The sequence below is a fragment of the Diceros bicornis genome (assembly GCF_020826845.1).
Source record: "Diceros bicornis minor isolate mBicDic1 chromosome 39 unlocalized genomic scaffold, mDicBic1.mat.cur SUPER_39_unloc_1, whole genome shotgun sequence".
Lineage (NCBI taxonomy): Eukaryota > Metazoa > Chordata > Mammalia > Perissodactyla > Rhinocerotidae > Diceros > Diceros bicornis.
This window is the reverse complement of record NW_026690915.1, coordinates 1,172,293-1,316,471: the sequence shown is the minus strand read 5'-3', so window position 1 is coordinate 1,316,471 and position 144,179 is coordinate 1,172,293. Positions and strand designations below refer to the sequence as shown.

Here is a 144,179-nt window from a genome sequence, read left to right as displayed (position 1 = left end):
TCCCACCAGGTCCTGGACCAGCTGTTTACTAGGTGAGTGGCCACTCCCTCCTCAGCACAGTGGTGACTCTGCCCCCTGCCAGCTGTGTGTCCTGGGAGTGTCACCAAATCTCTCTGAGCCTCAGTTTGCTCCTCTGAAAAGTAGGGTGGGAGAGGATAAATTTCATGGGGATCTTGTAGGAACTAATGGGATCAGCCATGGCGGGTGCTTACCTGGTGCCTGGCTCTGCAGAGAGGGCTGTGGACGTGCTGTGGTTGTTCATGGTGTTTATTTCTCTCTTCCCCGTGAAAAGTAGTCTGCCTCACCCATCTCTGAGATGCGGCCTTTCTGAATTTGGAAAAGCACATGGAAACCACCCTGTCAAGGAGTTGGAGAGTCCATCCAGCTGGTCCTGGTCCTTTTCCTTGGGGTAGCCAGTCAAGGATCTCTGGGGCAGCAGAGAGGCCCTAGGCCCACTCAGGTGTCTGGGATGGTTCTGGGTGGACTACATTCATTGAACCATGTAGATTAAGCACCTACTGCATGTAGGACATTTGGAGACAGTAAACTCAGTGAATGAAGGAGACACAATGCGTGGCCTCAATTTACGTCTGAGAGTCAGACATTGACATTCGACATCATTCGCAGGTCTTGTCATCCACCGTCCATCCCAAGGGATGCCCTCATAGCCTCCTTTACATCTGGAGGCATCTCCCCTTATTCCAGCCAGGAGGGCAGAGCGCAGGACCACCTAAAAAAGTGAGTGGTCTTTGGGTCCAGAAGGATGGCCTCCTGTCTCTAAAGAACAAGCTGTGGGGGGAGAGATGGAGGCTGTGGCTCAGGGGAGCCTGTCAGAAGCCGCATCTCACGCATCTTTTGATTCCCATGGGAAGGCAGAGGCCCGGTGGCTTCCACTCCAGGAGGACAGGAGTCAAAGAGCTATGGATGGGTGCCAGGACCCCTGGGAACCAGAGGGGTGGCTGGGCTGAGTTCTCCCCTAGAAACCCATTCCCACCACAGACCCATTTGAATCTGCCTCCCCTTCTCCACATCTACCTCTTCTCACCACCGCCTCCAGGCCCAGAACAGGAGGTGTGTGAGCAACCTGGTCACAAATCTGTCTCAGTGCTCAGTCCAGTTGCACAAGTGCATGGAGGGCTGGGGTGGGCTGTGTCCCAGACCTTCAGGAGAAGAGTGTCAGTGGGAAGAGAGTCACAAGAGACTCTGTGTCAACCTGCTGGATAAGCAGGCCTGCCACTGCCAGGACAGCCTCACAGGGGTCAGGGCTGCCATGTGGCTCTCACCTGGATGGAGAGGGACAGGCATAGGGTTCAGTCCCAAGCCAGGGTGTCTTGGGTGAGAAGCGTGGAGGGAAAGGCCAGGCCTCTGACTCTGTTGCCCAATTGCCTCCCCCAGTGCCATCTCTTCTGTGGTGGGAACCTGCCTGGACCCAGGGCAGGATTTCTGGGAGCTCCTGCACCATCCCTGCTTCAGCATGAAGCTGGCCTCTCTGCATCTCAGCTTGCCTGGCTCGGGGCTGCAGGGCCACGCCTACCTTCTCCAGGTCCAGCTGGAGCATCCACGGCCCATTGAGGCAGAGCTGGAAGGTGAGGCAACTGCAGTCTGGGATGACAATTTGCAGAGTGTTCGGAGGCTTGGTTCACTTCAAGGCAGTGGGGTCTTTCCTGGCTTTGACAGGCACAGGGGAAGTCAGCTACTTGAGTGACACTGTTTCTTTCTCCTGCTGCAGTACCATCTCCAGAGGTCCCTCCAGCTCCAGCACCAGAGCAAGGGCCAGCTCCCTGGCTAGATCCAGCTCCAGCTCTAGTTCCACCACTTGTGCTAAAGCTGGAGCCAGTGTCACCTCCATCAGTCCCTCCAGGGCCAGAGCCACCACCACCATCAGCTCCAGCCCCAGTGCCAGCTCCTGAGCTGGAGCCAGCTGGACCATTGGCTCCAGGGAGAATCCTCCCTCCACCTGGAGAGATAACAGCAGAGCCAGATCCAGTCCCAGAGCCCACCTGCCCCTGGGATGTGACCACCAAGAACCTGCTGAGGGAGGAGAAGCCTGACTTCTTGGAGTTCCCTCCCCGGCTGGTGGCAGAGCAGTTGACACTGATGGATGTGGTGAGCAGCGGGGCTCTCAGGACAGTTGGGGCCGGCCTTCCCTGTGCCGTGAGCTGCCCCAGACCTGCCATTTCCTGATCCAGAATCCCATGATCTCGGTCCAACCTCTTGCTTCCCCACTTACCCTCATGTGACCTGAGCAGCCTTCTTAACTCCCAAGCCTTTGCTGTCCTCATGTGGACAGTAGGGATGGACTTTGAGAGCAGCTGCCATGCAGAGTGGCTGTGCAGATGGATGAGGTGGAGCAGAGAGGAAGTTGGGCAGAGTCTGCGCTTTGGTGGGGGAGGGGAGCACACTGAAGTGCTGTCTCGTCCTTGGGTAGTTCACTCATTTGCCCAGGAGGCCTCAACAGCCTCAACACTAATTAGGCACTTAATGTGTACATGACTACAAGGCAGACAAACAAAGCCCGTGGTTGTTGCTGCCTTGGGGGAATGTGCATCTGAAAGAGGAGTCAGACCCCAGGATGGTCAGAATGGGTGGAAGATGCCCCTAGAGATGGTCATGCAGGAGCTGAGTTCTGGTGCTTGGAGGAAGTGAGACTGGGCGACGAGCAAATGCCACTTCCCTGCGCCACAGTATGCGTTCCTGGGTCATCCTGTGCTGGGTGCCCTCAGGGGACAGAGGCAACACCCAGGGACTCCCACAAGCCTCAGGTCGCATTCTCCGATTCCTGAGCTCCAGCTCTCACCACTGACCTGGCCTGGGACTGGGGGCTGCGGATGCTGAGCTGGGCTGTGGCAGGGCTGGGTGACAATCCCTGTCCTCCCCAGGAGCTCTTCAAGACAGTGAGGCCCCACGAATTCCTGGACTCCATCTGGTCCCAGTGTGACAACTGGGGCAATGAGCACCTGGCACCGACCATCCATGCCACCATGACCCACTTTAACAGAGTGGTCGAATGTATCGTCACCACCTGCATTGGGGACCCGAGCATGACGGCCCAGGTCAGGGCCAGGGTGGTGGAGCTCTGGATCCAGGTGGCCAAGGTAAGATGTGGGAGGCCCTGGGAGCCCCTCTCTGGAGTCGGGGGAACTGCCCCTTCTCCTTTCTCAGCTCTCATGTTTGAAGTCCGTGGTCTGAGCCTTTGCACAATCCTTAGGCCCCTCCTGCCAGGCCTCGATGACCTGACTCCTGGTCCCAGTGGTGGGAAGCTCACCCCTTCCTGGGCTCCTTTCTTGGCTTGAGCTGAAATCCTCCTACCTGGAAGTATTCCTCATCAGGTTCCAGCTGTGCCTTTCCCGGGTTCCCTGAGCTGCTGTCTCATCCAGGACAGGAGACGTCAATGAGGCGACAGAAGCCGGAGGAAGCAGGGCACCAGCTCCCCCTCACAGCTCATTCTCTTCCCTTCCCCAGGAAAGCCACGGCCTGAGGAACCTTTCCTCTCTCCATGCGATCCTCTGGGCTCTGGAGGGCCCCTCCATTCAACGTTTAAAAGAGACGTGGAGACAGGTGTCCAGGTGGGTAGGCCTCTCTCCATGCGAGCACCACCTGGGTGGACCAGACACCCCCCACAGGGCTGGCATTGCCCTTCAGTCAGTTGGGACCTCCTGGGAGACAGCAAAGCCTGGGGTTAGGGTCTGACCTGGTTGGCAGGCTTGAAGTCTTTCTGACAACTTAGGCCAGTGGTTCTGCTTCAGGGATCAGTTTCCCTAAGTGACAGATCATGGCTTGAACCAAATTGAAGATTTTCAAGTGTTTTCAGCAACAGAACTCTCTGTCCACGTGAAATTAAGACTGTTTAAAACACATCTGCTGAGAAAATAAGAGAATGGAGGCCCCAGGTGACAATAGGAGAGCCCCCTCCCCAGTCCCAGACACCTCAGGGCTCAGAGGACACAGTGAAAATTCTCATCCAGGCTGTCTGGATCTTCTGGGTTTTCAAACAAAAGGGATTTACCCTCAAACCACTCCACAGTGTTTCTTTCCTTTTTTCCCTCCTCAGGAAGAACTGGCAAATACTGAAAAACATCATCGAAACATGCCACCAGAAGAGCAGGAAGCTTCTCAAGGAGGTGAGTGGAGGCTGGAGAACTGGAAGGACGGGAGGTGAGGTGAGGAGGGACCAGGCAGGATGTGCTTTGGTAAGTTTTTCACTTAAGGTTCCCCGAGAAATAACGGTCTGTCTTGTCCAGCTGGACAGGAAGCGGGGGGTGTGAGCTGCAGGGGCAGGTGGGGACTGTTTGGGGCAGGAGGCCTTGGTCACTGGATACAGTGGTGTCGCCTGGACTGTTCCAAGAGGTGAGGAGCTGGCAGAATGAGCAGGTTTCTGGCTTCCATGTGGACCCATCAGCTGGCCCTCATCATCCTCCAGGCTGGCGGGTGGATGGAGTGGGTGGGGGTTCCTTTCTTCATAAAGCAGCCCAGTCTGTCCTCAGGAAGCCAGGCCTCTGCTGCTCCTTCTGTCTTCACCGCACCTCACAGGGGAGGACATTCTGCCTGTCCCAGGGATGGGCACTGTGAGGTCACACAGAGCTTGTGGACACAGGGGCTGCACAGCCTTGGGCCAAATGGTGGATCTGGGACAGAACTGTGTGCTCTCTGGGACTGTGCACTCTAGCCCGATAGTGGTCACTGCTGACAAACCAGTGAGTCTCCCCCGGTGCCTTGTCGACAAGGATACGCCCCAGATGGCAATGAGAATTATCGAGGAACCTACAGATTCTTAATGGACCTTCCTGACAGATACTTAATGGCCTCCATCGAGGCCCTGGCAGGAGGGGCCTAAGGATTGTGCAAAGGCTCAGACCACAGACTTCAAACATGAGACCTGAGAAAAGAGAAGGGACATTAGAAGTTTCCAAGTGAAAAAGGATGCAAATGTCACCATTACACAGTGCCGTGGTCAACTCCTACACTGTCACTCAGATGTGGCACACGGGGGTTCCCTTCCTGAGTGAGTGAAGGAGGAGTTCTGTACAGGGACAATCCTGAGGGGATCCTAGGGAGCTGAGGACTTTGGCATGGCCTCAGGTCCAGCCTGGTATCAGAGAATCCCAGGGGGCTAGAAAACACAGCAGCCACTTGCCTGGGACCCCAAGACACCTTGTGCGTCTCCATCCACGGCTCAGGTTGACCGAGGGCCTCAACACACCCCGAGAGTCCAGAGGACAGGACATTGGTCCGAGGTGTGTCTGGAGGAGGAGTGAAGGCCGGGGGCCAGGGCCTCTGGCTGGGAGGGGGAGCGGTCTCCTCTGTGGGCTCCTGAGCAAGTCACTGCCCCTCTGTGGGCCTCGGTCTCCTCATCTGGGAAATGGAGGGAGATGATCTCTGGTGCAGGCCTCACAGGGGTGATGAGGTACAAGGGGGAGAGGAATGTGCAGGAGCTTTGTGCTCCTCCTCCTTGAGGGGGGAGGGGACAGCACTGGTGACAGTCAGATGATACTGAGTCCTCAGGGGACCCTGGGATGCATGGGGAGTCCTCCTCACACTTTCCTGATGAGGAGAGAGGCTTAGGGGCCTGGGCAGGCCTGAGGGCACGGAGAAGGGAGTGTTGGAGCTGGGAGCGATCTAGAATCAGGGCACCCTGGAATGGGAGCAGCCATAGACACCAGATGTCCAGGGTCCAAGATCAGGGGCCTGGGAGACATGGGGAAGGGAACATGGCCTCCCTGAGCCTGTCCTTGACCCTGCAGGAGGTGTCATCTGTGAGGGCCACCCCGCAGATGGACCCCCAGGGAGCCCAGGAGAGACAGCAGCAGGTGAGGTGGCCTGAGGGGGAGGGTCTAGGTGTCAGAGGAGGGGTCACTCACCTCACGGCTGGAGGCCTCCCTAAGAGAGGGGTCCCTCCTCCTCCAGCCCAGCTCCAGGAGCCCAAGAGCCTGAAAGGCCTGCCCTGGAAGTGACCAGGAGGAGGCCTGGAAGGGCTGGGCCCAGGATGGGTTAGGGAGGGGAGGGGCAGGGACCACATACCCTGGGATTTGCCAAAAGCCACCCCTGGGAGGTGACTGGGGAAGTTGGGTGGTCCTGGAGGGGGCAACTGGGGGGAGGCCGCTGAGGGTCCTAGGCTGTTCTCTGTGGGAGTCTGTGGTGGGCAGGAGGCTGGGGTGAAGGGATTTGGGGGAGGGTCCATGGGGGCACCTGAGAGGTGGGACTCATCTCACCACTCCCACCCTGAGTTCACAGGGTGTTGTCCCCTTCCTGGGCATGTTCCTCTATCACCTGAAGCTGCTGGACATTGGGATGGAGGATGATCTGGAAGTGAGTGAGCCCGGACGTGGGGCCAGAGAGCAGGATCCTGAGGTTTGGGAGGCGAGAGCCCTGCCCTGGGACCTGAGCTCTCAGTACCTGGCAAACCTCCTCTCATGAGAGCCCCATGGCCACCCCTGGGAGTTGGGGAGTCAGGCCCATCTTAGCAATGCGTGAATAGATGCTCCTCATAAGCCCCCCACCAGTCTACCTGGGCTGGTGAAGCTCATAGCTGCCTGCCTGCAGAGCTGCAGGAGGCTGTGTCTGAGATGGATTCAGCCTCCCCCTCGGGCCCTGCCCCTGGGGGAGTGCCATCAGCCCCTGCAAGTGAGGAAGCACTTCTGTGTTCCAGCTGTCCCTTCCTCCCTGAGGCCTCAGTCTCCCCGTCTGTCATCAGAGAGGGTGTGCTACATAAGGTCTCTGGCCTCAGCTCCCCTGTCCCTCCAGCCCTGGAGCCCAGAGCCTGGCCCAGTGTCAAGTTCTCTTTGTGGAAGGTCTGCCCTCTGCTGGGCCCTGACATTCCTGCAGCCTGAGAAGGGGTGGGATGGGGCTTGGTTATGGGCTTAGGGGGCTGTTTCTGATGGACATTGGCTGTCTCCCTTCCAGGGAAATCGGGTCAACTTTCAGAAATGGTGTGACGTGAGCAGCTATGGGGAGGGTGGGCATGTGGAAATCAGAGACCTCACCTGGCAAGACTTTCTCTGTCCTCATCCCTTGGGTCTTACATTTATTGGGAGAGTCAGATCCACAAAGCTGGGCATCCCATCACGTTGGCGGGTACGGGAGGGGCTGGCATCAAGGACACCTTCCTGGATGAGGAACTAATTCAAGCCAACTGTGAGGACAGGCAAGTCCTGAATGGAGAGGGAAGGAAGGAGGGGTCCCGAGTGAGCACAGACCCCAGACCAGATCCTCACTCCGCACAAGTCCCTGACAGCGTTCCCCACCCAAGCCCTGTCTGCATCCTGTCCTTCCTCCCAGAAATTCAAACTCATCAGGAGGATCCAGCTGCTCCAGCAGGCTGCAAATGCCTATGACCTGGAGCCTGATGAGCGATTTGGGGCCTGGTTCCAGGCCATGGAGCCCATCAGTATCCATGAGAGGTGAGGGGGACAGGAGTTGGGTGAGGGCAGGCCAGACTCTCTCTGATGGCCAGCTCCAGAGCCTGTGGCCTGGCTCCCTGATCAGCCACAGAACTCGTAGCGTGGTGACCCATGGGGCACCAGGACTCAGCTGCTGGCAGGCTCTGGGAGGGGCACCTGAGGTGTGGCTCCTGGTAGCTCACAGGCCACTCTGTCCTGTAGCTACTGGGTCTCCTGCCGGCTGGAGCCCGCACACCAGAAGGCAAGCAAAATGCGGCTCTTCAGGAGAAAGAGGAACCAGACATTCTCCAGTTCAGGGCCGAGTGAGTGTTGGGACCAGGAGTGACTGAATCCAGGGGCTCAGTACAGCTTCGGGCTAAGCATGGGACTGGATCACAGCTCCAATGCTAAGCAGGCCTGGGACAGGCCGCTCCCCTCTCCTCTCTGGGATTCAGTTGCATCCTCTGAAGTGGGTGATGCTAAATGATGCCTCCTGCATCAGGGACAAACGGGGTGTTGTTGATGGACTGAGCACTCAGTACAGGGTTTGGATCAGAGTGCAGGGGAGCAGGGAGGTGTGCCATGAATCTCAGGGAGGTTCCCCAAAATAGTCTGTTTCTTCTCTTCAGCCGCCATGCCCTTGGCGATGAGCCGTCACACTCTGGAGACCACAAGTGCAGCTCCTCCTGACCAGCAGGGACACTGGCGCCCTCGGGGTGCACTGGGCCAGGTCTTCCCACCCTGAGTGAACGAGGACATCCTAAGACTTTCCCTGGTGTCCCCTAAAGCCCCATAGGGAGGGCACCACCCCCTCCAACTCCCTGACATCTCCACGCCAGCCACTGTTAACCCACTGGGGAGGAGTGATATTATTTCTTTAATAGTAAATGGTAGATTTGACTCTTACGTTATATCCTGTTTCTGTCACAGCCTGGGTGTTGTGGTGTGGTTCTTTCACTTCTTATGCTCATGTAAACGAGACACAGAATCTCACGTTCCTCCTAAATTAAGAACTTGTGTATGGTCACAGCTTATTGTATGTGGGAGAAGGGAGGAGGGCCAGCCTCCTCCCTGGCTACTGAATGAAACCCTCAAGTCCCTGTTCCTCAGAGGACGGGTGGATTTCAGTGTGGTTCACCTGGGCCAGGAGCAGAGACAGCCCCTCAGATCTCCCTGGATGTAGAGGTTGGAGGGACTTTCCCAGGCAGAGCAATAACCACTGAAATGTGGGTGTCTTTCAAATAGCACTTACCAGGACCATGTCCTTCCCCAGGACGGTGCTGTCTTTCTAGAGCTTTCCAGGAAGAAGGAATGTTTTTTGCTTCTCTTGTTGAGGTTTCTTTGATCAGACATTGGAACTTGCCGTTTTCTAATCAGTGTCTGGATTTGCATCAACACTAAATGAGGAAAAAATGTAAAAAGATAAAAGTTTGCATGTGGAACGGACAAGGACAGAGGAAGACCATGTGCAGATGGACTAAGGGCCGACAGGACATCCCCATCAGGCCGCCTCTAGGGCTCCCTGTTCACCCTTCGCCTAGACTGGAATCCTCCTGGGATCCTGGCCCATGCCCGTGGAAGTCCTTTTCCCGCTTGGTTCATGTCTAGAGGGAAAGATTCATGATGCAGCTTTTAAACCTACAACAGGACTTTGTTCTATGAACCTCACTGCTCCCTGTGAACTAGGATTTCCAGCATCCCTGCACTTCACTGTAGGATTCTTTTAGGGTAAAAATTCCCTAGAAGGCCCCCAGCCTCTCTGTCAGGCACATCTTGGCCATTCCTCCCCGGCTGGGCCTGAGGGATCAGGGGTAAGCTCTGGTTTGCCAGGACAATAGACCTTAATCCTGTCCACGGAATGACCCACACCAGCCCTTGCTGCCCTGGGTGACATCTGGGCCCATCAGGTTCTCAGGTCCATGGTCTCAGACAATCACTAGTTTACACACTCAGTCGTGTTGTTACTGACTTGTCCCAAAGGGGCAGCTTGGCCTGAGGGCATAGAGCACGTAGCCCCTGGGACTGCTGTGTTCTTTTCCCCAGTCTGTGCTGTGGTTATATGGATTTGTGTTACAGGGATGTGAAACTTTCCTGTTGGGAGTTTTGAAAGATGAGGCAGGAGAGGGGCAGGTATAGAAGTGGGTCCAGCAGGGGAATTCCACCAATCTTAGACACCACAGACACCACAGACATAACCTTACCAATTAAAATACTGAAATGCTCCCCACGTGGGTGGTGAACAGACACTGCTCAGAGCTCATGCCGAGAACCCACCCGACGACCTGCACCTAAAGGGTTAGCACCCGGCATTTTGAACATCATGCCCTGGAAACACCCTGTAAGACAAGGGCCATTGTCTTGAACTCCTTGGTACTTCTTCCCCCTCCTTTCTGAAGCCTGCAAGTGTCACCCAGGGAGGCCTTTTCAGTTCAGCCAGAAGCAGAGTAGAAATCCTTGTTCCCACAGCCCAGGTCCTTCCTTTCAGGGCACTCCCATCCAGGAAAGAAAGAATTCACACATCGGTGTAGACACACAAACACACACACTCATATTCCACCCAAATCCCAAGATGCATGAACCAACAAGAGATTAAAAGTGACTTCAGAAACAGATCAACCAATTGCAAAAGAAGGGTTTCATTAAGATCCTGACTCAAAGAAAATGTAAAACCAGGAAATAACCTTGACAAAACTGGGAGACTTTGGATACTGACTAGATAGTTGATTATCCGAATGACATTTTTATTTTTGTGTGTGATCATGTTATTTTGTTTGTGTTCCAAAATTCCCTCATCTGTACCAGAAACGGAAATATTTACAGCTGAAATGATGCGCTCTCAGCCATCTCAGCTGGTTAATTCTTGGGGTCTTGGTGTGAGGATAAACAAAGCCAGATGGTATACGAGTTGACAATCTTTGAAGCAAGTAACAGAGTCACAGAGATTGATTTTTCTCTACTCTGAGATTTAGAGATTTTTGAAAACCTTCAGAACACAATTTTGATAAAAATAGTATACTTGCTGTTCACATTACAATGTTACAAATTAAAACCTCACAAATATAAAGGAATGCTTCTCCTTCCTGACCTGAGGAAGCTCTCTCTCAGTCTGGCTTCTGTGAATGACCTGATGATGCCACCAATTATTCACTTATCACATGTTTGTGGAGTAATTCCTATGTGCTCTGTGTTGTGTGCAAGGCGAACCCATTTCCACGACTCTGGATCTCGTGTGGGAAGGAAGGCAATGAGTCTGCTGCCAAGGTTCTCTACGGGGAAAATAATGCCCCCAGGGGGTATGCTCATTCTGGAGATTCCAAAATCAAAGCTACACAAGTTTGCCAGGTAACAGATAAGAGATACTTAATTCATGATATAGAAATCACCTATGTCTGAATTACCATGTGACAGTGAAGAGAAAGATTGATGGATTTTATGTTATAATTAGATGCAAATTCATAGTGCTGGCCCCTGGCCGAGTGGTTAGTTTTGGCATGTTCTGCTTTGGTGGCCCAGGTTCAGTTACCAGGCACGGACCTACAGTACTCATTAGCAGCCATGCCGTGACGGTGACCCACACACAAAGTAGAGGAAGATTGGCAACAAATGTTAGCTCACGGTGAATCTTTCTCAGCAAAAAAAAAAAAAAACAAAACAAAAAAAGACTAATTAGATGCAAAATCATAATAAACATTTATGGCGTCGGGTTTAGTATACATTAAAAGACAAATCTCATTCAAGTAGGTATCATCTCTTCATTGAGTGTCGGTTCTAGAAAAAACAAATCTAAGTTCAAAACACTAATTCCTCAGCTACAATTATCCTATCAATTTTAATATAAAAAGGAGAAAACTCATGGTAAATAAAAATTGAGGTTTAACATGAAACGTCAAGTTCACGATGGATGTTACAAAGAGATGCTGTGAGAGTCAAGCCTGTCTCATGGGGAATTTCTCAACGCCACCACTCTCCTTTTCTTCAGCACCGATGTTGCCTTCCTCACTGTGTTTGCAGGATGCCTTTCTTGGCTCCTTGCTCTCTCTGGCTCCCCGGCAATCTCTTCTGTCCTCGAGGCCACAGTCAGTCTCTCCCATGCTTTTCTTCACTTTCTGTGTCTGTCTCCTGATATCTCTAGAAGATGCCCATTGCCTGCAGAGGGGCTGTGAGTGGCCCAGACCCATTCCTGGACTCATCTCTGCCCGATATGGACAGTGGCCCGGGTGGGCTCAGGGCTGGTGTGCAGATCCCTCGGCCCCAGCATGGTCCAGAGATTCACATGGACCAGCCTGTGCCACTGTTTCAAAGGTATTTGCGACTCCAAAGAACTTAAGAGTTCTCCTTCACTGCTGCAGGCCTGGAGTCCCTGCAGTCGACTGTATCCACAGACTTGCTGGGGCTTCTCCAAGGTCTCCTCCCACTGACTGCATCTGACCTCACTGCCAGGATGGGAAGTTAGTCCAGTAACTGGCCTCTGGAATATGCAGCTACTTAGGATTCAGGGTGCGTAGAACTTTAGTTTTCTGATTGGGTTTATTTTCTTGGTCTTACTGTTTCCACTATGAAGTCTGGGCATATTTTTTGAGCTTTCTCTTTCAGAACAAAATAAAATGTGAAATTTGAACAAAATGGAGGATGAAGACTACCATCCACGGAGAACGTTCTCAGCTCACGTGGATATTCCACCCTCCTTCTCTCCCTGGACACATGTGTCTCAAATCGCACTGTGCATCACAATCATTGGGGGGTTTTTAAAACTCAGAGTGCTGGACTTCAACCCAAGTAGGACTGGGGAAGAAACGGAGAATTGTCATTTCTAAGAGGTGATGTTGATGCTGCTGGTACAGGGACCACACGTGGAGAACAGGCTTCAGTGACACCATCAAGCTGATGTGAGACAAGGACAGAAAGCTCAAGGTCACTACCCAGTGTCAAATCCAGACCAACTTCCCTCCGCCATCTTGCTTCAGCACGTTCCTCTCCTCCTCTCTCTGTCATGGTCAAATACACACATGCCGGTGCCCCACAGCCCACTGTTATTGGGACACAGAGTTCCAAGGACTCCACAGCTCCTTTACGGCCTCATCTCTAATGAAATTATTCACTATTCCATCCTTAGTCATTCACTTCCACACCCTGATCCTATCTTCACCCAAAATTCTCCTGCTCCCAAATCAGTAACTCAGAAACACCATATTCCCACCACAAATTTCCACATTTCCACTTTTGACACAAAGAACTCCCCTCTAAGTAACCATTCTTCGAGAAAGTATATTACTCCAGTAAGCATATCTTCACAACCCTCTTGCTTCTCTTCTCCTACTCCTCTCTATTAATCCTGCATTCCACAGTCCATCATTTCAATCATCCACTGACCATACTCGCAGATTCCTTATTGCCATTATATCTGCATTGCAAGCCGCCCACTTCAGATGATTCCAAATACCTGCCATGCCATGTTGACACTTGCACTGAAGAGAGAATGCACCAGGAGCCTGTGGATCCCAACAGAGAATCACAGCCACCAATGGACCTATATGCATTTCTCTAATGCTTCCTGAATGCTCTGTCAATTTCTTTCCATTTCTCAAGTTCCATAAATCTCTATTTTCTCCTGACCTACTCTATATTTCACACATAACTTGTTAACCATCAAACAAGAACTATTTCACTCTCTAGTCATCAGATCTACAAATATTCCTCATAAGGAATTGATTTATCACACGTTTTCTGTTGCTATATCCAAAGAAATTTCTTTCTTGCGGAAACCACTCTGATTTTTATCTCATTCTTCAATTTCAGTGACATTATGCCCTCCACATTTGTTGCACTTTCCATCACTTCCCTACTGCAATCATCCCTCAGGTTTCAAATATGCACAAATCTCTACCATCTACAAACCAATCCCTCATCCAGCATTCCTAACAGTCCTCACCCCCCATGCCCCTCCTCTTGTCCTCCTGCCAGGGATCCGCTGTGAAAAGTTCACATATATCCAAATGCCTCTGTTTGCACAGTGCACACTCAAGCCCATCCTCATTCTGTGGATTTTTCTCTTGCTAACCTCACAAGCCATGTCTCTTACCAATCCACTGGGGACTTTTCATGATTTGTCTGACATGCTCTGCAGTAGCATGTGACCTTGTGGACTTCAATGTCATTTTAAAAGCCTATTTGTCCTTGGGATCCACCACCCTACAGTGTCCTGCTCTTGCCTGTCTGAACTTCCTGAGGCACTTTTTGGCTTCTCTTTATGACCACCCCACAATGACTGATCCTTCCCGGAAGTCAGCCCTGCTCAGACACCTGTTGCCCATCTGCACCCTCCTGGGGCAACACCATACATTTCCCTTGCTTCAAATACCACTAATGAGCCAAATATGTCCAAAGAATCAGCAGAGACCTAACTCTGACCCCCAGACCCATTTATCTACCTGCACACTCACGGCATCAGTGATGACTCAACTCACAATGACCAGGTCCCAAGTTGAGCAAACCACTTCCCCAAAATAATTTGCTTCTCTCTCAGTGTTCCCAAACTCACTTGTTTGTGCTAATAATGCGTCTAGCCCTGGGTGTCACTCTGGACACCCTGGTACCCCACACTCAGATATCAATAAACCACCCATCCACCCTCCTGAATCTACCTACAGGTTTTCCACTTTTGAATTATTTCTAATCATCTTTCAGATCTCATACAAAATATCATTTCCACACAGTGAACTCTCCTACTCTAGTAAGCCAATTTATAAAACTCCATTTTCCCTCTTTGTTGATTTTTTTTTCTATTTTAGTTATATGTGCATTATTATCTATTTCTTTCAAGATTTAGTTCTTTCTCACTAAACTGGATACTCCATGAAGACAAGACCAATATGGATTTTCCAAATTTTCCCACAATAGTGTTCACATATGGCTTTGCACACATAAAGGGCTCACATATATTATGTGTACAATATATATTTTATATTTATATACATATAAAATTGAAACATTAAAAATTCACTTCCTGAAATATTTTAAATCCATCCACTTAACTACTCTTATGCAAAGACACCACCTTTAGAGTGGTACACTGCAGTAAATTAGCAAGAATAGTTTAAGATTCCAAATCCTTTCTCCTCGTAATAAAATCATGAGATTCTAGTCACAGTGATCTGTTTAAAATGCAAAAGTGATCAGTTCATCTTAACTTTTTTTTTTTTTTTTTTTTTTTTTTTTTTTTTGTGAGGAGATCAGCCCTGAGCTAACATCCGCCAATCCTCCTCCTTTTTTGCTGAGGAAGACGGCCCTGGGCTAACATCGGTGCCCATCTTCCTCCACTTCATATGGGACGCCGCCACAGCACGGCTTACCAAGCAGTGCGTCGGTGCGCGCCCGGGATCCGAACCAGCGAACCCCGGGCCGCCGCAGCGGAGCGCGCGCACTTAACCGCTTGCGCCACCGGGCCGGCCCCCATCTTAACTTTTAAATCCCCCGTTTCTGTCTTCAGCACATATTTCTCCTGTTGTCTTATCATAATTATTAATACTACCCTTTTCATTCCCTGATATGTTTCAGTTTGGAGGGAAAACTATTTGGTCATTCTATTTTTAGAGCACTTACTACATGCAAAGCTCTGGTATGAAACCTGTGATCTACAAAATAACTAAACAGACAGACTGCCCCTGTTTGATTTAGTCTTAGTGGGAGGAAAGAGATAATAAATGGCAAAGGATGTATAGCATGCCATGTAGAAATCACTGCTGTGATGAACAATAAGGCAGAGAGTGAAAGTTTGAGCTTGAGCACATTTTCAAATTACTTGTGTTTGTGTGTGTGTGTGTGTGAGCGCTCATGTGTGTTGCCTGGATGGGAAGAGTTGCTTCCTCCCGCGGGGTTGGAGGAGCCTCCTATGCCTTGGGAAATGTCCTCCATGTACACTTAATATGCTCTTTGTTATCCATGTGTATTAGTCAGGATTCTCTAGAGAAATAGAACCATAGAATATATATAAACATATAGAAGTGGAGATTTATTGTAGGAATTGGCTCACAAGGTTATGGAGTTGAGAAGTCCCACAATCTGCCATCTGCAAGCTGGAGAACAAGAAAAACCAGTGATATAATTCAGTCAAAGTCTGAAGGCCTGACAACCAGGACCTCTGATGTCCAAGTGCAGGAAAAGATGGATATCCCAGGTCAGGAAGAGACAGTGGACTCAGCCTTTCTTTGCTTTTTGTTCTCTTGAGCCCTCAACAGATTAGATGATGCCCACCCACACTAGTGAGGGTGGGTTTGTTTATGTAGACCATGGAATCAAATGCTAATCTCTTCCAGAAACCTCCTCACAGACACACCCAGAAATAACGCTTCACAGTCCAGCTGGGCACCCCTGCAGCCAGTCAAGCTGACACCTAAAATTAACCATCACATCATGGCTTTATCCAACCAAGACCAACAGAGATATCACAATGTGACCTATGTCATTTCAATTTTCCAGAACACATGTTAAAGAAAGTAAATACAAACAGATGAAACTGGATTTTATAACATTTTTATTTAACGCAAGAAATCTAAATATTATCATTTCAAAAGCTAGTCCACATCAGTACAAAGAACAAGATACTCAGGTTTTATGCTCCCTCTGTCTTACTGTTGAATTTCAATGAATACTGGCTCCTCATATAACTTAATATGATCCAATTTATAATTTTCTCCTACCTATATTAGCTTTATTGTATCAAAAGGAAATCATTTTCTCCTTATTGTCAAACTGCTCTGCTATCTCTTTTTTAAAAAATTAAAGCTGTATATTGTGTTTATGTTAGAAATGAAATTAAAAAATTAAGTAATTAAGAAGAATTTGATTCCAGCAAAAGACTGGTTTACTAAAACGGAAGACTGTTTAAGAGCAAATCTTCCAAGAAAACCACAGGGTCAATGACATTGGAAAATTCAGGGTAGAATTAGAGTACACAAGGGATGTGATTAAAAGGGGAGTAGTGAGAATGTGGAGAGGAATTGATATCAGAAGTGAAAATACACAAGCATGTTCCAAGTTGATGAAAGACATCAATCTACAGATTCAATTAATTCAACATTCCCTAAGCAGAGTGACTACACAGGAAATATTAATGAACTGAACTATGGTCTAAAAACCAAAGTTAACGTAAAGGATTTTAGGGACTATAGATGCCAAATAAGCAAGAAAAAGGCCAACTGGTGATTTCTAACCATAAATAAAATAAGATAGACATCAACAGAGCAGTATTTTTTAAATGCTAAAAGAAATCTCATGTCAAACCAGAATTCTACACCCAGCAGCAACAGTGCCCCAAATAAAGATGTCCTAGAAAAACTTAAAGTGAAACTTTTGATTGTCAGCAGCCTTGAATTAGACAAAATACTGGAGTGAGTTATCACACCCAAAGGAACATAATCTCAGGTAGAAAACCAGGAACGGAGGAAGGACTGAAGAGGAAAGGAAAGGATAATTTATAGATAAATATAAATGAATTTTATTTTATGAAGTAATTCTAGAAATCTCTCATGGAGATTAAAATATATGTAGAATAAAATGCATGAAAACAGTAATACAAATGTCAGGAAGGTTAAAAATAGAATTGAAAGTGTTTAAGTTATTAGCATTTGGGGGAGGGGGTAAAAGTAATTATTCATATTAGACTGTATTAAGGATTCAGGATTTAGCCATTAGTGCAATTAAACAAAGATTTCTATATGATTTCAACTAATAAGTTTATAGACAAAATAACAGAATAATAAAAGAGTTAAGTCAACATCAGTGAAGTAAAGAGAGTAAAGGAACGTTAATTATTCAGGTCAAAGGGAAGGGAAAGAGTAAGACGGTTGAAATAATTACAAGTTTACTGGTAATTACCTGAGGTGTAAATGCACAAAGTACTAATTTATTTTTAATGGCTGTGTGATCTATTCCAGAGACTTATTAATAAATATTTTGGACATTATTTTATTGATAAATGTTTACACATTCTCTATTTTTCCCTATTAAAACATATGTTGTATGGACATTTTTGTACATATAAACTTCCATTCCTATTTTTACAGAAAATATCAATAGTGGAAGACAAAGGAAATATTAAAATGTTGATAGAAACTGCAAATACCACCTCCCCACACAACTGTATTAAATTTTTTCATCTACCAACAGTATCTGACAGTGTCAATAACCCCACATTTCTCTGTTTATGTATAAAGCTTTAGGAATCGCTCAAATCCCATTGATAAGAGACAGGAAGTCTCCTCTGGATTATCCACTGATTGGATTATCCATTCCCTACATAAAAGGGGAATCAGAGGCAGAACTCACTGCATTTTCCAGCAATCCACAGGCTGTCTGCACATCAGGAGTGGGGTCAGCAGGACAACTCTGCAGCCATGGAGGAACCTGCATCAGCCTATTTTACAAGCCAGCCTATTCTGGTGAGTGTGGAATCCATACGGACAGCAAGAGTGTCCATTTGTACACTTGGTCCTTCTGTGAAACCTCTTTAAGTGAGCAGGCAGTAGCTGCTACTACAAGAAGATACCTTATTGAAAGTTGTTTCCCAGGTGTCAATGTTTGTTAAGTAATGTTCAAGGTATTGTACTTATTTGTATAGAGAGCTTTCTTGGGATAATAGGCCAGACCTTTGTTTTGTTTTGTTTTTACCCAACAACATCACTGGGAAGTGGAAGTAGTATTCGGCTCTGCACTGTTTACATTGTTCCCTTCTCTGGAAAAATTTTTACCCACAATGTGATTGGTCTTTTTTAAAAAATATTCAGTTCTGTGCTCAAATATCACCTCATCAGTTAGTCCTTCCCTAACCTCTTCATCATCAATAATTGTAGGTGGGCCGGGCCCGCGGTGTAGGGGTTAAGTTCGCGCACTCTGCTGCTGGTGGCATGGGTTTGGATCCCGGGCGCGCACCAAGGCCCCACTTGCCAGGCCATGCTGTGGCGGCGTCCCATATAAAGTTGAGGAAGATGGGCACAGATGACGGCACAGGGCTAGTCTTCCTCAGCAAAAAAAAAAAAAAAAGAGAGAGAGAGAGAAGGATTGGCATGGATGTTAGCCCAGGGCTGATCTTCCTCACAAAAAAATAAATTAATAAAATAATTGTAGATAATTTCCTTCCCCTTTATCCCTCCTTACCGTTCTTCCTCCATCTCTCCCTCTGTCTCTCTATCTCTGCGTAGCCCTTACTGTTTATCACAGGATCTAATTATACCTAACACTCTATTAGACATTCATTAGTCTCTTTATTAACTCATTCCTCTCACCAAGATTAAAATAAACAGAGGCAGTCATGTTTTTAAGTTAAATTCTGGATCATGGGTTTTAGTACATAACTTGGCTTATAATAGGTGCTCTATAAATGGGAGGATCAAATAATTTTCCCTCCAAACTGGGACATGTTGGAGAATGAAAGGGATCGTATTAATAATTATGGCAGGACAATAGGAATGAAGTGAGATTTATGACTTCACTTTTAAAAAGGATCTGAAGACAGAAATGAGTGATTGTAAAGGAAAGGTGCACTGATTAGGTTTACATTTCAAATAGATTATTGTGACTAGAGTTTTATAATGGATTACAGAGAGAAAGGATTTGCAATCGTAGTGATAATTTATTGCAGTATATCACAAAAGAGATTATATGCTTGTATAATTGTAGTTGAGGGAATTTGTTTGAAAACTTTAGAAAGTATCTTTTGGAGTTTGAATAATTTCTTTCGATAAATATATTGAGCGTCTTCTAAGGGCAAAGCAATGAGTGAATACGGCAGTGTAACACATTACAGTCCACATTAGTCTTCAGTTCATGGAGTATCCAATTTAGTGAGAAAAACACTATGAGAGAAATAGATGATAATACACATACAATTAAAAAATTTAAAAATTAACACAGAGAAAATGTGACATTAATTTTGATGGCTGGATCAGGAAAGGTCACTCTGTGAAAATGTATTTTGTAGGAATCTGAAAGGTGCTCAGGAATTATTCAAAAGCGGAGAATATTTACCTGGATTTAGGAGGGTGGATGGATGGTTCATTGATGTACGAGTGTTGGGTGGCAGGGTGTCCAGAATGACGCTCAGGTGTAGACAGGATATTAGCACCAACAAGTGAGATTAGGGGACCCTGAGATATGGGTGATTATTTGGAGTACTGGTTGGATCAACTTGGTACCTGCTCATTGCAAGCTGGTCATCGAGTTATCACTGATGTGGTGAGTGGGCAGATGGGTATTTGGGTCTCAGGGTTCAAGCCAGATCTGTCTGATTCTATGGGCATTTCGAGTTCATTAATGGTATGTGAAGCCAGGGAAATTGATGGGCTGGCCTAGAAGAGGGTGTGGATGTGTAACAAATGTGAGAGCAGGATTGACTTCTAAGAAGCATCAATTGTGTTAAGTCAGATGGTGGAGCCCAGATTAACAGGGAGGAGTAGGAGGAGAGAGGAAGAGTCAGGGGAGGAAAAATGGTTACTTACAGTGGATAGAACTATGTGATGGGAATATGGCGTGTGTGAGCTATTTACGTATGTACAGGAGAATATTTGAGTGAAGATGGGACATGGGTGTGCAAGTGAAGTGAGCATCAAATTGTTGAGAGGAACGTGATTTCATTAGAGATGAGGCACTAAATTACTATGCTCTGGGCACACAAGCATCTAAAAATAGTCCTTTCTGTCCGTGACTCATATCAGTTTGCCGTCCCAGAATCTAGTTCTCAGTGTGTGGTGCCTGTGCCAGCAGCATCAGCATCATGCGGGAACACTTAGAAGTGCAAATTCTTGGCCATCCGCAGGCCTACTTGGGTTGAGGTCCAGCAATCTGTGTTTTAACAATCCTCCAGATGATTGTGATGCACAGGGCAGTTTGAGAGATATTTCTCCAGGATACAGGAGGGTGGAAGATCCAAATGAGGTGAGAAAATTCTCCATGACTGGCAGTCTGCATCCCACATTTTATTCAAATTTCACATTTCATTTTGTTTTCAAAGGGAAAGCACAAAAGAAATATGATTCCCCAGACTGCAGAGAAGAAAAGACAGGTCCATTTAGCCAAGACCAAGTGGAGACATCGGGAAAGGTCTACACTTCCTATAAGACTCACCAGCTGCATTTTCAAGAGGCCAGTTACAAGGATAACTTCCCACCCTGGCAATGAGGTCAGGTACAGTCAACGGGAGCAGACCTTGCAGAAGCCCCAGCAAGTCTGGGCATACAGGAGACTGCAGGGACTCCAGGCCTGCAGCAGTGAAGGAAAACTTTTAAGTACTTTTGATATCACAAATACCTTAAATATAATTGCACCAGGTGGTCCAGGTGAATCCCTGGGCTGTGCTGGTGCTGGGTCTCTAAACCCCAGCCTCAAGCCAACGTCCACACAGTCTTCAGACTGGGCAGAGGCGATCCCAGGAGTGGGTCTCGGTCTCCCCCACCCACTCTACAGACAGCCCGTAACTTATGGAGACATCCGCAGACAGAGTCAGAAAGTGAAAAAAGCAAGGGAGAGACTGGCTGAGGCCCTGAGGGCAGACAGTTTTGCCAGGGAGGTAGAGAGAGCAAGGAGCCAAGAATGATGTTCTGAGACCTGATGGAAAATAGGAGAAGGTCATGCTGAAGAAGCCAAGAAGTGTGGCCCTGGGGAAGTGGTTCCCCATGAACAGCCCCCAGTTTCACTCACCTCGTTTAATGTCACTCTCTCTTCTTGCTCTGGACTGTGATGCTTTGTCATTTTATAATTGTACTTTATTAAACTCTTTTGAGAGACATAAATGTGAAGAGTAGACTGTTGTGTGGGTGAGAGATCGTGTTTCATGTGACAGGAAAGAAGATCTTTACTTGTCCTGGTTTACTGCAATTTCTGCTTACCATGATTTTTATTCACTTCTATATTAAAGGTAATTTGGCCTAAGGGATCATTTAGTGTTTTTAGTTATATTTGTTTAGAATACTTGTACTCAGGAAAAGATGATACCTATTGTAAAGAGCTTATTTTTTAACGTTAAATTAATTTGATTCCATAAAAGTCTTACTTTACTAAGCTTGATTTTATATCTCATTCTAACATAAGTTCTATCCTTTTTTTTCCCAAATGCTAACCCAAATATAAGACATTTTTATATAATTTAAGTAGTCCTTAGACTACCTGTTACAGCCTTATCTGTTACCTAAAATTACCTCGGTGATTTTTTAAAATAGAGTTCACCTTAGATTCCTAACAAGGACAATGCTGTCTGGGAGCATTTAGCGCTGAGAGATTCTTGGCAGCAGGCTTGCTGCCTTCGCCTTGACACTAGGTCCTGAGTCAACGAAGCTTGTCCACCTGCCCACAGAGTCGGGCACATCGTAATTATTCAACAAATATGTGATGAACAATATTTGGTGGAAAAAAGGGTCAAGTTACAGAAGTGAGATGGTAGGACTCTTACTGGGTCAGGAGGGAAAAGGACTGATGTGGTTTTGGAAGGATCTGGGATTTTCTGGACTTTCTTGAAGAACTTTGATAGAGCAGTCTTAGCAGTCATGGGCAAGGAAGCCTATTTCAGAGGGTCAAAGAGTGACTGAGAAACAGAAGGGCAGAGAGGGAGTGGAGGTGCACAGCTGTGCCTTGTGCCTCCTGACAATGGCCTCTGGATTTAGCACAGTGATGGCTCCCTCCCAGAGCCCACAGCTTGGTGTGGGGCTGACTCCTCACTAGGACTAGGGTGTTCTAATTCCTCAGTGTGAGCTACTCTGCATATTCCAAACCCCCCGATGTCCTGGGACAGGGGGTGTCAAATGGCCCTCTCTGACCCTACAGGATCCAGGCACAGGACCCTTTATGGGACAGGAAGAGGATCCGGGTATACACGGGGTTCTTACCTGCCAGACCTGGAGTTATGGGGAGTGGAGCTGAGTGAGGTCACAGCGTAGGACCCGCTGACAGGGTCTGAGTCCACCTGGGAGGAGAACAGAGTAAGAGTGGCTGAGGGGGATGGTCAGGACAAGATGTGCCCCCTCATTTGTATGCTGCATCTCTGTGCTTGGTCACAATCTACTACTCCTCAAGTCTCATTAACATGAGCTGATCTCTTCCCTCATTGCATCTTTTCTTCCCTCGCACATTCTGTTAAATTGCTTTAGGTTAACATCAGTTGGGTTTTTGCTCCCATACCTTTAAATTGTTCCTGACGATTTCATAGATGTAGACCATGATTTCAGTGAGTTACATTGAAAAATGAAGGTGTTCACATGTGATAATTGCAGACCTGAGAAATTTAAATGATGGCATCGGGCGTGGTCCATGATCTTCAGGACATCCATATAAGCCACGTGATAATCAGAATTTTTAAGACAAGGTACTATTAGGTTTTGATGGTTTGAATGAGAACAAAGGGGAGCCCTACAATTGCTTCAGAGTTTATCAACAGCAGAGAATCCTCCCTCACCTCTTCCAGCTCCTGGTGGTTCCTGCTTCCCTGTCTTGTGGCAGCAGATCTCCAATCTCTGCCTACGTCTTTCACGTGATCTTCTTCCCTCCACGTCTCTGGGTCCTCTCCTCTTCTTATAAAGACACCAGTCATTGAATTGAGGGCCCACCCTAAATCCAGGATGAGTTCATCTGCGGATCTTTAATCACATCTGCAAAGACCCTGTTTCCAAATAAGGTCACATTCTAAGGTTCCAGGTGAACTTGAATCTTTGGGAGACGTTATTCAACCGACTACATCACCTACCCTCAAGTTGAGGTTGGGAGCTGGCTCAGGCAGATCTGAATATTAACAGTATTAGAGGAGTTGTTTTCACCAACAATATTGGAGTTGTTTTCCTCAAAAGTACTTGATTCAATGTAATAAACTTAAAAATCATAATTATTTGAAATCGTGATGGTGATTCTTAAATCATATGGAAGAGAAGGTTTACAAAATGAAAGAAGAATTTTTGAGAACCAACCACCAAACAAAATAAACAAGATTGAGAAAAAGGACAAAGTGACATATCAAAACATTTCCCTAGTTCCCTTAAGAAAATCGGCAAATTAACGTACTCACAGAACCAGTCTCTCCACTGAAGCAACCATTCAGTTGAACAAAACTTGACAGAATCAAGTGTTTCAGAAATAGGAAATATAATAAAAAACTTACAGCATCCAGAGGAGTGATTAATGAAGGAAAATGGGGCTGAATTTGGGTAAGAAAGCACTGTGGTGTTTTTGGTTAATGCCTACCCGCTGACATTCTCTGGTACAGCAGAGGTCGTGAGGATGGGAGCCAGAATCCTTGCACGGCTCCCTCATGCCAGGAGACAAATACTAACCTGCTTCTTCAAATAGGGTGATTCTGTGACTGGGTGGTAGTGATCTGTCTTTTGGGTCCCTGAGGGACCAGCACAGACGTTGACAGGTATTTCTCCCTCTCAGGGTGGAGGGACTTTCCAAGTGGTGTCATTGTCTGATGAAAGACTTAAAGATCTATGCTACTGGTAGATGCCTGGGCCAATGGCTGGGGGAGGAGACAGACATAAAAATCTGGAAAGGAGGCATCTGAGGAGGAAGTTTTTTGGGGAATGAAAGGTTAGAAGGGCCACCGCATCTACCAGGGGAGCTGGAGTGCAATGTGCATGCCCAGGATTGGACGTGTGCTCAGACAAGACCTGAGAAGACCTGGGCTTGCATCTCTGGCAGATTTGTGGGCTCCATGCAGGTAGGGGGTGAAGTCTAAGGTAGAGCTACAGGGGACCAGCTGCAAACACTGGAGAAATTTTAATTTTTTCTTTTTTTAAAATGTGTTCTTTTGGATACTTGCATTTAAAGACATCTCTGTCAGTTCACTTGCTGATTGTTAAGATAACTGAAAAGAGATTTCAGTGACCACACACATCAAAAAACATAGTCTTTGTAAAAATAGTTTGAAGAGTCACTAAACAAAAGGATGATTGCAGCTCATAAAAAGCCACAACAGCAAAACCTGGAGAGCGAGGAGAATCTGATTCTCACAACAACAACATTGTAATACGGAAAATGTCCAGTTACCACTACAAAATTACAAATTATATGAAGCTACAGGAAAGTATAGCTGGTTCATATGGAATAGAAGGAAATTGACAGAAGTTTTTCCTGAGGAAGCCCAGGCATCAGACTCATGAGACAAGGACTTTAAAACAACTCTCTTATATATGCTCAAAGGGCTAATGGAAAGTAGGGATAAAGGACCAAGGAAAATAAAGAGAATGATGTCTCAATTCAGAGAGAATATCAGTAAAGAGATAGAAATAGTAAAAAGAACCAAATAGAAATAATTGAGTATTACCCCTGCACTTCTCCCACCTCCAACCTTAAACAACCACGAATTTACTTGCCTGTATTTGACATTCCATGTAAATCGAATCATATAATAAGTGGTCTTCTTTGACTAGATGCTTTCACTTCGCAGGTCTTCAAGGTGCATCCATGGTCTAGCACGTGTCCTTCATATCTTTATGGCTGAAGAACATATAATGTACAGAAACACGGATCACATTGTGTTTATACATTCATCAGATGATGGATATTTGGGTTGCTCTGGTCCAGCTTTTGCTGGTCCCACTCTCACCTTCAGTGGCCCAACATCAATGTCTCCCATCACCCTTCGTATTCACTGCCATCCAGTCAGCTCAGCTCTGCTTAGGCACCAGGTCTTGTCAATGTAAACACTAGTGGAGCCCATAACAAGGGCCCTAAAAGGCAGAGGTTGGGACAGGTAGTGGCCACCTCGCTGAAGACTGCCAAGTCCAACACATGCTTTTTGGCTGCTGCAACTTTAACATAAATAATTAGAGTGGAAATTCCCAAGGTTGCTGACATAAGTGGTCTCCAGGGGTTCCTCTTAAAAAACTTAAAGTAGGGCCTCCTAGTAGAATTTGTCATCCTTCTTGGTTTCTCAGCCACTGAACCCCTATCCTATGTTTGAGGGCTTCCCTCACTTTATGATCCTGGGGGAAGATAACACCAGCTTCCAGATTTAACAGCAGAAAGTGCCAGACACGTCCAATTGTAGCCTCCCCACTGTAGCCAGGGCACAGTTCTGTGGATCAGACGCACCCACGCAGACTCTGACCCAGGAGAGGGACCTACGCTCTGATGACGATGGATTTGGACAGCAGCTAATAGAAGCGGCCTCAGCCAGGCTCCAGCCCATTCCTGTCCTCCCAGAGGCTCCCTGAGCGATCACTCTAACAATCGTGTTGCACACAATCAAGAGCCCTGAATGAGAGCTTGGCATTTGTGTTGGAAGTGGGGAGACGGTCAGGAGGGGCCCACAGTTCGCATTCCAGCCTCCGTCTAGGATGCGGGCCTCTTCCCAGACCCCTGGTCATCCCGCGTGGTCACTGCCCCCCAGCGGCTTCCCCACGGGCTGGGTCCGCGGGCTCAGCGCGGGTCAGAGGCTGCACCCCCGGGGTCAGTCCCCGCGCGGACACCGGCGCCAGACTCCACGCGGCCATCACGTCCGGAGGATGCAGCCGCGGGGACACGCGCGTCCTCGTCGTGGGCGGAGGACACGCCGCTGTCCGGCCAGAGCGCCCCGCGCCGTGGGCAGCGGCGGGGCCGGAGGAGCGGGGAGGAGGGCAGCGGGGACCGGGTCCACGACCCTCCGGGGGGGGGCGCTCGGGGCGGCTCGGGCGCATGAAAGGCTCCGGACTTTACATCCAGGGCCCCATGCAGCGCGGTCCCCTTCATCGTCGCCGGCCTCGCCTCCGCTTCCTTCTGAGGCGCCAACCGCCTGTTCTCGCTTCACCGCCCACGACCTGTCAGCCCTTCCCCGCGGCCCCGGGGCTCGGCTGTCTCCGCCGCCTCTCGCCGCTTTTCAGCTGGGCTCGGCTCCTCTAACCAGGCGTCGGGCCCTTCCGCCTGGTCTCCGCTGTGTCTTCACATCTTCGGCTCTTTCCGTTTATCTTCGTCTCTCTCCGCCTGGTTTCGGCTCCCTCCGCCTGTCCCCGCCGCTCCTCGGCTCAGTGGTTCGGGTTCGTCTCTCTCCGGCTGGTTTCGGCTTTCTCCGATTTCACTGCCACAGTTCGGCTCTTTCCGTCTCTCCCCGCCAAGTCCCGGGCTTCGCTGGTTGTTCAAGTTCACCCCCTCTTCACTGTGCTGTCGGAGTGTCACTTTCTCTACATCCTAATAGATCAACATATTAAACAAACAGTAAGTGTTCCTAATCTGATAAATAAAAACAAGAATCTTGGTGTTTTACTTATTTTTCCTTTGGTGGGCGAAGTTGAGAATCATCTCTTATACTGAGAGCATTCTCTATTTTCTGTGAACTGTTCTTCGCCATTTGTCCATTTCTCCAACGGATTCTTGGTCTTTTTTGGTTGGTAGGAGTTCCTTAATATTAAAAAACTAGCTTTTTGTGATGAGTTGCCAACATCCTCCTCTTTTCCTTTTTTTGTCTTTGCCTCTAGTTGTTGCTGCCATGCAGATTTTTTGAAAGGAAATCAAAGTGTTAATTTCGGTTCTTGTTTTGTTATAGTTTTAAAAGACCATCTCTTCTCTGAGATTATATATAAAATATTTATCCTTTGGTTTTTTATAGGACTTTCACAGCTTTAATCTGTACCTTTAAATCTATGATAATCCCTATTCCACAGAACAACTGGGGGTTCCAACATGATTTTTTTGTTAACAATTCGTTTTTTCTTTCCTGCCTTAGCACACCACCTGCACCCACTTTATTAGGAAAAATGTTCAGGCAGGGAGATAATTTGAAAGAGTTTTGCAGTGAACAGTCACGTTATGGACAGAATTCTGTCCCCTCAACAGTCATGTGTTGAAGCCCAAATCCCTAGTACCTCTTATTGTAACTTTATTTGGAGTTTGTGACTTAAAAGAAAGTAACTGAGATAAAATAGGGCCATTAGGGTGGACCCTAATCCAATTTGATCAGTGTCCTTATAAGATGAGATTAGGACACACAGACCAAGAGACGCCAGGGGCACGCATGCACAGAGGGATGACAACGTGAAGAGGCAGCTAGACGATGGTAATCTGGAAGCCAGGGAGAGAGGACTCAGGGGAAACCAATCCTGCAGGCGCCTTGATCTTGGACTTCCAGCCTCCAGAATTATGAGAAAGTAAATTTCTGCTGTTTAAGCCACCCTGTCTGTGGTACTTTACTACGGCAGCCCTAATGAAGACAGTCCACCACCTAGATTCCATCAGTTACAATTTACTATGTTTACTTTGCCACCTCCATCCATTTATCACCCAAGAATCCATCTCGGTTTAATGCATTTTGAAGTACGTTGCAAACAACAGTAGACTTCACTCCTAAACATGTTAGCATACATAGTCATTAAAGTTCAAAATTTGGCTGAGGCTGGAAGATCTTCCCAGGTGGCTCACTGAATGGTGAGCACTTGGTGCTGGCAAGTTGGTTCCTCTCCGCGTGGACCTCTCCACAGGGCTACTGGAGCATCCTCATGGCATGGTGGATGGCTTCCCCTAGAGAGGGAGCAATCTAAGAGACCAAGGAGGCAGCTTCAGTGTGGTTTATGATGTAGCCTCAGATGTCAGACACTGTCATTTCTGCAGCGCTGTATTGACCACTTGGGTTCATGACAATTCACGGCTAATCGAATGTAGGAGGGGGTTGCACAGGGCATAAACACAGGTGGAAGATACCATTGGTGGCTATCTTGGCTGCTAGCCTACACACCCCCCTTTCCTCCAGGCCGCCTCTCCTCATAAGCCCAGAATTCCTTTTCTTCTGCTCCTGCTCACCCCTGAGAACCTGGTTTGATTGGAGCTGTTTGGGGCCTCTGGAATTCATGGCTGTGTTTGGGACAACATGGAAGGTCTCATCTTTCCCTTTACTCTTACTCCTCTCCCCTCTCTATCCTTCTCAGCCTCTCCCCCAGCTCCAGCCTTTCTTGGCTCCTAGTGACTCTTTTAGCAGTAGAGGTCATTCTGAAGGTCAGCAGGATGTGCAACAGATAAGAGGGGTTTGGTGAAGCAGGAAATGTTGGGGGAAAGTTTGCGTCCTGGGCTCCTGTCACCTTCTGTAGAAGGGGAGCTTGGGGGTTGTTGGTGGCTTGTCAGGACAACTGCTGTGTTCCTTATTCTGAGACTGGGTCCTCAACATTCCCCAGGGCAGGGGATTTTAGGTTGAACGGGGCTCTATCTATCCACTACAGTTGGGGACAGAGACATCTACACAGCAAGAGGAAGCTGACGAGTTGCCAGCTGGGGCTCAGAATGTTCCTTGTGTTTGGGATTAGGGAGGATTCCCCACAGGGGCAGTCGTCTCCTGTTGGGAGGGACTTGAGGGACTTGCGTTGTGGTCTCCTCTCATTTGTGTTGAGTACTGCTTGCTGATGCTTCTATAGACTCTTATCTTTTGATAATGGGAAGAGAGGGAGTTTTCTGAGGATCTGTTTGACACTTACGCTGGAGAACCTGGCGTGTTGCCTAGTGAAACCCTGGTCATTGCTTTTCTGGGGGGAGACTGGGTTACTCATTGCTGGGGATACTCATATCTAGTCTTAGTAGTCAGGAGGCGAGCTGGGCTTTGTGTTGGGTGAAAATGGTGTGGTATTGGTTGGGGCTCCTTTCTTCTTGGTGTATAGGGGGTTGTAAGTTGGTTTTTGGGGTTTCCAACATCTCTAATCTTGCAGGAATATGGGGGAGCACTTCCTGAAGCTTCCATGATTTGATGGAGCCCTCATTATTTTGGGGATAACTGGGAGGCATGAGACTGAGGTTCCTGTTGTATCTGGTGCTTGGAGACTGGAGGACCACTGCTTGTACGGGGATCCCACCTTTCAAGTGTTGGGGTGACAGGGAGGGGTCACTTCATGGAGGGCCATTGTCTCTAATTCAGGGAGAGGATTGGGTTAATTGCATGAGATTCCATGTATCTTTAGTCAGGGGGCTCTGGAGGGGTCTTTATAGAGCTCCTTTTTTCTAGTGTTGGGGGAGATCGGAAGTCTCACTTTCTGGGTCTGCCCTTGTCTGTATTGTTGGCATAGACTGGGTGGGTCACTGGGCTGGGGCTTCCCATTGTCTAGTGTTGAGGAGCAGCTAAGGGTGTTACTCATGGGACTGCTGTCATTTCTAGAATTAGAAGTGACTAGGGGGTGCTTGCTGGAGTCCCATAATTTCTAGTTTTGGGGGAATGGAGGTCTTGATGCTCAGACCCCAGCATTTGTGTTTGTGGATGACAGTTGTGATCTGAGGTCTGGTTGCCTCTAGTTTTGGAAGGAACTGGTGATGTCTCTCTAGGGCTTCTGTCACATCTGCTGTTGGATGCAGATTGTGAGCACCATTTGCTGGGGCTCCATAATCTCTAGTCTTGCGGGGTGGAGTGAAGATTTCCTTGGAGTTGCTTCCATCATCGCTATTTTTCGGGTATCAGTTCAACATGTTTTTAAAAGCATTATATTTTGAAAATGTTTAAACTTACATAAAAGATGTAAAAGTATACAGGGTTGTTTTATTCAGTCAATATTCATTATATTTACGTACATTTTCTTTCCTGCTGATGATCATTCCTAACAGTATGTGTCTTTGTGTGGAATTCTTTTCCTTCAGCCTGAAAATTCTCTTTAGAGTTTCTTGAATTTCAGTTCTGCTGCTGTTTAATTGTTCTAGCTTGTTTTTTTTAAACCCCATTTGAAAAATATCTTTAATTTGTCTGCATTTTTGAAGAATATTTTTCTTAAGTCAGAGAATTTTAAATTGGCAGCTTTTTCTCCCCTCCCATTCAACCCTTATCTGTCAGATGTCATTCATGTCTTCTGCTTCCAAAGTTTCTTTTGAAAAGTTTCCAGACTTACTATTGCTCTTTTGAAAGAAACATGTCCTTTTTCTTTGGTTGCTGTAAAGATTTCTAGTTTGTCTTTCATTTTCTACAATTGTCCATGTTTCTTTCCTTTTATTCATAGTTGTTTTGAAGTCCTTGTCTGCTAACTCCAGTATCTGGATTGTCTCTGGGTCTGCTTCTACTGATTTATATATACATAATTGAGAGCATTTTCCTGCTGCTCTGCATGTCTATTAAGCTTTTATTGTGTGCTGGATCTTGTGAACAATACCTCGTAGAAGGTCTTAATCATGTTGCCTTCCTCTAAAGATTAGGTTTGTAGTACGAATGGATCACCCTGAGCCTCTGAAGGCTAGGTTTTAGACCCTAAAAGGACATATATATTTCAGTTTTGCACTGACTCCCAAGATGTAGTCCTTACTCTTAGTGTGTGGCACTGACTCTCAGGCTGTGACATTTCTAGGGTCATAATTGAAAGCTAGGACTTGTTTTTCTTTTATCAAGGTCGTTCCACTCCAGATGAATCCAAAAGCCAACCTCCAACTCCTGGCATGTGTGATCTCCGAAATTTCTGCACAATATTCCGTTTTCAGTGGCTTTTCTCTTCTAAGTCTCCTAGATTCATTCCCTGCACGTGCACAAGTTAGGTGTTATTCAAGGACCTGAAGGGGGATTTTTAGTCAGATTTTGGGGGTTTCCTTTTGTGAATCTTTATTTTACACTAGAATATCCTTCAGAGATATTTCATGGTCAGGTTGTATTTCCTCTACCGTAGCCCTGGAATCCAGTAGTCCTCAAGAGAGCCCTGGTTCCTTCCTTTTTCTTTAGAATAGTATCTTAGTAACCAATTTCTGGGTGGTTGATAGGTATTCTCATTATTACTGGTGTGTCGTTCTTCTAGGCCTTCTGAGCTGTCAGGCCTTGGAAAGATATGAATCTATACTGTCCTCTACATACACACATTAACTATCTGTGTCTCTATCTATCTATCTATGTATCTATCTATCTATCCATCCATCCGTGAAAAGCATGAATTGATAATGGTAGCTCTTATTCCAATCCAATGCCTCAGTTGGATTGGAATAAGAGCCAGCCTTCTCTCTTTTCTTGTTTATAACATCTTTCTTTGACTGTGATACACTGGCTCTCATCATCTACAATATGTTTACTTAGTTGTTCATGTCTAGTGTATGCATAAATTAGTTTCAGAATTGCTAACCAATACCCTTCTGAGAAACATTTTTTATGAACTAGGATTTCTGATCAGTTCTTTTGATCCAGGCTTACAGGATCTGGTAAAACATAAGTTTCCAAAGTAATTTTGGTTTCCTTTTCATAACCTTCATTGTGGCTATGTTATTCATTTGCAATACATTTAGATTCATTTGTTATAGCTTGTTTTCCATTTTATGTTCCCTTCACTACCTGGTGGATTGATTTTTTTAACCTACAGTAATATCCACTCTGGGATGTACTGTTCTATGGGTCTTGGCAAATGCATAGAGTTGTGTATCCATCAACACAGTCATGATCTAACATGATACACACATGAACAGTCTTGATAGGACAATTCCATCACTCCCAAATTCCTTTGTGCTGTCCCTTTGTAGTCATCCCCCTCTCTTACTCTTTGCCCCGGAAACCATTGATTTCTTGTCCTTCCCTACAGTTTTGCCTTTCCCCAAATGGCATACAATGGAATCTACAATAAATGGCTTTTCATCTCTGGCTTCTTTCACTTAGGAAAATGAATCTGATTTTAGTGGAGGCATATGTTACACATAGCACAATGCATAGATCTTAGGTGTAGAACTGAATGCATTTTGACAAATGCATACACCTATGTAACCTATACTCCTGTCAAGATATAGAACATTCTCCTCACCCCATAAAGTTCCTCCATGTCCCTTCTCAGTCAATCCTTGCTCCTGCTTCACAATCTGAGGTTAGATGCAACCACTGTTCTGATTACTTTTCCTACCACAGATTATTTTTTGACTGTTCTTGGAATTCATACAAATAGAATCATACAATATTTACTCTTTTTTGTGTGTGGCTCATTTTGCTCAGTATAATCCTGCCATGGATTTTAATTAATTCACAATAAAAGATGAAATATATAATGTTTCCTATATACTGGGTGTCTCATAAATGTTTTACATATATTAGCTGATTGAATCCTTCATACAAGTCTGTGAAGTAGTCAATCTCATTGTTCTCATTATACAGATGAAGAAACTTTGGCATAAAAAGTTTGTTACTTGCTTGAGGTAACCATCTCTAAAGAAGAGAACTGAGATTAGGCAGAAGACATTGAACTGTGATAAGTTAAAAACGGAGACCACAGTTGATCCCAATGGGAGCACTGGAGCTGAGGTGGCCCTTCTGGGGTCTCTCAAATTGAGGCAAAGGAATTGGGCCTTTGTATCCGCCCCCCTCTCCCCATGAACCGGTGATTGGAAGTGGGCTGCTATTGGGAGTGATCACAATCTTAGGTGTGGCACTTTCCTTTGGCCCAAGGAAATCCCCAGAGAGGTTGGCAGTATGAGCCCTTAGAAGAATTTCTGCAGCTACAAGAGCGAGTGACTTAGTCCTGAAATAAGAATCTAGAAAATATACCACTGCCTCCATTATGGTCCACCACTTATGCCACTCAGATGCACTTGCTTCTTACAGTCAGTGCACTAGGATTCTGGTTGGTCTTCTTGACCGGGGAAACTTAGAACAGGAAGATCAGTGGGACAAATTACAGACAGCTCTTGACTGCACCTTTTATTCATGCTACAATTGATACTTACAATCCCACTTCTCCTACTGTCCCATTTAGATTCCCCTCACCCTTGACAAGCACTTCTGGTGGTCTGGGTGGCTTACCTGGAGAGAGGATCCAGTTCCTCATCCCTGAGTCATCTGAACACCTGATCACCACACCCTTCACAGGATACAGCTGCTACACTTAATTGTTGGGGAAAGAATATCAAAAGACAGCCCAATGGATTACTTGAAGGCCAAATGTCTTCTTTGCCCTCACTGTATAACAGAAGCCCCTTGTCCTCTGGATGAGTTACTTGTGCCAGAGGCCATAGTGACTTCTTTCATTCTGTTTGCCTCATAAGCAGTAGTAAAGTTCAATGGGACTCTGACTTGGTCTCCTGGTAGAAGTGTCCACCTCTGGGAACCAGGACCTGTTGGTTAATTATTGTTTGCAATTCTTCCCAAGAACCCCATAACCCATCTTACATGAAGAACACCTGCAATGGCAACTATTTTAGACTACACATGGGAGTATCAATGCTTGGATTGCACCTAAGACAGGACAGTAGCTGATGGGATTCCTGGGCAGGGATATGAACTTTCCACCCAGGTGATTGACAAGAGTACATTCTCAGGCAAAAAAGGGCTGCACAGTTCAGAATATCTTCCATTTGCCCCAGTAGATCCACCTTCTCTATCTTGCTGTACCCAGGAAGGTTAGTGAAGATGAACTACGTCAGCGGGCTTTCTTGCCTTATGGCTTTTGGCTGGGTTTGGTCAATGGGGAGCCTAGACATGAAATCAGAAGGATGAAAGAGAGTGACATCTAGTCCTGGCAATTTCTTGCAGGAGAACCTGGGGCTGGATTCTACCCCTGACCTCCTTTCAGCTCCTGGAATGCATTTCCCTCATCTCTTGTTTCTAGAATTCGATAATTTTTCACTATCCTTACCCCTTCAGGCTTAGGGGTTTTGGTAGAGCCCTGCACTTACCATCTCACTGGGTACCAACCACCTTTTGTGGTGTTCTTACATCCTGTCTGCAACTCCGAGAAGCCCCTTTATGAAAACTCTACTTGAATCATCCTAGTCTCAGTGTGTCCTCTGTTTCCTGCTGAGACTCCAACTGATATGCCAACTCATTGATAGCATAAGGAAAAGACCTAATAGTGAACCATAAAACCCAACAACATCAGGACCGACCAAGTCTCTGACCACATCACCTTCTACCCCTCCCTCACTGTCTCCAACTTGATCTACTCCAGTCACACTAGCCTCTGTCTTCCAGACCTTTGCATGAATATATTGCTTTAGTCACACAAATTCGTATGACTCACTATCCCAACTTGTTATGCTATCTGTTCAAGTGCTCCTTAACTAAGAGTTTATCTCTTCCTATTCTATGTAAATTAGCAAGATCTCAATCCCTCTTAACTATCTTAAAATGCTTTCTACATTTTCTATATGACACTTATAATAACATGTTTTCTTGATTTTTCTATAGTCTGTCCTTCCCCTATTAGAACCTAAGTGCTCCAATGGCAAAAGTGGAGTTTCATTCATTGCTACAGACACCAGTGTCTCCAAAAGTGCTTGGCATATAGAATGTACTCAAGGAATATGCTGGTGGTTAAGAGTGTCTACTGTCTGGGCTCAAATTCAGGCTCTACCATTTTCTAGCCAAAGAGCTCAGGCAAGTAACATGCCAGTTTTCTCACATCTGAAGTCGGAATCATACTACTGCACACTTCTTAAGTTTATATTTAATACTCTGTAAGTTAATATTCATAAAGTGTTTAGAAGCGTGCCTGGTCTATCAGAAGAAATGTTTGATCATTTATTAATGTAGTGAAATACTTCGCTATGAAAAAATAAGACCCCTTCATGAAAAGGAACAATTCACAAGAAAAGACCTAATCCTGTATATACTTATTTACATTACACCCAAATATATAACGAAAAAATGACAGAATAACAAATAAGAATCTGTTTCTCTATAACCGTAGTAGAAGACTTCAGTACACCTCTATCACTAGATAAGTTTGAGAAAATAATCTGAATGTAATACTATATTCAAAAACAAAATTAGCTTGAGTTCATGAGAAAGTAGTGTCCTAAGGATAGAGCAGTCAGCCGGGTCAAATGATGCTGCGTGGTGAAGTAAAAAAAAAGTAAAAAATGACCACTGGATTGGGCCTCGTAGAAGCTGCTGATGTTCTTGACGAGAACAGATTGAGTGACATACGTGGACAGACCTGATTGAAGTGGGTTGAAAAGAATGGGAATTGAGGAAGAGGAATATTTGAATACTAACAACCCTTGCAAATGTTTGCCTTGAAGATTAGCAGAGAAATGGCAAAAGAGTTGTTGAGAGAGACTTTGGGTTTAGGAGAGACAGACTTTAAATGGAATGTACTGGAACATGTAGTAACTAAGTGCTGGAGTCCTAGCACAGCACATAGGTCTAAGGAAGAGGTTAGGTGTAAATATATGTGAATTTAGACTTCATTTCGTGGGAAACTGATATGAACTGGATAATGGATATCCATTTCCTGAACTGTGTATGAGACCAGTTCTTCAGACATTGGTCAAATAGACCTAAGGGTGAGGTTGGCGATATAGACTGTAAGTACCATTGAGGCTTACCCAAGGCATGGTCAATGACCTCATCCTTGGGTATCACAGGAATCATGCTGGGCTGGTTTTGCCGATTGCAATACCAGCCCTTTCTGATGTTGTGTTTTGATGGATGCAACACCACTCAGTCAATTGCAAGAAACAGAATGTTTGCCTGGGAAAGAAAAAATCCTATCTCGGGATGGGGTAGTTCCCAGAGCCTTGCTGACCCCCATCCCTGATGACATCTCTGCCACCTTCAGTGGAAGATGTTGCCCAAACGTATTTTTCACCTTTGTATTTACCAGGGCACAGCGTGCCAGGTGCAGAGCCCCAGGGCAGGGAGGACCCCAGAGCTCCTTACTGAGAGCAGTGAGCAGTTAGGCCTGGACTGGGGGAGTGACAGGAAGAGGACACCGGAAGCAACTCTGACCCACAGTGACATTGAGGGAAGATCTGAGCCAGTATATATTGCTCTTGGAAATGCCCTAGTTCTGATTAACAACAAATTTTCTTTCCATGGTCTTGAATGGCAGAGCACTTTTAGACACGTGTACCATGCACAGGAGTAAAATTTCCCTGCAGAAGGCTGCACTGCAGGTCTCTTTCCATCTCTGCTCCCTCAGTCACCACTGACTAGAGGCCTTGCCTCAAACTGTTGAGTCAGCTGAGATGTTCTTTCTGCTTCTTCTGCCTCTCCTTGGGAAATGTCCACATTCCATGTGCCTGATGAGTTATTCGAGCGGCTTTGATTACATAAGGCCCAGTGTCTACAAGGAAGGTGACTTGGTGGTCAGTGGGATTTCCCCCTTCTATACATTGACCCAGGATTCAGAAATGCAATGGAAATTTCTTTGTGACTCGTCCAAGCAAAGATGTCACATTTTACGTGTAAGTTCCTGTGTGTGTGTGTGAATCCCTCTGACAGTTATGAAAGTTGAATATAAAAGCTGTGTTGAGATTCTCCCGTAAACTATGAATCATCAGCTCCTTTCTTTTCCTTCAATAATTATTTGTGGCTTCCTTTCTTTTTCCCTTCTGGAATATTTTCCTTCCAAACAGAAGACAGAAATAAGCATCTTTTATTTTCCCCTGCCTTGGAATAATCTCCATTAGTGATTATTTTCTGAAAGCCTAAAGGATGCAAATTGTAGGGAAAAAAACACCAAGATCCTACTGCAGTGATCCACAAGCCATCCTGCTCCTGACCCATATTGTGGGAGGGGAGGGAATCTTTGGGCAAACCATACCTTGGCTAGAAGTTAGTACTAAGAGAAAGTCTCATCATAATGTATAGATTATTCAAAAATGAACTATTTATTGAGATGATATTTATTTTTCTTCAAAATGCATTTACTCAGTATCCTTTATGGTCTAAAATAATTTGGTGTATTCTCTGAAAAAGATGTGTTTTTTTCCAGTTTTATTGAGATATTATTGACGTTCACCACTGTATAAATTTAAGGTGTACTGCATAATGGTTTGACTTATATATTTGGTAAAATGATTACCACAATAAATTTAGTTAGCATCTATCATCTCATATAAATATAATAAAACAGAAAAAGCGAAAAAAGAAAAGAATATTTTTTTCCTCTTGATGAGAACTCAGGATTTAGTATCTTAACATTCATATGTATCATACAGCGGTGTTAACTATAGTCGTGTTGTACATTTGATCCCTAGTACTGGATCAAAGATCAAGTGTTTAACATATATATACATATATATATAAAATGGAATTTTCTAGATCTTTTTATTAATTGCTAGCCTAATGATACTGTGGTCAGAGAATGCATTGTGTATAATTTCAATGTTCAAAGGCTTACTTGATGGCCCAGTGTCTGGTCAAATGTATGTATATTCTTTGGGGTTCATAATATACCAGCCTTATTTACATTTATATGTAAATATCTGTTAAGCTTAAGTCTTCCATAACTTTGCATATTTTTTTTGTCTTTAATTTGACCATTTCTAAGAGGATATGTTAAATCTCCAAATCTGGTTGTTCATATATGTACTTATGCACATGGGTCTATAAATAATAGCTTTTTTTCACTTTGGGGTGATATATATAATGACTGTTAGTACTCGATCTTCTCTTCCTTTCACCACATATGGTCACCACATATGTCACATATGACATATGGTCACCACCTTTGATATTTCACATGCTTTTTGCTTTCAACTTGGATTGTATCAGATATTAACAAGGATACCCATGCTTTCTTTTGGTTCATATTTAAATGGAATATCATTTCTACCTATTTTAACCTCTTCTGTGTTTTGCTTCAAGTATTGGAAAGCATGTAGTTGGGTCCTGTGGTAGGTGAAATGTGCCCCCAAAGGTGACCAATTCCTAATCCTTCGAATCTGTGAATATGTTACCTCACATAGAAAGGAGACTTTGCAAGTGTGAAGAAGTCAAGGATCTTGAGATGAGGAGATAATCCTGAATTATCTGGATGGGTCCAATATAATCACAAAGGTCCTTACAAGTGAAAGAATAAGTCAAGAAAGTCAGAGTCAGAGAAGGAGTTATGACAATGGAAACAGAGATTGAAGTGATATGAGGCTGTTACCTAGGAATGTGAGCAGCCTCTAGAAGCTAGAAAATGCAAGGAAATGGACTCTTCTCTAGAGCCTCCAGAAGGAATGCATTCCTGCTGACACCTGTATTTTAGCCAGTGAGACTCATTTTAGATTTCTCTCCTCCCAAAGTATAAGATAATAAATTTTGTGTTATTTTAGGCCTCTAAATCTGTGGTAATTTCTCAGAGTAGCAATAGGAAATGAATACAAGTCTTATTTGTAATCCAATCTGAGTGTTTCTGTGTGACTCAGAATTACAGCATCCCAACATTTTGGTTTTTAAAGCTGTATTCACCAATGAAAATAATATTTTAATGTTAGAGCACCAAAAGCCTATGTTCTGCTGTGCAATCTTCTGGAATTGCATGTTGTACCTCGTCAATTAAATTGTTTGAAAATTAACGTTGGACTGAACTTAGATGTGTAAGAGAGGAATCAACCCAAAGATAAGCTGTAAAGCTCACTGCTTATGATGGTTTTCTAATCTGTAAAGAAATAGATGAAAAGCTGCAAGTTTACACTGCTCCTCGGACTCTGAATTGTTTTTACTCTTTTAGAAAAACATAGAGTCATAAATTGCTTCTTCCTCTTTATTTTCTCCCTAAGACTATCTCCTTATTTATTATGGTGCAATTTCCCTGCTTCTGGTAGTATGTGTTTCCTAAGTCTGTGAGGCAGGCAGTTTTAGAAAGGTATATTGCAAAAGTTTTGATGATACCATTCTATATTCGACTTGCCCTTCCTTCAAGTTTTTCTTATGCACTTCCCTGTCCTACCTAGTTTCTTTAATGGATTATAAACTTTTGCTTCATCTCACTATACCTGCACATGCCCATGACCAACCTCATGTTGGTGCCACTGTGTGAAATAGTGTTTGACTTGTAAACAAATATGCAAATGGATTCTTTCCCCTTAAGCATCCTTTGTGCCTCTTCTTTCCACTAATTCATTTTAGGATATTGATCTATCTCTTTTGAGTCCAGAGTTGTAGGGCTTGATCTTCCAAGGCTTTGGGAACATCTTGTGCGTGTGCTCCAGGTTCCAAAGTCATGAAGAGACAGCCATTGCTCTGGAATGAACAATTTGCTTAAGTCAAAATGCCACCCTTTACTCTTTTTTTTCCCCACTTGAGTTATGCCTGAAGTGCATGACTTGATCTTTATTTTTAATACTATGGCCTTGGTACAGGTTGAACTTCAAAAACTGTCGTTATGTCCTGGTCTTTGTTTTTGCCATCGAGGAGATCAACAGGAGCCCCCAGCGGCTGCCCAACCTGTCTCTGGGTTTCCATGTCTACAATTCCTTCCACAGTGATGTCAGCACCTTGGTGAGCACCCTGAGGTGGTTATCGGGATGGGGTCAGATGATCCCTAATTACACCTGCCAGGCACAGAACAAGAATGTGGCTGTCACTGCAGGAACCACACCAGCATTCTCTGCCCACATTGGGACACTGTTGGAGCTCTACAAAATACCACAGGTATGAGCATGGTGGAGGGATGGATCTGGAGGGACTGACGTTTTCCTCCTTGGTGATATTCTGTGGCCACTCATGTGGAAAAGAAGAAAGTGGTTTTGCATGTCTCCCTAATAGGAAAAAACCTACCACAGATAGTTCTTGAAATGGTGGATTCATTATTTTGGTGTGTGAATCTGAGAGAGGGATGAAGTAGCCAGAGGCTAGCATCACTGTCTAAAGCAGACCACAGGAGCTTCTGGAAGTGTGGTTGCCCAAATTCTCTCAAAGGAGTGGAAGCTAGATATTCTGAAATAATCATACCCTAGTTATTTATCGAATAGTTAATAAAATTTTATATGTAAACATGTACTTAAAACCACTTTACACTCTTCAAATGCTTTACAAATAGTCACAAATTTAATCCTAATATAAGACAATGAATAGGTAACGTTATTATGGGAATTTTTAGAGATATAGAAACTAAGATGGATAGAGGTTATTTAACCTTCTCAAGTGCGTTAAGCTAGTCACATTAGAGTCAGGATTTGAACCCAGGCAGTCTGGCTTCAAAGCCAAGCTTCCCCTCAATCACTTCTACCATCAGATAATATTGCTTCATACTCACAGTGTTAGCACCAAGAATGTAAGTTTAGCTAACTGATCATATGAATTTTGTTGAAATTCTGTTGATTTTTCTTCCAGAGAACTCAATATGGAACACTTTTTCTCTTTTGATTCAGACAACCTATGGAGATTTTGATCCTGTACTGAAAGGTAAGGACTAGTTTTCCTCTCTCTATCAGATAGCTCACAAGGACACATCTCTAGTCTTCAGAATGGTCTCATTGTTGACACATTTTGGCTGGACCTGGGTAGGAATCTTAGTATCAGTTGATAAAAAAGGTGAGCAGTTCCTCTGGGAACTTAGAAGAGAGATGACTATGAACGGTGCCTGCCTGTGACTAAGATACCTGTGAGCAAGAGGACGTACACTTCAAAAGATTGGACATGCATAGCCAGAAGCACAGACTCATCAGCCAATGTGTTTATCATTTATGGTGACACAAGTAGATTAATAAATGTGAGCATTGCAGGAAACCATTATTTAACCACTCAGAAGGTGTGGATCACTACACCACAGTGGGATGCTTCTTTTATTCCACGTCACCACTTTTTCGATACCTACCATGGGAGTCTTTCCTTTGCACACCAGAACTTTGAGATATCTGGATTTAAACACTCTCTATGGACAGTTAGCCCCTCTAAATACCAAGAAGACTTTTTCTTTACCAAATGATGCCTTAAACATTTCAACTGCTCATTTGCAGGAACTGAATGTGGAAATTTTTGGAGTGTCCATTCAATGCCTCCCTGGAGTCTCTGCCAAAGGAAACATTAGACACGACTCTGTCTGGATCCAGCTACTACATCTATGATGCTGTGGATGTGGTGGCCTGAGCCCTCCATGAAATACTTTTTATAAAAGCAGAACAGGGGTCCATAATGGATGCCGGCCAGCTCATGTTTTTCCCTTAGCAGGTAAAATTCTCCCTTAAATAGGATTCTCATTATTGTTCTTTTAGGATCCGAGAGTTATTTTATTTGGATATCGAATTGTGATTGTCACATTGTCACAGATCAGCAGTGACTTGTGCATAATGAATTACTGTTCTTTCTTACAGGTTGCAAGTAAACCTCTAATGATTGTAGGGTCTAATTAGCAACAGTGTCAACTCTTTTAACTAGAAATAATTGATTAAAAACTTTCACTGTGAGAGGTAAGTGTTCAAGAGAAAACAATGACAATTCATCCCAGGGAATTAAAAAATTCAGGGATTTCCAAAATCTAGTTCTGGCCCTATCCCTTGATATCTTAAATGCTTCGGGGGAAAGGACAATTTATTTGAACTTCCTGCATTTTTCTAGAAAGGCTACTGATAGCTAAATAAATATTTCCCCATTGAAATTTAAAATGACTTTTGGAAGCAAGGAGTTTGATCCCCTTTTTACAGATCAGAACCCCAATACTATGAAATATATTTTAATTCCCCAAGTCCTTATCAATTCTATTTAGATGAATTTGTACATGAACCTAGACTTTTATAAATCCAAAACCTATGAATAATGTGTCATGAAACTCTTGCTTTCAGGTATGAGGAAGTGAATGTCATGTCAGATCTAAATACACACATTTGTTGTGAATATATATTTGTTCATGTATATATACAACCATATATATAGTTATGTATTATACAAATATCAGTTGTACATTTATATAGAAATTATATCAATTAATGCGTGAAGATTCTGTACTAGGAGCTTTCATCTCTTCTCTCTCATTTAATAAAATATTTTGTTCAAAGGTAGGAAGAAGCAGGCTGTCTTTCTTTGTCTCTTCTTGAGCTCGAGGAAACTCCCTAGCACCCCTAAAGCAAACCTCATTGCTCAAGGTGCAGCTCAGGTTTAGCCCCACAGCACTCCCTGGACGTGGAATCTTCAGGAATGGTTTAAACCTCACCATGTGCTCTCTGAGGGCAGACAAGAATGCCTGCTTCCTTAAGCGTGCAGAATAGTAAACACTCCCCAAATTGAACTTATTCAGAGGATGACTAATATAGAGGGGAAAAAATCTAATTGCTGGGCAACTCAGTATCCCCACCAGTTCGAATCTGGGTTTTCTGCCTTCAATTTCCATGCTCATTTCATTTCCCAATTATGTCTCCCTTTTAGCTCCACCCATTCCTAAGAAACACCCAATTTAAAAAAAGCACTGGAGCTCACGTGTCACTGGATGAGAAAAGAAACTCTGTGTCACAGCATGTAATTCTGAACTATATGATTTTCCTAAAGGTCTTGGACTTCAGGTGAAAGTAAGGGAGTTTGTTCCCCAGGAACCACGTGGTCAAGGTTTCATCATACATGAGGAGCTGATAGACTGGGCCATGGGATTCAAAAAGGTTGCAGACAAGTCAATCTTGGATTAATCATCTACATCACAAGATAGAGAGCATATATGAAAATAATGGTGAAATCATTTAACTCATAACAAAATTCTCATTTGTTGATATAATTTTTCTTACTGTCCAAGAGATATTGAAAGGACACTTGTAATTAAAGAGATATTCCGGAATTTTGAAATGCTTTATACATTACAGCAGGACAGAGAGGCTACCAATTTAATAGGATGAGCTGATAAAAAATTGATTGAATTCCCATTTAAGCTGAAAAAGTGTCAATCTCACGTGCTTGCAAATTTATTGCTCTGCATGCATTGTGCCCTGAAGATATAACAGATGCTGATGACCTAGACTTTTGATGATTTAAAGATAAAATTCAAATTGTCTTTTGCCATACGCTTTTCTTCCAGAAAACAAATTTTATTCTCTTTAACGAAAATCAAAAGAATTGACATTGAGGGGTTTTTTTAATATTTCAATATTTTATTAATTTTCCTTATATTTCCATCTCTTCATCCCAACTTTATACATTCTTGTAGAAAAATTCACCATCAGAAAAAAAGATTCTTTTGGCTCCCAAGGAACTGCATTCTTCCTCTTCTTCAGATTTCCCTTTAGAACTCAGTCTTGTAAGCCATCCCTCAAGATGCTATATTATATCATTCAAGCCTGTCCCTGTGTCTTTGGTGTATAATCTACCTGACATTAAATACATTACTAAATAAATTCAATAATTACAATTTGTACTAATCAAACAATTCTCATATAAATGCATTGTATGAATTAAAATATTATTTTTTATTAAGGTAAAATCTGCTTATAGTTCAAAAAAGTAATCCTGGAATACCATATTCAGAATCACATTTGTTATTGCCAGATGCCCCATTCCATAAAACAAACAAGTGTCCTAGTCATTGAGATGGAAAATTTTTTAAATCAGTACGTATTTTCGTGTTGGGAACTCTTTTCTGCAGATTGACCTTGATTTTATTTTGCTTTCTCTGGGTGCATCAATCATGTCAAATCTTATAGGTGATCTCTAAGATAAGTTTTGAGGTAATTTAAACAATATTATCAATTATTCAATATTATTAAATAAAAAAATATTATCCAATTATATAGTATTGTTCAGTATCATCAATAATTCTCTTCTTTCAAACTCCCCACTCTGGGTGTAGGACGTTCTGTCAGCCAGGATTCAGGAACATCCCTCAGGAAGAGAGAGCTACCTGCTGCTTTGTCTGTGTATTGTGCCCAGAGAGAGAAATATGTAATCAGACAGGTATGAACTGGCAAAATTACACAATCACTTTCTCTCACCTCTTCTTTGTCTCCAAATAAAATGTAAAGGATCTGAGAGTAACCAATAGCATCACATTTCTTCATTATTTTCTATTATTTCATTCACTCATTCAATACATTCATTTAGGAAATCAATACATCGTTTCCATGTTGGGAGTTACCTTGATCTGGCTTCCTTATACTCACATTGTTAGGTTCTGCTGAAGCAGCTCTTCTCAAGGGAATACAACCCTTAAACCACATGATGTGTTAGGCAAACACTTAGAGATTCCGTAGCACCGTATACTCATCTTGATCACAGAATAACACACATGGAATTACGATGGAAGTAAGCGTGGGTGTCTTTAGCACATGCCTCCTATTCATATCTTTACACCCAAGGTGGCGAGCACTATGCCTTACACATAGTAGGTGTGCAAAAACCAGAACTAAAGATTCAATAAATGAATGGACATATTATATTATTATTACTCTAGTAGAAGACATAAACAATGAACTGAGCATGCAAACTTGATAAGATAAAGGCTCTGCTTTCCAAGAAATCATAGTGAGGTACATGTGAAAAAGAATAGCAGGGCAATTTGAAAAGTGCCAAAATAAAGGTAGTTAGAGGTTAGCAGAGTCAACAAGAGTAGATAGTGTTACTTGGATAAATCAGATAATTCTTCATGGAAAGCTTATGTTTGAGTTGAGCTTTTAAAAATATGGGGGGATTTTTCAGTTAAAGATGAAGAGGGCCTCTTGGCAATAGATGTTTGAGCAACAAAAGTTATGCAAGATTAATAAGTTCTGGAGACCTACCATCCAACATGGGCCGATAGTTCACAATACTGTACTGTAGACTTAAAAATTTACTAGGAGGGTAGATTTATGTTAAGTATTCCTACCTCAAAAGAAAAAAAGTATTTTAAAAAAGGAAGTTAAATAAAAAAATTAAAGAGGACAGGAGGAAACATTTGGGGGTGATGAATAGGTTAGGGACTTGAGTAGTGATGGTTTCACGGGTGTATATTATCTCCGAACACATTAAGTTGTATACATTAAATATGTACAGCTTTTTGTATGTCAGTCATACCTCAATAAAGTTTTTTAAAAATGTTTTCATGTGGCATATTCAGACATTCAGAATATGACTAATATGACTGGAATGAGATGATAAAAGACTGATCATGGATGATGATGGAATAGGTAAATAATGAAAAAAAATCCCATCATATTTAAAGTACAATATTCCAGTCTTACCAAACAAAACAGCAAACAATTCATATATACTTATTACCAAAGTTGTCTCTACATTGCTAAATGTTCTGTCCAGTAAGATAATTCATGAAATAACATATTACAGAAATAATAATGGGCTGGAGGAGAGAGCATGTTTACAAATTATGTTTGTTGTTAGAATGCATCTGGCCATAAATTAAAAAGAAAAAAATCTAAAAGTGTCTTTTAAAAAATATTTATTATATTCCATAAAAAAGACCAGAGTAATTTACTACGATGATTCTTTGTGCCAGAAAAAATAAAAGCACAATTGTTGCATTATAAAGATGGAGAAGGAAATAGGTTTCATTCCATTTGTTATTTACTTGATGAATGATGTCATAGATATCACTTTTTACAAAAAAATAGTGAAAGAATTAAAAAAAAGGCCATGATAGAATGACTCCAGGTTTAGGGAAAGGAATGAAGAAAAGCTATTCAACATCCAGCTACCTGTACAGTCTAGGGGTGCACGGAAAGCATCGCCTCCAGCCCCGCCCCTGGAGCTGATTTCCTCCCACTGTGAAGTCGGCCAGACTTATTCCAGCCCCACCCCCGCCTCTTCCCGCCCCTGGAACTGGTCTCCGCGGACAACCTCCTGGCCTGGTTCCGCCCGCAGCCTGGTCCCGGCTCATTGCCCCGCCCGCACCCTTGTCCCCGCCCATCCCCGGGCCTGGTGTCACTCACACCCTTGTCCCCGCCCACAGCCCGCCCCTAGAACTGGTTCCCGCCCCTAGATTCCGTCCCTGTCCCTGGTGCTGACCCAGCCCGCGTCCCAGCTTCGCACTCACTCTAGACACGGGAGACCTCCCCCGAGGCTGGGGTGCGCGGCCCCGCCCCACCCGCCGCCTCAACCCGGAGCCCCCAAACGTCCGTCCTCCCCGAACGCCCGCCCGAGACCGGAAGCGGAAGCGCGGGCGGCGCCGTGGATGGAGCGGGAGGTCTGCGCGGTGTGTCCAGTCTTCTCGGCGCGGACGGGATTCCCGTGGACCTTCGGCCGAAGGGGCGACGCGCGGTGAGTGGCGGGCGGTCCCGTCTCCGGTCGCGGTCCAGGGAGGGGCCTGGGCCGCGGGCAGCCCCGTCACGGCCCGGCGTCTCCCCGTCCCCCCGGAGCCCCGTGTACCCCGGGCTGTTCATCAGGGCGCCCGAGGCTGCTGTTCCTCCCGGCTCCGGGCGCCGCCGGCCCCTCCTCAGAGTCCCCGTCACCGTCCTCCGTGTGATTTTGTCCCCAGGGGGCTTATCCGCGTCTGGAGGCGGTGTTTGGATTGTTACTAATGGGGGCGCTCCTGGCATCTAGAGGGGGAGGCAGGGATGCTGCTCAGCATCCTCCAGGGCCCAGGACGGCCCGACAGAGAATCATCCGGCCCCAGATGTCAATGGTGCGGAGGTTGGGAGACCTGCTCCAGGGCCTGAAAATCTCCTGAGCCCTGAATGAAGTGTGGGAATTGTTTCCCAGTCAGCGAGCCACTTACAGGGGCCATAAATGACAAGCTTGTTTAAAGGGTCCGGAGTCACCAAAGTGAGTTGAGCGAGTCAAGTGCACACAGCATGGAGCTGCTTCTCCCATCTTGGGGAGCAGGTGGCTGGACAGGAATCGGGAAAATCCAGTCTCAGCCAATAGTTACAGTTAAATCAGTAAATACGAAAAAGAAAAGTAAGTGGGGTGGGCTTTCCTTCCATCACCTGTATTACTCCCTGTAAAAGGCCTCAAAAGCAGTCTTTGCTTTTTTTTTCCGTTAGAAAAGAAAAGTGTCTGTGGGGCTCAAGTTTGAGTTGAAACCAGGCTCAGGGTCCACCTGTCCTCGCTGATCCGTGGATTTCTGTGTGACCAGGTGAGTACCCTGTGGACCTGGTACCAACAGGTTCCAGCAGCCTCCGCTGTGCAGAAGACCTGCCAGTGGGCTTTCCTGGGCTCAGGTTGTCAGCACAAGGACTCACTGAGAGTGAGGGTATCATGAGAAAAATTATTTATGTTTGATGGATTATATTCAAGGGAAAGATGGTAAGGTGTGTGAGGCTCTGTGTGTGTAAATAATTCAGAAAATACACTTATTTGCAAAGAAGAACACATTAAACAAATATATGTAAATAAGTGTAAATATGTGTAACAGTAAAGAAATATAGACTTACCTGCATTCCGAATTCTCAAAAGTCAGGATTTCATCTATAAATATAAATATATAAATGTTTTACGTGTATATGTAGTATTACAAGACATCTCATTAAATATTAGCAGGGATGCTCAGCAGCATTCCTCAGGCCTATTCAATTTGACTTCTAAAGACCTATAAATGCTCCACAAAGATTCAAAATCTTACAGACACCTGGAGAAAAATATGATTTGAACTTCTTTATGTTAGTAACAGAAATGTAAAGTTAAATTGACCAGCAGCCGGATTTATTTTCAGCATATTGTTGTTTATGAGATTTCAAATCATTTGGAGGAATATTAAGCAACACCTTTTAGATAGAAGGGTAGGGCACTAGTCTCCAAGAAGATTGTCCTCTCCACCTCACATTCTAAAGGGAATTAACTTTGCTTCTTGAATCCTTTCTGAAATAACAGTCTGGTGATTCACGTTGAAGACAATCTTGTTAAGTAATTTTATATATAATTGTTGGCCTCTCCTAATTGTGTGTGTATGTCTGTGTGCCTTTTTCATTCTAGCATTCCTGGGACGTTCTTGAGGGAATGTGTGCTTGTCATGCAGTAGATATTCTTTGAGTGCACAATTTATGGTGACCCACCATCCTCATTTATTCAGAACAGAGGGGTTTTCCAGGACACAGAACATTTAGCGTTCAAACCAGGATGGTTCCTCATCTGATGAGCCAGGCTCTGGGCCAGATGCGTGGGGACCTGGAGAACCAAACAGACCTTGTCCCACCTCCATGGGATTTATATTCTGTTAGGGAATTTGGATTTTAGACAGTTAATGATGAGAGTGATGTGGGAGTTTGGCACAAGGGGACTAAACCGGAGGGGGCAGGGAAGCCCTCTTGAGAAGGACTGATATTTAGCTTGAGAGCTGGAGTTGGGACTGGATTTAGGTGGTTGGAGGGTTAGACTGGAGTGAGGGTGTGGGAGTGTGTTCAAGAGAGCGTTTCAGGCAGAGGGACCCGCATGAGGACACCCCTGAAGCAGAGAGCCTGGTGTGTCCATGACCTGAAAGAGGGATGGCTGAGCCGAGTCAACACAGGGGGAGGGGTGTGAGCCAGACCAGCGAGGGGAACAGGCTGGACCAGGTCAGGCGTGACTTTGGACTCTGTTCTAAGACCAGTGGGAAGACACTGGAGAGGTGCGAGCAGATGGGTGATGTGATTGGCGTTTGGTCTAAGCATGTGGGTTAAAATGGACTTCATGGTTAAGAATGTAGACTTAAGAGGCAGATAGGAGGTGTTGGGAAGAAGGTTACGAATAAGGTGATTGTTCCCTAGGCCTGGATGATGGCTGTGGAGTAGGAAAGAAGTAGAAAGAAAAGACCTTGGAGTGCAGAACCGCGAGAACGTAACGGTACTTTCTTGCCTGGATGTGTCAGATGGCACAGGGTAGTGACTGTGCTCCTCGCTGCTGTCCGTGCAGACCTGCAGGCGCCCCCTCACCCAGGTCTGTGTGTTCACCCCACTTAGCCACTCACAGGCCTCCCTCCACATCTTAAAGGAAGTCAGGCCTTACTTGTGAGGGGGTTGTCTCAGACGGGAGACACCGAGGAGAGCCCCTCCAGGCATCAGAGCAGCCCCTTCAGCCTCTCCCTCAGGCTCCTCCCCCTCCACTCTCTCGCTTTCCACCCTCAGAAGGACCCCTGCTCAATATTCCACGTCCCCATGTTCTACCTCCCCCAGGCTTGAGAAGGGTGGGCAGCCAGTGGGGTGGACATTGTCTGTACCTTCCACTCTGACCCCCGCAGGTCCTGGGCTGGACAGAGAGCAACTCTACTGGGAGCTGAGCCATGAGAGCCAGGGCGTCCCCCACCTGGGCTCCTTCATCCTGGATGGGGACAGCCTCTATGTCAGTGTTGAGGGGCTGGGCTACAGCCGTGCTCTCTGTCCCTATCATAGTTCTGTGTTGCCTCCATTGCTCTAAAGTGAGCTGTGATCCATCTCTGTCTCCTTCTGGTCGGGGTGCAGTCTTCTGGGGTGATGACTGGGGCCAGCCACCTTCCATCTCATTTCCTCCCCCCTGAACACCCCTCCACTCTTCCCCTCTGCTTTTCCCTAAGCTTTCCCACAAAGGTCCCTACATCCTCCCTCTCCCTTAATCCTTTATGTTCACCCCAACTCTTGCTCAGCTCCTCTCACCTTCTCTCCACAGCTGACACCTATGGACCTGTGGCCCTGACTACTACCAGTCAGTATTCCTGGCCCTCATCTCCTGGATTCCATCCCCATTTGGGGTTGGGGAGCAGTGGTTCTCCTGCACCCACTGTCCTTGGTGAGAGAAGGACCTGGAAGGGCCCTAACTCATCCCTTCTCTCTCTCCCATGTTCTGGTGGAGAGTTCCAGCCCAGGGTGAGAAAGCCTTAGTGACAGACGTGTTCTCCACCACATTCTGACCCCACGTGGTTTTCACTTTAATTCTCCTAAAGCCCCGCCCTTGGTCCTCCTTTTCCAGGTATCCCGTATGTCTGTCCAGTGTTCTGCCCGTCCATCTGTCTCTCCTCTGTGTTCAGTCTCTCTTGTTCACCTATCTCACTCTCTTGGGCTCCTCTCATCCACAGGCTTGCTCATGCCTCTACTCACACAGTCACCCCTCCCCTCACTCTCATTTATGCTTCACCTGTGAATGGTGGTCCTGAGACAGCCAGTGCTGGAGCCCGGGTGAGCCTGGGGGCTCCTCCCACTCTGTCCCTCCCTGCTGACAGCCCTCGCCACAGCTCCTGAGCCGGCCACCACGTCCCTGCATACTTGATCATCACCTGTGCCACCAGAAGCCACCACAGGTGTCTGGGGGCCCCTTTTCCTTCCCAAGAGAAGCTCTCCAGCCCCACACCTCCACCAGCCAGTTGTGATCCAGGAGCTGGGCAGCCACAGTGTGAGATTCTGGTTTTGAGGAAATGGTGCTGATCACAAAGATTATACCAATGATTCAGTCTGAGGCCAGCCCTCAGAGAGCCCCTAGCCTCGTGAAATTAACACACCAATATAACACTGTGTGGGAGGTTTCGGGAAGAGGCACTGGCATAGTTTGCAGAGGAAGAGCTTGCTAGAGAAAGTTGCACCTGAATAGAGTCTTTAAGAATGAGCAGGAGAGACCGAGGCAGGTAGAGGATGAAGAGTTTTCCTGGCAGAGAGGATTCCATGAGCAAAGGCTTGCGCCAGAAACAACATGCCGTATGGGGAGAATTGAAACGAATTTGGGTTGCGTGAAGCATGAAGTTTAACCCGCGGTACATGGATAAAATGAGACTGAAAGGTCAGCAGGAGCCAGATTGAGTAGAGCCTTGAGTGCCAGGTCAAGAAGGTTGAACTAGACACTGAAGGCCATAGGGAGCCATGGGTGGTACTAGAGCAGTGGTGGCCCTAGTGAGGTATTCATTTCAGAAAGATCCTTCTAGTAGTCCATGTAGAACATCCTTTAGACAGAGCATCCAGTGAGCCTGCTGGGGTGTTGGTCCGGGTGAAGGAAGTTAAGTCCCCTGAGCTGGGACAGGGATGGAGAGGGAGTGTGTGTGAGGACCAGTGTTCAAGGTGAATGGGTGTTACTGGGAGGGAGGAGGAGCTGAGCAGATATGCTGGTTCTGACTTGGGTGACCACACGGGTGGGTGGTGGTGCCCCTGAGAGAGAAGACGACAGATGATAATGAGTGCAGGACTCTGGTCTGGTCTCAGGCCAGCTCTCAGTGATGGCCATCGCTCTCCCTCTCGTCTTGCAGCTTTGGGACACAACCTGAAGACCCTCACAGTCACCTTCCCCATCTCCACCCTCCAGTATTCATCAGACAGGAGCAATGGCTCAGCCACGTTCCACTCCACTGAGAGGGTCCTGCAGAGCCTGGTGAGACCCTGGTCCCAGCAGCTCCTGGTGGGTTAAATCCCACCCAGCCCCTCCCCCAACCCCTGTCCCTCCTGCTCCTCCTCCTCCTCCTTCCTCCCCAGCTGGATCCTTGTTCAAGAAGAGCAGCCTGGGCCTCTTCTCCTTGAGTTGCAGACTGGTCTCCCTCAGGTGAGACCCTCCCCTCAGTATTTGCCCCTAATGACTACTTTTGTTACCACCCCTCTCTCAGTCTCCCCTCTGACCTCCCATTTCCTCCTTCCTGTTCTGGCCCCCACCCCAGAGGTTTCAGGACCTCTCTCTAGATTCCCCATGTACCTCTCTCCCCAGGCCTGTGAAGGATGGGGGAGCCACCTGAGTGGACGCTGTCTGCACCCACCACCGTGACCTCGTGGGCCACCATGCCTCTGTGCTGGGAGCTGAGAGTCTCCACGTGTCTGCTCTTCCTCTCGGTGGCTCCAGGCTCTGCACCCTGGAGTTTATGCATGCAGAGAGAATACCAGCTGCATTACCGCAGCATCAGCTGGAACCACAGCAACCCGAAGCCCACATCCTCGGAGTACACCGCCCTGCTGAGGGTCACCCAGGACCAGGTGGGGTCTCCCCTGTCCCGTCTCTCCTTGCCCTGAAGGCACCCTCATTCCTCTGCCTGACTTACATCTGTTACATGGTTGTTTCAATCCTTCACATTCCCTGCGTGTCTGGGTTCTCTCAGTTTCCAGAGGTGATGTCCTAGCTGCCTTCCCCATTTCTCACGTGGGTAAACTGAAGCTCAGAAAGGGGAGTATTGTGTCTAAGGTCACACAATGAGTTAGGGGCAGAGCCAGGATTTGAAGTCAGGTCTCCCTTGCCCCAAAGTCTGTGATCTTTCACTGGCTCCAGTGGGGCCCCGCATCCCCAGGAGACCTCCATCTCTCCCACTCTCCCTCGCGTTTGTTCTAGGTCACCAAGCTCTACAGAGGCAGCCAGCTGTGAGACATATTCCACTCCTGCCTGGTCACCGACTTGATGTAGGTTGAGGAGATTGGAAGCATTGGCTGAGCTGGTGACTGATGGCTCTGAGCTCCCGTGACACATCCTTGATCTGGAAGTCACTGACATGGTGCCCATTCTCCCCCACATCCCTATCAGCTAATCTTACCATCTCCTTCCATAGGTTTTTCGGGAGTTGAGAAAAGCATTAACATTTGGGGCCACCAACCTCCAGCATCATCCTCCTCCTCCACTTCTGGAGACTTTCAACAAATATCAGCAGTCTAACTGTACTCTCCACTAGTGGAGCCGCTAACCACATGGGGCAATTTAAATTTTTTATACACCTGGTGGGATACGATTCACATATTGTGTGTGTGTGGGGGCTGTATTTTTTAGGTTTTTCTATATACAATATCTTCTCCTCTGCAAAACAAATAGTTTTACCTCTTCTGTTCCAATCTGGGTTTCTTTTATTCCTTTTTCTTGCCTAATTGCCCTCATTAGAAACTCTAGTACCTGTGATTAACATATCAGATGAGGGAAGACATCATGGCCTTGTCCCTGGTCTTAGGGGGAAATTTTCAGTCTTTCAGCATTGAATATGGTGTTAGCTGTGGGTTTTTCATTGAAGCTATTTATAGGTTGGGAAAGTTTTTTCTATTCCTAATTTGTTGAGTATTTTCTTTTTTAGACATGAAGGGCGTTGTATTTTGTGAAATTCTTTTCTATGTATATGGTCGAGATTATGTGGTATTGGCCGTTATTCTATTAATATGGTGTATTACATAATCAGTTTTCAGATATTTCAGATATCTCACTAGAGGTGAGAGATTCAGACGTTCTCAAGTCTTTCCTGGGCGTGCCACACGCCTGAGCCCTTGTGGCCTTCCAGGTGCCCACAAATACACTGGAGCTTTTCAAAGCCCCCTGTGGACATCTCATTCCCCCAATTTTTCTTCTAAGTTGTTGGCTCACCTCTTGCCTGCCTCTCCTGGTGTCACTCCCTCAGGCAACTACAATAGAAAACAATTAGCGCTGATTGTTTTTAGCAAGTGCCTTGGGGACAGACTTTCCATCCTGGGCAAGCTCTGACTCAAGTAACGACAAGCCCTGAACATGGGGCGTTTTCGGGGAGCTGCCAGGCAGGTCAGCTAGTTGCAGTTGGGTGGGGATGGGTCTTTTCAGAGCTCCACACCCATTATGGCTGCTGTGCTGCTGGTTGTCTCAGCCACCATGGTGCTGAGACTGACGGTTTTCAAAGTTATGGAGGATGTTGTGAGAGCAGGATGGGAATAGTGCAAGTTATAATGCCACGAAGTTTGCTGCCTGTATCAAGATTCCACCGTGTGTCTTCACTAAACCCTCCTCAGATTCTTACAAGCCTTTGATTAATTTCTAGACTTCTGAAAAGTTGATTTCGACCATTTTTACCAGTGTTCTCATTGTTTGTATGCATTTGCAGAAGTCCTTACTCCAAAGTTTCAAAAATGTTCTCCCTATGGTTATTTATTTATAAATTAATTACTTGAAATGAAATTACATGAAAAATTCGGTTCCTCACTCACATGCACTAGCCACATTTTAAGTGCTCAATAACAACATGGGGCTAATAATGAGTGTATTTGGTAGTGCAGACAAATGTTTACATTATTGCAGAAAGTTCTCTTGAACAGGACCCAGAAGCAGGGAATCTAGAATCAGGGTAGAATTCTAGACACCCTTGTTCATATTTGTGCCCTTCCAGGTCTGTCCCCCACAGTAACCACACTGGAGTGGACTCCCTGTGTACCTTGCCGCTTTGGCACAGAGACTGGACAGAGTTGCCATCTATGAGGAATTCCTGCGGCTGAGCCAGAATGGTACCCAGCTGCAGAACTTGACCCTGGACAGGAAGAGTGTCCTTGGGGATGGTAAGGCTCCATGGTCATTGGGAAAGGAAGTGAGGCCTTTCTGGGGACTCTGGATGCCTGGAGCTGAGAGAGCATTGAACTTTCTCAGGCTGGCAGGAGGTGGCATAGTCCCCCAGTCTTTACCCACCCTTGAGAGAGAGAAAAGGACACCAGTGTAATGTAGGAGGCCCTCACCTTCTCCTAGACAGTCTGTGACCTCATACTAGTCACCTCCCCTCTCTGGACTTTTGTTTCCTTATCTCTGCACTGAGAGCCACTGGCCGGATGGTCAGTGAGGGCCTCCAGCTGTGTGTGAAGCAGACTTACATGTTTGGGCGTCATGTGGTTTCTGATCCACAGGCTATAGTTTGCCAAGTCCCGCTCTAGATGAGCACCAATGCACTAGAACTTTCTGCAGTGGTGGAATGTTCTATATCTGTGCTGAACAGTGCATAGCCGCATGTGGCTGTTGAGTGCTCGAAGGATGGTATTGGGACTGGTCTTTATTGTTACTGAGTTTTAATGTTACTGAGGTACCAGAATTTTTATTTGATTTAACTAAAATTAATTTTAATTCAAAAAGAGACTTGTTGCTGCTCCATATCAGACAGCACACCTGTAAGAGGTTGTCTGGATAGAGGTACAAGAAGGGGGACATGCACCCTCCCACCAAGCCCACTGGGTGCTGTGTGTCCTACCCTCCTGGAGTTTATGTTGTAGCTGGCAATAACAAGAATAGAGAATTGAAACTTATCAATTAACTGATGTGAACAAACTCATACTTGCAGGCGGAAATCAGAGAAGACTTCCTGCAGGATATTACATTGTAGGTTAATCCTAGAAAATGAATATTAAGCAAATAGATAAAGGAGAAGGGGATGAATGTGTTTCTAGACAGGGAAGAACACTTTTGAGTGGGAATTTACAAATTTAGAGAGATCCCATAGGCTTGCCAACTGTGATGACCCATTCTCCCCCTAGCTATCATAAGAAAGTCCAGCTCAAATTCAGTCCTCTGTGCCCAGAGGTATGAATTTGATTTAATTTATTAAACTTTTGTTCTGTGATAATGGCCTTGGATTTTGTAGGAATGTGTGCTCACGTTTTAGAGATGGAAACTAAAATGGGGTGAAACATGATGATGTCTACTTGACTTTAATATTTCATTGAAAACATGGGATGAATCAAGGTTGGCAAGTGTTAATAATTTATACATTGATAAAATGTTGTTTTAATTGGATGGAATATACATGGTTAAATTAGATGATGGATGTTTATGAGACTGTTCCCTTTATTTTTCTGGGTCTAAAAGTTCTATTAAAAAGAGTGAACCACACTCACATGCACTCTCCATTTGATTCACTTCCAGAATATTCTCCCAACAGAGAGGACACCTTGACTGAGAAGCCTGGTAAACCTGCAGGAAACCCCAGCCCATGGTAGGGGGTGAGTATCTTGATGCTGTGCCTCATCGAAGAGAACCATGCACACAGGGTCTTGGATTATGAGGAAAGTTGGCCAAGCCTTGTCAAGGACGGTTGAGGCACAGTGGGGTCAGCAGGAGCCCTGGGGCAATGACAGGAGGTGGCTCACCCCACCACTTGTCTCCCCAGACCACCCCTTCTGGGCCCTCATCCTCATCTGCTTGGCGGGCCTCCTGGTGCTCATCACAGGCCTGATCTGCTGTCTCCTGGTAAGCCATGACGTGTTGCTTGTCTTCTTACTATTGGGTTGTAAGAGCTCTTTATATATTATAAATACACGTCCTTTTCTAGGGATATGTTTTGCAGATGTTTTCTCCCAGTCTGTGTGTGGCTCGCCTTCTCCTTCACAACATGAGTCATTGGGTAAATGAAAGTGACAGTCATCATGAGATTCCACCACACTTGAGAATGGCTAAAATTAAAAAGACTGATTATAGCAAGTGTTGTTGAAGATGTCAAGTCACTGAAACTCTCATCGAGTGCTGGTGAAAAATAGCTTGAATGCGTATTTAATAATTACATACGTCTACACAGCAATTCCTCCCCTAGGAATCCATCCAAGGGAAATAAACCCGTATGTCTATACACAGATTTGTACACACATGTTGATAACAACCTATTTATAGTATACAAAAATGGAAAACAACCCAAATATCCATCTACTGGTGAACGGATACACAAAGTGTGGTATTTCCCCACAGTGGAATACTATATAACCATAAAAAAGAATGAATTATTTTTTTCTTTTTTAATTATTTTATTGAAATTATAAAGGGTTTTAACATTGTGTAATTTTGGGTGTTCATTATTATTTGTGAATTTCTGTATAGACTGCATGGTGCTCACCAACAGTAGTCTAACTTTCATCCATCACCATGCATATGTGCCCCTTTAACTCTTTCACTCAACCCCCAACCCCCATCCCCTCTGGTAACCACTAATCTGTTCTCTTTATCCCTGTGTATGTTTATCTTCTACATATGAGTGAAATAATGCATATTTGTCTTTGTCTGGCTTATTTCGTTTAACATCTTACCCTCCAGGTCCATCCAGGTTGTTGCAAACAGGACGATCTTGTCTTTTGTTTCTGGCTGAGTAGTATTCCATTGTATATAACACATACCACATCTTCTTTATCCATTCATCTGTAGCAGGGCACTTGGGTTGCTTCCATGTCTTGGCTATTGTGAATAATGCCTCAGTGAACACAGGGCTGCATAAATCTCTTTGAATTGTTGATTTCAATTTCTTTCGATAAATACCCAGTAGTGGGATAGCTGAAAAGTATGGTATTTCTATTTTTAATTTTTTGAGAAATCTCCAAACTGTTTTCCCTGGTGGCTGCACCAGTTTGCATTCCCACCAGCAGTGTGTGAGGGTGCCCTTTTCTCCTTATCCTCTCCAACATTTGTTATTTTTTGTCTTGGGAATTATAGCCATTCTGACAGGTGTAAAGTGATCTCTCATTGTAGTTTTGATTTGAATATCCCTAATAATTAGTGATGTTATACATCTTTTCATGTGTCTGTTGGCCTTCTGTATATCTTCTTTGGAAAAATGTCTGTTCATATCCTCTGCCCATTTTTAGATTGGATTGTCTGTTTGTTTGTTGTTGGGTTGTATGAGTTGTTTATATATTTTGGAGATTAATCTCTTGTCAGATATGTGATTTGCAAATATTTTCTCCCAGTTGGTGGGTTTTCTTTTCCTTTTTTTTTTTTTTTTGTGAGGAAGATCAGCCCTGAGCTAACATCCGTCCTAATCCTCCTCTTTTTTTCTGATGAATACCGGCTCTGAGCTAACATCTATTGCCAATCCCCCTCCTTTTTTTCCCCCAAAGTCCTAGTTGATGGGTGTATGTCGTAATTGCAGATCCTTCTAGTTGCTGTATGTGGGACGCAGCCTCAGCATGGCCGGACAAGCAGTGCATCTATGCGCGTCCAGGATCCGAACCTGGGCCGCCAATAGCGGAGCGCGCACACTTAACCACTAAGCCATGGGGCCGGTCCTGTCTTTTCGTTTTGTCATCGTTTCCTTTGCCTTGCAGAAGCCTTTTAGTCTCATGTAGTCCCATTTGTATATTTTTTCTTTTCTTTCCCTGGCCTGAGTAGACATGGTATTGGGAAGGGTGCTGCTAAGACCGATGTCAAAGACTGTACTGCGTATATTTTCTTCTAGGAGTTTTATGGTTTCAAGTGTTAGATTCAAGTCTTTTATCCATTTCGAGTTAATTTTTGTGTATGGTGGAAGATAACGATCTACTTTCATTCTTTTGCATGTGGCTGTCCAGTTTTCCCAACAGCATTTATTGAAGAGACTTTCCTTTCTTCATTGTATGATCTTGGCTCCTTCGTCAGAGATTAACTGACCACAGATGTGTGGGTTTCTTTCTGGGCTTTCAGTTCTGTTCCATTGATCTATGAGTCTGCTTGTGTGCCAGTACCATGCCATTTTGATTACTATAGCTATGTAATATATTTTCAAGTTAGGATTGTGATGCCTCCAGCTTTGTTCTTTCTTCTCAGGATTGCTTTGGCTGTTCGAGGTCTTTTGTTATTCCATATATATTTTAGGATTCTGTGTTCTATTTCTATGAAGAAGGTCCTTGGGATTCTGATTGGGATTGCATTGAATCTGTAGATTACTTTAGGTAATATGGACATTTTAACTGTGTTTATTCTTCCAATCCATGTGCATGGAATATCTTCCCATTACTTCAGGTCATCATTGATTTCTTTCAATAATGTCTTCTAGTTTTCATTGTATAGGTCTTTAACCTCTTTGGTTAAATTTATCCCTAGACACTTTTTTCTTTTTGTTGCAATTGTAAATGGGATTGTATTCTTGAGTTCTCTTTCTGTTAGTTCATTATTAGAGTATAGAATTGCAACTGATTTGGTAAGTTGATTTTGTACGCTGCAACTTTGCTGTAGTTGTTGATTATTTCTAATAGTTTTCTGATGGATTCTTTAGGGTTTTCTATATTTACAATCATGTCATCTGCAAACAGCAAGAGTTTCATTTCTTCCTTTCCAATTTGGATTCCTTTTCTTTCTTTTTCCGGCCTAATTGCTCTGGCCAAAACATCCAGTACTATGTTGAATGGGAGTGGCGATAATGGGCACATTTGTCTTCTTCCTGTTCTCAGAGGAGTGGCTTTAAGTTTTTCACCATTAAGTATGATGTTGGCTGTGGGTTTGTGATATATGGCCTTTATTGTGTTGAGGTACTTTCCTTCTATACCCATTTTATTGAGAGTTATTATCATAAATGGATGTTGGATCTTGTCAAATCCTTTCTCTGCATCTGTGGAGAGGATCATGTGACTTTTATTCCTCATTTTGTAAATGTGGTGCGTCACATTGATTGATTTGCGGATGTTTAACCATCCCGGCATCCCTGGTATAAATTCCACTTGATCATGGTATATGATCCTTTTAATATATTGCTGTGTTCGATTTGCTGATATTTAGTTGAGAATTTGTGCATCTGTGTTCATCAGTGATATTGGCCTGTAATATTCCTTCTTTGTGCTATCCTTATCTGCTTTTGCTGTCAGGGTGATGTTAGCCTCATAGAATGAATTAGGAAGTGTTCCATCTTCTTCAACTGTTTAGAATAGTTTGAGAAGCATGGGTATTAAATCTTGTTTGAATATTTGGTAGAATTCTCCAGAGAAGCCATCTGGTCCTGGACTTTTGTTTTTTGGGAGGTTTTTGATGAGCATTTTGATCTCTTTACTTGTGATTGGTCTGTTCATTTACTCTATTTCTTCTTGATTCAGCTTTGGGAGGTTGTAGGAATCTAAGAATTTATCTATTTCTTTTAGGTTATCCTATTTGGTGGCATGTAAGTTGTTCAGTGTATTCTCTGATTGTCCTTTTGATTTCTGTGATATCTGTTGTAATTTCTCCTCTTTCATTTCTAATTTTTTGTCTTTTAGCCTTCTCTCTTTTTTTCTTAGTGAGTCTGGCTAAGGGTCTGTCAATTTTGTTTCAGTCTTCTCAAAGAACCAGCTCTTTGTTTCATTGATCCTTTCTACTGTTTTTTTAGTCTCTATTTCATTTATTTCTGCTCTAATTTTTATTATTTCCCTCATTCTGCTGACTTTGGGCTTCATTTGTTCTTCATTTTCTGGTTCTATTAGGTGTAGTTTAAGGTTACTTATTTGGCATTTTTCTTGTTTGTTGAGTTGCGTTTGTATTGCTATGAATTTCCTTCTTAGAACTGCATCCCATAAGAGTTGTTTTGTTGTCGTTTCATTGTCATTTGTCTTCAGGTATTTTTTGATTTCTCCTTTGATTTGTTCATTGATCCAATGGTTCTTCAGTCGTGTGTTCTTTAGTCTCCACATATTTGTGACTACCCCATCCCTTTTCTTGTAGTTGATTTCTAGTGTCATAGCATTCTGGTCAGAAAAGAAGCATGATATGATTTCCATCTTAAATTTATTCAGGCTTACCTTGTTTCACAACATATGGTCTATCTTTGAGAATGTTCCATGTGCACTTAAGAAGAATGTGTATTCTGCTGTTTTGGGAGGGTATGCTCTACATATATCGATTAAGTTCATCTGATCATATGTTTCATTTAATTCCACTATTTACTTGTTGCCTTTCTCTGCATGATCTATCCATGGATGTAAGTGGGGTGGTCAGGTCCCCTGCTATTATTGTGTTGCTGTTAATTTTTCCCTTTAGGTCTATTAATAGTTGCTTTATATTCCTTTGTGCTACTGTGTTAGGTGCATATATCTTTATAAGTATTATGTCCTCTTGGTGGAAAGTCCCCTTTATCATTATATACTGCCACTCTTTGTCTCTCATAGTCTTTTTTATCTTGAAGTCTGCTTTGTCTGATATAAGTATGGCAACACCTACTTTCTTTTATTTGCCATTTGCTTGGAGTATTGTCTCTCATCCCTTCATTCTGAGCCTGTTTGTTTTTAGAGCTGAGATGTGTTTCCTGGAGGCAGCATATTGTTGGGTCTTGTTTTCTAATCCACCCCACCACTCTTTGTCTGTTCCTTGGAGAATTCAATCGATTTACATTTAGAGTGATTATTGATACATGAGTGCTTAATCCCACCTAATCTATATTTCCATTATTCCTCTTCCTTTGTGTTTCTGACTACCATTTCATTTTGGGGTTTTTCTGTGGATGTTTCTCTTTTTTTATGATATATGGCTCTGCTCTGATTTTTTGTTTGCTGGTTACTGTGAGGTTTGTATGAAGATTTCATAGATGAGATAGTCCATCTTCTGATAGCCTCTTATCTCCATTAATCTAAGCAGGTTCCATCCCTTTCCTCTTCTCCTTCTGAGTTATTGTTGTCACAAGTTATTCATTTTTGTGTTGTGCGTTTGTGACTAACTTGAAGTGTTTATAGTTACTTTTTTTTTTTTTTTTTTGTGAGGAGATCAGCCCTGAGCTAACATCCGCCAATCCTCCTCTTTTTTTTGCTGAGGAAGACGGCCCTGGGCTAACATCGGTGCCCATCTTCCTCCACTTTATATGGGACGCCGCCACAGCATGGCTTACCAAGCAGTGCGTCGGTGCGCGCCCGGGATCCGAACCAGCGAACCCCGGGCCGCCGCAGCGGAGCGCGCGCACTTAACCGCTTGCGCCACCGGGCCGGCCCCTATAGTTACTTTTGATGCTTTCCTTCCCTTCTTCTTTTAAGTTATAATTAAGTATTTTCTACCCTGTTGTGAAACAGAGCTGTAGCTTTTTGATTTTGTCTGTCTATTTATCTCTTTGCTCGAAGATTTGTAGACATTTGCCTTCTTTTTGTTTCAGGTATGAGGGCGTTCTTGATCATTGCTTGTATGGGAGATCTAGTGGTGATGAACTCCCTCAGCCTTTGTTTATCTGGGAAAACTTTTATTTCTCCATTGTATCATAAGGATCGTTTCACTGGATAGAGTATTCTTGGCTGAAAGTTTTTGTCTTTCAGTATTTTTAATATATCATTCCATTCTTTCCTTGCCTGTAAAGTTTCTGCCAAGAAATATGCTGAAAGCCTGATAGGGGTTCCTTTCTAGGTTATTTTCTTCTGTCTTACTGCCCTTAATAGTTTTTCTTTGTCATTGGCTTTTGCCATTTTTACTATTATATGCCTTGGAGAAGGTCTTTTAGCATTGATGTAATTAGGCGTTCTGTTGGCTTCATGTATTTATAACTCCGGTTCTTGCCCAGGTTTGGGAAGTTCTCAGATCTTATTTCTTTGAACAAGCTCTCTGCTCCTTTCTCCCTCTTTTCTCCCTCTGGAACACCTATAATTCTTAGGTTGCTTTTATAATTGAGTCATATATTTCTCCAAGAATTCCTTCATTTTTTAAAAATCTGAGTTCTTTCTCCTCGGCCACTGGAAGCATTTCTATATTTCTATCCTCTAAATCACTAATTCTTTCATCCATAATATCAGCTCTATTTTTTAAAGATTCTAGATTCTTTTTTATCTCATTAATTATGTTCTTCATATCCAGAATTTCTGCTTGTTTTTTTTTTAATAGTTTCAGTCTCTTTGATGAAGTATTCCTTTTCCTCATTAATTTTATTCCTGAGTTCATTGAACTGTCTGAACATTCTTGTAACTTGGTGAGTTTCTTCATGACAGTTATTTTGAATTCTCTGTCATTTAGATTGTAAATTTCTGTGACTTCAAGGTTGGTTTCTGGAGATTTGTCATTTCCTTCTGCTCTGAATTGTTACTGTAGTTTCTTATGGTGTTTGATGAACTAATCTTTTGCCTGAGTATTTGTGGTAGTATCAGGTCGCAGATTCCACCTGCTACTGCTGTGGGGGAAGCATGAGCTGTGTTTCTGATCCCACCCCATATGCTGGACGTTGTGTGGGTACAGTGGGTGTTCCAACCCTGTGGAAAAGCATTCACACTGGGCTCAGAGCTCCCGCCACATGGAGGCAAGTACCCAGTTGTGAGAGCGCAGCACTACTATGGGTGTTTGTGCATCTGGGAAAGCATCTGCATGTGCACGTATATCTGCTGCTGCCTTTTCTCATGCTCATGGCAGCCTCTGTGCTTGGTGGGTGGGGCTTCTTCACGGGTCTGAGCATTGGCCGATCATTGGGACTCCAGTGGCACGGTGGGCTCTCCAGCCATCCAGGAAAGCATTCATGTGCGGGTCCAGGGCTGCCGCCAACCCCTCCCAGTGTTGCACCAAGGCACATTCCTACTTTTGGGGATGCAGCAGTACTATTGGCTCTCACGCCAACCTGGGAAGCGCTCGGGCGTGTGCACAGTGCTGCCAGGGAAGGGTTGGGGATAGGAATGACTTCATAGTACGTGCAATGACAAGCATGAATCTCAAAATAATAATGCTGAGTGAAAGAAGACAGTAAAAAATGAGTAGTATATGATCCCATTTATAAAAATTCTTGGAAAATACAGGAAAATCTATAGGGACATACACCGGAACACTGGTTGCCTGGGAATGAGAATGTGTTTGCAAACGGCAGGGAAGGAGGAATTAAAATGAGCATGAGGAAATTTGGGGAGGATGGGCATTTCTTTTCTTGATTGTGGTGATGGTTCAATAAGTTATAATCAAAATATATCAAATTGTTCACTTTAAATGTATGCAGTTTACTGTATGTTGTTAATACCTCAATTAAGCTAGAACATGCAGGGGAAAGAGAGGGAGAAAGACCCAAAAGAGGGAAAATGGAAGGAAAAGAAGGACTCAGGGTGAAAATTAAGTGGACAAAAGGAAGAGGGAGACACAGGAGGCATCGGGTCTCTGTGGCTTTGGCATCTCCTTCCCCTGGAGTCTCCCATACTGGACAGCTGACTGGACCATTCTGATGCGCTCTCCTCACCTCACAAGTCACTTGTCTGCCGGCGGAAGAAGGAGGGCAACTATGAGGTCCAGTGTCAATGCCTGGGCTATTACCTGCCTCCTGGCGACCTACGGAAGCTGCGATGACTAGATCTGACTAGATCTGAGGTCCCTTTTTCATAGCTGGGGTCCAGAGAAGCTTGGCTGGAACAGAACGAAACCACATTGGACAGACACAGGCTCCAAGCCTTTCTAGACTTGGGCCCTGAATGGCTCACAGGGGACTAAGCTGAAAGGTTTCAACTTCCTTAAGTCCTGAAAGTGACTGTAACTTCTGTCCTGTGGTGTCACACCAGTTCATCCCTCAGGGACACCAGAATTGGTGAAACCAGCACAGACATTGCCATCATGTAAAATCGAATCCCCACTTCATTGCAAGGTTTCCCTTCTTAGGAAACTTTGCAACATCCCTCCCCTTGACTCTGTGCAGCCATCACACCCCTCTCGGTTCCTCCATATTCCTCCCCCACTGAAGCACTGGCAGTCTCACGTTCCCCTTTTCTGCTTCATTCTCTGAAGCTCAGATTCACCAGGACTTCCAGATCAATCTCCCTCGATGTCTCCTCTCCCCATTCATGGGTCCTCCATGACGGGAAACAGGCCAAAATGAGAGGAGTGGGTGAGACATGACTCTGCAGTCACCTTGGGCCTTGGGAGTTGAAATGACTAGGTGTCTGGAGACCCTGAATCCCAGAGTAACACCAAGGCTCTGGGAATAGAGTATCTGCTCTGGATGTAAAAGTGAATAAAACTCGGGGCGGGGGGAATCTGAGGGAAAAGAAAGAGTCTTTTTTCATCTTTCTCTGTACAGAGTCCAACTAGCCTCACAGCAGAGGCTCCCCAACAAGCAGCCCAGAGCATCCCAGGCATGAGGCAGGCTGTGCTGTTCTGCAGTGGGTCTGTGGGAACAGATTACATTATCTGTACACACTGTGCAGACGACCACAGCTGAAGACACCCAAGGGCTGAGAATTAAAGTCACAGTCATGACACTCTCTCAGACTTCTTGTGTGTGAGCTTCACATTCTCAATCTTAAGCTGTGATTCTCTGAGAATGCACACTCTGAAGATTCTAATGATTAATAATATTAATATATTATTATTATACATTGCATACATCATACATTATACACTGCACATTATAATTATAAATTAATGTATAATTATTATTATACATTAATATATTATGATATATTACATTATTATAATAATATGATAATGATTAATAATAGTTATCATTATTGACTTTAATTTCTGCTAAGCAACATGACTGGCAAGCTCTGCGTGTATTATCTCAGTTACAGTCACCATTTTTAGGGTTTTATTCCCATTTTAAGCTAAAGATATGGAGGCTCAGAAATATTAAGTAACTTGACAAAGAAGGAAAAAAATTACACCAAAGCTAAATTAAACACCTATTCAAACTATGTGTCAAAGAAAGAAAGACGTTATCGGACCTACAAACAGACTCAAAGTTGACCTCCCACAGGCCTGCAGTGAAAGAACCAGTAACGAATGTGCATCAGGAAGAAGAAATGTGAACCCAGGAAAACAAAACAGGAGTCATGAGGAAAGGAAAAAACAGTCTGTCTAATTTAGTATTAGTTTTAAAACAAGACATTAAAAACACATTCGAACCAAAATTCCAGATGATTACCACATGGAAGAATAGAGGAGAGAAGATTTAGCTAAAAAATAACTTATTTTTTAAGGAAGATATAAATACTAAGATACTCTATTATTGTTTAACACATTGCTCTCAGAAACTGATAAATCTGTGGGACAAAAGTAAGTAATGATAAAGAGGATTTGAAGAGTGCAACATACTCAACCAGGCAAATAGACAAATCCCAACACACTGGCTGATTTTGAGACTTGTGATGCTGAAAACGGTCATTCTCCTGACAGCATGATACGGCAATGGGACATCAATTTTCATGAATCAAATTTCCAACGCATACAAATCTAAAAGAAGGGAAAATCCAGTATTTCATTATATGCAACTGTGATTCAACATGCAACAAATACCAGAAAAATAGAGACCCAGAAGTAGGTGTCTTTTTTGAGAAGACAGATATAACAGCTCTTTAGTGAAATATTATGTTGGAATCTATTGGAATATTACACAAAAAGGACAATCCATTTGGACTAGGTAGGTTTTCTCTGTGACTGTGAGGGCAGACCTCTAAAGAATTCCCTGACTGTGATACCGCTCTGTTGATCTTAAAATACAAATGCATAACACTCAGGAAAGGAAAATGAGAGAACAAAATGAGAAGGAAAGATCTCCTTTCTCTCCTCACCTGAAACCCAATCTCTCACCTCAGAAAGATCACTGTCTGTATCTTCTCTGTCATGCAAAGAAATCAAAGAAAAGAAAACTATTGGTATATATTAAAGTTTCAAGAGCTCAAAGGAAGAAGACATCAGGACCCCTGCAGAGGCATTAATGTAGTGTGAGCTCCATGTCATCTGCCCCGTCTTGTCTTTTCTTCATCGTGTTTGTCGGGACGTCCTTCTTGGCCCCTCACTCTCCCTGCCTCGCTAGCGAGTCTGTCTGCATCAATGCTACGACCAGTCTCTCTCTTGCCATCTTCACTTTCCCTTCCTGTTTCCTGATATCCTCCTCAGTCACCAGAAGTTGTTTGCAAAGGAGCTGTAGGATGTACAGACCAGCTCCTGGGATCGTCTCTGCTGAATCTGAAGACCAGGCAGGGATGGGCATGGGACTGGAGTTCAGACCACCTGTGAGCACACCTGGCAGGGATGCACCTGTGCAACTAGGTGCAAGATTCAGCAGGGCTTTGGCAAGGTCCAAAGGGCTTAACAGGTTTCCTTTACTCTGCTGGCCTGGAGACCTTGCAGTCTCTTCTGCCAGCAGAGTTGTTGGGGCTGCTCCAAGGTTTCCTCCCATTGATGGCATCTGATGTCATTGCCAGGATAGGATGTGATTCTAGTAACTGGCCTCTTGAATATGTAACTGGACATCCTCAAAGGGATGGAGATGCTCAAACCAGGCTTTGGTTTGTATTGGTTTCCACAGTCATGTCGCTTCCTCTGTGATGATTTGACCATCATACTTCTTTTCCTCTTACCCTATAAAAATAAATTGTGAATGTGAATCAGAGTGATAAAATGAAGCCTGCCTTCCCAGGACAATTATGTCAGATGCCTTGTGCTTCTACCCTCCCACCCTCCCTGTGGGGATTAATCTGACCTGTGTCCTGTGACATCATCAAAGAGATTTGGGTCAAGAACAGAGAGCTCAAGGTCAAAACTCAGGACTACGGCAGGTCATTTCTTCTCCCCCATGTTGTTAGACACTTATGAGTATGACTTTATTCTCTTTTTGTCCTTGTCACTCTCAACAACAAAATCCCTGGTGCTCCCTGTCAGGACACACGGTCCCCAGTCTTTTTCTAAATCCCAAATCGTACCATTCTTCTGTACTATATGATTATTCATTTGATTAACCCATTGACCAGTTGGTGTTCATAGCTCCATTAGAGCTTAAATCAGTAGTGAAATTATCATCCACCCCACTCCTAGTGACTCTTATTTCACAACTGTGAACATTAAATCTCAGTACAGAGAAGGTAGGTCTAAAAAAACTCAACTTATAAATGGAGATTGTACTGTAAGTGGGAAATACACACTGGATTTATGAAACACAGGAAAAAAATGTAAACTCTCTCATTATTAAGTTTTGTATAGACTGCACCCACATTGATGATCTCTTGGTTATAGTGGGTTAAATATACTATTAAAATTAGTTTCACCTGTTTGCTTTCATTTTTTTAAAATGTGGCTACTAGAAAAAAATTAAATTCTATAATATAGAATGCTTAATGTTACTATTGGACAGTGCTGAGGAAGCCATCAGTGAAAATAAAGTCCAGAGAAAGTGGTTAGGGAAATTTTTTCCCTAGAAAAGGAGTCTACACTGGCCCACACTGCAAGATGCAATAAAAACTGTCATACACACACACACACACACACACACACACTGACAGAATGAAACAAACCTCTTCCTAGCGTCCCACCACTTCTCACATGGCATGAGGTTGCACTCCTACTGAGTCCTAAGTGGACTAATCTCAAGAAAGAAGGCAAAAGTCAAGGTAATTTACCAGTTAGGGAGATCTAAAACCAGAGATTAAAGCTCAAGATATGTGGTGAATTTCCTGTCGTGGCTTCTGTTATTAATCCAATACGTTAGGGAGACTTTTCCAAGGAGGGTTGTTTTAAAACTCACTTTTTCTTTACTATGTAAAAATAGACAGGCTATGTAAAGAATAATTACTCTAGCCAATCAATGAAAAGGAGATGATAGAACACGAATACCCTTATTATAAGTCACTACTGGATTAGAGAGACAGGGAACAGCTGACATTGGGTTAATTTGGCCTAAATTAGGCTGATTCTGATTTCATGACTGTCATATTGATTGTATTATGCTAGAACCTATGAAACTTCCCAGCCCCCCTACTATTTAACCACCAAGGCCCACCACCCTGACCAGTCCTTGCTGACACATCCCCTGCCTCCATCCCTTCTGACAACACCTGGAGGTTTTTCCCCGAATCCCACTATGTCCTTGTGCTCTTCTACCTGCCTCAGGGCCAGGGAATCATTTTCTCCAAGCCTCAGGCTCTGCGTGTGCCCAGCTCTGGGGATGTCACTTCTCCCTCGAGTGAAGACAAGGATCAGAGCGCAGACCCTGTGAGCTGAAGCACTTCGACAAAGACTGGGGTTGCTGACGGAAAAGAACCTTTAGTGGGCATGGTTACCAGGGTCCAAGAAGCCCCAGTGATTCCTCCAGGGAATATGATGCAGGACAGAGCAGGAATGTCTGCGGGTGGTTCGGCTGGGGAATACCTGTAGGGTGACATAGGTGACATTGGTAATGCATTTGCCAATGTTGTTCACTCATTTATTCATCGTATGTCATGGAGTGCTTTCTACATACATCCAGGCAACAGTCTCACCCTCTGGGGCTCACAGGCAGTGTCAGAAGAATTTCTAAATTTTATTTCTAATATATAGGTACAGCACTGGCAATACACTAGGTGTTCCAAGCATTTTTCAAACATGAACTCCTTTAATACTCTCCATAAACCTACAAAGTAGGTATGCTGATCATTATTGCCAACTGAGTGATGAAGAAACTGAGGGACCAATCAGGTAAATAACTCGGTCAATACAAATATCTAGGAAGGGATTGAGCTGGAATTTGGACGTGAGGAGTTAGCTCCATAGTCTGTGCTCTTAACCATGACATTTACTCTCTAAAGACTTCACATCATGAAAAAATTTGATCAGTTATCCATTTTCTTGGTGCATTGAGAAGCCACACTATTTTATCTGTGTCTAAAAAATAGAATACCTGCGTAGAAACTACTGCACATACACACTCAAATTACATCTACCAATGTCCCCAGTCCCTGAAAATTAATACAGAGAGCATTTCAGAATGTTTCTTGCCCAAGTTGGGAGGATTCTGAGGAAATCTTAGTGTTACTATAAGAAGCTGAGGACAGGCTGGGAGTGGGTCTCAGTGGAAAGGTGTCCTCAGGAATCACCATTGAATGACAACATTGATGGGAGAGTCTCAGCAGTGACTGAATTCAGGATCTGGTGGTATTTTAACCTGGTACTTATGTTCTGGCTGTGGGTTTATGGTGATGCAGCACAGGGAGAGGGGATGGTTCACTGTGTTCTTGGGGAAACCAGACCCATGAAAGAGAGGGAATGTTGGTTTCCTTAAACAATGGACTCGTGGTGGGAAAAATTCGGCCTGGAACAGACAGTCGTGTTCCTGGTATAAACAGAAGGAGTTGCCTCTGCTTCAGCCAAAGCAGACAGCCCTTCCTCATGCACTCATTTTATCTCAATGGGAGGAAGGAGGAGGAAAAAAATTCAATGGGGTGTGGCTGCCTCTCAAATTTTAACAAGTTTATAACAATTCACTTTGGGCAACTGGGAAAGAATCTGCTCTCCATCCCTCTCTACCCTGCTCTGTGCACTCTTAGGTTGTCCTGTATGGATTGTATTATCAGTCCACTCTTGTGCTCTTTCTTCCAAATGAGTTTGAATATGGTAGCTGTGGAAGGAGAGAAGAGGGCTAGAGAAGAGAGAGATGAAGAAACTCCCCCTTCCCTGCAGAGACTGCACATTTGGGCAGTGGTTCAATTCTTCTGTCACAGGCTAAGCCCCTTTCCAGGTTCCTGTAACTGCTCCATCCCCTTGGATCAAAGGGTATCTCCTTTAATCCAAGGAATGATAAGCGATCCCTCATATTGCTACTCCCAGGGTGTCCCACCATCCTCTGTTGGTTTCTCTTAGCCCTGCTGTGATGTTGTGATTTATAATAAAAAATATATATTTGGTCTTCATCCTGTTTCTGGCACAAAGATCCTAAGACCCTTGGAATTTCCTGAGCAATAGGAGCCATGGGAGCATCTTTTGTTGTATTTGGTCTCTCCTCCTCAGTTCCTGAGCCATAAAGGTGAAATGGGTGACCTGTTATTCATAACAAGCCCCATTCCAGCATAAGTGGGTTTATGCTAATGAGGTGACTTTTGGAGAGCACCTAAGGGGGGCTGGTTGCCAGTGGAGCCAGCCAAGAGATTAGAGATTTGGAATTTTCAGTCCCACCCCCTGATATCCAGGGAGGGGAGAGGGGATGGAGATTGAGTTCAATCACCAATGGCAAATAATTTAATCAATCCAATCAATCAATGCTTATGCAAGGAAGCCTCTAGAAAAATACAAAAAGGTGGGTTCGGAGAGCTTCCAGGTTGGTGAAGACCTGGAAATTTGGGAAGAGTGGCACACCTGGAGAGGGCATGGAAGCTCCAAGCCCCGTCTCCGTACCTTGCCCTATGCATCTCTTCCATCTGGCTGTTCCTGAGTTACATCCTTTCATAACAAACCAGTAATCTAGTAAGTAAAATGTTTCTCTGAGTTCCATGAGCCACCCTAGCAAATTAATGGGACTTGAGGAGGGGGTCATGGGAACCTCCAATCTATAGCCGGTCAGTCAGAAGCACAAGTGACAATCTAGGCTTTCGACTGGCTTCTGAAGTAGGAGGGGAGGCAGTCTTGTGGGACTGAGCCATTAACCTATGGGATCTGATGCTATCTCTGGGTAGATAGTGTCACAATTGAGATGCATTGTAGAACACACAGATGGTGTCAGAGAATTGCTTGAATGTGTGGGGAAACCCCCCCACCTCATGCTGTGGCATTGGATTCAGAACCTGTTCTACCTGCTCACACTTATATAAATAGTATCTTCATTAAACCCTCTTCATTTAATCCGTTTGACTGGGCAGCCGCTTCTCGACAAGTTGCCAACTAACATACACCCTGGCACTATACGGGCTCTACTCATTCTAACCAGAAGCCAAATCTTTCTTATTCACTGTCACAGAAGAGGAAGCCACATTTCAAGAAAAGAAGGAAACGTCACCCTTTGCCAATATATGAGCTTGAAGCACAAAACACAAAAGCCACTTCCTCCTTTGCCTATCGTTTGAACACAATTATTTCTCAGCAAACTTCCCACGCCTTGAAGCAGTGATATTTGGTTAGGAGGATTGCTGGAAATAAGATGAAGGTGTTCTGCCCTGCAAAGAACAGGACACAAGTATCAAGTAGAGCCCAGTATTTCTGCCCCATCAGAACGGCAGCCTAGACTTGATGCCAAAGTGGTCCTGGTTAGTGGCTCATACAAACGTTCTTTCTCACCCGGCTCACTGGAAATCAACTGAATCTTGCCCTTAGAATATACTGTCACTTTTGTTTCAAACAAACCTCTCATGCCAAGTGTGCTTGGTACCTGAGATGCTTTAAAACATGGCCCCACAGGGTGATGGTTGCACAACATTTTGTGTGTTCTAAAAGCCACTGGATATTAATTTAAAATGGCTAAAATGGTGAATTTTATGTTATGTGACTTTTATTAAAAAATAAATAAATTACTGGTCCCATACAGGTTTAAACAGGGAACCTAGTTAATCAGTTTGGGTTTTGGCAAAATCATATTCGTTACCCAGGGATTTTGATGAACATTACTTTTCATAAAATCCAGACAACATTGGCTTTTTTTTTTTTTTTATTTCTGTGGTGATCATGCAAAATGCTGGTGGGGAGAGCACGACATGATGTAATTCATACAAAAAGTATGGATGTTAATTGTGCAAATGTCCTAACTGAAGCTTTCTAAATTTTCTTTTTATTCTATGTGGAAATAAAAATCACAGGATAGGCTGAAGATGTTTAGGAACTGCATGTAATGCTATTGAGAAAATATCAGAATGGACAAGGATAAGAAATTGTAATTGATAAGATTTGGTGAACCACATCTTGGAGCTGTGGTCTTCATTCAAGGGACAGACAGCTCATGGTGACTCACAGGGAAGGAGCTAAGAGAATAAATACTCTGACCTCTCTCTCCTCCATTTTTCTGATATCCTGTTGGTGTTTCCCACTGGCCAAAACCAACTGAAAGGCAGAGGTCAAGAAAGTCCATTGTCATACTCCAAAGGTGTCAGCATTCCAGCATCCAACTGGATGGATTTGGAGGGGTCAGTGGAAGATATCCAGCTCACTTTAATATCTATTTACTTGTTTATTGGGTCTCCCCCCACCATTAGAATGTAAGTTCCATGAAAGGAAAGACGATGTATGTCTTGTTTAGTATCACAGCCCCAGTTTCTAGACAATAGATACTTCACAAATATTCACAGGATGAATAAATGACATCGGGACGATTCCTTAACATCTCGAAGCCTCCTGGGTTTCTCCTCTGTTTGTCACAGGGTGTTTGGGCTGGACAAGAGGTAGAATTTAGATGCTTCTGGCAAACGATTGAGATACACCCTTATAACGCCTCCAAAACACCTACCTGCATGAGTCGATATGCATGGAGGTTTTGAGAAGATTCCACTGGAAGGAAAAGAGAGAGAAGACAGAAGGGTGGAGAATGTCCATGTGTCCAGCAGACCTAAGTGGCTATTTGGTGGCCCCTTAAGTGAAAGGATAGAATGAGAGATGGTGCCATGGTGTTTATGAGTCAGAAGTGATTCCATGCCCAAGGGCAGCTGCTTTCAAGCTCGGGAGACAATGGCAGCCCCAAGCTGGGGAGAGAACCTGCTTCTTCCGGCACAGGTCAGGATGACTCTCGGCACTCTGTGGGCTTGACCTGGCCACAAGCAAATATCGCTGTGCTGAGCTGGGCAGAAACTTGGGGAAGGCATATGAGGGACTTTGACAAGGATGTCAGAGAAGAGGAAGATGGGGAGCAGAGACCAGATGCTACTTCAGCAAAACCCACAAACTCCCAAAGAGGGATTTTTATGAGAAATAGGGAAGAGGAAGGAAGACAGTCTGAGATCCCATGGTCAAAAGCTAGCCAGGCAAATTGAGCCAGCCCATATCTGTAGCACTGGCAGACGCAGCTTGAGAGTTTCAAAATGCACATAAAGTGGATACTTTTATTAAAGCTGGGAATTACCCATGAAGTAGGGTCACAGAAGTGGGACGTAACAAAGATTAAATATCGATAATAAAGCGATGTAATGTTCAGGGAGTAATGGCAAGTACTATTGGGTGTTGTACATTATAGGATTTCAAGTAGAAGGTATGCCCCCTCCCAAGATAAGAATTAGGAATGTCACTTTCTGACACTTTTCATATTTTTTAAAGATGGAAGTACTTTATTAGAGGTATATTTGGAAATATAAAAACCATTGCATTCTAGACTCAATAAAGCCAAATGGTAACAGTAAATAATCTTTAAGATCTTTAGTAAGAGGAAGGTTTTACTGGAAGGCCTAAGATGTTTGCAGCATCACTTGAAACAAGTTGTTTTAATGCAGTTCGAAATCTCATTCCAATGAGCTTCAAGCAAGTATCTGAATTATTGATACAACTGACTTTTTCATATTTGGTGGTCACAAGGATGGGGCGAAATAGTCAATATTGTTGGTGGCTCTCCCTAGTCCCCTTTTTGGGCCAGCTGTCCCCTTCTCCAGAAAATTGGCCTCAGCCAAAGGGGAGTTGTTATACATCTTCCCACCACCATGGGGGCAGCACGCAGCCAATAATTAACTGACACAGGGACAAAACAGGCTGCTCCCTGTGCCTCAAAATGGGACCAACGCTGAGGTACAATTCATGCTCCAGAGCTCACAGTGAGGTCAGGCTGCAAGTAGCTTCCAGCTGAGACCACAGCCTTGCTCCACTCCTTCTTCTTCCCGTACTTTCTCTCTTCTCAGAGCACTCCCTCAATAAATCATGGGCACCAAAATCCCTGTCGCAGGCTCTGCTTTTAGGGAAGCTGACCTAAGTTGGTTATTGTCGTTTTAGAAATAGCAGTGTTCGTAATGGAATTAGCACAGACTTATTGTTATTGGAAACTTAAACAAAAGGGTCTTGGGCCGGCCCTGTGGCTTAGTGGTTAAGTGCTCGTGCTCTGCTGCTGGCGGCCAGGGTTCGGATCCCAGGCGCGCACCACTTTCTCCAGCCATACTGAGGCCACGCCCCACATACAGCAACTAGAAGGATGTGCAGCTATGACATACAACTATCCATTGGTGCTGTGGGGGAAAAATAAATAAATAGATAAAATTAAGGTATATTAAGAAAAAAGGGTCTTTGGGTGACTCTGCAAGAGCATGACATTATCTGTAAAATCAAGGGGTGTCCTTCAGGGGGCAGAATAGAGAACAGTGTCCTGTTGCTGTGTGGTAGATTGACACACTCTTTCCTTGATGCATTCATTAAATAAACATTATTGATCCAATCCGTGAACCTAATCTTCTGTTGGGTCATAAGCGTGCAGAGATAAATGACAAGGAACTCATAGGATAGCGGGGCACAAAAACACATGAGCATCTGATTATAATCCAGCATGCTGAGTATCACAAATAAAAGATTGATAACTTTAGGCACAACAGAACAGAAATGTTAAGGCAGGGAGGCAACCAGATGACTTAGAACTGAGGATGGAAAGATTTTATATGAGTAGAGCTTAAGTAAACTTCAAATTACTATATTTCTAATGATTTACTTTTGGACAGTTTGTGAAAGTTTGATAGATTTGTGCAGTTACTAATGTTTTTCTTCAACCAGACATTAAGGAAGACATATAAGCTTCCTCTCATTGATAACCTACCACTAATTTTAAAAGCATTTAACTAGAAGAGTGCTTAAAATTTAGCTCAAAGATGTTCATTACGGTATAGTTTATAGTACTAAAAAGTTGGAAATGATGCAAAAACAGGCTAAATACATTAGGACACATGTATACCGTGCAGCTCTCGAGAAAAAACTGAAGTTCTAAGAGGTTCGATGAGTTGAAAAGATGTTCACAATATGACAAGTGGGAAAAATAAAGGTTTTAAAATAACATGGGCATACTTGTTCTGTGTCACCCTGAGGATAACTTTCTGTGTAGCCATGAGATATCTGGCACTATGTTATGGTTTTCTCTTTCCATGTAGGTGGGTGTGACTAATACAGCATTATTAATACTCAAGTGTTTTTAAGCAAGGGGTGCCAAGGATGTTGTCCCACTTCCTGAAAAACCAGTATGAATCTGCCCCCCAAAAATCATGACCAGGGCCCGCCCCAGTGGCCTAGTGGTTAAGTTTGGCGTGCTCTGTTTCGGTGGCCTTGGTTTGGTTCCCAGGTGCAGACCTACACCACTCGTCTGTCAGTGGTCATGCTGTGGTGGCAGCTCACATACAAAACAAGGAAGATTGGCAGCAGTTGCTAGCTCAGGGAGAATCTTCCTCAGTAAATCAAAAGATCACGATCAGGGCCAGCACTGGGGGGAGGGGAGGGAAGCACTCGTCTCAGGCACGAAATTTAAGTGTGCATCAAAAAAAATCAAGATAAATACCATGTAAATGCAATTTTTAAAAATATCAAAATCAATGCAAGAAAAATCCATGATAAGCAAAATATCCAAATCCAAGATCTGACAGTGCTATGCTGGGCTCATAATGGAACCTGATACAAAAGGAAAAATGTGAGCCCCTACATATACTTTTTCAATGTACTTTTAATGGTTAATTTTTTTCTAGAAATTGATTTTGAAAAATTATTGATGAGTTTTCTTCCATTAAAATCAAGAAAGTCAAATTTTAATAAATTCTGGTTTGGGGAAAAATAAAATATTTAAATTTAAAATAATATTTTATGTTCTAATATCCTTGCTTTTCAATTTTTTAATTTTTTTTCAATGATGTTTAATGGTTTAGGAGGGAAAAGTACATTTTAGGTGGTCAATAAATATTTCTTGAATGAATGGATCTGTCTTTTTTTGGACACCATAAATTATTTGGATTATAAGAGGATGGAGTTATTTCACTTTATATTTATGGGATTTGAGAACCATTCAGTTTTTATTCTAAGTGTCTTTTCTGTCTCTAGTGGAGGCATATGAGGCCATGGGGGTAAAGGAACGTACCAAGCATAGCTTGATGTTTATATTAAGAAAGATCCTTATTTTGGAGGTTACAGCTTTCACTTACCTTAGAAACATAGACTTCCTTAACACGATTGTATTTTAAACCAACATGTAACACTGTAATAGAGATAGACAATGCCTTGTGCAAGTCTTCTGTCAGAAAGAACTTTATTCAAGCATTATAGATTTATAGATCTTGATAGCTAAGAGGAAATATAGATGCAAATCCTCCTCTTTGTATATTCCAAAGTGTTGCAATCAAATGCAAAATGTTGACAATCCATTGGCTGCTGTATCAGTTAGCAATTGCCACAAATAACACTTCATAACAAACCACTCCTGAAACTCAGTGCCCTAAAATAATGATACCTGATTGTTGCTCCTGAGTTGATGGGTTGGGTGGGCAGGTCTGCTGATCTTGACTTGGCTCACTGATGTGACTGCAGTCAGCTACAAGTTGGTTAGGTGGCTGATTAAGGACAGCCTCAGCTGGTGTAAAGGGATGACTTAACTCTCCTCCATATGTTTCTCACATCCCTCCAGCGGGTTAGACTGGGCACGTTCTTATGGCGGAGGCAGGGGTGCAAGAGCGAGCAAGACAAATCATGCAAAGGGCAAGAAGGGATGCACACCCAATTTTGAAACCTCTGAGTCATGCTTGCTAACATTCCGTTGGCCAAATAAACTCTCAAGACCAAGCCAGAGTCAGAGAAGGAAGGGTTACAAAGTTACAGGGAAGGGATGTGGAGGCATGGAAACCATTCTTGAAGGCATTGATGCAATTAACCTACCACAATTGGCAATGGGTAAAAATCATGCCTTCAATATCCCTTAGAATTGTCACCTCTATATTGAACCCTCTGGACAAGCCAAACATCGAAGACCAACCTATCATAAATGAACTCTTGTTTGTAAACAGATGTCAGCCCCTCTCCCAAATTGTGGCTGCCACAAATAACAAAGACTGAGCCTCCATCAATCAAGTTTAATGTTGTGATCAAATTGTTCAACACAGGATCATTACCGAGCGAACTGAATCCTAAATGATAAGTTGACTCAAAGTAAATAGCCTTTTCTCTGTATCCCCAAACTAAGAATTCCTAGGGTCAAAGAAAGAGAAGGAGAAGGACTAGTGGCCTGGAAGAGGAGCTCTCTGGTCAAGAGTTCAAAGCCCAGCTCAGCCCGCTACAGCTGTGTAATGATGGGAAAGTTACTTAACCTCTCTGAGCCTCAGTTTGCTCATCTTCAAAATGGAGAGTAACCATTCATTCACGCTTTCATTCAAAATATTTATGAAAAATCCACTGACTATACTTCCCTGCACTTATGGAGCTCAGAATCTAATTGGAGACACTCAGGAAGAAAAGAAATTATAATACAGAGCTAGAAAGCATGAAGCCTCAGAGGACATGCAGAGGTGACATCCAATCCCACTTGAAGAGATCTAAAGAGTGCTTCCTGGTGGAAGTGATGACTAAGCTGAGACTCAAAGAGAGGGCAAAAATTAGCCCAATTTTGAGGAAAGGTGTCCTAGGAAGAGAGAATGGCAGATGCAAAGTCCTAAAGCCAAGAATATGTTTTCCTTTCTAGTTTTAAAAACAAGCTCTGCTATAAGCATGGAAAACAGAAGAATATTCTAAAGCATTCACTCACGCACAACACAAATCCCCCGGGGATCTCATTAAACCACAGGTTCTGGTTCAGCAGAACTGGAGTGGGGCCTGAGATCCTGTTTATCCAACAAAGGGATGCTGATGCTTCTGGTCCACGGACCACACTTTGAGGAGGCAGGCTGGAGAGTGGCCATGGAAGGGAGGACATGTACATTTTAAATTTTCCTTCTTTTCTCCTTGCCACTCAACACTTTATGGGAGACGAAGAGCAAGGCAGGGTGATGATAACTTTGTGAGCAGTGCGAATCCTAGCCAAGTCACAAAACAGTTCCTGGAAGGAAGGGAGATGTTGGTTCCCTGAAAGGTTCCAGGAAACCAAAATATTTCCCAAGGCTTTGTCATCAAGTCCTTCAACTCTCTGTGAAACGCTGGAATTCTGCTCCATTGACACTCCTGCTTACCAAAATAACTCTTTTAAGTGTTTGTGCCAAAGTAGCCTATACGTCAGTGAGCTTTGTTTATCCCCTGGGGCTCTCGTTACAGTTTTACTGGCCATTTCTTTAAAGCCAGGAGGAGTCTTTGTTAAAGGGTAAGCCAGTCGGTCAGAAGACAAGCCATTTCCTGAAGCCGTTTCCATACTCTGTGACAGGTGCTGGAGAGGCAGGCTTGCAGCCACACGCCAAAGAACTTAGGAGAAAACAAAACGGTAGCCAGATGTTCTTGGTCATGCCATTGCACTAGGATCTGTTATTTCCTCAAAACTCTGGAAATTCAAAGGGTTGCAGAACATAGAAGATAAAATGGTAATCTGGAACAGAAAGTCTTGTTTCTCACCAGCGCATGGAACGTGGGAAGAGCGCCCCACCCATCAGTGCTCTGAATCACCCAGAGAGTCCTGGGGCTGGTGAGATCTGCAATTCCACATTAAGCCATGAAGAGAAGATTTCAGCGTCAGCTCCTGCCGGCACCTGCTGTCCTCAAATGTTGCTTCATAGCGTATTTGAAAGCAAGAAAGAGCTTTAACCCTGTGAGAGAGAAATCAGAACTGGAATCAGTACCAAGATTAGTACAAACATGATCCCAGGGGTCATATCTATAGGGGCATGGGTCTTATAAATACAGAGAGAGAGAAATATAGCAACACAGACTAGAAGGATAAACCTTAAAATGTTAACAGTGATTATCTCTAGCATGGCAGGCACTGCAGGCAAACTCAAAAGCCATTCTTAACCTCTTCACCACTGATAGCTCTCGTTCTAGAAGCTAGAAAGCCAAATACTTGTTTTGTCAAATTCTTTTGTAACTAGGAGTGGTCATGTGATGCAGTTCTGACCAATTAGATGAAAGGGAAATCTGCTGAGGGGTTTCTGGGAAAAGCTTCTGTTTCCTGTTAAAGGGAGAGGCATGAAAGGAGAGGCTGCTGCTTCTGCCGCATCCCTCTTCTTTCTGCCTTGAACATGGTCGTGATGTCTGGAGCTATGGCACCCACCTTGCAACCATAAAAAACATTTTGAAGAAAAGCCAACATGCTGCTAGTGGATTGGAAAACCGGGAAGATCCTAAATCCTTTATAATACCACTGAGCAATAGAACCAATACCAGCAACACCTAACTCTGGGCTTCTATTCTTGCAAAAAAAATAATTCGCTATTTAATTAAGCCACTGGATCTTAGTTACTTGAGCTTGGAATATGTCAGTGAAAAAATAAGACATTCTAGTGTGAGATGGAAGACCATAAATAAATAAGGAAGTTATAGCATGTTAGGAAGTGGCAAGCGCTATGAAAAGAAAATCAGGATTAGGGGCAGGAGAAGCATGAATGTCAGGGTAGGAGAAAAGGAGGCAGTACGAAATAGAGTTGCCAGAGGAAATACTATTGATAACAAATGATTGGAACAAAGATTTGAAGGAGGTGAGGGAGTTGGCCATGTGGGTATCAGGACAAGAACATTCAAGGCAGAGTGAGCATCCAGGTCAAGATTCCTAAAGAGCAAGTGAGCTTGGCGTGTCTGAAGAATCCTGAGCAGGCCAGCATGGGTGGAGCAGAGGGAAGTGAGATTAACAGAAGATGAGGTCAAGGAGGAAAAGAGGGTCTGATCGTACAGGGCCTTGTGGGCCATCAGGAGGACTTTGGCTTTTACTGAGTAAGGTGGGAGCCATAGAGGGTTGTAGGCAGAGAAGGGATGTGACCTGACTCAGGAGTTCACAGGCGCCCTCTGGCTGCTGCAAGGAGAACAGACCAAAGGTGGGGCAGGGAAAAGGCAAGAGGGGAAGCAGAAAGACCCTTTATGAGGCTATTTCCATAATCCTGGCTACAGACAATAGGACTTGGAACAGAATAGAAGCAACAAAGGAACAGACAGGCGATCAGATTCTGGATACATTCTGAGGAATGGTCAACAGGATTTGCTGATGGATCAGAGATGGAGGGTAAGAAGAAAGGCAGAGTCAAGGATAACTCCATGGCCTTGTGCTGAGCAACAGAAGGATAGGGAACCCTCCATGGATATGAGAGGTGGGGGATCAGAAGCTCAGATTGGAACATGTTACATTTGTGACATCTGTTAGACATCTCAGTGGGGGCACTTGGTAGGTGGTTGGTTATATGAGTGTAGAATTCAGGAGAAGGAGCTGGACTGCACATTGTTTAATATTTTGGGGTCATTGCTAATAAATGGTGTTTATGGCTGTGAGACTGGATGAGATCTATGGTGTAGAGAAAAATGAGTACTTCCATGGAAAATGATGTATTGTCAGAGCACACATCTCCAGGTTGTCCAATTCTGATCTATGTGGGAGATATTTTACAATTCTGTAAATTTTAAATAACTGACAGAGATGCAAAATAATTCCATGGAAAAAACAGTTTTGCGTCCATTTGCACATTCATTTCAATATTCCTGAAATTATATATATGTATTATAATTCATAGGTATTATGCATATATACATATATAACATATAGGTATATGAAATTTTATATGTACTTTATAATATTAATAATTATACGTATAATTATATATTATATAATTAAACATTATATTATATATATTATGTATATATAATTATCAATGAGGGAGCCAGGCAGATGTTATAACTGGGTCAAAAGAGAACAGCAAAGAACAGACATATACGTGTATTATGTGATATATATTATGTATTATGTATACATTGTATATATTATATGTGTATTATGTATTATGTATACATGATATACATTGGATAAATTGCATATATATTATGCAATATATAATATATATCATGTATACACTGTATGCATATTATATGTATATTATGTATTATGTATACGTTCTATACATTATATGTGTTTTATGTATTATGTATACGTTGTATACATTATGTGTATGATGTATTATGTATACATTATATACACTGTATATATTATATATTATATACATATATGTCTGTTCTTTGTGTTCTCTTTTGAGCCAGTTATAACATCTGCCTGGTTCTTTCACTGATTGATGAGTGGAATAAAATCCTTAATGTATGCTCATTTTATATCTGTATGAGTCACGATTTTATCTTTTTTTCTTGCTTGAGGAAAATTCACCCTGAGCTAACATCTGTTGCCAGTCTTCCTCTATTTTGTATGTGGGGCACTGCAGCAGCATGGTCACTGACGAGTGGTGTGGGTCTGCACCTGGGAGCCGAACCTGGGCCACCAAAGCGGAGCACACCAAACTTAACCACTAGGCAATGGGGCCAGCCCCCATGAGTTTATCTTTTTTAGATCACACAGCTCCTAAGAGGCAGAGCTGGGATTTAAACCTAGGCAGCCTGGCTCCTGAACCTCCACTCTTAAACCCTACCCTCCATCAAATGAACTAATGTACATGGACACACTTAACTCACAGTAGACGCTCAACATATGGTGGTGTTGGGATTGCTAAGAAGCAAGCATTCTGTTTGACCAGAACCTTCATAAAACACACAGTCTCTCACCGTTTTGGAAGTGAAGGCAAAGGATGTCAGTATGACCCCTGATGTCTGGGACTGGGATCCGGGTGTGGTCTTCCTGGTAATCCATCTTCTGTAATCTTCCCGTACCTGGAGATGGAGACACATCAGGGGGAGATGAATCACTCCCAGATGCAGGGAAGTATGCTGGCACAGGCATGTCCCCTGGAAGGAGGGGCATCAGGGACAGCGAGGGCAGCAGCTACATACCTGGCGATTGAGCAGACAGTGAATGAGGAAGATGAAGGCCCCCTGCAGGCTGTTGATGATGGTGAACAGGTAGGCCATGATACCAGCCAAGGGTCCAATCCGGAAAATGCCCGACACCCGGGAGCTCCCCAAGATGAAGAACTGGGCAAATGCCTTGAAGTCAATAACCTGGAGGAGAAGATTTGCAGAGGATAAGGTTCTGGGAGGTGGCTGTTGTCCTCATGGGACACACTCCCAGGAATGGTCTGAGGCTGCCACCATGTGACCCACCACCTAGATGGAAATAAACGTGGGGTGGAGCCTCCAAGCCTAGGTGTAGGGAAATCGAATCCTATAGGCATTTAAAAGGCTATTGGCCTACAGATACACATCGGCACAAAGATGTGTGGACACATGTATTTAATGCAATATTTTCATTAGTAATGAAAGGCTAGAAGTACCCATGTGTCCAAGAATTTAGAACACGTTAAATGAACAATGAAGCCATACAATGAAATACCATGAAGTCTTCTTTTTTTTACTGAGGTAAAACTCACATAACATAAAGTTCACCATTTTAACCATTTAAAGTACGATTCGGTGGTATTTAGCACATTCACAGTGTTGTACAAACATCACCACTATCCAGTTCCCAGACACATTTATCACCCCAAAAAGAAACCCCATACCTATTAAGCAATCATCCCCCATTTCCTTCTCCCCCAATTAGAAACAACTCAAATGTCCATCAACAGATGACTGGATAAACAAAACGTGGTCCATCCATATAGCAGAATATTACTCAACCATGAAAAGGAGTGAAGCACTGACACACGCTACAACATGGATGAACCTTGAAAACATGATGCTCAGTGAGAGAAGCCAGTCACAAAAGTCCACATAGCATATGATTCCATTTATATGAAATGTCCAGAATGGGCAAATCCATAGAGACAGAAATCAGATTATACAACTGTTTTTTAAAATGAGATGAGAGTGACAATATACTATAGTGGGTAAGGCTCTGGGTCAGACTGCCTGTGTTTAAATTCTGATCCATTCACTAACTTTGCGGCCTTTGTAGGTTACTTAACATCACTGTGCCTCAGTTTCCTCACTTTGAGATAAGGATGACAACACAATGCCTACCCTACAAGCTTGTTCTACCAATTAATGAGATAGCATTAGACCTAAAGGTGCTTAGAACAATGTCTGGCACAAAATAAACATTTTTGTTAGTTGTTTTTAACCTTAAGTACTGATATGAAATAAGCTACCTATTATGTGGAAAAAACCAAGCGCAGAATGATATGTACAGTATCCTGTCATTTATATAATAGAAGATGGATGTGTAAGTATAGAATATTCTGGAAGGAAGCTCAATTCAGGTGATAATGGTTGCTTGAGGTGGGAGAGATCTGGGGACCTGAGGAGTCAGGGAAGAGAGAAGGAATTAGTTTTCAGGTGTTTCCTTTTTTAATGCTTAATTATTCTTGCCATGGCATACATTAACTTTATTCTAACTTTTTGCACTAATTTTTAAAAAGTAATTTTTAGAAAAAAATATTTAAGATGGATGAAGGATTGGACTCTGACGGGAAAACAAACAAGGGACCATCATTAGGTTACCGACAATAAAACCTAGACAATGTCTGGTTTGGGTGGGTTCTTAAAATGAACATTAGTTGAATGGTGAAATTAAGAAACACAGATGCTCTATAAGAATACGAAAAAGTCCCACCTCTGTATGATAGAATAATATATATGAAGGTAAAATAACGAGATAGTGTATTTCATCTATTAAATCAGCAAAACAACAAAAATGATAAACCCTAATGCTGGCAAGGCTGGAGGTAAACAAGCACTCTTGTGAATGGAAATAACTTTTCTGGAAAACGATTTGCAATATACACTAAAAGTGTTACAATCCAACCTACCCTTTGAGTCAGGCAATTTCATGCCTAGTGTTATGATTAAATAACCACAGATGTGGAAGAAAATTTACCTACAAGGATGTTCAAGACAATACTGTTTATAATAGCAAAAAAAAAAGTCAGAAATAACTTAAATGTCCATAAATGAGGGATGATTTAAGTAAACTGTGCTGGCTCCTTACGCTGAACAGTTATAGAAAAAAAGGATAGTTGACAAATTTCTAACCAAACAAGAAAAATTTTATGACGTGTTATTAGAAGAGTATTATTTAATTTTCAAATATTTGGGGGATTTTCCAGACTTTTTTTCTGTTATTGATTTCTAATTTAGTTCCCCTGTCAGAGAACATGCTTTGCATAATTTGAATCTTTTAAAAGCTTATCTGATTTGTTGTATGTCCCAGGATATGGTCTTGGTAAATGTTTCATTTTGACTTTAAAAAGATATATGTGCTGCTGTTATTGGGTGGAGTGTTCTATAAATGTTATCACGTTTGTTGATAGGATATGAAAGACTTGAACAACATTTACTGATTTTCTGTCTCCTTGTTCTGTCAATTATTGGTAGGGGTGTGGAAGTCTCCTATTATAATTTTTTGGATTTGTCTGTTTCTTCTTTTAGTTCCATTGTTTTTTGCTCCTTGCATTTTGAAGCTCTTTTATTAGGTACATAAATGCTTAGGATTGTTATGTCTTCTTGATGAATGGACTCCTTTATCATTATAAAGTGGTCCTCTTTATCCCTGGTAATATTCTTTGCTCTGAAGTCTACTTTGTCCCATATTAATGTAGCCAGATCTTTTGACTAGTGCTAGCATGCTCTATTTCCATCCTTTTACTTTTAGCCTGTTTGTGTCTTTACATTTAAAGTGTTTGTTTTTGTAGGCAACATACACTTGGGTCTTGCTTTTTTATAGTTTGATGATCTCTGCCCTTTTTTTTTATTGTGGCAAAATATATGCAACATAAAAATTGCCATTTTAACCATTATAAGGTTTAGAATTCAGTGACATTAAGTACATTTACAATATTGTGAAACCATTGTGACTCATTTCTGTAACTTTTTCATCATCCTAAACAGAAACTCTATACCCATTACACAATAATTCCCCCTTCTGCCTTCTCCCCTACCTTCTGTCTTATGAATTTGCCTATTCTAGGTACCTAAGATGAGTGGAATCATATAGTATTTGGCATTTTGTGTCTGGCTTATTTCACTTAGCATGTTTTCTAGTTTCATCCATGTTTAGCATATATCAGAGTTTCATTCATCTTTAAGGTTGACTAATATCCCATTGTATGTGTTTATCACATTTTGTTTGGACACTTGGGTTATTTTTACCTTTTGACTATTGTGAATAATGCTGCTGTGATCATTGGTGGACCAGTATCTGTATGCCACATCAATGGTTTGGGTGTATACCTGTGAGTGATTCCTGCTTTCATTTCTTTGGGTATATACCTATGAGTGGAATTGCTACATCATATGGTAATTCCATGTTTACCTTTTTGAGGAACTGCCACACTGTTTTCACAATCTCTGCCTTGTAATTGGGGCATTTAGAACATTTACGTTGAATGTGATTATTGATATGGTTAGATTTAAATCTGTCATCTTACTGTTTGTTTTCTGTCTCATCTGTTTTTTGTTTCCGTTCTCCATTTCTTCTTCTTTTGGTTTAAGTATTTTTTATGATCTCGTTTTATCTCTTTTTTTAGCCTTTTAACTATTAATTCATTCAACCATCAATTTCTTCACTTTGTGTCCTTGGCTCATGCAGTCCTCCATTCGTTAGCTTTCTGATCTTGGGAAAATGACTTAAACTCTCCTAAACTCGAAAGAACTGGAGCTTCTTGCATTACACCACACTGCTCCCTACCATCTCTATCCTCTGGTCATTTCTGTATGAGAGCTGAAATAAGGCAGAGTGTCACCTTGTTTGACCTCAACTGGAACGTGTGTGTTGATAGACTGAAATTTTTCACTGCTCTGCTCATGTTTGCGAATGACCATGAGAATGCTGCAAATACTGATTTGGGATTCCAAAAAACTTTTAGTGAGTAGGTGAATTCACAAATATGGAACTTGTAAATAATGAAGATCAGCTATATATGTACCACATAGGGTGGTTGTGTGGGTTAAATCAATTAATACAAGTTAAGTTCTTCAAACAGTGCCTTAACACAGACTCATTTGATGTTTCAGAAATTTATTTGGTAAGTTTGTTTTTAGTAGTTTGTATGTCCAGGTATAAGTGAGGATATTTTTATGTCTAATTTTTGGTGACATTGCATAGTGTAGAATTGTGCTCTTTTCATGTGGTGAAATCCAGGTTTCCTACCCTGCTTTTTTCCTGTCACTCGTCTACTTCATTTAGTCCTTTTTTTTTTGCAAACATGCAGGCATGGCTTTAAGGGCAGGAAGGATTAATGATGAACAAAAGCGATGTTGCTCCCTGACCCTACATTCTGCTTTCTTCACTATGATGGTTTTTTTTTGGAGCTGGCTGCTACATTTTTTAGGCAGCTTTATTGAGATATGATTCACATACCATACAATTCACCCATTTAAAGTTTATAATTCAGTGGGTTTTTTTAATATATTCACAGATGTGTGTAACCATCACCACAGTAAATTTTAGAATATTTTCATCACCTCAAATAGAAGCCTGAACCCTTCAGCTACCATCCCTTTATCCCCTGACCCTGTTTACCCCATCCCTAAGCAACCACTAAGCTACTTTTTTGTCTCTATAGATTTCCCTATTCTGACTTTCCTATGAATAGAATCATATAGTATATGGTTTTTTTTTTTTTGGCTGGCTTCTTTCACTTAGCATTATATTTTCAAGGTACATTTATGTTGTAGCATATGTCAGTATCTCATTCTTCTTTATGACCAAATAATGTTTCATTGTGTGGATATACCACTTTTGTTTATCTGTTTGTGTGTCAGTGGACATTTGGGTTGTTTCCACCTTTTGACTATTATGAGTGATGCTGTTACATTCATGTACAAGTTTCTGTGTGGACATGTTTCCATTTGTTGGATATATACCTAGGAGTAGAATTGCTGGGTTACATGGTAGCTCTATGTTTAATTATTTGAGAAACTGCCAGACTATTTTCCAAAGTGGCTGCAACATTTTACATTCCTGTAGCAGTGTTTGAGGGTTCCAGTTTCTCCACATTCTCACTAACACTTGTTATCTAACTTGTTAATTTTAGCCATTGTAGTGGGTATGAAGTGGTATCTTATTGTGGTTTTGATTTGCGTTTCCCTTATGACTAATGATACTGAGCATCTTTTCATGTGCTTATTGGCCATTTGTATATCTTCTTTGGAGAAATATCTGTTCAGATTCTTTGCCTATTTTTAAATTGGGTTGTCTTTTTATTACTGAATTGTAAGAAGTTTTTTTGGGGGGAGGAGGTGGGGAAGATCAGCCCTGAGCTAACTTCTGTTGCCAATCCTTCTCTTCTTGCTGAGGAAGATTGGCCCTGGGCTAACATCCGTGCCCGTCTTCCTCTACTTTATATGGACGCAGCCACAGCATGACTTGAGACGCGGTACTTTGGTCTGTGCCTGGGATCAGAACCCATGAACCCTGGGCCGCCAAAGTGGAGCGCGCGAACTTAGCCACTACACCACTGGGCTGGCCCCAAGAGCTTTTTAATATATGTTCCGAATACAAGGTCCTTATTAGATATATGATTTCCAGATATTATTTCCCATTCTAGATTGTCTTTCCACTTTCTTGATAGTGTCTTTTGAAGCATAAAAGTTCTTAATTGTGATGATGAAGTTTAACTTATTTATTCATTTATTTAGTTGCTTCTGCTTTTGGTGTCAGATCTAAGAGTCCATTGCCAAATACAAGGTCATGAAGATTTATGCCTGTGTGTTCTTCTAAGTGTTTTATAGTTTTAGCTCTTCAATTGAAGTGTATGATCCATTTTGAGTAAACTTTTGCTTATGGGATAAGGTTAGGGTCTAACTTCATTCTTTTGCATATAGCTATTCAATTGTCACAGCACCATTGGCACCCTTGTGAAAAATCAGTTGACCATAGGTGTATAGGTTTATTTCTGGTCTTTCAGTTCTGTTCCATTGATCTGTATGTTTGTCCTTGTACCAGTACCACACTGTCTTGACAACTGTTGCTTTGTAGTAACTTTTGCAGTTGGGAAGTATGAGTCTTACACTATTTATTCTTCTTTTTCAGAATTGTTTTGTTAGTTGTAGCTTGTTGCCTTAGAATTCCGTATGAATTTAGAATCAACTTCAGAGTATAAGTTTTGCATTTATTTGGTTAATTTATTCCTGGTTTTGGATACTATTGTGAATGGAATTGTTTTCTTAATTTTACTTTTGGGTTTTTCAATGCAAATGTATAGAAATTCAATTGGGTTTTGTATATTGATCTTGTATCCTGCAACCTTGCTGAACTCATTTATTACTTCTAATAGTTTTTTGGTAGACTCCTTAGGATTTTCTATATACAGGATCACTTTATGCAAATAGAGATAGTTTTACCTCCTCCTTTCCGATATAGATGCCTTTTATTTCTTTTTCTTGCCTAATTGCCCTGGTTAGAACCTCCGCTACAATTTAGAATAGAAATGGCAAGAGTGGAAATCTTTGTCTTGTTCCTAATCTTAAAGGGAAACCATCCAGTATGTCACCATTAAGTATGATGTTAACTGGAGATTTTTTGTAGATGCCCTTTATATTGAGGAACTTCCCTTCTGTTCCTAGATTATTGAGTTTTTTTTTAAATCATGAAAGCATGTTGGATTTTGTCAAATGCTTTTTCCTACATCTGCTGAGATGGTCTTATGATTTTTTGTTTTTCATTCTATTTGTCTGATGTATTACATTAATTATTTTTGGATGTTAAACCAACTTTGCATCCCTAGGATAAATCCCACTTGGTCATGGTGTATAATTCTTTTTATATATTGCTAGATTCAGTTTGCTAGTATTTTGTTGAGGACTTTTACATCCATGTTCGTAAGAGATATTAGTCTGTAGTTTTGGTTTCTTTCTTCTTTTTTTTTTTTGGTGAGGAAGATTAGCCCTGAGCTAACATCCGTTGCCAATCTTCCTCTCCTTGCCGAGGAAGATTGGCCCTGGGGTAACATCCGTGCCCATCTTCCTCTATTTATTTTTTTTCATATGGGACACCGCCATAGCATGGCTTGACAAGCGGTACATCAGTCCATACCCGGGATCCAAACGTGTGAACCCTGGGCCGCCACAGTGGAGCGTGCAAACTTAATCTCTACGCCACCAGGCTGGCCCCTGTAGTTTTGCTTTCTTGTGACATCTTTGTCTGATTTTGGTATCGGGGTAATATTAGTCCCATAAAATGTGTTGGAAAGTGTTTCTTCCTCTTTTTTTTTTTTTTTTTTTGGAAGAATTGGTGTTAATTCTTCCTTGAGTGTTTGGTAGATTTCAGCGGTGAAACCATTTAGGCCTGGGCTTTTCTTTGTGCATAGTTTGTGGATTACTAATTCAATCTCTTCACTTATTATAGGTTTATTCAGATTATCTTGAGTCATTTTTGTAGTTTGTGTTTTTCTAGTAATTTGTGTATTTCATCTAAGTTATCTAATTTGTGTACTATTATTCATAGTATTTGTTTATAATCCTTTTTGTTTCTGTAAGGTTGGTAATCTTGTCCTCTCTTTTTTTTTTTCTTCCAGTTTTGTCTTTTTTTTTATTGATGTTTTAATAGTTTTTAACATTGTGAAATTTTGGGTTGTACGTTTTTGTTTGTCCATCACCATATATATGTCTCCCTTCACCCCTTGTGCCCACCCCCCACCCCCATTGCCCCTGGTAACCACAATACAGTTTTCTCTGTCCATGTGTTGGTTTATATTCCACATATGAGTGAGATCATACAGTGTTTGTCTTTCTCTTTCTGGCTTACTTCATTTAACATAATACCCTCCAGGCCCATCCATGTTGTTGCAAATGGGACGATTTTGTCTTTTTTATGGCTGAGTAGTATTCCATTGTATATATATACCACATTTTCTTGATCCAGTCATCAGTCGAGGGACACTTAGGTTGCTTCCACTTTTTGGCTATGGTGAATAATGCTGCAATGAACATAGGGGTGCATAAGGCCCTTTGGATTGTTGATTTCAGGTTCGTTGGATAGATTCCCAGTAGTGGGATAGCTGGATCATAGGGCATCTCTATTTTTAATTCTTTGAGGAATCTCCATACCGTTTTCCATAGAGGCTGCACCAGTTGGCATTCCCACCAGCTGTGTATGAGGGTTCCTGTTTCTCCACATCCTCTCCAGTGTTTGTTGTTTTTTGGCTTGGTGATTATAGCCATCCTAACGGGCGTGAGGTGATATCTTAGTGTTGTTTTCTCTCTTTTGTTTTTGATTCAAGTAATTTGAATCTTCTCTCTTTTTCTTGGTCAGACTGGACAGAGGTTTGTCAATTGTGTTGATCTCTTCAAAGAACCAGCGTTTTCTGATTTCCCTTTAGATTTCTTCTTTGACTCATTGGTTATTCATGAATGTGTTGTTTAATTCCCACATATTTATGAATTTGCCAAATTTATTCCTACTATTGATTTCTAATTTTATTTTATTATGGTTGGAGAACATACTTTGTATTATTTTTATGCTTTTAAATTTATTGGGGTTTGTTCTATAGCCCAACATTTGATCTGTTCTGGAGTATGTTCCCTATGTACTTGAGAATGTATCTTCTGTTGTTGGATGGAGTGCTCTGTAGAAGTCTGTTAGATCTGGTTGGTTTGTAGTGTTGTTCAAGTCGTCTATTTCCGTGTTGATCTTCTGTCTAATTGTTCTATACATTATTGAAAGTGGGGTATTGAAGTCTCCAACTATTGTTGAATTGTCTGTTTTCATTTCTATTAAAAGGTTCATGTATTTCAATGCTCCATTAATAGATGCATATATGTTTTTAATTGTTATGTCTTGAACTATTGACCATTTCATCATTATAAAATGTCACTCTCTCTAGTATTCTTGTTTTAAAGTCTATTTTGTCTGATGTTAGTGCAGCCACTCCAGCTTTCTTGTGGTTGCTGTTTGCATGATATTCTTCCCCATCCATTTACTTTCAGTGTTTTTGTCTCTGTGACTCTCGTGTGTCTCCTGTAGACAACATATAGTTGGATCGTGTTTTTTTTAAATCCCATCTAACAATCTTTCCCTTTTGATTGTTCAATCTATTCACATTTAATGTTACTGATATAGTTGGATTTACATCTGCCATTTTAGTTTTTGTTTTCTATATGTATTTTCTAATGTAGCATTTTAATTTCATTAGTGATCTGTTTTTTAGTTTTTTTTTTTTTTTGGAATTTTTTTAAGTCATTGCTCTGGGGTTTACTATACACGTCTCATCAGCTTTAGATCTGTACTAGCTGAGTTTGGGTAATATGCAGAACCTGTACTGCTATGCAGCTTGATTCCCATTTTCCCTTTTTTTTGGTATTGTTGTTATATGTATTATATCTGTTAATGTTACAAACTCAACATTGCATTGTTATAATTATCATTTTACCATCTGCAGTCATTTCCTTAGCTCATTGCAACTTTGCTTCCATCCACCTCCTTTTGGGCTGTTATAGGACATATATTACACTTATATTAAATTGTGCATTTGAAGCCATGATACGTTGTGTGATATTATTTTATACAATTGGTTTTTAAATCAGTTAAGAATAGAAAGGATAAAAAATATGTATAATTACCTTTACTGGGGTCACTTGTTTTCAGCCTGAAGAACTTTCTTTAGTATTTCTTGTAAATCAGGTCTACTAACAATGAATTCTCTCTCAATTTTTGTTTATCTGGCAAAGTCTTTATTTTTTCTTCATTTTTGAACAGTACCTTTCCTGAATATAGAATTCTTAGTTAACAGTTTTTTCCTTCAGCACTTTCTATGTGCTATCCCACTGCCTTCTGGCCTCCTTTGTTTCTCCTGGAAGCCAGCTGTCAGTCTTATTGGGTTTCCTTGTAAGTGACTCATCATTTTTCCTCTTGATTCTTTTAAACATTTTTCTCCTTGTCTTTTACCTCCAGCATTTTTTACTCTGATGTGTCTGTTTGTGGGTCTCTTTGTGTTTATCTTACTTGGAGTTCTTAGAGCTTCCTGCATGTGTAAGTTATTGTTTTTTAATAAATTTGGTAAGTGTGGGGTTATTATTTCCTTGAATATTTTTTCTGCTCCTTTCTCTCCTCTCTTTTCAGTACTCCAGTTCTGTGTATGTTCGTGCATTTAATTGGTCCCGTATTTCTATCAGGCTCTGTTTATTTTTCTTCATTCTTATTTCTCTCTGCTCTTCACCTTGCATAAATTCTATTAATGTATCTAAGTTTGCTAATTCTTTCGCCAATTCAAATGTACTTTCAAGCCCCTCTAGTTGAATTTTTGATTTCAGTTATTGTAGTTTTCAACTCCAGAATTTCCACTTGTTTCTTTTTTGTAATTTTTATCTTTGTTGATATTCTCTATTTGATATAAATTGTCATCATAACTTCTTTTACTTCTTTAACGTACATCTCTTTAGTTCTATGAACATACTTATAATAGCTGCTTTAAACTCTGTTCTGTTAAATCTAACATCTGGATGCTCTCACAGGCAGTTTCTGTTGCCTGCCTTTTACCCAGTGTGTGGGTCATACTTTTCTGTTTTTCTACATGCCTGGTAGTTTTTTGCTGTAAATAAGACATTTTAGATAACATATTGTAGCAACTCTGGGTATTGGCCCCCCACCCCCAGACTCTTTCAGGGCTTGTTACTGTTATTTGTTTATATACCAGCTGGATTATTTTAGTGAGATGTATTTCTTCCTCACTGTGTTAGATCTCTGATATTGCTTCTCTGGGTGGTGCAGTTTGGGGCATGCCCAGAGCCACCCTAGGATGACAGGTACAGGTAGGACTTTCTCCCACTCTTGCCCTCATTACACCCAGCAGTTAACCTCCACTAATTGTGGCCCATTGCTGTGTTGTTCTCAGCAGTGCCCTGGGGCATGAATTCCTCTACAGACTAATCCAGTCAAATAGTGGCTCCTGCCGGGGATTAGTTTCTGAGGTTAATGTTTGGTACTTGTCCGAACCCCAAGAGGGCTCTTCCCAGCTGTCTCATTCCCTGGTTCTCTCCTACAAACTAGCTGGCCTATAGTCTGGGCTGTATCTTCATTAGATCCAGGATTCTCTTCCCACTTGCTTTTCACCACAACTTGCACTGTTCTTGGGAGTGTCTTTAGGTTGAAACTTTTCCATGCTCTGTTGTATTGTCAATGCTGAATTTTCTTAGGTTTTTGTGACTAGATTGCTGTCTTCCTCTAGGACTGTTTCCAAGGGCTTTAAATGGTGTTATTTTTAAAAAAATTCACTAGTTTCCCCGAGAAGCAGGTGAGCAGAGCTACTCACACTGTCATGCTGGAAGTCGATCTCTCCAGTGTTATCTTGTGTCTTAGAGAGCGAGGATCAATTTCACATGTTTTACATGTTTTGTGTCCTCTGTAGCACTGGCTGTAGTCCTTGATGCACGTTATAAATGTTCAATAAATTCATGTTGAATCTAGTGAAATTATAATCAGTCAGTCTAACATACTGGTTAAGATCCCAGCTCTGATTCATACTGCTGGGTCCCTTGGCAGTAGTGTGACTTTGGAGAAGCCACTTAACCCCTCTCGGCATTTGTGTTCTCATTTATAAGTGGGCTACTCTGTACCTCACAGGGTTCTTGTGAGGAGAGAGGGGAATAATCCATGAGTAGAATCCCTTAGAACAGTGCCTATCACATTTTTAGTGCTTTGTAAATGTTAGTGATAATTAATAGTCCTTGTTGACTAACACGGTATAAAAATGAGGACCTAAGATACATACTACTTGAAAAAATACTAATCACTAAAGATGTTAAAATTTTCTATTTGGCAACTGTATCGGAATTTATGGCCTGAATTTTTAACCAAAATACTGCAATTTGAAATTTTCCTTAGCCTTTTGACCATTTCTCCCCAAAATATCACCCATGTTCTGCAGTTCTTGAGTTCCAAGCTGCTTTAAGGGAAATCTAAAACCAAATGCTGTAGTTTGGCATCTGACTTCCAGTAGTGAGAACTCATGTTACAGTGGAACCTCAGGCGTGATTCAGGATTTTCTAATGCTGCTGTTAAATACTGTGCAGGCTCACACAAAAATGCGTACGCTTAGCTGTCACTGACAGGAGTGGCGTCAGCTTTACGTTTGAGGAGCCGGAAGCCTTATTATAAGATTGGAAGAGTAAGGTGGTGGGAAACTCATTTTGGGGGTTTATTTCAAAACCTGTGGAGTGTATTTTTATACAGACTCACTATTTGCATGTTTGTACCATCTTTAATTCTTTAAATATCTTCTTTTTTTTTTTAAACAGTTTTATTTATTTATTTTTTTGTGAGGGAGATCAGCCCTGAGCTAACATCCGTGCTAATCCTCCTGTTTTTGCTGAGGAAGACTGGCTCTGAGCTAACATCTATTGCCAACTCTCCTCCTTTTTTTCCCCCCAAAGCCCCAGTAGATAGTTGTGTGTCATAGTTGTACATCCTTCTAGTTGCTGTATGTGGGACGTGGCCTCAGCATGGCCGGAGAAGCGGTGCGTCGGTGCTCGCCCGGGATCCGAACCCGGGCCGCCGGTAGTGGAGCGCGCGCACTTAACCGCTGAGCCATGGGGCCGGCCCTTAAATATCTTCTTTATCTTGATTCCTTGGCATCTTTGTGTACAAATAGGATAATTTCCCAACTGCCTATTAGGGATAAATAGATCCCTCCCTTTTTCCGTGAAGTGGAGGAGAAGTGGGATTGCTGCTTGGCGGAACTGCTGGACGGCCAGCCCTCTGGGCAGATGTGCGCCCTGTTGCTCTGGGGAACTGCTAGAGAGCCAGCGTACTGCGCTGCTTTTCCTACTCAAGCGCCCGGGTTTTCTGGGAATCCTGTCTCCAGTTGCCTGCTGCACGTGGGGCCTGAGGGGGTGAGAGGAGAGTGCAGGGGTTGACCCACCTGGCTCTTCCTGCTGCTGGTGGTGATGGATCATCCAGAGACTATCCCTTGAGCCCCCTGTCTGGGCCTGGAGCCTTCTTGTGTTCTCCCACTGCTCGGCTGCCGAACTCCTCTCTGCCTGTTTTAGGCTGTGTGCTCCATCTTGTCAGATCTAGTTTTCCACATTTCAGGCATCCCTCATGGTTTCTCAGCCGCAGAGGGTTCTTCTGGTATTCCAGTACAGTTATGCAGTTGTGATTATTTGTTTGTTTTTAGTCTTTCATGTGGTCTTGGAGTAAAAAGGGAAGGCTGCAGTGTGTGCTCAGTTTATCATCTGGTAAATCCAAGAGATAGTGAAAAGTTCTTTGAAATGAATTGTTTTTAGGGTTCAGAGTGGCTCTCCTTTTAGCTGCCCTTTGATTGAGGATCTCTTTAATGCAGCAGGAGACACGTTGGCTTGTGTTTGGCAAGGCTCTTGAGGAGTGAGTTCCTTTGGTGAGCATCAAAATCTTCTCTTGAAGAAAGAAACTCTAAGTTTACGTAATTAATGTGTTGACTATATCTACAGTAACTCCTGAGAGGAAAGTATGTTCAGTTTTCTTATTGGGAATGCCTGGAGCTCTTTTCTCAAAGTTAGGACCTCCCCATGCACCCTTCCCCGTGCTATACTTTCTAGGGAGTGGAAGTAGAAATTCTCATGTAGCTATATGCAACATCCGTTGAAGAGCTACAGTATGCCTAGTGGTGTGCTAGGCGCTAGGGCCGAGGTTAGCAAGCCAGTGTACAGTTTTTGTAAATAAAGTTTTACTGAAACACAGCCATACCCATTCATGTCTGTATTCTTTATGGTTGCTTTCACTCTACAAAGGCAGATATGAGTTGTTGCAACTAAGGTCATATGGCCAACAAGTCTAAAATACTAACTATGTGGCTTCCTGGGGAGCATAAATAAAGTGGGTGTGGATTCTCCTGAGTCTGGTGTCTATTTGGTGCAGGAGAGAGGAAAATGTGGACTTTGGAGTGTAGAGGTTAGTTGGATAGGCAGAGAGCCTCCTGCCTTCATAGAATTTGTTTTGTTATGTTTGGGGGTCATCAGGTTATCTTTTTCAATAGACCCCCCAAAAATTGACCTCCTGTTTTCCTTACCAGTTATCCCATTCACTGCTTCTGATTGAACCCCTCTTTCCTGATTCATAGCACGGAGTATGGAACACTGTCTGATAGCTTCTTCCCTATTCTGCCCTTAAATCTCTTTTGATATCCTTTTTTCCCAATTGTAAATCCAAACTGAAGCTCAATCTCATTCCTTTCCCTCTCTCTCAAAGATAACCACTGTCCTGAAATTGGTGTTTATCATTCCTTTGCTTTTCTAATTTTGCTTTCATTGCATATGTATTCATCCCTGAACAATACCTAATATTGTTTTATCTGTTTGATAACTTTGAATAAGTGGTATACTGTATGTATTCTTCTGCAGCTTGCTTTTTTGTCTTAGCAATATATTTGTGACCATCCAGCTCTATTTCTTTGAATCTCACTTCTATTTGATATTCTACTATATGGACATATCACAGTTTATTAATGCATTCTTTGGGCTCTTTTTTTTCCTAATTAAGTTGACCGTTTATTTATCTATTTTTAATAGCTTTATTGAGATATAATTTATATACCATAAAGTTCACCCATTTAAAGCGTACAATTCAGTGGTTTTTAGTATATATACAGAGTTGTACAACAATCACTATTATCTAATTTTAGGACATTTACATCACTCCCAAAAGAAATGTTGTACCCACTTGTGGTTACTTCCTATCTCCCTTCCACTTCCTCTACCCTCAGATTAAAGCTAATCTATTTCTGTCTCTATTGGTTTGTTTATTCTGGATCATATAAATGGAATCTTTTGTGGTCTTTCATGACTGGCTTTCACTTAGAATGTTTTTGAGGTTCATCCATGTTATAGCATGTACATAGTGGGCTTTTAAATTGTTCACAGTTTTTTGCTGTTACAAATGATGCTTTGCATGTGTTGGGGAACTATTATTTTTTAAGTGACTTTTACTATTAGTAACAGTAAAAACCTATCTCATATTCTTATCATCTGCTGAAGCTCTGGGAGAAAAAGACAAAGGTAATGTTTATCACAGAAGTATAATTGAGTGCCTCCAGGAGTGAGTAAGGCACAGTCCTTACCTTTTGAAGAGTGCACAGTGTAGCTGGGTTAGAATGACAAATTAATTATAAAACCATGGAAGTGCTACAAGTGAATAAGCAAAATTGTGTGGAAATGCAGAAGGAAGAGCAATTAATTTCTTAGGAGATGAGTACAAAGCGTTATAAAATGAACGACATTTGATCTGAGTCTGACCCTGGAAAATTACTAAGATTTCAGGAAGTGGGTGTTGATAGAGAGGAAGCAGTGTGCAAAGACATTGAGAGATGAGAGCGTTTTCCAGGAACTTAGACGAGATGGGGTGGACCTGAACAATATCGTGGTGGGACAGGAGACTAGGATGGGTCCAGGCTCATTGGTTTACACCCGCTATGGGAATCACTGGGAGAATCAGGCAAGATTAAGATGCAGCCACATTTGTATTTTAGGAAAAAAAACTCTGGCAGCATAGAGGGTAGGCTGGAGACAGGAGAGTCTAGAGGTGGGCAGTCCATACGAAGACTGTTCCAGTCTTGTAGGTGAGAGCTGATGCCCTGATGTGGTTAGTGTTTTTCATGTTAAATTGACAGGACTTATTGGAATGGGTGGTAAGGGAAAAGAATTCTAAGATGACTCCCCTGGTCTCTCGCTTGGACAACTGAATGATTTGGAAATTTGATAACTATCCCCCACATAGAGAAGATTAACTTGTGTTGGAAACTGTCTACTTTCTACAAATGAAATATCTACTTCAGTTTGCTTTAAGGAATAAGATAACTTATAATTTAAAGATTGCTTAAAGTGTTTTATTTCCAATTCAGAAATGAAACACAGGTACTTACTGAGCCTAGGTTATATCAGTTTCAGACTTGAACAATCAAACTACTATTAATTCTCATTTCCTCATAGCCAAAAGAATGCAATGGTGTCAAGATTCCTGTTGATGCCAGTAAACCTAATCCAAATGACGTGGAGTTTGGTAATCTGTATTTGGATATGAATGGAATCATCCATCCCTGTACTCATCCTGAAGACAAGTATGTAACCTGTTTTTGTCACTGACATCACCAGTTACAGAGGAGTACTATATTATATTACATAGTGTGCTTATCATTATAGACCAGCACCAAAAAACGAAGATAAAATGATGGTTGCAATTTTTGAATACATTGACAGACTTCAATATAGTAAGACCAAGACGACTTCTCTACATGGCAATAGATGGAGTGGTAAGTGCTAAAATAATTAACTTAGAGTCCTCCGTTTTTGTTTTTGCTGTGTTCCCAGTGTCTAGAATGAAAGTCAGCTAAATAAAGAAAAATGTTGAGTGTGGTAAATTTGAGAAAGCAAGCCTCATCCTTCAGTCATGCATTCAAACACTTTTTATGCCTGTTTTGTACCAAGTACTGTGAAATGCTGGGGATGTTGGTGACTGCCCTTGCTTTTGAAGGGCTTACCAGTAAAGGGACAGAGACTTAGATAAATGAGTGAGGTTAGTTATTTATGGACTTTATAGGCACTAGATAACACATGCAGCATGTTGAGGGAAGAAGGTGTCAGTGCTACTAAGAGAGTTGGAAGATAGAGAGGAGGTGACTTTTGTCCCATTTCTTGAAGGATAAAGAATAATTGGAGATTGGTGGGCAGTAGAAGGGGATGGGTGGGACAGATATGGGGAGGGAGGACCTTATGGGCTTCTCAAATGTGGCAGGTAAACACACTCTCCATGCCTATGATCACACTGACATATTTCGGCAACTGTAGGAGTTTTAGATTGGAAAGGGAAGTAGAGTGATGACTTGAAGAAGGCCTCACCTGCCACACTCAGGAGTTTGGATTTTATCCTATAGGCAGTGATTAGTCATCACAGGACCTTCAGAGGGGAATAACTTACTGACCTATGGTAATAATATCAAGTAGCTTAGGTTATAATTGATTAGCAAACTATATACCAGGGTTCAAGGAAAATTAAGGTAAATCATAAGCCTAAATTTATTTAGCCATATGCAAATAGATTCTCTTTTTCTTTTAGATTTTGCAATTGTAGTAGCTAATGGAATGATTTTGAAAATCCAGAAAACTTTGGGTCCAAGAAGATTAACTTTTCTGTGAGGTTCTCTTTACTCAAAGAAAAATCTTAGCTACCTGATAACTTGTTAAGTTGTAGTTAAAGTGGAGTAAAGAATAAAGGGAACAGGAATATGTCTTATTTGGAGCATATTCCAATTCACATTAGCTAAGTTTCTTGAAGAAAATTTTTAACTTTACTGCAGTATGCCCTTACTGCTAGATCAAGTATAAAATATGTACATATTTGTGTGCATTGTGTACGTGCTCATGTCTGTAACATTTTTTTTGTTACAATATAAATGTAGATCATAGAACTTGATGCTTGAAAGAATTAGATTAGGTGGTCTCATTTTACAGAAAAGGGAACTGTTTAAAAGAGAATATAAAAGAACTTATTTTTTGTAGACAGGATACTTCAGAGTCCCTTCCAACCCCAAAACTCAGTTCAGTAACTTCAGAACCTTACAGTCCAGTTCACTTCATTCAGGTTTATCCAGTGATTTAAATTTCACTTGGTTAGAGTGATTTAAAAGTACTTTTGGTAAAAACCTTGTTCCCTGTCTCCTGCTGTGCTTGTAGAGACAGAGTGGTGATTATGAAGCTTATTGTGGGAAGTACAAAATGGAAGTGCCTTGGGGTCCTACAGATCAAGTAGTTTTCTTTTGCTTTTATAGGGCATTGTGCATCTCATTTGGAGACCGTCCTTCCTCTTAGGCAAGGACAGAAGGAAGCTCTTCCTGATCCTGGTTCTGTAGTCATTGTCTGCTGGCTGAGTCTTTGAGTCAAGTGAGCTTTCTTCTTGGGTGCTTTGAAGCACCATAACCCAGTGGAATTGGCATTAGGTCGTGGGGCCTGCATTGTTAAGTGCTGTGGCTTCATAGGATGTTTGTCCATTTGATATGTCACTCACTGAGCTCAGCTTTTAGGTTCTTGGTCCAAATTTAAGTCCTCAGGATCTCCTGTCTGTCGTGAAAGGATTATTAGACATATTACTTACCTTTTCCAGTTTAGTGTACTAGTTTTATAAAAACAACTGATTCAAAATAATGTGCAGATTTAGTTGCAAATATTCTGAATAATATTATGTGAATATGAAATACATGTTTTTCAGGCACCACGTGCTAAAATGAACCAGCAGCGTTCGAGGAGGTTCAGAGCATCAAAGGAAGGAATGGAAGCAGCAGTAGAGAAGCAGCGAGTCAGGGAAGAAATACTGGCAAAAGGTAAAGAAAATGAATCTTGAAGGTGGACTTTTTATAAGATGTATGCAGAAGGGGGAGGGGCGGCAACTTTTTCTTACAAATAGATAAGGTTTTAATTTACTTAGGATCCCAGAATATGCAAGGAAAATTTATGTTCACTGTTGAGGAAAAGTTGTTAATGGAATTCTTCACTATTTGTTTCCAAATTCTGTAGTAAAAGAGAAACTTGGGAATACAAGGAGGCAGTTCTGGTAGGGAGAGCAGATTGTCAGTCCCTCTCAGGACAAGTGCAGCTCTTCTGCTAACTTTTATGTATCTGTAAAATAGAAATATTTTAAGTGCTTCTTACTTCTTTTTTTCTAATGGGGGCTATTAGAAAGCTACCATTCTGTAAACATTTTCCTCAAATCAGTCTTGGTAGCTTGCCTATTGCTTCCTCTTAGAACTCAGAGGTCTACATGAGGAGGCCTGGGATGATGTGACCCATATTCCAGGCTTTCACCAAGTCACACACATTGTCAGTCTAGATTGATGTAGCAGGAACCGAGGCAGTGAGGTACCCAGGGTTCTCTCAGTTTTGAGGAGGGGAGGGGTGGGATGTGGCCATTTTTGCAATTCTTCAAAGCCTTGAAATTCCTGATGGGCACATAGGTAGGAGTTGGCTAAAGCTCAGAGAGGAGAAAGGTCAAGAGGTCTTCATGCCCACTCTGACTGGTTCTTTCCCAGGACACCTGTGTGTGAGGTGGGGTGTGGTTGTAGCAGAGTGATTTGTTTGGTGTTTTGTTACATAGGGCAATATGACAGACCAGGAAAGCCACAATTTATTGGCTCAGGATATTACACTGGGAAGTTGAAAAAAGATACCATAGTGTAGTCAGGTCAAACCTGCAATTATGATACATTCTATGTTATTTTAATTTGCTAGAAGTATGCGAGTATATAGTTACTTTTAGCTGTAGGTTATACTAATACTCTAAAACCTGTTTGTATCTATAACAGATTGTCTTTGATTTTAAAGATGTCTTCTTTCTTGAACATGTTATGAAATATGTTTGTGTCTTGAGAAAAAGCTAATCAGTGATACAGAGGGAAAAATAGGATTTTTGTATCCCTCTAGCTGATATTTTTATTTCTTATCATTTATTTCTTATCATAAGCTGTGATAAATTCAGCATTTTAATTTGTTTTTCTTGTTTTTTTATAATTTTTATTTATTTATTTTTTCCCCCCAAAGCCCCAGTAGATAGTTGTATGTCATAGATGCACATCCTTCTGGTTGCTGTACGTGGGACGCAGCCTCAGCATGGCCGGAGAAGCGGTGCCTCGGTGCGCGCCCGGGATCCGAACCCGGGCCGCCAGTAGCGGAGCGCGCGCACTTAACCGCTAAGCCACGAGGCTGGCCCTAATTTTGTTTTTCTAAGGCACCTTTATTTTAAGAACTGGTATCAAATTAGAATCCCTAACCCGTGTGTGTATTCTGCTGCAGAGGGCCTTAGGAAGAACATCATAATTTTTATATTTTTATATAACAGTATAGTATCTTTTGTGTACTATATATTGTTTGACACTTATGTTAAAGCTTTATTTAAATTTGAGGAGAGGAATCTTATTTTCTTCCCAGAAAGGGGAACATTGTTCCTCAAGTGACAATACTTCTCATTTTTTTGTATTTGAACTTACTGTGTTTGTTGTTTGGGCTTAATATTGAGTAGTTTACCTCACTTTTTATGGGGATAACAAAACATTGCCTCTTTTTCTCTAGGTGGCTTTCTTCCTCCAGAAGAAATAAAAGAAAGATTTGACAGCAACTGTATTACACCAGTAAGTAGTCTCAGACTTTGCTGGCTATTGCTAACTCTTAAATGATAGCTTAATTTATTTCCTTCTATCAACTTAGGGAACCAGGTTCATGGACAATCTTGCTGAATGCCTTCGCTATTACATAGCTGATCGTTTAAATAATGATCCTGGGTGGAAAAATTTGACAGTAAGTTTCACATTTTGGTACTTCAAAAAGATGAAGGTGATATTTGAGTCTATACTTTGATATGACTGATGCTATTTTTTTCTTTTTTCCCCCCTGTGAAATCCTAGTTGACTGTCAGAGGAAAGGAGAAGCTGCCAGGGTTATTAGAAATGGGGTGTCTTGCATGATCCAGTTTTAGACAGTCGAATTTTCTCTCCATGCCAATTTTTTGTCCTCTTACCGTCACTATGAAGCCATAAAACGGTACTCATGATTTTAAAAATATCTATTTATGTATGAAAGTAATTTTTAAATGAACATTTCTATTTGAAATCAAAATATAGCAAAGTTAAAGTCGTGGGTCTGCCTTTAAAGAATCACGGTGTTCTCCTAAGTATTTAAGTAAAATTTAAACAAACTCTTGTGTGATTTTAGGGTCATAAGCTTATTTCCCTGTTATTAGGTATGGGAAATTGTGTTTACTGCGTGTCTTTTATTGATTGCTCCCAGGGTTTGTGTGCTTCAGTGCTGTGTCCTTAGGTAGCAGTGAGAATGGTAGGGACTTGTGACTGGTCGGTTTTGCTAATGGCTAAGTTTAACCCAGACATTTGATTTTCTATTCCATGCAGTAAGTAAATAGTTTTGGTGTTTAATACACACACACCTTATTAAGAAAAATTTCCAATTAATAACATCTTAATAGAATTATCCCAGTTTATTTTAAGATACTCAGTTCTGTTGATTTTTGTCCTAGAAAATTGGAGAGGAGCTGAAAGTGTTAAAAACTTTTATAGGTTATTTTATCTGATGCTAGTGCTCCTGGTGAAGGAGAACATAAAATTATGGATTACATTAGAAGACAAAGAGGTAAAAATCACTTATGAATATCTGATTGACAAGCCATTATATAGAAAATGGTAAAATGTGATATTCCTCTGGTATAAATATAATAAATATATGTTTCCTCCTCCTTTAGCTCAGCCTAACCATGACCCAAACACTCATCATTGCTTATGTGGAGCAGATGGTAAGTTTCTTCTTTGGAATTTGAGTCTCTTGGATTAAACCATAGCAAGTTGATGAGTTGGTGTATAGTAATGAATTATTCATGATTGCCTGGAAATTCTAAAGTGCCTTGCTGATTTTATGTTTGAGAGGAAATTAGTACTGAGTTATTTAATCTGTGATTAATGTTTACCTATCTTTAATTTTTTTTTTTACATTTTTCTACCTTTTAATATGGCTGCACATACCTTTAAAATGGACGAGTGTTGACTCCTGAGTGGTAGTCTACACTCTAGGCCCATGTATCTGGGGTACATCTTGTTGACTGAGAACTACTAGGAAGTTTTAGGCATTTTGGCTTTGCTGCCTCTGTTTGTGTGCTCCTTTGGGCTTTTCTTTGTGTTGGTGTCTTGTGTTATGGTAATGTCTTATGTCTTTGGTTATGGTAAGGATCTTCTGAAAGTGCTCACGGTTCAGTGTTTTGTCATTGTTGATTGATAGGTGATCTCATTATGCTCGGCCTTGCTGCACATGAACCCAACTTGACCATTATTAGAGAAGAATTCAAACCAAACAAACCCAAGCCATGTGCTCTTTGTAATCAGTTTGAACATGAAGTTAAGGACTGTGAAGGTTTGCCAAGAGAAAAGAAGGGAAAGGTAAGAAATTTGAGATGGTAGTTGCCTCATTTTTTTAAAAATTTTATTTTATTTTTTTTGTGATAAAATATATATAATACAAAATATACCATTTTAACTATTTTTAAGTGTATAATTGAACAGCATTAAATATATTCAGGTTGCTTCATTTTTAAAATAAAGAGAAGACTATTTTTGATTAGATCTTTTACCTACTTTCTCTGTTCCCTCTCATAGAAATGTGTCTTTGAAAACTCTTTAAAGACACATTCCAAAGCATGCGTGTGCTCATTCTTTCTACTCTCCACTTTTTCTAACATAGCTTGTAAGTATACGAGGCTTAAGTCTCATAGGTAATAATGTCCATGGCACATGATTTGTTTGTACAAGTAATGTTTCAAATGGTTATTCTTAAAAGGAACTACAAATCAAATATATTAAACTTGTTGATACTTTAAACTTCTTGATACTTTTAAGTTGCTTCTAGTTTCTGCATATTTTGGGTTCACTTGATTATATCCAGTCTCTAAAGAGGTTTCTATCTGTTTTAAGAATATGGTACCTCTTTAAAAGACATAGTGAGTGAAAAGAGCAGGTAAGAAGTATACTGTATGCTCACAGAGAAGGGTCTAGAGGCATACACATCAAAATACTGGTTGGCTATCCGTCAGAGATTGGCAAACTCCAGCCCTCTAGATTTGGCCTATGAGCTAAGAATGGTTTTTACTTTTTTTTTTATTTTTTATTTTTAAAGGAAGATTAGCCGTGAGCTAACATCTGTGCCAGTCTTCCTCTATGTTGTATGTGGGTTGCCGCCACAGCACGGCTGACTAGTGGTGTAGGTCTACGCCTAGGATCCGAACCTGCGAACCCTGGCCGCTAAAGCGGAGCATGCCAAACTTAAGCACTATGCAGGGGGCCGGCCCTGGTTTTTATATTTTTAAAAGGTTGTAAAATGAAATAAAACATGAAAGAATATGCAACTGAGACACTGTGTGTCCCGCACAGGCTAAAATATATATATTTACTATCTGGCCCTTTGCAAAAAACATTTGCTGATCCCTGGTCTAGGTATGATTGGGATTATGGGTAATTTTTATTTTTAAAATGGTTTGGTGAGTTCTTTTTTTATTTAGTACTTGTAATATTAAAATGGATCTTGCTTTAAAAAAAGCTATAATGTTCGTTGGGCTGGAAAAAAATTACAGGGTTTAGAGTAGACTTGTTTAATCTTTACTCCTTTTGTTGCAGCACGATGAACTTGCAGATAGTCTTCCTTGTGCAGAAGGGGAGTTTATCTTCCTTCGTCTTGATGTTCTTCCTGAGGTATGTAGCAATAATCACTGAAATCAGCCCTCTAAAGTAGAGTGCCGTTTCATAGCTTTAATGGCAGCATTCCTTTTTGGTTGTAGTATTTGGAAAGAGAGCTCACCATGGCCAGCCTACCGTTCACATTTGATGTCGAGAGGAGCATTGATGACTGGGTCTTCATGTGCTTCTTTGTGGGAAATGACTTCCTTCCTCACCTGCTGTCGTTAGAGATTCGGTATGTGTTTTTGTGTGGGTTTTTAAACTACTGTTGTAGCCTTCTTGCTTACAGTGCGTACTGGTCCTAATACATAATGTTTGTTTCCTGGTGGCAGGGAAGGTGCAATTGACCGTTTGGTTAACATATACAAAAATGTGGTTCACAAAACTGGGGTGAGTTCATTCTTGAATAATTTCAAAACAGAAGTATTTGCTTTTATAAGAAGATTATTTTACATGTATTTTATCACTTACAGGGATACCTTACTGAAAGTGGTTATGTCAATCTGCAAAGAGTACAGATGATCATGTTAGCAGTTGGTGAAGTTGAGGATAGCATTTTTAAAAAGAGAAAGGATGATGAGGTAAAGTGTTTCTATTGCAGTAGCTAAATTGCTCCTGTCTCTAATAGGCTATGATGATCCTGTGATTGTACTTTTAACCTCTTTGAGTGCGTTGTTATATTATTATAGTGTGTCAAATGCCAATGTAATCATGAGTGGCCAGTGCTTTGATTATTTTATAAAGGCTGTGATGCTTGCTGTGTGGAACTGTGTATTGCACACTGTGTGAATTGCACTGTAATTTTTTTCTCTCTTCATAATCCTGATTAAGATAAAAATCCACACACGTGTCTGATCAACGGGATGTGAAATGAGGGTTCCAAGACTGGAAGAATGCTGGGAATGAACTAGTGGATGCCATGTTTTATAGGAAATGTTTATGCTGTGGAAGTCAGGTGAAGACCTAGGCACTCTGTACTCTGGTAGTGGAGTGTAGGGGCCTCTGGGTTAGATAGCATCAGTCTGGGCAGAGGGTTGCAGCTCTGAGTAAGCAATTAAACATAAAAGAAAGAAATAAAATAATAAAGCACTTGGAAATTGATGATATATGCTAGAGTGAGTGCTTAGGTGAGAAGTCCAGTCTGGCTTGGGCAGTTGGGAGTGTGGTTGGGCCGTTCATGAGACAGCAAGCAGTAGGGGTAGAGCAGGTTGGGGTGAGGACAAGGTAGAAATTGAGTTTCATTTTGGAGATACTGAGTTTGAGGGGTCACAGGACACCTGAGAGGAGAAAAGTCCGTGAAGCAGTTAGATGGATGTGTGTAAAGCTCAGGGCAGAAGTCTTTTGGAAGGAGATTTGAGAACATTAGCAGAATACTTCACGTCATGAGTGTGAAGTTGAAATCCCTAGAGCATTGTATGGAGTTCAAGTGCCTCCAACAGAAACCTTAAGAAGCATGGATGTTAAGGAGAAAGGGGAGTCAGTTCTAGAGAGGTGGGAGGAAATCCCTGAAGAGATGAGAAGCCACTGGTGCTGCCGAGGGGTCAGAGTGAGATAGGCCCCTAGTCCATGGCCAGGGGCTCAGAGGTCCTGAAGAGTTAGTGGGGTGGAGGGGCAGTAGCCTGGAGGCAGAGTAGGTTGCAGGGTGGTTGTGAAAGAGTGGCAAGGGAGGCAAGCAGTGGGTAAAATGAGCAGATAGTAGCTTTTTAGAAAGAGAGTGAAGGAAATCCTTTTAGAAACTGATTTTATAAAAAGTCATATGGCTATTTTGAGCAAATAGCAACATAATAATATTGCTACATTGCTTCATTATCTCCTAACAGATTAAAACATGTCATTGCATCTGACAAGATTTTATATTTTCTTCAGCTTTGTATGCTATAGCTAGTGATCTCTTTTTTAGAACCTTGGGTACCATTTTATATACCAGTGTGAGTAGACTGTAAGTGTTCTTTTTAAAGCCTTTGGTACTTGGCAATCTTCTGTGACGGCAAGAATTTTTCACATGTAAAATTTAAATAGCATAACTGACTTTGTCTAGGATATCAAATGTCTATCAGGACAGCCATTTTTAACTAAGCCTTCAACAATTATGGTGGCTCCACCTGACCTGCTGCCATTTATGCTTCAGAAAAAACTACACATACGGTGTAGTACTTGGTGTAAAAGCCTCACGTTAGAACAGTCCTTTTATGTGGTTTTAGGTTACTCTGTACTATTAAGTATTGGTGATATTTGCCATTAGAGTGGGATGTATGGGATTTGATAGATACCAGAGTGCTTCAGATTTGAGTAATAAAGTTTCCAGCTGGCCTGGCAGAGAGGGCATTTTAAAGCTTTGGATCATTTTTGGTATCCCTGACATGATATGATGTTTGTCAGCATGGTTGGACATCGGGGAAATTTATGAACCCTCAGAAATTCAATATAATAGTATCTAGGTGTGTGTATTTTCCCAAGAAGTGTGTCTCCAGCTTTTGACAGACTTCCAAAGGAGTTCATAGCACACAAAAATTAAAGATCAGTAAAGTCCAACCAGGTGTACCTATTTTGCTTATGTGTAACTACCACCCTTAGAAATAGGTATTTAACTGACCAGCAGAATACATGGTAAAAGAGGAATATATCAATATTTATTATTAAAATTGAGCAGTTAGGTCAGAAATATGATGCTTTTTATTTTATGAGCTTTGATGTTTGCCTTTTGTCTTGCAAATCTTCTTCATTTATTCAGCATATATTTATTAAGTGTTTACCGTGTGCCAAATAGTATTCTGTGTTACTGATAGAACAAAAAACAAAAGAAAAAAGCAGACAAAAATTCCTGACCTCATGGAGCTGATATTCTTCCGCGGGAGATGGACACTAAACACAAAAGCTAAGTAAAGTGTGTAATGTGTTAGAGAGTGATAAGTGCTGTGAAGAAAAAAGCAGATGAGGAAATATCTGGGAAGGTGGACGTGAGGACATTGCAGTTCTAGAAAAGATGACTAGAGAAGGCCTCACTGACAGATGACTTTGAAGGATATGAGGGAGTAATCATGCAGGTGTTTGCCGGAAGAGCATTTCAGACAGAAGGAATAGCCAGTGCAAAGGCTCTAGGGCAGGAGCTTACCCAGGATGTTCAGGGAACAGCAAGGAGCCAGTGTGGCAGGCACAGAGGAAGCAAAGGGAAAGTAGTAGGGGTAGGAGAGGAGGTCAGAAAGATGGTGGAGGGCCAGATCTGGTAGGACCCTATAGGTCATTATAAGAACTTGAGCTTTCACTGTGCATCAGTGGAGGGTTTTGAGTATAAAAGTGACAAGATCTGACACATATTATAAAAGGATCACTCTAGCTGCCCTGTTGAGACTAACTGTATGGAGGCAAAGATAGAAACAGTGAGCCCAATTAGACTCTTTTGCGATAATCCAAGGGAGCCAACATGGTGGCAGTGGAGATTGATAAGAGGTAATTGGATTCTGAACATGTTTTGAAGGTAAAACTAGTGGATTTGGCTGGTGAATTAAATGCTAGGGGTGAGAGAAGGAAAGCTATTAAGAATGACTCCAAAGCATTTTGTCTGAGCAATTGAAAAATGGTCTGAGCTACTGTGATAAAGAAGACTGGGAGGCACAAAGCTAGGGGTGGGGATGCCATTTGGGGCATGTTAAGTTTGTACACCCAAGTGGAGATGTTGAGTGGGGAGAGGTCCTGACTGGGGAGTCATCAGCACGTAGATGGTGTTTAAAGCCGTGAGACTGGATGATTACTCCCATGAGAGTGAGAGGTCCAAGTACTGGGTGAAGAGGAACGCCAATATTAAGGTGTTGGGAAGTTGAGGAGTGAAGGCATTCAGCAAGAGTGAAAGAGGAGAACCAGGTGAGTGTAGTGTCCTGGAAGCCAAGTGAAGAGCACGGATCAAGAAGGAAGAGTCACGGTCAGATACGGACTGAAAACTGAGTAATGGATCTCACAGTCTGTGGGTCATTGGTGACCTAGATGAGTTTAAAGATGGGGCAAAAGCTTGATTAAAGGAGTTGGTGGTGTTGCTGTCTTAGGAGGTTTTAAGGTCGTCAGTCACCATGTGTCCAGCATTCATCCCCCTCCTGGCAGAAAGCACAAAGTTCAGATCTCAATGGGGTGTTATATTGCAGGTGGCAGTACTGACTTGGAAGTGATGGAAGTGCAGCTGCTGGTAGAATGACAGTCAGTACAGCACCTGCTGGCCCCTGTTTCAGTCCACAGCAGCGGCCCTGGCCACCGTAGCTGTCATTTCAGTGCCTTGATGCTCACAGAAACTTGGGCGTGGGAGGAATGCTTTCTGGGGTAAAGGAGGCCTTTGAGTGGCCCAAAGTAAGTGGGGAGTTACTTATTTGTGTCTTCTCCGTATTGGTGGGCTACTTGCTCCAGGGTAAAACAGAGGGTCTTTGTTATGACTCTTGCATTCTTTCCTGAAATGATATCAAAAACTATCTGAAAAAAATTAAGAGGAAAAATTAAATTGTATCTAAACTCAATTTAGAATGCTCTCTGTCTATCTAAAGTTCTGATAAGCAGCACTTTGAACATATAATCCATTGCCTAGTTTAATTAGTTACGTTTCTGGGGTCTTCCTTTAAAACTTTGTCTCCCAAATCATTCCTGGTAATGTTTAACTCTTACATTTTTGTGTAATTATTTGACAGAATATGTGGATTTTATACTTTTAGGACAGTTTTAGAAGACGACAGAAAGAAAAGAGAAAGAGAATGAAGGTGAGTTTTAATTAATTTCATCAGATTGGCAATAACATACATTTACAATTTGGGAGGAAGATAGCTTTTTATTCCTTATCCAGTAGTTTGTTAGGGACATAATGTCTACCCAGCTGCCTCTTACCTGGAGAAAGAATGCTGGTGTCAGTTTTAAAGAAGTCCTTTCTAAGCTCTAGAGTCTGAGGGGATACACTTGATGGGCCAGAGGGGCCGGGTAGCACTTAGCTGTTTGAATTTTTTCCGGTAATTGGGTATTGTTTTTGTAATAAAAATAGTTAGCTCTTTGTATCTTCTTGAAAGTTACTACACTCTGTCTATATCCTTGTCAGGTTACTCTTCCTAGAACACAACACTGGAAACTTTGTTGTTTCTCTGCTCAGAAATTACCAGTGACTCCTTAGTTCCCGCAGAATCCAGTTCTATCTTAGTCTGGCGTGCAGAGCATACTATGATCTGGTCAAGTTCTCACCCTGCTTTTCCCCAGTTGTCTTCTAAATATAGCAAGTCCCTCCTGACTCCGAGCATTGCCTTTGTTTGGTCCCTCTAAATGGGTTTCTGACTTCACGGCTCCCTCCCATCTTACATTTTCCACGAGGCCTCCCTATTGCTTCTGCTTGTAATCCGGGTTGAGCAGTCCTTCCTTTTAACTCTAGTGCTTCTCGCTTGTGATATTTGTTTTCTTAGTTAATTGCATAACACTTTATACTCACTTAACTTCTTAAGTTTTTGTTTTTCTTGTCTTCCTTACTGGATTTTAAACAAATGGAGTTTGGGGACTACCTTTTATTATTATATTTTATTAGAATCGAGCAATTTCAGGAACTTGTAAGGGAGAAAAGTGGAGTTGTTTATTGTTGCAGGTGGGTTCAGAACCACTCAGATAGGGAAGGGCGTGTTTGATGTCTACCTTATATATTATTATTTTCCTTCAGTCAGTGTCTGTTTAAAAAATATCTTTTATCAGTCAGCCATGACTGTCACCTACTGTAGCTATAATTATAGCTCTAACTAATTGGAAACAAAGAGTTAAATTCCATCAAGGTGAAGGGTAAATAGAAGTTGTATTTCCTAAGTATAAATCAAACTCTTGGCTTATTTTTTTACCTTAATAGTTATCTTTATTTGCCTAAAATTGTGTCTTGAATGCGTTTTGAAATTGTAAGTGAACATAAGGGAATAACCTAATGAGCTTTGAATAGCGTCTATGTATCAGAAAAGTGTATTATACGTACTTTTATAGCAGAGTTATTAAATATTACAGACTGTTCTTTACAGGGTAAGTTACCATCAAATCAAACTGTAGACAACCCTGTAATGTTAACGGAAATTCATTTCATCTTTAAAGAGCTTACAGCAGGGACTCTTTTCCATTGCCTTCATTTCTTCCTGTCATCTAACTGTGTTGTGATTTAATTTTAATTTCTACATTCATCCATTTATGTTAGAAAGATCAACCAGCTTTCACTCCTGGTGCAATATTAACCCCTCATGCCTTGGGTTCAAGAAATTCACCAGGTTCTCAAGTAGCCAATAATCCGAGACAAGCAGCCTATGAAATGAGGATGCAGAATAATTCTGTAAGTAACTTATTTTTATGTAGCATTGAAGAGTGGTGACTTTCAGATGCCTCTTACAGTTGTGTGTGAATTTTACCACTTAGCCTGGAGTTGTTTTGTTTTATAGTTTTTCTCAATTTCTTTTGCCTTGAGATATTTTTAACTCTGTTAAATCCTTATTAATATGAAAATATCTAAATGATGTGAAAGAAAAGAACATACATGTAAATGTGGATAGCTAAGTGGCTGCAGTGTTTCTCTAATGCAGTCGGGCCACAGTGCTTTCTGCTTCCCCAAAGGTACTGGGTGGTGATGGTGCTAGAAGCATGACAGGACATCCAAATGTCTCATAGCTAGAGCAAGAGAAGAGGGTGGTTTTGCTGCCGTATTTCCCCTTTCCTCCCAGGGATCAATTATGGGCATTTTGCAGAAGAGTATTCCTCAGTTTGTCAAATACAGGTACTCCTCACTGCCTAAACTCTCACTCTCCAACTCAGACGTGGAATATATCTGAATACATATTTTAAGGTAGCTCTCATTATCCAAATTTTTTTTAGAGCTCTTTCTTTGTTGCTGGGAAAGATTTGCCCTGAGCTAACACCTGTTGCCAGTCTTCCTCTTTTTTCCCCCTCCTCAAAGCCCTAGTACGTAGTTGTATATTCTTGTTATAAGTCCTTCTAGTTCTATGTGAGCCGCCACCTCAGCATGGCTACTGTCAGACAAGTGGTGTGTTTCTGCGTCCAGGAACCGAACCTGGGCTGCCAAAGCGGAGCGTGCCAAACTTTTTTGTGAGGGAGATCAGCCCTGAGCTAACATCTGTGCTAATCCTCCTCTTTTTGCTGAGGAAGACTGGCTCTGAGCTAACATCTATTGCCAATCCTCCTCCTTTTTTTTTTCCCCCAAAGCCCCGGTAGATAGTTGTATGTCATAGTTGCACATCCTTCTAGTGGCTGCATGTGGGACGCGGCTTCAGCACGGCCGGACAAGCGGTGCATCAGTGCGCGCCTGGGATCCGAACCCGGGCCGCTAGTAGCGGAGCGCACGCACTTAACTGCTAAGCCACGGGGCCAGCCCTGAGCACACCGACCTTTAACCACTAGGCCATCAGGGCTGGCTCGGTTGCTCCCTATTTATAAACTCAGGAACTGAATGGATTTGCCTCATGGTATTCCTCCTTATTTGAACGTTGTAATCCAGACTGCAGAAGCAAATCGTCTCAGCCAGCAAGGCTATGCTCTGTTCAGTAGCTTCCTGTAATGGCAGCAGACCATGAGCTCAGAGCACCCGGCAGGGCAGCAGCAGGGGTAAGGGAACAGACCGTGAACTAATGTACACAGACAAAAGGTAATCAAAGCTATTGCTTGTTTCAGGCTAGTAGGCACGAGAGAAAGAGAGAGCGTTGTAGAGGGAGGAAAGATCTTATATAAGGTACAGTATCCTATGTAAACTTTTGCTATGATATATCCAAGGAAATTACATAAGTTGGGATATTTAAATTTCATTATTCTAATAGTTATCCTATTGATGCTCAAATCCTTTATCACAAGGCAACCCTATATGTGAAATTTTTGCCATATCATGAGACTGGTTGAATTTATATTCTCATAAATTCACACTTAGAAGTTTTAGGACCTTAGATTTGGAATTTGGAAACAGATTTTGCATCTTCTGAGAGAAGCAGCTGGGGTTTCTGTTGTGTTTTTGGTTCTGTTTTTCCTTTCTTGTCTTATTCCTTACACCATTAACAGAGTGGGATATGGAGAGTCAGCGAAAGGTTTTGCAATGAGATGCTTGTGTAGAATGGAAAAAGCTGATGTCCGTCATTTAAGATTATAGTGACTACCGTCCTCACAGAATGAACTGAGAGTGACTAGTATTGCTAACACCACGTTGATGATAAAATGCTTTTTTCTTAATCTCAGGGAGGCAGGTAGGTTTAAACTTTGCCAGCTATGATTGCTTTGAGAAAGATTCCAATATTCAGGCTCCACAGGATTAGACTATATTGATTAATAATGTCTGCCATGGGAATAGGAATGGGGAGATTGGTGATTAGGTTGCTTATTTGATCCTGTCTTAATTCTCCTTGACACAGTTATTTCTACTGGAATCTTTGCATAGAGGAGTTTTCATCTAGAATGTGTTGAATTTAAGGAAATCATGAAGCCAAATGACCAGTTTATTTAAAGGAAGCCTTTACAGTTATGGATTTTTGCTGTGTTATTTTTTCTGAGCTGTTTGGGTGTGCTGGGCTCCAGTACTTGCCTGGTATCTACTGATGGTCAACATGGTTAATGTTTTATTAGATAGCTTCTGTTTCCTCATAAATATGTTTTTAAATTTTGCATTCTGAAGTGTAGTTTCATTATATTTGCGACCATTCTCAGTTTAATCAACTTTGATTGCAAAAACAGCTTTTTAAAAAGAAATTTGAATGAATTGGTATGACTCTGGTATGTTTAGGAAAGAATATTTCTGAATACTTTTGTTAGTAGAGATACAGCAGAAAAGAGCAGCAGATATTTAGCATTAAAGAGCAAACAACTTCTTTTCTTCTTTTTTTCCCTCGAAGGTATATTCTTTTTGCTGTCTAAAGATAATTTATATCTTGTTTGTGAATTTGGGAAAGATTGCTTTGTTTACAACTTCTCTGTGCTTAGATGATTGATAGGAATATCAGTCTCCTAATTTAATCCAAATGGATTAGTGTTGTTTAAAAACTAATAGGGATGACTTCCTGAATGGTTAACCGCCATGCACCAGGCAGGCAGCTTTGATGGTTTACATATATTGTTTCATTTACTCCTTGCTATAACCTGTAAAGAGATAGAACATTATCATCCCTGTTTGAAGTTGAGGCTGACAGAGGTTAAATAAATTGCCCAAGGCCATACAGCTGGTAAAGATTGGACTTGGTATTTCAGACTCAGATGTGTCTGACTGAAAATACCCACCTCATTTTCCAAGTACAACAGTGCCTTCCTGGATTTATTTTTATTCTTTGTGGGGTTTTTTTGGTGAGGAAGATTGGCCCTAAGCTATCATCTGTTGCCAATCTTCCTCTTTTTGCTTGAGGAAGATTTGCCCTAAGCTAACATCTGTGCCCATCTTCCTCTATTTTGTATATAGGTGGCTGCCAACGAGTGTTTTAGGTCTGTGCCCGGGAACTGAACCCGTGCTACTGAAGCAGAGGGCCCCAAACTTAACCACTAGGCCACAGGGCTGGCCCCTGTTTTCTTTTTTTTTTTTTTGATAGTATTAGCCATACAGTATCATGAATAAAATTGATATTATACATTTATTAAAGGAAAGTGTTGTGAGCTCTATGTGAAATATAGTTTTGCTTTGTTGTAACTTTTCTTGGCCTTTGGTGTGAACTACCTTCATGCTGAGGTTTTAGTTACAGTATCATTAAAATAGGCTCCTGAGTTCTCGATTTAAAAATAATTTACTTGAAATATCTAATATACTGTGAATAACAGAAGAAAAACTTTACCATGAAAACATTTTCTGCCACTTAGGTTTTTGGTCATTTAACATTAAAGTTGCAGAACATTTTAATTTTTGTGTGTGTGTGTGTGTGTGTGAGAAAGATTGGCTCTGAGCTAACGTCTGTTGTCAGTCTTTCTCTTTTTGCTGAGGAAGTTTGGCCCTAAGCTAACATCCATGCCATCCTCCTCTATTTTGTATGTAGGATGCCACCACAGCATGACTTGCTGAGTGATGTGTAGGTGTGTGCCCGGGATCTGAACCTGTGAACCCCGGGCCGCTGAAGCGGAGTGTGTGAACTTAACCACTATGCCACCAAGCTGCCCCTAATTTTTTAGTTAAATATTAAAATACTTTAGGGTGCTACTATGTTCATTGTGTTAGGTACAAAGGGAAGATAATGGTAAATTTAAAGTGGTATCCCAGTCTTTGAAATAATAATAAAAGCTGCATTTTTCTAAGATGATTAGTAGATTTTATTTGTACAATGAATTTTAAAACAACATGTATAAAATAGTTTAACAGATATCTGGCGGAGTCTCATTAAACTGTTGCTTTCTAGAATGGTTGTACTAGGTTGAACCACTTACATCTAACTTTATTCTCACCAGCATTGAGTATTTTATGTATTAATTTATATACATATATATATATTTTTCCCCTTGCAGCTTTGTTAGTTAATTGGTGGAAAGTGATCACAAATTCATAACACGAGGGAACCACCAAAGAAAATAAATATTCAAGTCCTATAATTAAAAAAAAAAAAATCTATGAAATTAAGTTTTTCTTATTTCTTCTGAAGCAGTTTTTACCCTAATGTTCAAATTCTTTTGAGTTTAAGCGTAGGAGGCTTGGTACTATATTATTCTTTTTTGGAGAGGTGGAGTAGGCCAAGATCAGTCTTTATACTTTCTAAATATATTTACCATATCTATTTAATAGCTTTAAAGAAAATGTATTACTGTGAAGCATGGTGGTAACAGTAGTTGGATGTAAGTTCTTATGTGAAATGAATAATTAAATCCTTCCTCTGTAATGTCATAATTGTCTACAGAGTCCTTCAGTATCTCCTAATACGAGTTTCACTTCTGATGGCTCCCCGTCTCCGATAGGAGGAATTAAGCGAAAAGCAGAAGACAGTGACAGTGAACCTGAACCAGAGGATAACGTCAGGTGAAGCCATTTTTTGGTAGCACTTTGTTAGCAAATTGCTGAAATAGACGCCGTCTAATGAATGCTATTTAGCTTAGAGCAGCAGTGCCTTCAGATGCTTGCCTGTGATCTTTTTATCCACCAGTAATTAATGTGGAGGGTTAGGGTAGTCAGTAAATTCCAGTGAGATGTGTAAGCTATAGCTGTTAAACCTAAGTATCTAGATTAGTATGCATGCTGGTTTTCGTCCTCCGAGCCGCTTTTCCCTCTGAGACGAGGCACTAGATTGGCTAGACATGAGATGTTTAGCTCTATGTGATCTGAATGTTACTGTTATGAGATTAAATTTTCAAGCTGCTTAACCCAGAAAGTTCAGTTACATTTGGTTACTTGATATAGTTTGTTTTAATCATCTCAATTGAAAAGTTTCTTCTTTAAAATGAAATATGCAAAAGGCTTTTGGTTAAGAGATAAATATATTTTTAAAAACCATGAACTTGCATATGCACAACTATATTTCATGACAGAGAAGTTTCCCATTAGCTATATACTTAAAATTTATAATAGGAAAATTGGATTCTTTAATTTATACAGAAGTTTGAGATCATTATATAATAAGATTAACAGCTTCTTGTGTGATTAAATCTGGATTTGAACCCTGGGCTCAAGTGCAAAGGGCCAACAACCTCAATAATTGTAACTCGTTTAGAATTTTGCAAAATGATTTATTTCAAAGTTAAACAGTAGTGGTTCACAGCTCATGCTTCTTTTATAGGTTGTGGATGATGTGTTTGTATTTATGATTAGAAACTTCAGAAGTGTGATGTCTGGTTCTGTATTTTCCCAACATCTTTTGATGTCAGATTCAGAGATCTGTGGTGACTTGTGATTGAGCGTTTACCTGATCTGAGTTTTTATCCTCTGCTTCTGCAACTCTTGGAGTATATTTTTTGTTTTACCATGTAGCCATCATGGTCAATATCAGCTTAATAGTTAACTTGATTTTTTTAGTACTTTATTGTTTAATTTTGGTGCTGAAGATAATCAAAGTAGAATTGCTTCTATCAAGAATGCTTGGAGTTCTTAGCATTTATTTCATTAATAGTTTCTGTAAAATAGTGATATTCAACATTATGGATAGAAGATATTTCTCCTAATTGATGTTCTGTAAATCTTTTGCGTGGGGGCAAAGTTAAAACTGGTAGTGTAGGGGCTGGCACGGTGGCACAGCAGTTAAGTGTGCGCACTCCGCTTCGGCGGCCTGGAGTTCGCAGGTTCAACTGCTTGTCAACCCATGCTGTGGCGGCATCCCCTATAAAGTAAAGGAAGATGGGCATGGATGTTAGCCTAGGGCCAATCTTCCACAGCAAAAAGGGGGAGGATTGGCATTGGATGTTAGCTCAGGGCTGATCGTCCTCAAAAAAAAAGTAAATAAAAAAAATTGATATGGTGTATTCTGAAACATGACTGCAGTTAATTAGTAAGATCTGGCACATGGTAGAAAAGAGCCCTTAATGGAGAATCATCCTGATGTTCTTGATCGTTCTTGATTTTTTTTTTAGTATTCTTTGGCATCTTTAAATCTTTGAGATTGAGTAATGAGTACTTAAAAAAATAAAAAAATATACTTTGAGTGAAAATGTGGTTTTTCACATTGTATTTTCAGTGATTAATGAAAATTTAGTGAATTGATGACCTCCTTCTAAGTTTAGGAGAACGTGTGTGTGTGTGTGTGTGTGTCCGTGTCCTTCACTTATGCCAACAACGCTTTGCTGAATGAGGGAGAAGGCCCAAGGATAGGGAGAGTAGGTATATACATAATTTCTGCCTGGCTTCTAGATTATTCTTTTTTAAAAAAGTAATTTAGTTGACTTTCTTTGTGTAATTTAGATATACTTTAACAAACTGAGGAACTTGAACTATATAAAATATCTTCAGTATTTGCATCTTAAAATGTAGTTTTAGAATTGTTCTACAATCAAAAAAAACATGTAAAACAGTATGAAAATCTGAGCAAACAAGTGTTGTGTATCTACTTTAATAAATGGTTATTCTCTTTTTTTTTTTTACTGTAGTTTTGTAATGATCTTTCTAGAATCAGTGTTTGAGTTTTTAACGTTTAACTATCTTTAAGTTGATAATAAATCCTGTGAAAGTGGACTTTTTAGAAATAATTAAATGAAGCTATGTTAATATTACTGTTTAACTCATTTACATTTTACCTGGATATTAAGTATAAATTGATTTGGATGATAAATTGGTGGCTAGTTACTGAAAGTGTATGAATTCAACATGAACTGGCTTTGCCTGATTTTTAGGCTTTGGGAAGCTGGTTGGAAGCAGCGGTACTACAAGAACAAATTTGATGTTGATGCAGCTGATGACAAATTCCGTCGTAAAGTTGTACAGTCTTACGTTGAAGGGCTCTGCTGGGTTCTTCGATATTATTACCAGGTACAAAATGAATATTTTCCTCTAAATGTCTAGTTAATCATTTTAAGAAAATAGTTATTTCTATAATAGTGTGTTGTTGAGCTATATTCTGAAATTGAACCCAGACTCATATTTTCAAGCTTCCTATAAAGAAATTCATTACTTTAAATAAGATTTGTTTGTAAAGCCTTTGAAGCTCCTTAGGTGTTAATATATAAACGAAGCTAATTTTTGTTATGCTAAAGAATTTCAGCATTAAATAGTGTGGTTGAGAGTACTTGGTCTTTAAAATTATTAAAGTTTATTGTTTTGTTTAATTGGAATAAAAAATAACAGAGTAACTAATACGCAGTTGCTAAATGACTGAACAAAGGACAAAAGACTGGAAAATAACTGGTAAGAATTTGAAAGGAATTTGAATGATCCCATTTCCTCCATATAGAGTAGTGGTGTTACATGAAGTGCATTCTCATTGGAGTAATCTGTATCTGACTTAAAGCTTTTGATAAATGAGATGTCAGATTGGTGAGAGATTAGGCGGACATATAGGGGATTGTAGCACTGATAATACCTGGTTTCATGCTTGGGGAGTGAAGCAAATTTGATGTGACTTGGGAATAGGTGAAGTTTGTTGGAAAGTAGAAAGTAATTTAATACACTAAGTATCAATTGTAAAATATTCTCATTTCGTGTTTTACTCCGACCCTCAACATTTTTCTCCCCAAAGCTCCCAGTACCTAGTTGTATATCCTAGTTGTAAATCCTTCTGGTTCTTCTGTGTGGGACACCGCCTCAGCATGGCTTGATGAGCGATGAGTAGGTCCGAGCCCAGGATTCAAACCGGTGAACCCTGGGCCGCTGAAGTGGAACGTGTGAACTTGACTGCTGTGCCACTGAGCCGGCTCTGACCCTCAGGATTTTAATTCACTAGGCGCAGAGTCAAAACTCATTTCAGGAAGGCTTCTCTTTTCTTTGAGTATAACTTACTGTTTTTTCTTTTTGATTGGTTTACTTAAATATTTTTAAAGTAAAGAGAAAGTTGTCACGTGAAAATATAATAGGGAATTGTAAAATGAAACTTTTGGCTCTTTTACTCTCAGTCACTCTTCTAGTGATGTCCCTTACCCACCTGTACACTCAGTGAGTGTCAGCTGCAGTTGTTCTTCATTTTATGGGATGATAGCAGCTCTTGAGTTGGAAAGAAATGTCACCAAACACATTTTAAGGATAAAAATCTTCACCAAATTGTTTGTTAGTATAAAGTTTGGTATTAACTACTGATCATTAAAGATGCTTTGCAGTATTTTTTAAATCAAGGAGCCATTGATACGAAGTAAAAGTTTAGATTTAATCCAAACATCTTTTTGGACTCATGGAAAACAATTAATATATGGAATGTATACCAAAAGTCATATGTTTTATCAGTAGAATATTATAGGTTGATAGTTTAATTTTTTTGTCTTTACCGTGTCCATCATTAACATAGATTTGTTTTTGTTGTTGTTGTTTGTTTGTTTTTACTGATTTTAGGGCTGTGCTTCCTGGAAGTGGTATTATCCATTTCATTATGCACCATTTGCTTCAGACTTTGAAGGTATTGCAGACATGCCTTCTGATTTTGAGAAGGGTACTAAACCGGTAAGCTTGAGTATTTAGAGCCATAACATTTGTAGAATTTTGGCTTAGCTAAAAATTGTGTCTTATCTTAAACTTTTTTTCTTTCTTGCAGTTTAAACCAGTGGAACAACTTATGGGAGTTTTTCCAGCTGCAAGTGGTAACTTCCTACCTCCATCATGGCAGAAGCTCATGAGTGATCCTGTGAGTGTCTTAGTTTTTGAGTGTGTTGATAACTGGATTTTTTTTTTTTTAAAGATTTTATTTATTTATTTTTTCCCCCCAAAGCCCCAGTAGATGGTTGTATGTCATAGCTGCACATCCTTCCAGTTGCTGTATGTGGGACGCGGCCCCAGCATAGCCGGAGAGGTGGTGCGCGCCCGGGATGCGAACCCGGGCTGCCAGCAGCGGAGCGCATGCACTTAACCGCTAAGCCATGGGGCCGGCCCAATAACTGGATTTTTGTCATACATTTTGCTAGCACTAGTCACAATTGCTTTTGCATCTTATAGTTACAATAGTGAAGTCCAGAAACAAAGTAAAAGTATTTGGATTCTTCTGTATATTTTTTACTACTTTTTTTTCCCTGCTTTCCTTGGCCATCAGTACCCTACCCAGTAAATAAAATTGATATGTGTTTGGGAGAAATTCTTATAATAGTCATTTTGTTCTCAGCATACCTGTAAGTCATTATTTTTCTTGGTTCTAGCCATGTGTGGTGGGTACCAGAGCATGAAGGCTGGTTTACCTGCAGTCACCACTGCGTGTGTTTTGTGTCCTAGCTAGAAAGAGTGACACCCAGCTGAGAAGTAGGAATTATTAGAGTTAATAAACTGTTCACTGTCTTGGGCCCACAGTCGTCAGTTCTAAAATTCTTTTATAATAAGGCCTTTTTATTTTCATCTTTTAAAATAAAATTGTTAATTTTGTTTTTACTAGGCCCAGAATTAGTGACCTGATATCTTAATAACATTTTTTAAAAGGAATGAAACTTCATTTTCTTATCAGGCCTGATAACTTGAATGAAAGTTGTATCAAATTCTTTATAACAGAAATATGTGACTTTTGTTTTGAATCTTTGCTTTTCTCCCTGATACAGGATTCTAGTATAATTGACTTCTACCCTGAAGATTTTGCTATTGATTTAAATGGGAAGAAATATGCCTGGCAAGGTAAAATTGAGACATTATTCCTTTTTGTTAAAATAATTTTCTTCTTTTGGTAAACTGTAAGCAGACATGATTTATGGGATGAAAGAATTTCTGTAAAAGATAAGTATTTTAAAGATTATATGTGAAATTTTGATATTTTTTCATCTAACCTGGTATTAGCAATGATTAACAGTAATTTTAATAGTAGCATTTTGATAAACAGTAAATTGAGTTGAAATAGATTAATGATTATATCTTTTGTCTCCTTTGTGATTAATTAATGGGATGTGGGACATGCTCCTTCCATCAGTAGCTCATTGACACCTTGTGAGGTTGTTGAGAGCTGTAGAAACATGAAGTGTCCATGTGGAGATTCACTTATACTCCATGGAAACTTTTGAAACAAGTATTAGAAATTTAGTTTAAATACTTGGCATTAATCATTACTTAAAGTTTATTTATTATTTACATATCTATTTTCTCATTCCTTCTGTTCACAGATTTTGTAAGAATGACAATATAAAATTAGTACTAAATTTAAGGTACTGTTGATCACTCACCAAATGTGTGATGATGACTGAATGTAAAACACAGTGGAGAAGTCTCTCACACAGTGAGCCAACGATTATTTCACACCTAAGCCCCTTTCAGCAAATTATTTTAACCTTTTCTTCCACCATATATTTTTCTAGGATAATCAGCAGTTTGGTAAAATCATGTTTTCACTCTTTTTCCTTTATTATTCTCTGTGATGCAGATGACCAGTAAAATGACTCAAAGAGAATTGTGGCGCAAAGGGGGATAAATAATAATTTATAAATTGAAAATCATTATTTTATGAGATTTTAGGGTTGACTTTTGGTTATGTAGTAACAGAAATTTCATATTGCTTTAATGGAATGATAATGAGAATTGCAGCCTATTGATCGAGGTTGTGTAAGTGTTGTGGTCTGTGGTCATATTTTGTTATATGTCAGTGGATTGGGGCCTTAGGTTGTTTTTGAACGTGTTTTGTGGAGGATGTTTTGATTAAACTGGAAGGAGAAGAGACACAGGAGAATGGGAGGCAGTAAAGTAATAGTATAAATACATAAATAAGTAAATATATTTATGTAAGTGTTTGTTAAATAAATCCTCGCCTAGATTTTTTAAATAAATGAGTAAATGTATAAGCGTGCAGCTGACTTGCTGAGTGTGTCAGTGTGGTGTGAATCATCCAGAGGAAAAGGAAGGCGTGCACAACAGTTACAGTGTCTCCACGTCCTTGCCGAGATTTGTTATTTTCTGATTTCTGATAGTAGCCATCCTAATGGGTGTGCAGTGGTGATCACTGTGTTTTTGCTTTCCGTTTTCCTAATGATTCGTGGTGTTGAACCTTTTTTTCATGTGCTTATTGGCTATTTCTGTCTCTCCTTTGGAGAAATATCTGTTCAAGTCCCTTGCCCATTTTTGAATTGGGTTTTTGTTGTATTGTAGGAATACTTTATATATTCTGGACACTAATCTCTTATCAGATATATGATTTGCATGTATTTTCTCCCATTGTGTGGGTTGTCTTTTCGCTTTGTTGATAGTGTCCTTTGATGCACAAAAGTTTTTAATTTTGATGAAGTGTAATTTTTGTTGGGCTGTTTGGTGGTGGTTGCCTGTGCTTTTGATGTCATATCCAAGAAATCATTGCCAAATCCAATGTCATGAAGCTTCCTCCCTGTTTTCTTCTAAGAGTTTTCTAGTTTTAGCTTACATTTAGGTCTTTGATCCATCTTGAGTTCATTTTTGTATATGGTATAAAGTAAGGGTCTAATTTCATTCTTTTGTGTGTGGATGTCCATTTTCCCAGCACCATTTGTTGAAAAGATTGCCCTTACCCCATGGAATGGTCTTGGCACCCTTGTTGAAAGTCATTTGACCATGTATGTGAGGGTTTATTTTTGGGCTCTCTATTCACTTGGTCAATATGTCTGTTCTTGTGCCAGTCAGTACCGAACTGTTTTAATGACTGTATCTTTGTAGTAAGTTTTGAAATCAGGAGGTGGGAGTCCTCCAACTTTATTTTTATTTTTTAAGATTGTTTTGGCTATTTGGGGTCTCTTGAGATTCCAGATGAATTTTAGGATGGGTTTAAACTCAGACCTTTAATATTTCTATATTTTTATATGTTATATAAATATTTTTATTTATTAGACTGTAGCAAGAACACATCTTTCTTGAGGTAAAATTTAGTACTATTAGGAGATAGTCATTTCTGCATATGTCTTTAAAACTTATCGGAAGTCATGCTTTTTAATTCTTTTATGAAACTCACTTAGTAAAACTCTATTACCAGATAAGACTAACTTTCTGCCTCCTTTATTCCGATTAAGATACTGCCTAAGAACTAAAATAATGTATAGTTTTTTATGGTCTCTGACTAAAATGTGTTAACGCTGTGTAGAAATTCTTCTACATTTCCTTTTTCTTTTCTGTTTTTTGTTTGTTTGTTTGTTTATTGTGGTAACATTGGTTTATAACATTGTATAAATTTCAGGTGTACCTCATTATACTTCTATTTCTGCATGGATTCCATCATGTTCACATGTTCACCACCCAAATACTAATTACAATCCATCACCACAGACATGTGCCTAATTATCCCTTTCGCCCTCCTCCCTGTGCCTTTCCCCTCTGGTAACCACCAATCCAATCCCTGTCTCTATGTGTTTGTTTGTTGTTGTTATTGTCTACTACTTAATGAGTGAGATCATACGGTATTTGACCTTCTGCCTCTGACTTATTTCACTTTGCATAATACCCTCAATGTCCATCCATGCTGTCATAAATGGCTGGATTTCTTCATTTCTTATGGCTGAGTAGTATTCCAGTGTGTATATATACAACATCTTCTTTATCCATTCGTCCCTTGATGGGAACTTAGGTTGCTTCCAAGTCTTAGCTATTGTGAATAACGTTGCAATGAACACAGGGGTGCATGTATCTTTATGCATTGGTGTTTTCACGTTCTTTGGATAAACCCAGCAGTGGAATAGCTGGATCATATGGTAGTTCTATCCTTAATTTTTTGAGGAATCTCCATACTGTTTTCCATAGTGGGTGCACCAGTTTGCACTCCCACCAGCAGTGTATGACAGTTCCCTTCTCGCTACATCTTCTCCAACACTCGTTGTTTCCTGTCTTGTTGATTATAGCCATTCTGACAGGCGTGAGGTGATATCTCATTGTAGTTTTGATTTGCATTTCCCTGATAGTTAAAGATGTTGAACATCTTTTCAGGTGCCTGTTAGCCATCTGTATATCTTCTTTGGAGAAATGTCTGCTCAGGTCTTTTGCCAATTTTTTAAGTGGGTTTTTAGTTTTTTTGTTGTTGAGATGCATGAGTTCTTTATATATTTTGGAGTTTAACCCCTTATCAGATGGATGGTTTGCTAATATCTTCTCCCAATAGTTAGATTGTCTTTTTGTTTTGTTGGTGGTTCACTTTGCAGTGCAAAAGATTTTTAGTTTGATGTAGTCCCATTTTCCCAGTACCCTCCAAAGTGAAAACCTCATTTTTGTTCTCTATCCTGCCTCTTAATCTTGCTTGGGTCCCCCTGTCTGTTTTTAGTCGTGGTTCTTCTCTTGGGCACCTTCTTAAATGCATTTAGATATTATCAAGTCTCTTTCATTTTACTAAAACCAAATACCTCGCTGGTCTCAAGTTCTGCTCCAGGTTCATCCCCGTCTCCTCCTCCCTCTTCAAGAGTGCTGCCTTCTCCTTTTCCTCTTCCCTCCACAACGCATTTGGTCCTCAGCCCTCCCCCAGCACCACCCGGCTTCTGCCTGACTACTGCTCTTCCACAGCTTCCACCAGATCCACCAATGGCCACTTTTGGGTTTGACCATAGAAACTGTTCACGCTTTATTGTCTTGAGCCATTGCAACATTAGACACTGAAAACTCTTCCCTCCCTGGCTATGCTAGCTCTATCTTTTTTTTTTTTTGCTTTGTTTTGCCTGTCCTTCAGAATTTCATCCTCAATACCCTTCTCATTCTGCATCATTATTCTCAAGAGCTTTAATCTTCTCCCTGGTTTCCATTACCTCCAGTTGGTGTGCTAATTATTTCCAGGTGTATTCTTGCCTGAGCACTAGATGCATAGAGGGAATTGTCCTCTAACCACTTCAATTTGGATCTGCCAAGGATATCTCAACATGTCTCAAAGAAATCTGATCTAATGAGCTCCTTACACTGTATTCTGTGAACAGGACAATCATCCATCCATTCCGTTGGCCAAACCTGCATTCTGGGTGTCACTTGATAACTTCCCCAACCTCATCCTCCACATCCCAGCAGTGAGTAAGTGCTGTAGATTCTGCATCTTCTCTCACACTCAAATCCATTCAATTTCCTTCTTAGTTGCCACCACCTTAGAGCAGTTTTCAGCCTTGAACGTTTCTCTACATTCTGTTTATTCAGGTTTAAAGGCTAAGATACCACACAACACCCAGAACACCTGGAAGGTGGTATTGCCTCCTCCTCAATCCCAGCATATATTCCGTGTTAGTGGCTCTCAGAGTATGGTCCCTGGACCATCAGCATCAATATGACCTGGGAGCTTGTTATAAATATAGGTTCTCAGACTCTATGCCAGACCTACTGGATCATAAAACCTAGGTGTAAGGCTCATTTTTTCAAAAGCCCTCTGGATGAGTCTGACACATGGGAAAGTGTGAGAATCCTTCTTCCAGGTAAACTGAGCTACCTAAGGTTACCCAAATAGGTTGAGACCCAGCTCACATCCAGGCCTTCATCAGGTCTCTCTGGAATACTTTTTCCTTCCACTCACTAACTTCTTCCACTAACTAAAGGACACAGCTTAGACATAAGTTCCTTCAGGGAGTCTTTCTTAATTTTGACAGTGGTAGGTGTCTCACCTATGGGGTCCTGAATCCCTGTGTGTTTGCTCCTGCTGTGAAAACAAGTTCTTTAGGTTTTAATTGGATGAGGACAGGAACTGTGTATCCTTAGTGCCTAGGAAAGTTCTAGGTCCAGAGTTGGCCCTAAATAAATATTTGTTAAAGTCAATGAATGCAGCCAATTAAATTAAATTATGTAAATCACACAACTTGACCTATACAAAATGCTTTGCAAATGGCAGCAACAAATGAAACATTTTTGAATTTTGCCATCAGGGTATTTCTTGTCACATCACATCTCCATATACCTCTTTTCTCCTCATTGGCAAGCTCTCCATAGAGAAGAATGAGCTATGGTTAGTTTTTCTACCTTGGGATTGGTTTGTTTGGTGCCCATGAGGAAGAGCAGGTGGGCCAGGAAGAGGCAGAGTGAGACCTGCAGGTGGAGGGAGGTGCGGGTGTTCTGGATAGATCTGCACAGGAGAAAGATGAGGGCAGCCATGAGGAGACACAGCAGAGAGACACTCAGCCCCACATAGGTGATCACAGTCATCACAGGGGCTTACTGAATCCAGCAAAAGAAAAGAGATATCAACTCATTTTGGACCTTCATATTCTTTAATAAATTTACAATTATTGTAAATAGGGTAAAATTGCTTAATTTATTATACAGTCTTGATCTGGAGTACCATTCAGCACTTAAAAAATTATGTTTTCAGACCACTTATGGATATTAGAAAGTGTCCATGAAAATTTACAAAGCTGTATATATACTACATGGATCAGGGTCTCTCAGTCTCAGCGCTGTTGACGTTCTGGGCGGGATGATTCTCTGTCGTGGAGGGCTGTCCTCTGCATTGTAGGATATTTAGCAAAACCCTCTGACCCACTAGATGCCAGGAGCACTCTCCCTCACCAAGTGGTGACAACAAAAAATGTTTCCTGCCATTGCCAAATGTCCTCGAGAGGGCAAAGTTGCTCCCAGTTGAGAACCACTGATATGGAATATGGTCACACATTTAAAAAAGAATACACGCATAAAATTACAGGATTTATTTTTTAAATCAATTTTCATTATCTCTGGATTGTAGAGATCTTTCTTGTTCTTTGCAATTTTCTATATTTCCCATTTTAAAACCAGCAAGCATACATTGTCTTAATTAAATAAAATCAATATATATTTAAATCCTTCACTGAATATAAATTTGGAATAAGATTTATTTTATAAAAAATGTAATTATCAGACTCTAATTGCTTAGTAATACACTTACGACCGTGCTTTCATCACTCTGGATGCCATAAGTACTGCAAAACTGGAGAGGCGACTGCAGGAACATACCGTTTGTGTCACATACAAAAGATGACATGACAGCCTTCATTGAACTAGGCCATTTTGTGCCAGTAGACACATAGAGGCCTTTCAATTTCATTTTTCGTCTGAAAAGAGAATAATAACCTTGTTATATTGTATTTTACAATCACTTCAGTCAGTATATGTAAATATATATATCAATATATGTAAATCTATTAGAGTTAACAATTTATGTATATTTGAGGGTAAAACACAGGTATAATTGCTGCTCCCTATTGTTGATTGAATAATCCCTCCCACATTTGCTCCCTCCCTCATATCTCTACTCCTCGACTATAATTGTGTCCTATGAGCCCCAATCTTATCTTTGTATGAATAACTTGAACAGGTCTAGCCCAAGGGATGGAAAATTATGACCCGTGGCAGATGTGAACCGCTGCCTGTTTTCATGTGCCTCTGAGCTAAGAATTCGTGTTACTGTTTCAAATAGTTGAAAAAATAAAAGAACAATATTTCATGACACTTGAAAATCGAACAAAATTCAAATTGCGGCGTCCATAAGCGAAGTCTTGCTGGAACACGCCTATTCGTTATGTAGCTGATGTTGCACTACAGTGGCAGCATTGAGTCATTTTGTCAGACCATACGGTTAGCAGAGGTGAAAATAATTAGCGTCTAGTCCTTTACTAGAAGAGTTAGCTGGCCCTGGTTTGAGCCCACCAGCCGTGACTGACCAGCTTTAGACCAACGGGAGAGCTTTGCGTCCACAGTGGGGAGAAGAACTATTGTTTGTTGAAAACCTGCTGAGTGCATCAACTATGTTATATCATTAAGTTACCACAGCAACCCTGATGAGGAAACTAAATCTCAGAACATCAAAAACTTGCCTAGGGGCCAACCCCCTGGCATACTGGTTAAGTTTGGCCAGCTCCACTTTGGCGGCCCAGGTTTGCAGGTGTGGTTCCTGGGTGCAGACCTCCACCACTTGTCAGCCATGCTGTGGCAGTGACCAAAGATTGGCACAATTGTTAGTTCAGGGTTAATCTTCCTCAACCAAAAAAGAGAGGAGGATTCGCAACAGATGTTAGCTCAGGGCAAATCTTCCTCAGCAAAAAAAAAAAAAAAACACCTCGCCTCAAGGTCAGGCTGCTGGAAGAGTCAGAAATGGACCTACTGTTTCTCATCAAAGCAGTTTTCACTGGACTCTTTCTTTTTGGCATAAAATATCTATGATGCCCTCTCTGGACCCAGCAGCTCTTGCAATAATAAACAGGTAGCAGCCATACTTAGTGGGATATACTGACACGTGAGATGCCCTTGTATTTGTTTCATAAAACATGTTCTTGGGTCAGCCCTGGTGGATCGTGGTTAAGTTCGCGTGCTCCACTCCGGTGGCCCAGGGTTTGCAGGTTTGGGTGCCGGGTGCAGAGCTACACACCACTCCTCAAGCCATGCTGTGATGGCATCCCGTATACAAAGTGGAGGAAGACTGGCACGGACATTAGCTCAGGGACAATCTTCCTCAAGCAAAAAGAGGAAGATTGGCAACAGATGTTAGCTTAGGGCCAATCTTCCTCAATAAAAGAGAGAGAGAGAGAGACATGTTCTTAAAATCTGAAGTCCAGTGCCAATATTTAAAATTTATTCTAGGATATGAGAGACTTGAAGAAAATATTGAGTCAGTTGTTCTAAAAATTTCAGGAAATTCTTCAAATGGAAAAACTATCTTTTATAGGCAATAAAAGACTAATTTGAACAACTTCCTTTTTCATTTGTAATTACAAATATTGTTGCAGGTTGTAATTCTCTTCCTATTTATTACCTACTCTGGGGCCGGCCCTGTGGCATAGCGGTTAAGTGCGTGTGCTCCAGTGCTGGCGGCCTGGGTTCGGATCCGGGCGTGCACCGATGCACCGCTTGACAGGCCATGCTGTTGCAGTGTCCCACATAAAATGGAGGAAGATTGACACGGATATTAGCCCAGGGCCAGTCTTCCTCAGCAAAAAGAGGAGGATTGGTGTAGATGTTAGCTCAGGGCTGATCTTCCTCAACAACAACAACAAAAAAAACAGAAGGTAGCTCTGTTTTTGTAGTTAGAATATCTTTTGGAAGTGGCATCAGACCAGGTGCATGGCTTACTCAGTTACTAGTCTTCAAGAATCTCACCACACTCATGTTCATCACGATCCAACAAGCCCATCATAGGGTTGGTTGGAGTGGATACCAGAAAATTCCAAGAGCTAAAAGTTTCCTGTCTTGTGCCCACCTGTATATGTTGAAAAATGAAGTTAGCAGGAGCATCCAGGAACCCATTCTTCATGTATCCTGTTGTGCCACTCACTACCTTGGAGTTCAGATAGAGTTTGCCCAGCTCCTCATCAATATTTAGGTGTTCCTTAGAGATAAATCTGTCATCCATGATGAATCCAAAGCAATAATAGGAAATAAAGACCACTGCTCCTGTGTGGAATGAAGCAGACAGATTAACGAGGTCTCTAAGGAGACCAGTTTAGAAAAAAAGCAGAGCCAGAATTATGCAGTCATTAGAGAATTTATTAGATAAGACTATTAGCAATCAGGGGCTGAATCCAGATGGACAAAAACAAAGTTAGATCATCAGATCAAAAATGTATGAAATATCAAGCAGGGACACCAACAAGATGATGGGCTAGGAAGTTCCAGCCAGTGTCCCTTCACAGAAAACTGATGTAAGGAACCAACCACGCATGCAAAACCTTTCTCAGAGCTCTTGATTCCAGATGAGAGATTACAGCACCCGACTGGAGCACAGAAACAGGAAAAGATGCACTGAAGAAGGTAGGAAGGATAGTTCCATTCTACCTGGGTCACCCATTGCCCAAGCCCCTGCACCAAAAAGCTGAGAGAGATCCCCTCCACACCAGAGCTCTTCTTGAGGAAAAGAGAGTCAAATGAGCATCCAACTTCTCTGTTGACCTAGGCTCCAGGCCTGCCCCAGTGAACCCCAGTGCCAGGCTGGCCCCCGCAGACCTGGTTTACAGGCCTGCACCAGTGGTCCCCAGCACAAGGCTAGCCGTGTGAACATAGGCTTCAGACCTGCCTCAGTGCCAGGCCAGCCTCTGGGGACCCGAGGAGGTGAAAGACCTGTACATGAAAACTATAAAACATTGCTGGAAAAAGTGAAGAATTACAAATCAATGGAAAGATATCCCATGTTCATGGCTTAGAAGAATCAAATTGTTAAAACGTACGTACTACCCAAAGCAGTCTACGGATTCAATTTAATCTCTATCAAAATTCTAATGGTATTTTTCATGGAAACAGAAAAAACAACCCTAAAATTCTTATGGAACTGTAAAAGACCACAAATAACCTAAGTAATCTTGAGAAAGAAAAACAAAGATGGAGGCAACACACTTCTTGATTTCAAAGTATACTGCAAAGCTGTAGTAATCAAAACAGTATGGTACTGGCCTAAAAACAGAAACATAGGCGAATGGAACAGAATAGGGAGCCCAGAAATAAACCCACAGATATATGGTCAACTAATCTTTGACAATGGCACCAAGGACACACACGGGGAAAGGATAGTATCTTCAATAAATGGTGCTGGGAAAACTAGAAATCCACATGCAAAAAAATGAAATTGGATCCTCATCTTAAACCATACAGTAAAATCAATTCAAAATAGTTTAAAACTTAAACATAAGACCAGAAGCCATAAAGTTCCCAGAAAAAAAATTGGGAAAAGCTCCTTGACGTTGGTCTCAGCAATGATTTTTTTGGATTTAACGCCTAAGCACAGGCAGCAGAAGCAAAAATGAACAAGTGGGACCATATCAAACTAAAAAGCTCTGTGTGGCAAAGGAAACCATCAACAAAAGGCAACCTACTGTATAGGAGAAAATATTTACAAACCATTTATCTAGGGGTTAATATCCAACATATATAAGAGACTCCTACAACTCAATATAAAAAAAAAACCCCAATCACTCAATTAAAAAATGGGCAAAGGACCTGAACAAACAATTCTCAAAAGAAGACATGCAAATAGTAAAGAGGTACATGAAAAGGTGCTCATCATCGCTAATAATCAGGGAAATGCAATTTAAAACCACAATGAGGTATTACTTCACACCTCTTAGGATGGCTATTATTTAAAAAAAGAAAATGGAACCCTAAGGGTAAGAACTGTTGGTGAGGATGTGGAGAAAAGGGAACCGTTGTGCACTGTTGGTGGGGAATATAAATTGATATGGCATTAAGACAACAGTATGTAGGTTCCCTAAAAAATGAAAAGTAGAACTACCATATGATCCAGCAATACTACTCCTGGGTATACATCCAAAAGAAACAAAATCAGGATCTCAAGAGATATGTGTACTCCCAAGGTCATTGAGGCATTATTCACAATAACCTAGAGAAGTGTAAAGTGTTTCCTGGTTGAGACAGAAGATTCCATTGCCTAATAGCAGAATAAAGAGTACTGCAGTGGAATCATGATGCAAAGGTGCAGAGTACTAGGGAAGGAGATTCAGATCTGCAAATGGGAGCTAGTCTGGAGCCCATGTTGAAAGGAACCTCATTCCAGAGAGCTCCTCCCAGGATGAGAGGATCCTGTTCCAGTAGCTCAGAGGCTGAGGGGAGGGTTCTAAGATGCCAACTGGGGGAGTGGCCTTGGGGCATCATGAGTTGCCTGCAGGTCTCTTGCGGGATCAGTGCCAAAGATGCTCCATGAGAGAAGCAGCCAGTGTCTGGGCATCAGAAATACCTGGAGGCCCAATTCTAGGTGACAGCAGCTGCAGCCACCTGAGATGACAGCCTTTTCTTTGCGCTGGAGAGGTCATAACGGCAACTGGCTTGTGGCAAAGAGGGTGGAAACAGCATTGGATCCAGAGCAGGAGGATCTGAGAATGAGTCCCAAATTTTCCTCTTTAGTAGCGTATCACATAGTGATTAAATCTCAACCTCCTTGAATCCGTTCCATCACTTGTAAAATGCAGTACCTTCCTTGCTCACTCTACAGGACTGTCATGAGGACCAAATTGGATAGAGTTGGTGAAAGCTTTTGAACCATGTGCTTCACCTTGGAAATAAGGTACAATGGTCTACTCCTAGTTCTAAAATGCTTTTGTCTTGTGGTCAAGGAGTTGTTATTTGTGTACTTATCTTACATTCATGTGTAATCAGATTACAAACTCCTTGAGCCCAGTAACTTTTGCAATCGGCTTTGTTTTACTGGTATTTTCCTTTATTTAAAAATATACGTTCCTGGGGCCGGCCCGGTGGCGCAAGCGGTTAAGTGCGCGCGCTCCGCTGCGGCGGCCCGGGGTTCGCTGGTTCGGATCCCGGGCGCGCACCGACGCACTGCTTGGTAAGCCATGCTGTGGCGGCGTCCCATATAAAGTGGAGGAAGATAGGCACAGATGTTAGCCCAGGGCCGTCTTCCTCAGCAAAAAAAAAAGAGGAGAATTGGCGGATGTTAGCTCAGGGCTGATCTCCTCACAAAAAAAAAATATATATATATACGTTCCTGACGTTTTATCACAAATGGTCAGGCAGATTGCACGCTGAACACCCAAATACCCACCACCCAGACTCTACAGTTGCTAACATTCTTCTATATGGCTTTCATCACTTATTTATGCAGATATCCATCCATCAATCACTGCATGATGGGTCAGTTTATTTTTTATGGTATTTCCTTCTCCTCTCCCTCCTTAACCACATCCTTGATTCTGATCTTATTGAACAGTTTCTTTGGCGGCCCTACCTGAAAGTAAGATTTCCATCCTCTGGGAAATAAAGTCCTTTTACACTGATTATCATGTCTGCCATGTAAGGGTACTATTTCATGTACTCACATCTTATTTCTCCATATCGGTGCTTCTGAACCAGGTGTTATTTGTGCCCCTCAGGGAAAACTGGGTACTATCTGGTGATATTTTGGTTTGTCATGATGTCGGGGTGGGGAGAAAGTTGGTTCTGGCATCTAGATACCATTTTGCTGCCAATTGTTTTATAATGCAAAGGCAGCCCCCACAACAAAGAATGCTTCAGCCCCAATATCAATATCGCCAAAGTCAAGAAACCATGCACTAGATAAGTTATAAGTCCCCCCAGGATAGCAGCTGAGGGTCCCCATTGAAATATGAACTGGGAAAATACCCAGAAAGAATGTTAGATATGTGGTTAGACTGAGAGTGACCAGTGACAATCCTTCCACCCATGATTTCATTATTCTAGGACATAAGTAACACTCTGTGGATGATCCAGGAATCCTGGCCTGTGTAGGTTCTGAAAGATTATTATTTTAATTGCGTTCCATGAATTTTTTTTTGCAAAGACAACCCATTTTGAAATACATACATTCAAGCAGATGCCTTGTGAGGAAGCGTGACTGGTGTGGGCTTACCCATAAACTGTCTCTACCCTCCGTCTGCCCTCTGTGGTTTGTTTCTGAGCCACACTGTATGCTGCCGATTGAACGCTCTGAAGATGCAGAGTTACCACCACAGCCATTTCTTCTTTCTTTCAGGTAGTTCCATGGGCAGTAATGTTGGTGAGGAGATCAAAAGAATTAGCTATTCCCTGCCATAAAATATAGATAATGTCACTAAGGAAATGGAAAGAGATGTCTGAAACTGCTCATTCTGTGCCCAGATCTTTCTCTAAAGCATTTGGAACTAAACAAACACCTTCCTTGGGGATGCTTGTCTTCCTACATATCAAGATGATAGGTGCATTGCAACTGAATGCTTGGGAAATCAATGCAATACTTCAAACCTGGTAGGAAGTAACTCTGTTCTGCTGTTGTCAGATCACTTCTTGAAAAACTAGGGATGAATGCTGCTCTGCCTTCCTGTCCCACATTCTATCTTTTCTGTCATTATTTTTCCTGTATGTGTTGCTTTTCCTGTTCCCATTCTCTTTCTTCTGTCCTTTATTCTCTTACTGTAAAGATCCATTGTTAACCAATTGAGTAAAACAACAACTATATCAAAAATATCGTAAAATGAATAGAGTTAATCAATATGGTTAAAGAATCTGGTGAAATATCAGTGACTTCATGTATTGGGGCAGCAAAGGACACCTGTTTTCACCTGTTTACCTAATGAATTAGGCAAAATACATATAAGCCTGTGGGATTCTAGGTTGAGGAGCTTTTAAGGGAAGGGGGGTGGAAGGAGAGAGAAGCATACCATCCTCAGTACACTCAGAGACCTCTTTTGGAAACAGTTTTAATTATGAAAAATTCTCTGAACCTCATGTCTTATTAGTGATCTGGATAATTATTCTGTATGTGCTCCCCTTTTCTTCAAAAATGAACTAGGATTCCAGTGATGTGGCCTGCTATCCAGAGGATTGAGAGGAAATCCCAGGAGCCATTTGTAATAGTTCTCAACCACCTTGTGCATTAGAATCATCTGGCAAGTTAGATAATACAGACAATAGAGCTCTACCCTCACAGATTCTGATTCAACCAAGACTCAGTATAAGTACATTTTTTACAGCCCTCCAAGTCTTTCTAATGTTTGGTCAAGTTTGAGAATCACCAAGCATGAAAAGATATTAAAATATTAGAAAGGATTTCAAACCTTTAAAGACAGTGTTGCATTCCCATTTCCACACCTATGTGAGAGCCTCCTAAGTCAGAGCAAACCCATCTACTGTTATTCCAATAATTTGTGGAATTCACCTAGAAAAACACACATAAGAAAGGTGATTTGGACATTTTCTTTATACCACAGAGATCTGGGCTTCATAGAAATATGTGTATTTAACTTGGGCAGACAACACTTTGAGTGGCTGAGAGTTCATGTGACCATGACATTGACTTAAAGCTAATTATGCATTTATAGAGAGTTAGTACAATTTTCCAATAGGTCTTCTCAGGCCAAGTCTATATGTAAAAAAAAAAAATCAGTCATAAGAGATTTAGTATCTGAATTGACAACTTGAGTGATATTTTGTGACATTCAACATACTTAGTATTAAAGAAAGGCATGTTCAACTGAGATTCAGAAAAACATGAAATTTTAATGACTTGACCTATGAGTTATTAAAACATATAAAGCTGCATTAACTAAAAATGTTGTTCCTGATAGGGAAATAAGCAAATAGGTGAAATGAAGAGAGCAGAGAGTGTAAGAACTAAATCCATGTGTGTGTGGGATGCCCAGCTCCAGGGGTGCAATAAGGCTAATGGTCACTTCTCTATCTGATTCACAAAACAATTGCAGAAGAGTACACAGAATTCCTATACATGCCACACCGCGTTTTACTTATCATATTGCATTTTGAAAAGTCGTATTTTAAATTAGCGGGTATCTAATGAATAAATAAGGATGGTACATTTGGGTTCGTGTTTGGAAAAAATATCTACCACACAACATATTCAAAAATGTTGCAAGAGACTTAAGTATATTCTGTCTCCCCTTTTCATGCCCAGTCCACAAGTTGATGATGGTGTGAAACTCACCTGGACTTCACAGTCTCTGGAAAATTTATTTTTGCCAAGTTGAGAACAATTAGGGGTCATTTCTAAGAATAAAAAGAAAAACAAAGGTTGGAGAGAGTTCCTTCTTCAAGGTCAGGAACTAGTTGACCTTACAAGACGAAAAAAATTCTCCCCGTTTTTCTTCTCAGATTCCTGTAGCATCAAGTATCTAAAAGTGAGACAGGATCAAATTTTCTAAAAAAAGAAAAGTTTGGAGACTCAGGGAGACAGAGTAGCAATACCTCCCTTGTTGCTTTGGGCTAAATATCATTTAAAACAGCCCAAGTCTCCTTTAGTAATAGCATTTCTCATTAAAAAGATGTCCTTTAGATGACTGCATTCCATTTGAATTAGTTGCTTGCCCCTGATGAAATTTTAAAGCAGGAACTTTACATTTCTCATGTTCCTTAATTTTGATGATGAAGTTTAACTTATTTATTCATTTATTTAGTTGCTTCTGCTTTTGGTGTCAGATCTGAGTCCATTGCCAAATACAAGGTCATGAAGATTTATGCCTGTGTGTTCTTCTAAGTGTTTTATAGTTTTAGCTCTTCAATATAAGTGTATGATCCATTTTGAGTAAACTTTTGCTTATGGGATAAGGTTAGGGTCTAACTTCATTCTTTTGCATATAGCTATTCAATTGTCACGGCACCATTGGCACCCTTGTGAAAAATCAGTTGACCATAGGTGTATAGGTTTATTTCTGGTCTTTCAGTTCTGTTCCATTGATCTGTATGTTTGTCCTTGTACCAGTACCACACTGTCTTGACAACTGTTGCTTTGTAGTAACTTTTGCAATTGGGAAGTATGAGTCTTACACTATTTATTCTTCTTTTTCAGAATTGTTTTGTTAGTTGTAGCTTGTTGCCTTAGAATTCCGTATGAATTTAGAATCAACTTCAGAGCATGAGTTTTGGATTTCTTTGGTTAATTTATTCCTGGTTTTGGATACTATTGTGAATGGAATTGTTTTCTTAATTTTACTTTTGGGTTTTTCAATGCAAATGTATAGAAATTAAATTGGGTTTTGTATATTGATCTTGTATCCTGCAACCTTGCTGAACTCATTTATTACTTCTGATAGTTTTTTGGTAGATTCCTTAGGGTTTTCTATATACAGGATCACTTCATGCAAATAGAGATAGTTTTACCTCCTCCTTTCCGATATAGATGCCTTTTATTTCTTTTTCTTGCCTAATTTCCCTGGTTAGAACCTCCGCTACAATTTAGAATAGAAATGGCAAGAGTGGAAATCTTTGTCTTGTTCCTAATCTTAAAGGGAAACCATCCAGTATGTCACCATTAAGTATGATGTTAACTGGAGAGTTTTTGTAGATGCCCTTTATATTGAGGAACTTCCCTTCTGTTCCTAGTTTATTGAGTTTTTTTTTAAGTCGTGAAAGCATGTTGGATTTTGTCAAATGCTTTTTCCTACTTCTGCTGAGATGGTCTTGTGATTTTTTGTTTTTCATTCTATTTGTATGATGTATTACATTAATTATTTTTGGATGTTAAACCAACTTTGCATCCCTAGGATAAATCCCACTTGGTCATGGTGTATAATTCTTTTTATATATTGCTAGATTCAGTTTGCTAGTATTTTGTTGAGGACTTTTACATCCATGTTGGTAAGAGATATTAGTCTGTAGTTTTGTTTTCTTTTTTTTTTTGGTGAGGAAGATTAGCCCTGAGCTAACATCCGTTGCCAATCTTCCTCTTCTTGCGGAGGACGATTGGCCCTGGGGTAACATCCGTGCCCATCTTCCTCTATTTATTTTTTTTTATATGGGACACCGCCATAGCATGGCTTGACAAGCGGTACATCAGTCCATACCCGGGATCCAAACCTGTGAACCCTGGGCCGCCACAGTGGAGCGTGCAAACTTAATCTCTATGCCACCAGGCTGGCCCCTGTAGCTTTGCTTTCTTGTGACATCTTTGTCTGATTTTGGTATCGGGGTAATATTAGCCCCATAAAATGTGTTGGAAAGTGTTTCTTCCTCTTTTTTTTTTTTTGAAGAATTGGTATTAATTCTTCCTTGAGTGTTTGGTAGATTTCAGCGGTGAAACCATTTAGGCCTGGGCTTTTCTTTGTGCATAGTTTGTGGATTACTGATTCAATCTCTTCACTTATTATAGGTTTATTCAGAATATCTTGAGTCATTTTTGTAGTTTGTGTTTTTCTAGTAATTTGTGTATTTCATCTAAGTTATCTAATTTGTGTACTATTATTCATAGTATTTGTTTATAATCCTTTTTGATTCTGTAAGGTTGGTAATCTTGTCCTGTCTTTTTTTTTTTTTCCCTTCAGTTTTGTCTTTTTTTTTATTGATGTTTTAATAGTTTTTAACATTGTGAAATTTTTGGTTGTACATATTTGTTTGTCCATCACCATATATATGTCTCCCTTCAACCCTTGTGCCCACCCCCCACCCCCATTGCCCCTGGTAACCACAATACAGTTTTCTCTGTCCATGTGTTGGTTTATATTCCACATATGAGTGAGATCATACAGTGTTTGTCTTTCTCTTTCTGGCTTCCTTCATTTAACATATAATACCCTCCAGGCCCATCCATGTTGTTGCAAATGGGACGATTTTGTCTTTTTTTATGGCTGAGTAGTATTCCATTGTATATATATACCACATTTTCTTGATCCAGTCATCAGTCGAGGGACACTTAGGTTGCTTCCACTTCTTGGCTATGGTGAATAATGCTGCAGTGAACATAGGGGTGCATAAGGCCCTTGGGATTGTTGATTTCAGGTTCGTTGGATAGATTCCCAGTAGTGGGATAGCTGGATCATAGGGCATCTCTATTTTTAATTCTTTGAGGAATCTCCATACCGTTCTCCATAGAGGCTGCACCAGTTTGCATTCCCACCAGCTGTGTACGAGGGTTCCTGTTTCTCCACATCCTCTCCGGTGTTTGTTGTTTTTTGGCTTGGTGATTATAGCCATTCTAACGGGCGTGAGGTGATATCTTAGTGTTGTTTTCTCTCTTTTGTTTTTGATTCAAGTAATTTGAATCTTCTCTCTTTTTCTTGGTCAGACTGGACAGAGGTTTGTCAATTGTGTTGATCTCTTCAAAGAACCAGCGTTTTCTGATTTCCCTTTAGATTTCTTCTTCGACTCATTGGTTATTCATGAATGTGTTGTTTAATTCCCCCATATTTATGAATTTGCCAGATTTATTCCTACTATTGATTTCTAATTTTATTTTATTATAGTTGGAGAACATACTTGGTATTATTTTTCTGCTTTTAAATTTATTGGGGTTTGTTCTATAGCCCAACATTTGATCTGTTCTGGAGAATGTTCCCTATGTACTTGAGAATGTATATTCTGTTGTTGGATGGAGTGCTCTGTAGAAGTCTGTTAGATCTGGTTGGTTTGTAGTGTTATTCAAGTCGTCTATTTCCGTGTTGATCTTCTGTCTAATTGTTCTATACATTATTGAAAGTGGGGTATTGAAGTCTTCAACTATTGTTGAATTGTCTGTTTTCATTTCTATTAAAAGTTTCATGTATTTCAATGCTCCATTAATAGATGCATATATGTTTTTAATTGTTATGTCTTGAACTATTGACCACTTCATCATTATAAAATGTCACTATCTCTAGTACTGATCTGCTCCCTATCAGTAGTTCTGCTTCTTCCCGAATCTCACAGGGATGGGATCACACACTATGTAACAACTTTTTGAGCTTTACCTTCTTTACTTAGCAGATTGTATTTGATATTCATCCATTTCGTCTCACATATAAAATGCTTATTCCTTTTCATTACTGAATAATATTCCATTGGATGGATGTGCCACCTATTTACTAGCTCAAGAACATTTATATCTACAGTTTGTCTGTTTGGGTTGTTTCCAGTTTTTGGAAATTGTGAATAAGTCTGCTATAAACATCAACATACAGATTTTTGTGTGAACGTAACATTTTGATTCTCTTTGACATATATCCAAGAATAAGATTACTGGATCAGAAAGATTACATGGTCAACATTTCTTTAACTTTACAAGCAACTCTCAAAATGTTTTCCAATATGGCTGAAACATTCTCCTTTCCCAGCAGGAGTGTACGAGCATTCTGGTTGCTCTGCATCCTTGCCAGTACTTGATATTGTTGCTAATTTTTTAAGCCATTCTGAAAGGTGCACACATGTATCTCTTTGTGGTTTTAATTTGAATTTCTCTGATGACTGATGATGTTGAGCATTTTTTCCTGTACTTTCATTCCATTTGTGTATCATTTTTGCTGAAGTGCCTCTTCAAATCTTTTGCCAATTTTTTACGAGGTTGTTTGTTTTGTTATTCAGATTGAAGAGTTCTTCATACACACCGAATAAAAAGCCTTCACAGATGTGTGTTGCATAAATGGTTTCTCCCAGTTTTTGACTTGTTTTCCTTCTCTCAACAGTGTCTTTTGAAGAGAAGAAGTTCTTAGTTTTGATAAAGTTTAACTAAACAAAATTTGTTATGGGTGTGCTTTTGGTTTCATACCTGAGAAATCTTTGCCTAATCCAAGGTCATGAATATTTTCTCCTAGAAGATTTATAGTTTTAGATTTTACACTTACTGCTATGATTCACTTTGAGTTAATTTTTGTATGTGGTGTGAGACATGGGTCCAAGGATTTTGGGGTTTTGTTTTGTTTTGAGTTATATATTATGGTGGATATTTTTGCATATGAATATTCATTTTTTCCAGTGCCTCTTTTTTAAAATACCATTCTTTCTCCATTAAGTTATTTTAGCAACTTTGTCAAATATCAATTGCTCATACATGTGTGGTTCTGTTTCTGGATTCTCTCTTCTGTTCCACTGATCTGTGTGTTTATTCGTTCACCAGCACACTATTGATTATGGTAATGTTATAATATGTCTGGAAAGCAGGTAGTTTAAGGCCTCCAACTTTGTTCTTCTTTTTCAAAATTGTTTTGGCTATTCTAATTACTTTGCCTACTCAAATAAATTGTAGAATCAACTTCACAGTTTCTACCAAAAATATGCTGGAATTGTAATTGGTATAGATCAACTTAAGGAAAATTAATATTTAAAATACTGAGTCTTCCAATCCACGAACACTGTATATTTCTGCTGGGGTCTGAATGCTTATGTCCTCCCAAAATTCACATGTTGAAATCCTAACCCCCAAGGTTGAGAGTGTTAGAAGGTGGGGCCTCTGGGAGGTGCTTGTGTCATGTGGGTCGAGCCCTCATGAACAAGATTAGTGCCTTTATAACAAAAGAGGCTCCAGAGAGAGCCCTTGTCCCCTCCACCGTGTGAGGACACAGCAAGAAGGCACCAGCTATGAACCAGGAAGCGGGCTGTCACCAGAATGTGACCGTGCTGGCGCCTTGATCTTGGACTCTCAGCCTCGAGAACTGTGGGAAATAAATGTCTCTTGTTTATAAGCTATCCAGTCTGTGGGTTTTTTTATAGCAGCCCGAATAGACTAAGACCATTTCCCTGCTTATTGAAGTTTTCTTTTACTTCTTCCATCAGTGTTTTGTATTTTTCAGCATAGAGATTCTACAGGCATATTATAGGATTTATTCCTAAATATGTTATGATTTTTGTTGCTATTGTAAGTTGCACTTTAAAAATGTCAATTTCTGGGGGCCACCCTGTTGGCGCAGCTGTTAAGTTCTCATACTTCACTTCCACGGCCCTGGGTTCTCGGGTTCAGATCCTGGGCATGGATCTACACACTGCTCATCAAGCCATGCTGTGGCAGCATCCCATACAGAGTAGAAGAAGATTGGCACAGGTGTGAGCTCAGGGACCGTCTTCCTCAAGCAAAAGAAAAAACATGTCAATTTCCAATCATTTATTGCCACTGTATAGAAATACAAATGATTTTTGTATGTTGACTTTGTATCCTATGACCTTGTTGCACTCATTTATGAATTCCAGTAGCCTTTTTTTTTTGTTATATTCTTAAGGATTTTTTATGTAGACAGTCATGTCATCTGTGAAAAAAGACAGTTTTACTCCTTCCTTTCCAATCTGTATGCCTTTTATTTGATTTTCTTGCTATTTCACACCAACTAAGAATCCAGTGTGGTGTTGACTGGGGACAATGAGAGCGGATGTCTCCGCCTTGATCCTGACTTACAGGGGAAGCCTTTAGTCTCACTGTCTGTGATGACTGCAGGTTCTCAGGGACGCCTTGTATCAAGTTAGAGAAGTTCCCTCTACTTCTACTTTCCTGGACTTTTATAAATGGATGTAGAATTTCTTCAAATGCATTTTCTGCATGTCACATGATTTTCTTCTTTACTCTGGTGATGTGGTGGATTACATTGTTTTATTTTTTGTCCTCTTGGCTATTTTTTTTTTCAGTCATTTCTCCAGGGTTCACAATCTCCATCTCTAACTTTTCCTGTTCCACTTACAATGAACATTTTAGTACTTCAGGTAAAATATGGAAATAGTGCAGCCATGTTGGGCCACCCCGCCCATCCTTTATGCTGTAGTAACTGTATGTACTGCATCTACATATCTTATGAACCTCAGAAGAAAATATTATCATTTTTTAAAGACTTTCTTTTTTTAGAGCTGTTTTTGTTTCCCAACAAAATTGAGTGTTTCGTACATATATGCCCTGCTCCCATATGCACAGCCCCCCCAACTATCAGCTTTGCCCATCGGATGGTGTATTTGTTACAGATGACGAACCTGCACTGACATGTCATCATCACCCAAAGTCCACAGTTTACACCAGGTTCATTCTCGCTGTTGTGCATTCTGTGGGTTTGGACAGATGTCTGATGACATGTATCCACCGTTACTGTGTCATACAGAATAGTTTCACTGCCCTAAAATCCCTCTATGCTCACCTATTCATCCTTCTACCCTCCCCATAATATTACAGTTTTTACTGTAAGTTGTGTGTATTATACAAAAGTTAGAAGGAGAAAGCAGAGAAAATGAGTAGCCTTTGACATTTACCTAGATATTTACCATTTCTGAAGCTACTTATTCCATTCTGAGGATCTGAGATTCCTTTTCTGGTATAATTTCCCTTCTCCTAAAGAATTTCCTTTAGCATCTTCTATTGTAGAGATTTGCTGGTAATAATTTCTCTTAGTTTCTCTAAATCTGAAAATGCTGTCTTTTAACAGTGATTTTCGAAGGATATTTTTGCTGGATATACGATTCTGCATTGACAGGTCTTTTTTTCTCTCTCTCTCAACACTTTAAATCTCTTTTCTCATTCTCTTCTGGTCCCCATAGTTTCTGATGAGAAGTCAGCTATTAATCAAATCATTATTCTCCTCTGTGTGAAGTGTCATTTTTCTCTGTTGCTTCCAACATTTGCTTTTCGGCCTTGGTATCCAGCTGCTTGATCTGATGTGTCTCTATGTGGGACTGTCTTCATTCTGCTTGGTGTTAGTTGAGCATCATATTTGCAAATGTCTATCTTCCATCACTTGGATAATTCCAGGCACTATTTCTTCAAGTATTTTTGTCTGCACATTCTCTCTCTCCATTCCTTCTTTGAAGCCGACCACATGTATATTAAAGTTTGATCTTACCTAATAGTGACTGAGGCTCTGTTATTTTTCCACCCTTTTTTCTATTTTCCATGTTAATTTCTATTGCTTTACTTAAATTCCATGTAAAGAATTTGTTATTTCTAATATTGTATTTTTCAATTCTAAAATTTTCTTTTTTAGATTTTTCTGCTGAGATTTCCTACTCTTTCATTTGCTACAAGCATGTTTGTTTACCTTCATGTAGGATAGTTATGACAATCACTTTAAAATCTTTGTTTAATACTTATGCTTTCAGCCAAGATGAAATAACAGGGAACTAATTTACCCTTCTTCCCACAACAACTGAAAATTTTGGGGAACATATATGAAACAGTAGTGTTCACACACTGGGTCTCAGGCAGCAGAGTTCAGTGACCCCTGAGAGACCTGGAACTGACAAGGTGGGCCCTGTGATGGCCCTGCTGCCTGGAGAGAGAATTCCAGGCTCCAGCACAGGGAAGGAGAACCCAGGTGGACCCCTGAGCTCTCCCTGAGTTGAAGAGATGGCACTGGGTGTCCTGGGAGGCTGAGGTGACTAGAGCACATACGGAAGACCACCCAAGAAGTGAGAACTGCAGCAAGAGAGAACTTCACAGATTCTCTGTGGGCCCACTGCATCTTCCACTGAGTAATGACCAGTGCACCCATGTGAGGAAACTACACAACACTACAGAATCAAACACCAAAAAATTAGAGGAAATAATTCTTGGAGCTCACACAGACAGGAATGGTTTGGGTTCAACCAGTCCACACATGGCTTAGGAAAGCCCCATAACTCGCAGGAGATTGTGTCCAGTATTCAGAGTGGCCTCAGTGGTGGAACACAGTCAGCCCTGGACTAAAGGTGACTCAGATCCCACCTGACAAAGCTTAGAATCAGCCTGAATGTTTCCAGTTGTTTCAGAGTAACACAACTCTGTCCCAGGAAACAGCTCAAGAATATTTTTAGGA

The 144,179-nt window shown here is 41.5% G+C and overlaps 2 protein-coding genes and 3 long non-coding RNA genes across 10 annotated transcripts; 4 read left to right on the top strand and 1 right to left on the bottom strand.

The window, feature by feature from the left end:
• The first annotated feature begins 1,835 nt into the window (after nucleotides 1–1,835).
• On the top strand, nucleotides 1,836–3,299 carry LOC131402269 (ral-GDS-related protein-like). Its single transcript, XM_058537121.1, has 2 exons — nucleotides 1,836–2,106; nucleotides 2,880–3,299. The coding sequence occupies exons 1-2, from the start codon at nucleotides 2,098–2,100 to the stop codon at nucleotides 3,291–3,293; spliced, it is 423 nt and encodes a 140-aa protein (XP_058393104.1). The 5' UTR covers nucleotides 1,836–2,097; the 3' UTR covers nucleotides 3,294–3,299.
• Nucleotides 3,300–39,401: 36,102 nt separating this feature from the next.
• On the top strand, nucleotides 39,402–51,447 carry LOC131402288 (uncharacterized). Of its 6 annotated transcripts, XR_009218497.1 has the most exons (8): nucleotides 39,402–39,600; nucleotides 40,282–40,353; nucleotides 42,310–42,449; nucleotides 43,715–43,818; nucleotides 46,839–46,930; nucleotides 50,972–51,093; nucleotides 51,195–51,261; nucleotides 51,421–51,447. It is a non-coding gene; the product is annotated as an uncharacterized LOC131402288 (long non-coding RNA). The 6 variants fall into 6 exon arrangements; XR_009218499.1 differs by lacking the exon at nucleotides 51,195–51,261 and having other exon boundaries at nucleotides 42,310–42,443; nucleotides 51,421–51,446; XR_009218494.1 differs by lacking the exon at nucleotides 51,195–51,261 and having other exon boundaries at nucleotides 51,421–51,446.
• Nucleotides 51,448–55,331: 3,884 nt separating this feature from the next.
• Nucleotides 55,332–101,812, top strand: LOC131402281 (uncharacterized). Its single transcript, XR_009218487.1, has 6 exons — nucleotides 55,332–55,365; nucleotides 55,568–55,647; nucleotides 97,585–97,712; nucleotides 97,795–97,904; nucleotides 99,857–99,968; nucleotides 101,710–101,812. It is a non-coding gene; the product is annotated as an uncharacterized LOC131402281 (long non-coding RNA).
• LOC131402283 (uncharacterized) lies at nucleotides 78,009–91,323 on the bottom strand. The gene is made up of 3 exons (XR_009218490.1): nucleotides 91,249–91,323; nucleotides 81,358–81,462; nucleotides 78,009–78,416 (listed from the first exon to the last, which is right to left on the bottom strand). It is a non-coding gene; the product is annotated as an uncharacterized LOC131402283 (long non-coding RNA).
• A 1,618-nt stretch (nucleotides 101,813–103,430) lies between the features above and the next one.
• Nucleotides 103,431–121,538, top strand: LOC131402277 (5'-3' exoribonuclease 2-like). Its single transcript, XM_058537126.1, has 12 exons — nucleotides 103,431–103,577; nucleotides 104,808–104,882; nucleotides 104,969–105,102; nucleotides 105,200–105,257; nucleotides 109,556–109,600; nucleotides 111,046–111,177; nucleotides 115,700–115,818; nucleotides 118,116–118,251; nucleotides 119,761–119,868; nucleotides 119,960–120,049; nucleotides 120,945–121,017; nucleotides 121,497–121,538. The coding sequence occupies exons 1-12, from the start codon at nucleotides 103,431–103,433 to the stop codon at nucleotides 121,517–121,519; spliced, it is 1,140 nt and encodes a 379-aa protein (XP_058393109.1). The 3' UTR covers nucleotides 121,520–121,538.
• The last annotated feature ends 22,641 nt before the right edge of the window (nucleotides 121,539–144,179 follow it).

Bases quoted from the DNA above. Each gene is read 5' to 3' on its own strand.
- LOC131402277 (XM_058537126.1), top strand. From the start codon at position 103,431: ATGCTCGGCCTTGCTGCACATGAACCCAACTTGACCATTATTAGAGAA. The intron at 105,258-109,555 runs GTGAGTTCATTC...TTATACTTTTAG, and splicing joins ATGTGGTTCACAAAACTGGG to GACAGTTTTAGAAGACGACA. The intron at 109,601-111,045 runs GTGAGTTTTAAT...CATTTATGTTAG, and splicing joins AAAAGAGAAAGAGAATGAAG to AAAGATCAACCAGCTTTCAC.